The sequence below is a fragment of the Schistocerca serialis genome, chromosome 7 (genome assembly GCF_023864345.2).
Source record: "Schistocerca serialis cubense isolate TAMUIC-IGC-003099 chromosome 7, iqSchSeri2.2, whole genome shotgun sequence".
Classification (NCBI taxonomy): Eukaryota; Metazoa; Arthropoda; class Insecta; order Orthoptera; family Acrididae; genus Schistocerca; species Schistocerca serialis.
The window spans coordinates 405,153,770-405,297,948 of record NC_064644.1 but is presented as its reverse complement, the minus strand read 5'-3'; the positions used below and the strand labels follow the sequence as shown (position 1 = coordinate 405,297,948).

At 40.8% G+C, this 144,179-nt stretch overlaps 1 protein-coding gene across 2 annotated transcripts; it reads left to right on the top strand.

Annotated features, from left to right (window-relative positions):
* The first annotated feature begins 27,649 nt into the window (after positions 1-27,649).
* On the top strand, positions 27,650-124,283 carry LOC126412172 (dual specificity mitogen-activated protein kinase kinase dSOR1). Of its 2 annotated transcripts, XM_050081651.1 has the most exons (9): positions 27,650-28,211; positions 31,836-31,874; positions 71,670-71,901; positions 96,200-96,312; positions 97,364-97,475; positions 97,574-97,750; positions 97,830-98,013; positions 108,073-108,254; positions 119,733-124,283. In XM_050081651.1, the coding sequence occupies exons 1-9, from the start codon at positions 28,108-28,110 to the stop codon at positions 119,868-119,870; spliced, it is 1,281 nt and encodes a 426-aa protein (XP_049937608.1). In that variant the 5' UTR covers positions 27,650-28,107; the 3' UTR covers positions 119,871-124,283. The 2 variants fall into 2 exon arrangements, with proteins under 2 accessions (XP_049937608.1, XP_049937610.1); XM_050081653.1 differs by lacking the exon at positions 31,836-31,874 and having other exon boundaries at positions 27,653-28,211.
* Positions 124,284-144,179: the final 19,896 nt, after the last annotated feature.

Genomic DNA, 144,179 nt, shown 5'->3' with positions numbered 1-144,179 from the left:
AGAAGATTTTGAAATGTGGTGCTACAGAAGAATGCTGAAGATTAGATGGGTAGATCACATAACCAATGAGGAGGTATTGAGTAGGATTGGGGAGATGAGAAATTTGTAGCACAACTTGACTAGTAGAAGGGATCGGTTGGTAGGACATGTTCTGAGGCATCAAGGGATCACCAATTTAGTATTGGAGGGCAGCGTGGAGGGTAAAAATCGTAGAGGGAGACCAAGAGATGAATACACTAAGCAGATTCAGAAGGATTTAGGTTGCAGTAGTTACTGGGAGATGAAGCAGCTTGTACAGGATAGAGTAGCATGGAGAGCTGCATCAAACCAGTCTCAGGACTGAAGACCACAACAACAACAACAACAACAACAGCAGCTTTAGTATGGCATCATATTCTGGGGTAACTCATCATTGAGTAAAAGAGTGTTCATTGCACAAAAGCGTGTAATCAAAATAATTGCTGGAGCTCATCTAGATCATCCTGCAGACACTTATTTAAAGAGCTAGAGATCTTCATTGTAGCCTCACAATATACATATTCACTGATGAAATTTGTTATTAACAATCCAAATGAATTCAAAAGTAATAGCAGTGTACATGGCTACAACACTAGGAGAAAGGATGATCTTCACTACTCAAGGTAAAATCTAACTTTGACTCAGAAGGGGGTAAATTATGCTGTCACAAAAGTCTTTGGTCACTTACCTAATAGCATCAAAAGTCTGACAGATAGCCATATAGCATTTAAAAGGAAATTAAAAGAATTTCTTAATGGCAACTCCTTCTACGAATTAGATGAATTTTTGGATATAGTAAGTGGATAATTTCCCCAACCCCCACCACAAAAAAAATTAAAAATAATAACTGTGACGTAATATTTTCTGTAATGTAATATCTTGTATAGACACCTTTTATTAACCTGACACGTTCCTCATCATTACAAAGTGCCATATTCATGATCTACGGAACAAGTACTAATCTAATCTAATCTAATCTAATCTCTACTGTGAAAAAAGTCACTCTGTCTACGTTAGCCGAATTTTTTTAAAAGAAGTCGTAACCTGTCAGATCAAGACGTTTCAAAAACTATTGCGCATTTACACAGTAGCGAAAATCGTTTGTGGAAGTGGAAAACCAACAGCAAGAAGGTGATTTCCAGAACCGATTTTGGAGAGTTTACATGAACAACCAAAGGCGTAATTGGGAAATCGGTTTACGAACTCCTGTTTTGGGAGCTCATGTAAACATAGCGATTGTGCTGCTAGCTCGTAATGTGGCTCATTTTCTTGCATAGGTCGTTTTTTCTGGTCTACCTCGCCGTTGATATTACTGCTGCTCACTTGGATATATGACAAAATAATTAATCACTGTTTTAACCGAAGCAATAATGAAGGAATAGATATGAGTTCGCCATTGTCAAAACAACAAAGGAATGGAGCAAAGCAATTTTATACGTGGTTGGCGCACTTTATACAAAAGCTCACGTGCGCGCGAGTTAAAGAACATCTTCGAGGACTTCGCTTCGATAGTGACGATGCAATGAAGTGGTGGCTTCATCAACAAAGTCAAACATTCTGTAGTGGCGGTATCAACAAACTAATCTTTCGTTGAGAGAAATGTATGTATCATCACGTAGAATGTTATTTAAAAAGATTTTAGAATTTTCACAGAAATATTCGGAGGCATTACTTTTCAGAACACCCTCATATTTTCGGATCTCATTCTGGTTCTCTCATATAACATTGTCAAATATGAATAACGAGTTTGGTTTTACGTTTCTAGGTGATGGAAGACTCCTACTTTAGTTGAACATCTGGATGTCACTCCCTTGAAGCCATGCAGAATGTCCTGTAATAGCTTATACTTCGACTGAAATAATATTTTTGAGAATATATGTACAAAAAAAAATGGCTCTGAGCACTATGGGACTCAACTGCTGTGGTCATCAGTCCCCTAGAACTTAGAACTAATTAAACCTAACTAACCTAAGGACATGACACACATCCATGCCCGAGGCAGGATTCGAACCTGCAAATATATGTACATGCTCGAAGTAGTCTCCCTCAGGACTGGTTAGCAGTGATAGTTAAGATTAGTCTTCCCGCAGTAAGAAACCCTGTAGTTAAACCTCTACATTATCACGAAGGAGTGACCCCCTTTTTTCTTCTTCTACTCAGCTTCAGTGTCATCGTAGGACCAGTCAATTATTGTGATGTCCTTGGGATGAGGATCTTTCGTCCACTCACCCATGGTGATGAGCACATGTTTACATCAGCATGCAGGGGATTTCGCAGAGAAGGGAAACGCTTATTGCTCTTACACTTTTATTCACTTATAAATTCTTACAAATGCATGGATAAATATACATACTTAAATGTGCTCATAGTTTGGTATCCACATCAGATATGGTTGGTTCATACACACACTGAGGTGATAAAAATCATGGGATACCTCCTAATATCATGTCAGACCTCTTTTTGCCCAGCGTAGTGCAGCAGCTCGATGTGGCATGGACTCAACAATTTGCTGGAAGCCCCTGCAGAAATACTGAGCTGCGCTGCCTCTATAGTCATCCATAATTGTGAGAGTGTTGCCAGTGCAGGATTTTGTGCAAGAGCTGACCTCTCAATGTCTCTAAATGTTTGACAGGATTCACTCGAATTGTCATGAACGTGATTCAAACCAACTGTGAACAGTTGTGGCTCAAGAACATGGTGCATTGTCATCCACAAAAATTCCATTGTTGTTTGGGAACATGAAGACTGGCTGCAAATGTCTCCAAGTAGTTGATGTGGTTCAAATGGCTCTGAGCACCATGGGACTTAACATCTGAGGTCATCAGTCCCCTAAACCTAACTAACCTAAGGACATCACACACATCCATGCCCGAGGCAGGATTCGAACCTGTGACCGTAGCAGTGGTGTGGTTCTGGACTGAAGCACCTAGAACCGCTAGGCCACTGCGGCCAGTGAACATAATCATTTCTAGTCAGTGATACAGTCCATTCTATGTAAACACAGCCCACACTGTTGTGGAGCCACTAAGAGCTTGCACAGTGTCTTGTTGACAATTTTGCTCCATGGCTTTGTGGGATCTGCATGACATTTTAACCCTACCATCAGTTCCTACCAACTGAAATCGGTGCTCTTCTGACCAGGTCACAGTTTTGCAGTCATCTAGGGCGCAACCAATAAGACCACGAGCCCAGGAGGTGTGCTGCAGCCAATGTCATACTGTCAGCAAAGGCACTCGCTTTGGTTTTTTCTGACATAGTCCATTAACACGAAATTTCCTAGTGGGTATGTTTGCCCTTTTTCCCAGACTGATTTCTGCAGTTATTTCAAGCAGTGTGCTTGTCTGTTAGCACTCACAACTGTATGAAAATGACGCTGCTCTTGGTCATTGAATGCCATTGACCACTGTGTTGTCCATGGTGTGACGTAATGCCTATAATTTGGCTCTTAACGCTGTAGATCTTGGAATATTGAATTCTCTAGCCATTTCTTAAATGCAATATCCCATGCATCTAACTCCAACTATCATTCCGCGTTCAGAGTCTGTTAATTTCCGTCATGCGGCCACAATCACGTCAGGAACCTTTTCAAATGAATCACCTGAGGACAAATGTCAGCTCCACCAATGCACTGCCCTTTTGTACCTTGTGTTTACGATAATACCATCATTAGTACATATGGATATCATTATCCTACGACTTTCCTCACCTCAGTGCATTCCCACATACTGGAGCACAGCTAGCATCATACAGTTGGGTGATGATTCTTCCAATGGATTACATGTTTGCCGAGGCAACTCCATCAGTTTAGTCCACATTTTCTCATAGAATCTGTACACATATGATTGTATGTGCCTCCCAACAGCATGCAGGATTGTATATGTACGTTAAGTTTCTAAATGTCTGCTCCTGTAGATTATTCACTCTTTCTCGGTATAAATTTTAATTGTGCCTGGGAAGTTCCTTAAGGCAACTGTATGATCGCCTAGTATCATTGAGGGAACTTGACCAGTTCCATTGAGCATCGCAGTAATCTGTATAGAAGTTTCACACAGGCGAATCCACTCATCTACGGATATTACGACTTTGGTATCACTATATCGAGGATCTTCGAAAACCAGCAGTGGCTAAAACTTGCAATCTGAGATCGTCCCCACACTAATATGTGTGCTATTACTCATGTTTAAACTGTAGCAGGTGTTATATAATGTAATTCTAATATATTATAGCATCACCTCACCTGCAGGAAGACAGAAATATGTTAGATACACACATGTATGGTCACATTCTTTTTACTAACTCTGTCAGACTAATACTTACCTGCCATCTGCTTTGAGGAGGAGGACAGCTGCAATCTTTTAAGGATTCTTATTCGACTGATGTAGTGCTATTATAAACTGCCATTAATATATAGCAGTCGCAGCACTGTATGAAATATTAAAAAAATGACGAACTACACTGGTGTCCAAAATTAAAGTAACAAACCACTATTTCCCCTTCCTGTGTCTAATTCATGTTATACTCGTACAAATAGTCAACTAGATATCGATAAGGTCGTGTTCTGCATAAAAGATGGTATTCCGGTCAATGGGCAACCGTGCCAACAATGACATCAGGACACCTATGAAATTAGGTAGTGTTTGCCGCATAGCCCCACACTCACAATCGCTGTGTGCACAGTCACAGACAGTACAGTATGGCACAGAGAAGATGCCTACCAGACTCTCTGCTGTGGAGAGCCACAGAAACAAAGGAAGCAGGACTGTCGAAAACCAATTTGGCCCGATGGCTTAATGTGAACCATTCTGTTGTTTCTCAGATGTGGTGTTTATAGAGACGGAAACTGTATTCCAAAGACCAGAGCAGAGCCGACCATGTGTGACTTCAGAAGAGAGGACCGTTATTTGGCTGTAAGGGCCTTAGTACTGCACAGTAACTGGCACGTGAGCTCACAGCATCCACTGGACGTCTTGTATATAGGCAAACAGTGTGCAGAAGGCTTCAGCCAAGAGGCCTTTATTGTCAGAGGCATGCTGTATCTCTACCTCTGATGCATCTTCACAGAATGACGTCTAGAGTGGAGTCATCAACATGCCACCTGGACAGTAGTTCTACTGTAGGCCAATATTGTATTCACAGATAAGTCCCAATTTAGTATGGAAAGTGATCCTCGATGGATTCGTATCTGGTGGGGACGTGGAACACGATTTCGGTACCCAAACATTATGGATAGATCGACGGGGATCCCTAATGGCGTATGCAGGGATTACGTTTACCACTCAGATCCCTCTTCATGAAATTCTACGAGTGAATCGGCAAGGATTAACTGCTGTCAGGTATCGTGACGAGATCTTGGGACCTAATACGTGGTTGTTGCGATAGTGCTTGACCTCATAGAGCATGGGTGGTTGACGTTATCTTGGAAACGGAAAGTATTGTATGGCGTCGCCGGCTCGCTCTGCCAATTTGAATCGCATAGAGCATGTCTGGGATGCACTATGGAGATGTCTTGCATCACGTCAGTATCCACCAACTAGTCTCCAAAACTGTGAGCAGCTCTGCAGGAAGAATGGGCATGTCTGAGACTGATGACATCATTCACATCATGCCCCATGGCATGTGTGTTCTGCCAGGGGTAGTCACATCCCATACTGAGCACATTAACCAGTTGTCAGAATGTGTGTGCAAATCCATTAAGTTGAAAAAAAAAAAACGAAGAATATTTTTGTCTACCATTATGCACGTTGCAGTCGTTTCCATTCCGTATTCTTTACAGTGTTTATACTTAACTATCACCTGTTTACACTGTTGTGTGACAAAATAAACGCAACCTAGCAAAATTTCCTTTTATTGACTTAATTTTGGACTCCAATGTATATGTATAACATATCATCTTTGGCTTAAGGTCTATAAGGAGAAGCATGCAGAGAGCTCCACAGTCAGTTCATTGCATGACACACAATGAATAAAGTCCTGTTACTAGACACTAAATGCGATAAGAAGAACGTAATGGTTTTAGTCGTTAATTTGCATGCAGGCAGACTGTGTAGGTTGTACTGCAAGTTCTCAGCACCAACGCATCTTTCAACACTCTGCAGTCTACCGTTAAGACACCGTTAACAGAGAATGACAATTGCAGGACATTTGTGTTTTTGAGACTCTACTAAGTCCAATCATCCTGAATATTCTAGAACAAATTGTACCACAATTCATGCAATAATGCAACTAGAAGACTACAGACTCGACAGGATGGAGTGTATTGACACATATTACATATTCAGATGGCTTCAAGCTAAAACTGTAGGTAATGTGATTTTTGAAATTTATAAAAACAGCTTATGGAATGCAGAAGATAACTATGTTTCCTAAAGAACTGTCTCTTACTTTGTGTAATATTGCATGGAAATTTCACAACCCACCACTGGTGTTTCAGAGTGATGAGTTTATTTCCAAGTATGGCTATTGTGGAAGCGTTTTCAGTTGCACAGAGATGGCACGATTGTTGGCCCAACCATTAAACTGTGTATGGAGGCTGTAGAAAAGGGTCAAATAAAAAATAAATGTTTTTTTTAACAAGTCCTCTTATACTTTTTTCATATAACGTGTGTGACTGATTAGCACAACTAGTTGGTAATGGGGGCCACTCTCTTTCCTCTATTGACAGGCATTATACTGATTGTCTGGACATCTGTGGGCCCTTTGAATAAGATGCAGATCATGCAGTGGCTTGTGTGTTTATGTGTTTACTCAAGGACAGGGTGAGGAGAAGGGGTTGAGAGCCAGCAGTCTGCTTGCCTGCATTAACAGCCACTGCTCACTCTACATCCACAGGTCTACAAGACACCTGAGCACTGAGTGGAACTACCGCGCCTGCTCCCATTGCCCCTGGTGGGGAGCAGAACCAGTGTGTGGAAGACAGATAATAAAGTGCATAGTTAACCTATCTCCCTGTTATTTACTATAACATTAGAGTAACAAATCGTATTTTTAGAGCAATGTGATGTTAGTTAAAGATTTTTAAGTATAACTGCAGTTTACACACTGTGATGCTAGTTGTTAGGTGCAGGAATGTTATTTACTCTCATATTAGAGTAGCAAGAGTGTATTTTTTGTGCAGTTTGGCATCAAGTTCCTTATTTACAACTGTATTCTTTTAAAAAAATGGTAAATTGGCAGTGTTGAGGTGATGCTGTTGCTCACACAGTGTACTGACTATGAATGAATGTCTCATGACATTGGAGACACTATGGATGGGGCAGTGGTGGAGGAAGGATCAATAGGAGAACACTGCAACAATAGAGAAGGGGAGATGCCATTTTTGGGTCCTAAATTACCATCTTTATGATAACAGATATCACTAAGCATTGGGCATGAATGCAGATGCCCTACTTGGCCGTCATATTGTCGCAAGATTATGTTTGTGCATATCTAGGTAATGCCGTCAACCGTTGTTTTCGGAAATCTGTATTAATACACTTTCGATACCGAATGTTGTGACTCTACATATAGCGGCGTATAGGCGGTGGTGTCTTCACTTCTGTGGTATAAAGCTGGGTTCCCACAGGCAAATAATGTGACTCAACAGCTCGTGGTACTGAGAGCTACCATTCACACAGGATGCCACAAGTTCTATATATAGTTTGTACAGCTTTCAGTATAGCGTCAATCGAAATTATATGGATGGGTTTGAATGTTATGGCATTAAAGGTGTGGTAAAGTTAAATACAAGGAAGATGAAACCCAAATGTTGGATCTAAAAATATATTATGCATAGGGAAAATGAGGGGCCAAAAACATATTTATAACGAAAATGCTGTCTGCTATGGCGTGGTAACCAAAAGTTCGCATGCAAATATCATCTGCAGACACAATACTCTTCGAATATTTTAGAATCTTATTGTATTCGTTGATGTAGACATTCAAATAACTTGTTTATACTTTAACAGCTGTCACATCACACTTGGGTACTATTTCCCACATGCTATCCACAATCTATACAGTGCTTTGTCTCACAAATCACGAAGTTTATAGCCCAATTCACAATAGATATCCTATCACATCCCATCAAATCATTCTGCAATGTCTTTTAAGTGGTGCAATCCACACATGACGTCCCATTGTATCACCTCATGTCATGGCACCACAAGGTATCTTGGGAAGAAAGTTTTGATGGCTGAAGTTGTAATATATCGTGGCGAATATGTTTTTGAGTGAGAAGTTTGCTTAACACAAGAAAATCAGAATACCACATCAGATCAGGTATCCTCCACCAAATAAATAATATGTATATTGTTAATCTGGGGTGCTGCTTCTTAATGCTGCCATAGGTTCATCTTTATGTTACTGCATCGTCACTCAGGAATCATGCAATGGTAGAAATAAGCTCCAGGAATTCATGTTCACAAAGAGTTTTATTTCACAGATGTACTGTGGCGAACTGCATGCGTAAAATTGACTTAACACTGTCTCATGACTGATGTAAGATTGAGTTAGACTGACCTCTAACTGCACTGAACTAAACTGAGCTTATGGCAGCATACAAATTGCCTCTATTTACATGATTTTAAACAATTACTGACATTGTCACATATTATATTTACATACTTAACAATTAAAACTTCTCATGTACCTCCCAAATTACATATAAATTTACATGAATTAAAAGTGAATAATTTCACACAAAGACAGTAGAGAATCTGTTTCTATATTTCGTTAATTTGCATATATCATTTTACTTACCGAAAGGGTAACCACCCTATCATTTTCAGGTGAACCGAGGGATTAATTTTAGTGAATGAAAGGCCTAGAGTCAATTAACTAAATTTTGTATGACTAAAACTTAACGTTTTATATAGCTATAATTACATTTCCATTAACTAACACCAATTAAAACATGAGTAATCTTAATTCTATCTGAAAACTTGTAATGTCATATTTCTATTAGGAATACAATTTGTGTTTAGCTTGAATACAAAAAATAGCTGTCTATCAGTAATTAGAACTGTAATTGTGAATCACTCCATAATTACAATAGTAAAATTATTCTTAGCATGTGCCTGAACGTTGTATAATGTACAAACAGTGATGGCATATCAGCCTTTAATCCAACATGTTTCCTTCATTCTGCATATTGGTGAGGCCCAACGTAAACAATAGCTTAAATTAGTGCAAATTACTAATTTCCTGCAAAAGAAAGTCTTCAGTGTATTCAAATCTAGGTAATCAGAAAAGACAAAATCAAAGCAACGGTTTAAATTGGTGTAAATTACTGATATTACACAAATGCCCCCATTTGGAGGGTGGGGATGAGACTGCAAAAGGATACAGGATCCCAAAAGGGTTGTGGTATTACAAAGTCAATTGTCTGTTGTTGATCATGTGACTCCCATAGCTCATTTCCACCCGGTACACAGCCATGTGCAGGCCCCATATATCGTTTTGTCGTGATTTTTGATGTTGATATCAGTTGTTTGTTGTTCATTATTTGTTATAATTTGTTCCAGTTCATTATTTCTTTCATTAAAATTTATAACAAATGATGAAAGATTAATTGAAACAGAGAGGTGGAATCTGAATTGTACAATATAATGTACTAAATTATTTCCCATCTACTATATTTATAAGGTGGATTTTTATAGGCACAGGTGCTGTATTTAATATTTCACAATGAAATGGATTGTAGTATGGCTGCAACTTGAAGTGAAAAAAGTACTGTGTGCAGAATCAGACTGATTAATAAGTTGAATTTATTTGTATTTCATCAGCCATTTGTAATATTTGATAAAGACATTGACTGAAATCTTGAGACACTGCAACAGTGTCAAAATTCTCCTTTTGTGAAGCATGCATCAAGTAATATATTAGTGTTGTTTGTTTAGATATGTGTTTATTGAATTCTTGTTTATTAAGTAGGTCTCTGGGTTGTTTGTGAAACAGTTTTGCAAACATTATCTTTATGTGGTTTCGCTACCCAACCCCCATAAAAATAAGGCACTTGAACTATTAAAAACCAAACACAAGATGTAAACAAAACCTATAAATCTTCAAAGGAAAGATATTGAGGGACATATGACTATTGCACAAAATTTTCATTGGTCTTTCAACTGAACTTAACCTTAAATAAACTACTTCTTCACAGGATGTTATGGCAGCTTGTAACACTGTTTCCTTTAGAAATTCTGGGCACAGTCTGAAATAAAAAACATGTAAAGTAATTGATGCTTCGAATTTCGAAAATACTTTTAAAATGCAGATTCGTCTTCCTCAAGCTCCTTGTGGTCCTTCTGCACCATTTAATAGCGGTCTTTGGATTCACACACACTTTGTTTTGCCTTGTTCTGCATTTCTGTCTCCTTTCTTTAATATCGCAAGCTGTACCTGCAAGCTGCAAACCACTTAAGTTCAATAAGTGTCAGCTCTAGCATCTGCTTACATAACCTAACGGATTGTGTACGTGCATTTCACTCGTAAAAATAGTTGAAAATTATCTTGTGAAGATCTCAATACCCACTCAAATAAAGGGTTGAGGAACACCATGCGAGTTGAGGTTACATGACTTGAACGGCCTTGTGTGCCATGATGTAACAGAAGTGCGAATACAACTTGACATGATGGTGTCATGACGTGATGGTGCTGTGACGGTCAGTGTGAAATGGCCTTAAGGCAAATTTTACACAACCGATTTAACATATGAAAAAAGAGTATGAAACAAGTGTCGAAAATTTTCATACTTGAACAGAAAGAATGAATTTATTTTATTTCCTCTAATGATCACAAAACTTTTCATCCTTGGACTACCAGTTTTGGTCACCAATGACGATCTTTAGATCTGTTTTATGACATATCCTAATATAATGAAGCCATCATGACAATGCCACAAAATATACACAAAATCAGCATAGCATCACCACACATACTTAGAATATGATGTGTATATTTTGTGATGATACAACTGTGGATGTATTATATTAGGACATGTTATGAAATAGGTCTGAAGGTGCTCATTGCTGACCAAAACAGGTACTCTAAGGACCAAAAGGTTTGTGATCGTCGGCAGAAACAAAAGAGATTAATTCTACACTCTTTGGATCACTGTTTCAATCCATGACTTTGTTGCAACTTGTGAACAAAAAGAAGCTCATGAAAATAGTTGCACTGACACTTTGAATACCAATGAGAATGATCCAAATGTCTTGGAAAGAGTGATAACATGTAACAAATCTTTGTTTACCGCTAATAATCCAGAAACTAATCGCCAGTCAATACATTGGAAGGGCTCAGTTTCACTGGGAGTGAAAAAATCTCGAATAAGTAAATGCAGATTCAAAATTATGCTGAATTTTTTCGATATTCATGGAATTATTCATCTTCAATGGGTTCCTGGAGGCCAAACTATTAATCAGCAATACTATATTGAGGTTCTTGCTCAACTTCTTGAGAAAATGAGAAATAAATGACCTGAATTGTGGAAGGACATGTCATGGTCATGCATCAAGATAATGTACCTGCTCATTGAATATTGTTTCTTAAGAGATTTCTAGCGAAGTACAGCAGCCATCGTTACTCGCCTGACATAGCACCATGTGACTGTTATCTATTCCACAAGGTCAAATCTGCATTGAGTATGATTACAATCCCTTGAAGCAGTGAAGGAAAAAGTAGCAAACGTCATCAAGGAGCTGACAGAGAAAGACTTCCATTGCTGTTTACATCTATGGAAAATTAGCATGGAGAGTTGCACGAATAGAAGAGGCGAGTATATTGAGGGTGACATTAACTAAATATGAATGTTTTTGAAGTAAGATGTTTATTGCAATATTTCTGTTATTTTATAGCCACATATCCTACAGCAAAACATACTTTAACCACATTTGGATTTTCCACCTTCATTATTGTATAGAACTTTCATGGCGTTTTGTGCAACCTGTGGTTTCTCATTAATTGATTATTTTTGTCCAGATCTTGTTAGTTTTGAGAGCCTATCTTTGGACATACCTGATGTTGCTTGAAATGTTGCAGCACACATGGGTACTGTCTGGTAATTTTTTCCTTATGCTATACTTTATTGAAACAGTATTCTTCCTTTTTGCCTTTTTTCTTGAAGTTTCTTCTCTCATACAAAGCTGGCTTGAACAGAGCAATAATAGTTAATGTTCTTGTGTGAACCACTAATTTATTTCTACTGTTGGCTCTGGAGGCAAGTGCTTTCCTATAGTTTATGTCCTTTTTCTTCGCTGAAAACTCTCTCACATTATCATTGACAAAAAAGTCCTTCTCTGTTATTCTCTCTTTAGGTCTCTAAAAAACAAAGTGTAATCTTCATTTATCGACTTTGGCTTCAACTGGCTAAGAGTAAATATCGACTTTTGCAAAAACTCATACTTCTCAACACTCTATCACAACAACAAATATTGGCTTTTGACCAAACTATTTCAACAAAGTGCATGGCAAATAGCTTGATTTGTAACTACAAAAATTTTAATTTTGAACTAACGAGCTTTTATCAACCCTTGAAAAAACGCTCCTCTACTCAGTCAGACATATTATAGGTTACCTGTATTAATAACAGTTTATATGTTTAATTTATGATTACATTTAGCAATTTTTGAACAAGTAAAAAGAAAACTGAATCACACAGCAACCACATATCAACAAAACAGAATAAGAAGATAATATATCACAGAGTTTCCATCGAAATGGAAAGGAACATACCGAAAAAATTGAGACATATAAATTGCAACCCTCAACAGTTTTTTAATTTAAAATTTTTTGTACATGCACCATGTGAGTTCATAAGTCAAATCAGACAGATCAGTGCAGCATTCCTCGATTTCCAAACGTATTTGGCTCAGTACCACATCAATGCTTATTATCAAAAGTATGATAGCATCAAGCAAAGTTTGTGACTGGATTGAGGATATTTTGGTAGGGAGGATCACCGACAGCAGTAGAAACAACTTTGTGTGTGCTTCAGGAAAGTGCACTGGAACCTTTGCTGTTCAGGTTATATATTAATGGCTTTGCCAGTAATACTAATAGTAACCTTAGATTTTTGCAGATGATGCAGTTTTCTAAAATGAAGTACAGACTGAAAGAAGCTGCACAAAGATTGTCACATCCTGATAACATTTCAAAGTGGTGCAAAGATTGACAACTTGATTTAATATTCAGAAACGTAAAACTGTGCACTTGACAAAACGAAAAAAAATTGTTACCTATGACTGCAATATGAGTGAGTCACAATCGGAAATTGTCAACTTATACAAATACCTGGGTGTAATAGTTTGTCAAGTATTAAATGGAACGGACACACAATCTCAGTTGTAGGTAAATCAAGTGGAAGACCCAGTTCATTGTTGGAGTACTAGGAAAATGCAGACAGTCTTGAAAGGATACTACATATAAAATGCTCATGTGACCCATCCTAGAATTTTACTCAAATATGTGGAACCCAAACCAGATAGGACTAATGAGCGATATTGAATGGATACCTACATAGAAGAGCAATAAGAATGGTCAAAGGCTTGTTTGACCCACTGGAGGGTGTCTGGCTTTTGCTTGACGTATTCATGGCGACTATGTGAACGATGCTTTTACTCATTCTTTGTAACTTTATTAGGAGTGCACACCCAATGTCACTCTTATTAGTAGTCAGGACAGAAATTCCACAACTCGAACTCTAATCCTTGTCTTAAAAAGGAGTTGATTACAGGCTACAGTTTAGTAATGCCAGATAACAGACAGTTGGCAAGGAGAATACATTACCAACAAAATTCACATGAACAAAGATTAAACAGAACTCATAGAAAACATCAGCTGGGCGCGGAAATGCTAAGACAGCTGCAATCTACTTACTAAGAACACTGCACTGCACCGTACACTACGCAACACTGAACTCCACGTTAGCGCATGGCAGCTGATGTGTAGGTCACTACATAAGCCACCTGGGTGGAAGCAGAACGTCAGCATTGCGAAATCGCGTGGGAAATGCGCCCGGTGGCCAGGGCGAGTCGTCCGCGTCGGAGGATGAACTGCGTCAGGAGGCAGATGCTGCAGTGACGGCACATGTGACGTAGCCTCTCGATCCACAGTAGGTAGACGCCCCCATTGAGATGTTGTTGGTGACTTGTCGTGGAAGACATACGCTGGTTTAATGCCGTTCAGTCAGACAGTTGTAGCTCTGCTGTTCCCCAGAACGTCTGTTGTTTGTGTAGGTCGATGTAGAAATTTGTTTGGGGCAGAATATGATGCTTGCAGTGGTGATTTAGCGCTTTTCGTGCATGGCATAACATGAGTACGATGCTTCAGATCTTGGTGCACGAAGGAGGGCAGCGTGCTACGCCGCGAAGCTTTAGGGGACAGAACCTGTAAATGTGCTCTCTCAAGTGACACAAAAAATTTGGCGGAGCTTGCATGGCTGTCTCTATTGTGTCTGTGTCAAGAAAATCACCAGGCAGGTGCAACATCTCACCATAAACCAATTCTGCGGCTGACTAACCAACGTTAGAGTTGAATAGTGTTAGCAAGCGAAGTAGTACTACTGGCAGTGCCAACAACCAGGTCGCTTCATGGCACATTAATGTTGCTGTTAAGCAACAGTGTCAGCATTTGATCATCCTGTTGCACGCCAGGTGGTATTTAGTGGTCTTATGGTGGATATAACCACAAAACTTCGCCATCTAAGTGAACACGTATGATTCAAACTGACGCCCGTGGTCCATGGTAGTATGCAGCAGACATCTGAATCTCGCCAACTATGTCGAAGCAGAGGTGGATACTAATGTCTTGGCAGTGATTATATACCAGGCCAAGAGATATAATGGTCAATCGTTATTAACAGTACTTCTGCATGTTTGATGATAAGGGAAGTGGTCAACAACACCCAAATTTACATGGGCGAAGTGAATGGTGGCATTTGGTAAGTCGGCAGTAGCAGGTAGCTTTGCAGTGTTGACACTTGAGACAAGGTTTGACCCGCTCCCGACAGTATTTCTGCATTCGTGGTCACACAGAACACTGAGACACTGGGCAAAAGGTTGGACACAACCATGGTTGACACAACTCACAGACAGTGTTACAAGCTTGCCGTTCTGAACATTGGCAGCAGGAAAGGACGTGGTCGGCCATACAAGACATAACAGTACAGATGTCTATCTTTTCCTGATACATCCATGAGTTGTATTTTTCCTTGCTGATGCAGTGACATACAAACTGAGCTCCTTGTCTTCCTGTTGCACTTATGAAAGTGCGAAAAAATCTGTAGGACCTGAAACACTGCTGACCTGTGACACTCTGCAATGACATTGTTAAATACAGGCATGTGTCTAATAATTGTCATGAATTGAGCCAAAATTCGAGGCTATTAAATTGCCTGGGTGACCAGTTAGTAGTGATCCGCCTTAATGCAAATGTCAATGGCTTGTGGTCCATATAGACTGTCATGATTCGAGCTTCAGCTTGCAGATGAAAATGTCTAACTGCCTGGTACATAGTCAGGCACTCATGATCGTACAGGGTGTTTCAAAAATGACCGGTATATTTGAAACGGCAATAAAAACTAAACGAGCAGCGATAGAAATACACCGTTTGTTGCAATATGCTTGGGACAACAGTACATTTTCAGGCAGACAATCTTTCGAAATTACAGTAGTTACAATTTTCAACAACAGATGGCGCTGCAAGTGATGTGAAAGATATAGAAGACAACGCAGTCTGTGGGTGCGCCATTCTGTACATCGTCTTTCTGCTGTAAGCGTGTGCTGTTCACAACGTGCAAGTGTGCTGTAGACAACATGGTTTATTCCTTAGAACAGAGGATTTTTCTGGTGTTGGAATTCCACCGCCTAGAACACAGTGTTGTTGCAACAAGACGAAGTTTTCAACGGAGGTTTAATGTAACCAAAGGACCGAAAAGCGATACAATAAAGGATCTGTTTGCAAAATGTCAACGGACTGGGAACGTGACGGATGAACGTGCTGGAAAGGTAGGGCGACCGTGTACGGCAACCACAGAGGGCAATGCGCAGCTAGTGCAGCAGGTGATCCAACAGCGGCCTCGGGTTTCCGTTCGCCATGTTGCAGCTGCTGTCCAAATGACGCCAACGTCCACGTATTGTCTCATGCGCCAGAGTTTACACCTCTATCCATACAAAATTCAAACGCGGCAACCCCTCAGCGCCGCTACCATTGCTGCACGAGAGACATTCGTTAACGATATAGTGCACAGGATTGATGACGGCGATATGCATGTGGGCAGCATTTGGTATACTGACGAAGCTTATTTTTACCTGGACGGCTTCGTCAATAAACAGAACTGGCGCATATGGGGAACCGAAAAGCCCCATGTTGCAGTCCCATTGTCCCTGCATCCTCAAAAAGTACTGGTCTGGGCCGCCATTTCTTCCAAAGGAATCATTGGCCCATTTTTCAGATCCGAAACGATTACTGCATCACACTATCTGGACAGTCTTCGTGAATTTGTGGCGGTACAAACTGCCTTAGACGACACTGCGAACACCTCGTGGTTTATGCAAGATGGTGCCCGGCCACATCGCACGGCCGACGTCTTTAATTTCTTGAATGAATATTTCGATGATCGTGTGATTGCTTTGGGCTATCCGAAACATACAGGAGGCGGCGTGGATTGGCCTCCCTATTCGCCAGACATGAACCCCTGTGACTTCTTTCTGTGGGGACACTTGAAAGACCAGGTGTACCGCCAGAATCCAGAAACAATTGAACAGCTGAAGCAGTACATCTCATCTGCATGTGAAGCCATTCCGCCAGACACGTTGTCAAAGGTTTCGGGTAATTTCATTCAGAGACTACGCCATATTATTGCTACGCATGGTGGATATGTGGAAAATATCGTACTATAGAGTTTCCCAGACCGAGCGCCATCTGTTGTTGAAAGTTGTAACTACTGTAATTTCGAAAGTTTGTCTGCCTGAAAATGTACTGTTGTCCGAAGCATATTGCAACAAACGGTGTATTTCTATCGCTGCTCGTTTAGTTTTTATTGCCGTTTCAAATATACCGGTCATTTTTGAAACACCCTGTATATACTGCATTTCCTTTGTGAAGGCGAAAGTTTGTGGGAATAATGCGCTAGTGGCTGCCAGGTTTTATCCATCCACTGCTGGAGTACGCACCAATGGCTGTCTGGCTCTCATCCACGACAATAGTTAGTGGTGCATCGAGCTTTGGGTGTGCAGAAAGTGTTGCATCAGCCATGCTATTCTTTGCAGACTCAGATGCGGAGCATATATTTGTCCAGTGCACTAGAGATTTACTATTAACATTAGGACCCGATAATGCTGCTGTCAAAAGTTCCTGTAACTCTGCTGCATGGGAAAGGAGCCTCAAATACCACATACAGGTGTTGACAATGTTATTTCAGATTGGCAGAGAACACCAGGACATCATCAAAGTAATCAAAGCTGAACAGTAATCTTTGAAGAACAGATTCTCAAATCTCTGCCATGTTTGAGCTGCGTTGCATAAGCCAAAGATCCTAATCATGCTCTCATATAAACCAAAAGATGTGATTATGACAATCTTGAGTATGTCTTCTGTGGCTCCTGGTATCTAAGTATATGCCTTCGCGCATTCCAAGATGGTGAACGCAGCGGCACCAATACTCCGTCATCAGGCCACACGTGGCCCATCGGGACCATCCAACTGCCGTGTCATAGCTGAGGATGCAGATAGGAGGGGCGTGTCGTCAGCACACTGCTCTCCCGGTCGTTATGATGGTTTTCTTTGACAGAAACCGCTACTGTTTGGCCGAGTGGCTCCTCAATTGGCATCACGAGGTTGAGTGCACCCCAAAAAATGACAACAGCGCAAGGCGGCATGGATAGTCACCCATCTAAGTGCCGGCCACGCCCGACTGCGCTTAACTTCGGTGATCTGACGGGAATCGGTGTATCCAACGGTGTATCCGGTGCCCAGGTAGTGTGTAATTATAATCCTACTAAAGGGAATCTGTCAGGAACTATTCGAGGTTTAAACATGTGATAGTTGTCGCATGGGAGCCAGGCTTCACCTTTCCTAGGCACCAAGTGCAATGCCAAGGACCACAGGCTTTTAGACAACCGCATTATGCCTTCATGTATCATAATCAAATTTGGCCTTTGCTACCAGTAAGCGAACGGGATCCAAAGGTCTTGGCTGACAGATGGTCCATTTCTCAAATTCACGTACCTATGTCCTCAACTCGAGAAGCCTGCATCATCTGTGAACAGCGGCGCTGTGGTGGAAACTGGTGACTGCTAAGCTGGTGACACCTCCACCAGACGAGCGTTCTTGACATGTGGAACTGGTTGGTAGTACGCCAGGAGGTCTGCTCCAACGATCGCCTCAGTGACGCCCACGACAGTAAGGTCCCAAGCATATGGGTGCTGCAGTCCAAGTTTGAGCTCCATCTGCTGAATACCATACATAATGATTGAGGAGTTGCTGGGGGCTGTCAGATGGAAGTTAGTTGATGACCAACAATGATGCATGGACGATCGAGGCAGAATGCGCAGATCTGACCTGGTATCTATTAAGAATGTCATGCAGCAAGCTCTATTAGTGACAAACAAGCATTTGGAGGACGTCTGGCAATCAGCTGCACCTGGTACCTACCGCCACTTGCATTTGAGTGAGAGCACGGTGATGAAAACTTCTTTGATCACCAAACCGACGATGGCACATCTATGTATTACTTTGTGGATTCGTGGCACCACCAGAAGATGTACTGTTTGAACATCTTTACTATCAGCTCTATCGTTGCTGGTGCTGTCTCGCGACAACAGTGCACTGACCTGGGTGCACAGTAGTTTGACCTCTGCTGCGAATGATTCGTGCTCAGCTCAAGATACTGTTGCTGCAGTAGCTGCACTATTGTACTGTGCTTTGTGCACTGATCTGTAAATTCACAACTGCGTCTTGTTTTCTATTGGCCGGCCGCGCCACGGCTTCCAGAGGTATGTCAATCTGCAAGGCAACTATGGCTTTTTTCTGCAGGGCCAAGTGACTACTCCATAGCGTGTGCAGCAAGTTATCTGGTACAGTGACTGTGTCAACCTCACTGCGCGGGTGTTGCAGGTACTGAGATGGCTTTCTATCGTCAATCTCTTCTTGAGTATGTACTTACTGTATGTGATCCTTTCCGGAGGCGTCCGCTTGTTAAATCAATTCTAAATTGAGCTTGGTGTACGTGTCTTACACCTCAGTGGCGAATCGGTGGTCGAGGTGGCTTACTGTGAGTGAAAACTTAGTCGTCTCTGCTGTTATTCCTCTGCAACAAAAACTCGCTTCTGGCTGCGCGAATCAAAGGGTGGGATTATCCGACGTGAACAGCAGCAGGCAGACTGCTATTCTTGATGCTGTTGGTTCTTCGGCCTTCGCGCTATTAGGCTTAGATACCGCTGATCACATGTGTTCTACTTTTGGCTAACCGACTTTTGCTTGACATGTTCATAGCGACTAAGCGAACGACACTTGCACTGATTCTTTGTAACTTGATTAGGAGCACACACTCAACATTACTCTTAGAAGTAGGCAGGACAGAAATGTCGTAATTCGAGCCCTAATCCTTGTCATAGAAAGGTGTTGAGTACAAGCTACAACTCGGTAACAGCAGATAAAAGAAAGTTGGCAAGGAGCATATATTACCAACAAAATTCACAAAACAAAGAATAAACAGAACGCTTAGAAAACATATGTTGTTGTTACTGTTGTTGTCTTCAGTCCTGAGACTGGTTTGATGCAGCTCTCCACGCTACTCTATCCTGTGCAAGCTTCTTCATCTCCCAGTACCTACTGCAACCTACATCCTTCTGAATCTGCTTAGTGTATTCATCTCTTGGTCTCCCTCTACGATTTTTACCCTCCACGCAGCCCTCCAATACTAAATTTGTGATTCCTTGATGCCTCAGAACATGTCCTACCAACAGGTCCCTTCTTCTTGTCAAGTTGTGCCACAAACTCCTCTTCTCTCCAATCCTTTCAAAACCTCATCATTAGCTATGTGCTCTACCCATATAATCTTCAGCATTCTTCTGTAGCACCACATTTCGAAAGCTTCTATTCTCTTCTTGTCCAAACTATTTATCATCCACGTTTCACTTCCATACGTGGCTACACTCCATACAAATACTTTCAGAAACGACTTCCTGACACTTAAATCTATACTCGATGTTAACAAATTTTTCTTCTTCAGAAACGCTTTCCTTGCCATTGCTAGTCTACATTTTATATCCTCCCTACTTCGACCATCATCAGTTATTTTGCTCCCCAAATAGCAAAACTCCTTTACTACTTTAAGTGGCTCATTTCCTAATCTAATTCCCTCAGCTTCACCTGACTTAATTCGAGTACATTCCATTATCCTCGTTTTGCTTTTGTTGGTGTTCATCTTATATCCTCCTTTCAAGACACTATCCATTCCGTTCAACTACTCTTCCAAATCCTTTGCTGTCTCTGACATTTTCACTTCTGTCAACACCTGCTTTCTTTGGGACTGGGATTATTATATTCTTCTTAAAGTCTGAGGGTGTTTCGCCTGTCTCATACATCTTGCTCACCAGATGGTAGAGTTTTGTCAGGACTGGCTCTCCCAAGGCTGTCAGCAGTTCCAATGGAAAGCTGTCTACTCCGGGGGCCTTGTTTCGACTCAGGTCTTTCAGTGCTCTGTTAAACTCTTCACGCAATATCATATCTCCCATTTCATCTTCATCTACATCCTCTTCCATTTCCATAATATTGTCCTTAAGTACATCGCCCTTGTATAGACCCTCTATGTACTCCGTCCACCTTTCTGCTTTCCCTTCTTTGCTTAGAACTGGGTGACCATCAAAGCTCTTGATATTCATGCAAGTGGTTCTCCTTTCTCCAAAGGTCTCTTTAATTTTCCTGTAGGCAGTATCTATCTTACCTCTAGTGAGATAAGCCTCTACATCCTTACATTTGTGCTCTAGCCATCCCTGCTTAGCTATTTTACACTTCCTGTCGATATCATTTTTGAGACTTTGTATTCCTCTTTGCCTGCTTCTTTTACTGCATTTTTATATTTTCTCCATTCATCAATTGAATTCAATATTTCTTCTGCTACCCAAGGGTTTCTACTAGCCCTCGTCTTTTTACCTATTTGATCCTCTGCTGCCTTGACTATTTCATCCCTCATAGCTACCCATTCTTCTTCTACTGTATTTCTTTCCCCCATTCCTGTCAATTGTTCCCATATGCTCTCCCTGAAACTCTGTACAACCTCTGGTTCTTTCAGTTTATCCAGGTCCTGTCTTCTTAAATTCCCACCTTTTTGCAGTTTATTCAGTTTTAATCTACAATTCATAACCAATAAATTGTGGTCAGAGTCCACATCTGCGCCTGGAAATGTCTTACAATTTAAAATCTGGTTCCTAAATCTCTGTCTTACCATTATATAATCTATCTGATACCTGTTAGTATCTCCAGGTTTCTTTCATGTATACAACTTTCTTTCATGAATCTTAAACCAAGTGTTAGTTATGATTAAGTTATGCTCTGTGCAAAATTCTACCAGGCGGCTTCCTCTTTCATTTCTTAGACCCAATCCATATTCACCTACTATGTTTCCTTCTCTCCCTTTTCCTACTCTTGAGAAAATATATAAAAGTATAAAAAAACACACACAGCGCACCTGGGGTCTGGGCGTGCATTTGCTCAGACAGCCGCGATTCACTTGCTAAGGGTACGTTTATGATGCCTTCTCGCAGCTGGCAGCTGGCTGGTGGCACACGGCACCTCGCCTTGTCGCATGTACGCTGCAGGCACCTCACTACTCGCCGTGTGTATTCATCCTTCAGCTATTACATTAGAGGAAAGTGCACAACTGCCGTGGTGTCAAGCGTAAAACATGTTCTCCACATCGTCTGACGACACTGACAATGATTCGTTCGCTACAAAAATGTGGTTGTGAGAAAGGAGAAGGAAGAGGAAGTATGGAGTGCACCCTCTGAATGCTGAACGTCCTCCCTACCGATACTTTCACAAGTATTACCGATAGCTCAAAAACTATCCAGATAGCTTTTTCAGACATTTACGAATGTCACAAGAAACTTCTCAGTACATTCTAAATCTCATCGAACCAGGAATAGCTAAACAGATCAAGATTCGGCTCAACATTGCTAATGCAATTTCTGTGGAGGAGCGCCTGGTACTCACTCTGAGATAATATATTCGTCAGATTTTATTTATGTCTACTTTATGTGCTACATCTGCCATCTGCTTAGGGTTGTCCTAATAGTAAAATTTATAACTTAGATGTAACTACACTCCTGGAAATGGAAAAAAGAACACATTGATACCGGTGTGTCAGACCCACCATACTTGCTCCGGACACTGCGAGAGGGCTGTACAAGCAATGATCACACGCACGGCACAGCGGACACACCAGGAACCGCGGTGTTGGCCGTCGAATGGCGCTAGCTGCACAGCATTTGTGCACCGCCGCCGTCAGTGTCAGCCAGTTTGCCGTGGCATATGGAGCTCCATCGCAGTCTTTAACACTGGTAGCATGCCGCGACAGCGTGGACGTGAACCGTATGTGCAGTTGACGGACTTTGAGCGAGGGCGTATAGTGGGCATGCGGGAGGCCGGGTGGACGTACCGCCGAATTGCTCAACACGTGGGGCGTGAGGTCTCCACAGTACATCGATGTTGTCGCCAGTGGTCGGCGGAAGGTGCACGTGCCCGTCGACCTGGGACCGGACCGCAGCGACGCACGGATGCACGCCAAGACCGTAGGATCCTACGCAGTGCCGTAGGGGACCGCACCGCCACTTCCCAGCAAATTAGGGACACTGTTGCTCCTGGGGTATCGGCGAGGACCATTCGCAACCATCTCCATGAAGCTGGGCTACGGTCCTGCACACCGTTAGGCCGTCTTCCGCTCACGCCCCAACATCGTGCAGCCCGCCTCCAGTGATGTCGCGACAGGCGTGAATGGAGGGACGAATGGAGACGTGTCGTCTTCAGCGATGAGAGTCGCTTCTGCCTTGGTGCCAATGATGGTCGTATGCGTGTTTGGCGCCATGCAGGTGAGCGCCACAATCAGGACTGCATACGACCGAGGCACACAGGGCCAACACCCGGCATCATGGTGTGGGGGGCGATCTCCTACACTGGCCGTACACCACTGGTGATCGTCGAGGGGACACTGAATAGTGCACGGTACATCCAAACCGTCATCGAACCCATCGTTCTACCATTCCTAGACCGGCAAGGGAACTTGCTGTTCCAACAGGACAATGCACGTCCGCATGTATCCCGTGCCACCCAACGTGCTCTAGAAGGTGTAAGTCAACTACCCTGGCCAGCAAGATCTCCGGATCTGTCCCCCATTGAGCATGTTTGGGACTGGATGAAGCGTCGTCTCACGTGGTCTCCGCGTCCAGCACGAACGCTGGTCCAACTGAGGCGCCAGGTGGAAATGGCATGGCAAGCCGTTCCACAGGACTACATCCAGCATCTCTACGATCGTCTCCATGGGAGAATAGCAGCCTGCATTGCTGCGAAAGGTGGATATACACTGTACTAGTGCCGACATTGTGCATGCTCTGTTGCCTGTGTCTATGTGCCTGTGGTTCTGTCAGTGTGATCATGTGATGTATCTGACCCCAGGAATGTGTCAATAAAGTTTCACCTTCCTGGGACAATGAATTCACGGTGTTCTTATTTCAATTTCCAGGAGTGTATAACTTTAAAAAATATTACACCTAATTACTAATGACAGATCCTATATAATATATTTCTGTTGCATGATTTTGAATTGCAGGGATACGAAAGACTAACACGATAGCTACAAATAAAAACAATAATGAATACATTTCTGATAGTTTTATTTTATTTTAACCAGTTCTAGCTACATTTCAAAAGTGCTTTATAATGTTTATTTAGTCTCCTTTTTAAGCTCGGTTGTAATGCGGATCCATGACATGCACAAAACTTACTTCCGCTTCACCTGTGCGATCGTAGTGTGTACCACCAGTTATCTTCTCACCTGGACTTGATGTTTGTACGCCATTAACTGTGCAATGTTGGTTACTAAGTGCTGTTCCCGGTGCAAATCCGATGGATCCGTTCTCAGTGCTAATATTTGAAGTAGATGGATGAATACATATATACCGTTGTGAAGCTTCATCGTATCCTCTGCAACTTCGATCTGAAGATCCGTATACTCTTTCCGTAACTAGTTTGTGCACGTCTATTCTGAACGACATTTTGTCGAAAGGAGTCATGCGTCTCACGTGAGGAAGAAGAGACATGAAGAAAGCTACATCTTCATCGTTTTTTTTCTGATAACAGCGGCTCTTTGTCTTTGTGCATACGCAACTTCTCTTTTTCAATTTCTATCAGCTGAATTGCAACTGGGTCTACAGGTCATGGTCTCTTCCTATAGGCCCTATGTTCAGCAGGTGTAGAGTTTGGTGGTGTCTCAGCGCGATCAGAAGACACTGGTGAAAGTGGTGATGCTAAAGACGTTGTTGGTTGGCTATGAGCTCCATCAAAATGAGAACTATACTCGATGTTGTGTTCAGTCGTATCGCTGGTTTCCACAGGATCCAAATTCCCACTAGTCGCTCTAGGTTCAAAATTATCTTGTAACAACATCATAGCCTCGAAATACGGCCACTGTACTGGAGCCGTGTGAGCAGCACCACCTGAGGCGTGTCTAGGAAGCGTGTTCAGCCTTTCTTTGAACTGCTGTCGAAGACTTCTCCATTTTTTCTTAACATCGCAGACTGCTGAAATAAGAGGAAAAATATCTTTGCAGAAACATTAAAGAATAACCAGTTCCATTAAGTACACAATGTAGTTACATAAATACGCAGTGGAACGTAACACACCTGTTTTTTTTTTAATTTCAGGTTCTTGGCAACAGGGAACTCGTATGCAAGCCTAGCAGGAGCGGTTAGAGTAGGAATAACTACTGTTTCTCAAATTGTAAAACAGGTTTTATCAGTGTTGTGGCAAACACTACAACCATTGCATATGAAGCCTCCAGCGAAAGAAGAATTCAGAGAAATAGCTGAAATGTTTTGCAAGAAGTGAGGGTTCCCAAATTGTCTGGGTTCTATTGATGGGAAGCATATACAAATTGTAAGCTCTAAATGGTCTGGTTCTATGTTTTTCAATTATAAAAAAACTTTTCAATAGTTCTACAGGCTGTGTGTGATGCAGACTGTAAATTTACTTTTGTTGAAGTTGGAGCATTTGGAAAACAAAGTGACGGAGGCACTTTCAGGATGTCTTGTTTTGTACGATAAAATGGTGAAAGGCATGCTTCACATTCCTGAAGACGACTTTCTACCAGGTACTGCTGTTAAAGCCCCCTTTGTCTTCATAGGAGATGAAGCGTACCCCCTTCTCAGACACCTGATGAAACCTTTTGTCAGGAGAAATCTTGATTGCTCGAACGAAAAGTTCAACAACGTTCTTTCACGAGCTAGAAAAACTGTTGAATGTGCCTTTGGAATTGCAGCTGCAAAGTGGCGATTACTAAACAAACCAATTGAAACGAAAGTAGAGACTGCAAAACTGATTGTGAAAGCTGTTTGCGTTTTACATAATGTGATTGTGGACAAAGAGAATGTACTGAACAATGTGGAGTACAGAGACGTACTTCCTGGAGTTCAGCCATCAAGAAGAAACAATGCAGCTCCTGCTGAAGCTATCGAGATAAGGAATCTGTTTAAGCGTTTCTTTAATGAATAAAATATTGTGTAATGCAACGGACAATATGCTGCTTATGTTTTACATAAATAAGTAATCTGTTTCAGTGTTCGTTGAATGAAGAAAGTATTGTGTAATGAAATCAAATTGAAATGCAACTTATGTGTTCCACATTTCATTGCAACTTCTGTCCACAGTTCATCCAGTATGGTGATCTGCATGCCTCTGGTCCCAGATGGCGTTACGTTCAAAAACGGCTGAAATAATCATTTGCTTCAAATCTTCACTCATTTTTCGTGGCCTGTACAGAAACTGCATCCAACAAACAATATTGTGCGCGATGGGACACGAAAGTACCACAGGCGCAACAAGCTGGCAAACTGCGCTGTGCTAGAGTAACCTTGAAGCAGACAATTACAGTACAAGTTTCAGGCCGGGTGGCGATGGTCGTAGCCATGGAGGTAAAAATCCATGGTCGTAGCGCGAAACACAAACCAGCTTGATATCATCGCCTGGCGAGGATCGTAGCGAGTTGCGAGCAGCGAGCGGGGCGAGATGCGATGGTGCACGCTAAATGGGGCGGTAGTATTCTGTGGGTTTGATTCATCATCGCCGTGTCATGCCGGCGAGCAGCGAGGTGGCAGCATAAACGCGCCCTAAGACCACTTCACTTGACTGTACACTGCACAAGACTGAACTCTGCGTTAGCGCATGGCGGTTGACGTGTAGGTCGCGACAAGGGTATCACACTGGTGCTGAAAGACCTGAACTGGCAGACGCTTGAAGATACATGCGAACTATCCCGTGAAAATGTACTTAAAATATTTCTAGAATCTACTTTAAGTAGATATATTACAACCCCATACGGATGCTCCCATACGGATCGCAGAGACAACATTAGAATAATTACAGTACGGAGACATTAAAACATTCATCCATCCCGCGATCCCTACGGGGATAGCACGAGAGAAAACCCTAACTACTGGTACAGTGGGACACTCCCTCCGCTATGAACTTCACAGTGGTTTGCACGGTATAGATTTAGGTCAAGGAGACGTAGACGTAGAACATGTACACCTCCATAAAATATAGAATGTTTTGTGTTCAAATAGTTTCAAGTGAATTTAACAGCACTCAAATAGTGCGTGTACAAAACTGTGTTAACTTTGAAAAGTCTACCTCATACAGATAGACAACGATTTCGTCGCACTGAAATATACACTACCGCACAAAACCAATAAAAACTACAAAACAAGATCCTAGTAGGAAAGTAAGGAAATCTTTAGGTGAGAGCCGTCATAAAATGGATTTATAATACATAGCAAACGAGTAATGATTCGCCTGAAAAAAAAAATTAAGTCATACTTGTGGCTGGTTGCTATTTTAAAGTATAGCCCTTATGATTTCCCTACAGTCATTGTTCTCAGAATCTCTAGTTTCTACAAGATAACGTCAACCATTTTACAATGCACTATGTAGATATGCAAAGGCGAGAAACACTAGGCTGGACAAATAGCTGATTCAAACACATTACGCGCGTCAGAATTGCGTCAATATCGTACCCACACGGTACGATTTGTCTGCGCGGAGTTGGTTTGAGCAATTTTACTCAAAACTCCAGCACACCTATCTCGTATCTGCGCAAATCTCCAGTCCATTCGCTGACCTACGCAAATTTAATGTGCGCAGGCTTTTACGTGTGGACCGCCCTTTATATCTGGGTGTGACTTTGTGCTTTCACCAACCATAGTGCCCTTTTTTTGTTGTTCTGCTTTCGTTGTGTTTTTGATTCTTTGAATTGAACTCTGACGTGCTATTGTAAAAAAACGCCCCGTGGTATAACTAATCGGATACACAGAAATCTAGTTGTTTTTTAATGGCTGTAAATCTGGATGAGTAATATCTGTGTGTTGGTGTCGCAGAGATCATCTTTGCTATTTCGCAATCGTTCGTAAATATTACAAAAAAAAGTAGTAGTAGTTCTTGTGTTCGCACTGGCTGGAATGTTTACGATTTTAGTACTGTCACTCCGAGACAAATGTGTGGTGAATCCCTGTGTGTATGTTGCTTGAATAATACTGAACGGGATATGTTAAATGCTTGTATAATCTAGTAGTCGTAGTATCATACGAATTGTATCTGTAAAGGATTTGTGATACGTCGCCAACATGGGCGTGTTAACGCTTTTTACGTCGTGTGAAAGAATGAACTTGTGAGCGTGATTACCGCAAGTAATTCAACTGCAAGAGCTGTCAGAGTTTTACAATTACACAGGAGCAACATCTCGTATGTTGCGTGGTACAGGTTGGGATCTTCATTTACTTGTGGTGCGTATAGGTGTTGGGTTGAGAATCACTGTTAACCGACTACCAGCAGTCGGTTATCGTCAAAATGTCAAAAAATAAGTTAAATCTGACGTTGCCATCAGGCGCAATAGAAGCATCGCAGACAACACCGACCTCTCAGCCTACAGTGGACCCACCTGTTGTGCCAGAGTAAGTATAGTGTAATATTATAATTTTAATGGTGAATTTGTAATCCCAGCAAATTTATTGTTCAAACTAAAAGGTCGACAGCCACCTGCTTGAACTAAAGTAGTGCTGCTACTATTTTCTTCAGCCCCAATGCACTTCGTAGCTTGACAAATAAAGAACATGTAACATAACTCAACATTGAAATAGAATGTGTATAGAACCTAAGAAACACTTTCGTCTGCAAGATTATAATTTTAATCTTCCATATCTAGCTTTGTGTATCAGGACATAGTCTAACTGATCAAAAAGTGAGAAAAAATATTTTCATTCGAAAATTTTTCCCCCCTAAACTCGATAAGTGCCCGTTTTAAATCTATTTTTAAGCCATTTATTGAACATCATAGTTGTATGCTACACAAAGTATATTGTGAAAATACACAAATGCCTGAAGATGAAATTCGTCAAAAAATTTCACTACATCATAATAATGTTGTAAATATTGAATGGAATTTACGGATCCAGACATACAGACATGTAAAGAAGTCAAAGATGTTGATTCAATTTAAATGTTGTGTAATGAAATGGGCTGACAGTTTGAAAGACTTTCATATTATAGTGCTAACGCTAATAATAAAATAAGATTATATAGGCCTACGTACAAAGTTAGACAGACAGTCCTTGAGTTTATGACAAAGAAGAATTGAACAGAACCAGATTCAAAGGAAAAGAAATGTAGAGTATTCACAACCAATGGATCTGTAATAAATTATATAGCATTCCCTAGTCGAAGTTGTTCAAAGCTATTATTGAATGTTTTTGTATGGTTTCTGGCATATCGGGCACACTTCACCAAGTGTAATGAATGTACATAAACTTACTGTAGGTTTCTGGATGGGAGATACTGTTTCATCAAAGACTATTATTACAGCTAAGAAGTGTACACTCTAGAATGTTTGTGGGTAGTATGTATGCGTGCAATGATGGTATGAATAGTGTAATGCACATTTATTTTATTTCATGTTACTGTTGTGTTAGTGTAGTAATAAAGATACTCGGTGTGTTTCATGTTGATTTGTAGAACACACACACAGATTGAGGTTCCTGAATGTGCATAATAATAGATAGTTGGAGAGATATAAAATCTGTGCCAAGTCCTGGAATAGACAAGTAGGATATTGGGGATACCTCTGAATATTGCAGCATCAAATTTAGTTAAAATACTGTTACTTAATCAGAACAAATTGTGGACTAAGTATATTACAAATGTTTTAAGTCGGAAACAAATTGCATTGTATTGCAGTCGGGCTTTGTTACTGAAATTATGTAGGGAATCTGTAGAGAAGCTTAGCCACTCTTATGTAGTACTGACAATGCAGTAGAATTGGTTTAAACGCATAGGTAGAATAATTCCCAGAAGTATACTGGAAGGTTTCAAGATATTTTTCAGCCATTTACATCAGTCATAGTTGAAAGGGTATAGAAGAATCGGAAACAAAGGGTCCATATGCAGTACAGGAGAGAGGAGAGCGCTGTGAATATTGGATGAGGAATGGTGTGTTTTCTTCTTTGTTAAATCTATTAGTTCAAGTTGGGTTTGTGGACATTAACTTTTCTACAAGTTGTACAATTCAGCTATATCTTAGACTTAGACACATGTGTTAAAACAATTAATTGATGTAGCTGAGTTGTAGACAGGTATTATGAAAAGACTGTCACATATGAGCTTTTGGTCAAAGCCATCTTCAGAAAAGAAAACACACACATGCGTACATAAGTGCACCTCACACACACGCGCGCGCGCGCGCGACCACTCTTGGCCGCTCCACACAGAATGCAGCTTAAACATGTCAAATGGGAGCAACAGTCTGGAGTGGGGTGAAGGGGCGTATCAGGGTGTAGGTGGGGGAGAGGAATCAAAGCTGCCTAGAGGTGGTAGGACAAGGCTCCAATGTCGAGAAGCTTTGGGGTGGGATGGGAAAGGGTAAGAACCTAGCAAGTGGATTGGCAGAGTGCAGATCACGCTGAGGGTGAGTGGACATGTAATGGAAGGAGGTGATAGTACAGAGAGGGCACTAACAGTTGGGTGCAGGGTGTGGAGATGATAGGTTACCGTAGGTTGAGGCTGGAGGAGTGATTTTGGCAGTGAAGAATATGTTGTAAAAATAGCTCCCATCTGAGCAGTTAAGAAAAGGTGGTAATAGAGGAAAGAGTCCAGATGGCTTAGGTCGCGAAACAGAACTTTAGCATGTTATGCACAGCTGAATGTTGTGCCACAGGATGGTCCACTCTTCTCTTGGGCACTGTTTGGTGGAGGGCATTCATTCTGGTGGACAGCTGGTTGGTAGCCATACCAATATAAAAAGCTGAGCAATGATTACAGTAGCGATGGTATATGACATGGCTGCCTTTGTGGCTGGCTCAGCCTCTGATGGGGTAGAATAAGAATAAGACCATGACAGAACTGGAGCAGGAGGTGTTGGGCGAGTGGATTTGGCCAGGTCTTGTTTCTGTGGGGATTTGTGATTGATTGGGAATGGTATAGGGATGGACTAGGGTGTTGTGGAAGTTGAGTGGGCGATGAAACATCACTTTAGGAGGGGTGGGAAGGGTTTTGGGTAGGCTGTGATTATGTCATGTTGCCCTGAAATTAAGATCACCTTATCCAGTCTGGACTGTTGCTGCCATTTGACATGTTTCAGCTGCATTCTGGTCAGAGTGGCCAGAGATAGTGGTTGTGTGTGCAAGGTGTGCTTTCTTGTGTGAATGTATGTAACAGTCTTTTCATTATGCCTTTCTGGAGCTCAACATGTCATCTTTACAGTGAGTAGCTACCCTTTTCTTAATGTTGATGTTATTCCAACCTAGACTTTTCATTGTTTAATTCAGTTTGTATAACAGTGGGAATGTCAGAGCAAATAAAAGGTTTAGGCTTGAAACATAGTAGATTATGGACTGCTCAGCCGAGAGGAGAGAGGTGGAGAACCTCTGCTGTAACTATTGATTGATATGTGGACAATATTATGTACAGTAAGCATTACAAACAAGAAAAGAATGGGAGCTTTCGAAATTTGATGTACAGAAGAATGCTGATGATTGGGTAGATATATTTGACAACAAATCAGGGAGGAAGTAGCCTTATGGCGCAACTTGACTAAAAGAACGTGTAGTTTAAAGGATATGTCCTTAGCTATGAAAGAGGAGATAGTTTGATAATGGAGATGAATAAAGAAAATATAGGACTTCAATACAGTAAGCATCTTCAAATTTATGTAGGTTGTACTAGCATGGAGAGCTGCACCAAGGTAGTCTTTGGACTGGAGACTACAATAACAACATAATGCAAACACAATGCTACATGTATCGTGCAGTCGCAAAATTTCATGTCTTACCACTGTTTCTGAAGTTTTACAAAATCGTTGTATCCATAAGATGATCTTTTGTGGTCAGTCTACAATTTCAGTTACCGAAACCAAATACTGAATCCAGATTAAGACAATTACAATTATATGAACTTGTAAGTAGTTTATTTTGTGTCAATACACACTACTGGCAGATGACATAATAGTGTTAATGAGTTAAGTAAGTGTAAAAATATTTTTGATTTTATCATGCTGATGAAATCTGTCATATTCTTTTGTCTTTTAGGAAAAAAGTAACAATTTCTGGATCAGGATGTTCAAACAGGTACACACTTCCAGAGTATAACCTACCTGTCATATACTGTCATACTATTATATTTGCCATTTCTTTTTGCAGCATCTCTTTTTCAGCATGAGTACAATCTAGTAGAGTTGAATTCAGCTTCTGTAATGAATGAGTAATTATTTTTAAGTATACCCCATATATTTTAAAACACTTATTTTGCTTCAGTACTTTCCCTTTGCCAACTTTTACTGTGTGTGCACTTTTTCTTGTCATTTTAGATCTGTAGGGTTCTGAAGACATCGGGTTTCTAGTGCATTTATCTCTGTTTGGTGATAAACTTAATGATTAAACAATATTCTGTATGACAACATTGTAACAGACATTGTTGAATATTTACAATGTAAGAAAAGATAGATGGCTACTTACCACAAAGATAACACACTGAGTTGCAGACTGGCACAATTAAGACACTTTTTCAGCCATAGCCTTCATTGGAAATACAGAAACACACCATTCACACTAGCAAGCAGACCTCACATATACATGACCACCAACTCGGACAGTTCATGCCAGATTGCATTCTGGCCCGAGCTACCAGAGTTGGCAGTCATGTGTGCATGAGGTCTGCTTGCTAGTGTGAATGAATGATGTGTGTTTCTCTTTTTCTGAAGAAGACTGTGGGTGAAAACATAAGTGTGTCTTTTAATTCTGCAGTCTGCTACTTAGTATGTTATCTTTATGGTAAGTAGCAATCTATCTTTTCCTACATTGTTCACATTCCTGCCTGGAGTTTCCATTGCTAAATATTAGTTCATTTCTCTGTACTGTCTCCAGTTGCTTTATCATTGTATGAATGGTTAAATTCCTGTTGCATCAGAGGGTACTACTTACCACACCTCGATAAAGGAATAGACGACCTGTAGTGAGGGCTGCTTGTATAGATGCCCAGTATGAAGCACAAACCATTTACATAGAGCCTTTATTGTTTGAAAGACATGAAACTTGGTTCCTGTGTACTCTTCGCCCACATCAAAATTTGTATCTAAGAAAAAGTGCATATACTCTGTGTAAATATTATTTTAAATATATTTAACACCAGACCTTTTGTTCTTCTATAAACTTGATTCTTCATTATATAGGATGATGATTTGCATGATGTTTTGCTGAAAACTGATCTTGAATTTATTTTTGTCAACCCTACTTTTGATAACAGAAGTTGTGTGACAACAATATTGAAGCATTATTTTGCATAAGGTGGAGTATAAAGGTGCTGAGAGTACTCATAGTGCAGTTTTTATTTTGCTCTGTGGTATGTCATAAGGCACTTCATTAAATCATATACAGTCTGGCACATTATACGGAAGTAAGCTACTTATATGCAGAAAAAAGATGTATATCTTAAATATGCATACAGACAATGAAACCCAATCTTCTGATATTACACGTCTAATTACTTCTAGTTGTATATACATGTGTACACTAGAAGTCACTTCTGTAACTTCACTCACATCATCAGTTCTTTGCTATGCTCAGTTCTGATTATGTTGAGGCAATTGAAACAGCTCAAGGAACATTCATTCATATAAGTAGGCTATATTCTTTTAAGAGGCTCATTTTTTCATCATTTTCATTTCTATTAGCAATGTACCAATTTTTTTTTAGGTTGATATTGAGTACGTGTTTGATGCATGGCCTTTCTACACAATTACATATGAAATCACTCTTATTTAAAGTTTTATAATTATAGTTTTAGCAATACTGTGACTTCCCATTTTATATTTGCTTGCACACACTGCTGTCTCACAATGGTGATCCTTTCTTTGTGTACAATTTAAAAATGTTGTTGTAGTTCTTTGTTACATTCAAACAATGACATTTTAGACAGTGCTGTAGAATAAATTTCAGACTGACAAAAAAAAATTGTGTGAAGGATTTTACATATCAGTAAAAAGTTTCCCTATGTACAAGGTAACAGGGTCGATAGAAGCGTCCGATCCAACGCGCCGGCTTTGACCCGTGACGTAAGGGTGTTGTCGTGTGTGACATCATGACGGCGTGGAGTTTGGTTTGAGTGTGGCTGTCTCCAGTTCTGTTTTATCTTATTTTATTTGCTTTTCTGATCTGTTCGTTCTATCTCGTGAGATTATTATTATTATTATTATTATTATTATTATTATTTTTTTTTTTTTTTTTTTTTTTTTTTTTTTTTTTTTTTTTTTTTTTTTTTAACACTTATTACTTATTTTAATTATCTGTTTCCTCGAATTTCTGTTTTAGTTTATTATATTTATCTTTCTGATCTGTTCGTTCTATCTCGTGAGATTTTTTTTAAAGACAAAAAACACTAATCAGCTACTGAAGCATCTTTATCTTCTATGGGTTGCAGGGGTTACGACCCCTGGGGAGGTGGGTGGGTATTCATGCATGGCTGTCTTCACTTCCACGTTGTAGCTACGCAAGGCGTCTAAATTTGTTTATATTTAGTTTGCCCCCCACCCAAAACACCCCATTTCCCGCGCTTGTCCCGTTAGTGTCATTAGGCTTCTTGTGGAAAGTGTGTGTGTTTGTTTTTGTTTCCGCCATATTTGTGACGTCATGAGTCAAAGCAGACGGGTGGGATCGGACGCTTCCGTATTTCCAGGTAACATGAGGTGTACATTACTTCTCATTACCACCACAGCTCTAAATTTGTGCATCACAAGTTACTGGTGTACACATTTCGGTAGGACCTTACCTAGTAAAGTACCACAGTGTACTAAACAAACTTTGGATTGAGATCAGCTTTACTTGTGCATATGAATGGATTACTGCTGTTGAAGGACATTGCTTCAGAAAACAGAAGTCATGTAATTTAGCAGATCATTGCTGCATTTAATAATAGAGCATAATTGAACATTACAATATCTGGAAAATTTGTTCAGAACAAAGTTGTCAAGTATTGCTCATCCAACAGTAAAAACTTATGTAAAACTTTTGAGTATTTGGCATTCTAACTGTTTAAATTTGGAGTCCAAAAAATGAGTGTTAATGATTACATTTTGTAGACCTGTCTCAAAAATATACATCAGACAGTTATGATCATGTTGTCTTTCCAAGAGAATTGAAATCATTTTAAGTCTTAGATTTTCAGCTTCATGAATTCATCAAAATAATGCAGTGTTTCAATGAATGTCGCACCTATCATCTTCTGTTGACTAATCTTATAACTTTATTTTAGATTAGGTAGGTAATTTAATAAAAATAAATTTACATTAAGAGAATATAAGAAAAATCAGGAGATGTAGCATAAAAATTAAGCGCAACTTCTGTGCTTATGAAGATGATTATAGACCTACTGGCACAGAAGAAAGAAACAATTATTTAAGCACAATTCTCAAGCAAACGGTGGATTATGGTATAGGTGTGACAAAGACAAATTAAAAGAAAATCTGAAAATAAAACAAGGCAACTATGTAAGTGATGGCAAGAGTTTTAAGAAAATTATAATAAAGACAAGATAGAGTCCTGTTAATTAAACAAATTTATTTGGAAATATCTTTGAGGAGATGTGAAAAGAAGCTAGAAAATTGGTTATAGAACTGATGGAAAACAGTGAACATATGAAGAAAACAAATTTAAGATGGGAGGTGACACATCATCTAAAAGTTCACAGAGAATTGTTCAAGCAGTCCCAGATTTCTTTAAATGTTTCTTTAGTTGAAGAGGTAACTCAGAAAAACAGTTAGCTAACAGTGACAATAATGGAAGTCTGAACGTTAGGCCAAATAAGATGTATGAAGCCCTGTGAGGTACGTAGAATGGGAAGGTGTATGGAAGTGTTGCTGTATTTAAGATGGTTAAAGCTCAAGGTGAAGAGCTGCAAAAGGAACTTGCAAAGTTAAATGTAGATTTTTAAAATAACTGGTATGTTACTCAGTTTTGGATGTTCACCACATTGAATCTTAATTTGCAGATTTTCTGTGAAGGAAGACAATTTTCAAAACCCAGATCAGTACTGTACTTGCTCAATTTCACAAGAAAGGGCACTAACAAGGGGGGGGGGGGGGAATACACATATCCATAGACATATCATCCCACTCCCCCTAATGTACAAGATTCCACCAAATTTATCACCTAATGTACAGTAAAAGAAAATTAGCTTTTACTTAAACAAAAGAAAACCATGTTTATAATAATAAGTTGTACAGTGGTCCATTTGCAATGATGGAGTAGAATAATGAAAATTAATTAACACTTTGTGTGGAATTCACTATTAACTAAAGAATCTGCTTAGTGTATTAATCTCTTCGTCTCCCTCTACGATTTTTATACTCCACGCTGCCCTCCAATACTAAATTTGTGAGCCCTTGATGCCTCAGAACATGTCCTACCAACTGATCCCTTCTTCTAGTCAAGTTGTGCCACAAACTCCCCTTCTCCCCAATCCTATTCAGTACCTCTTCATTCGTTATGTGATCTACCCATCTAATCTTCGGCATTCTTCTGTAGCACCACATTTTGAAAGCTTATATTCTCTTCTTGGCCAAATAAGATGTATGAAGCCCTGTGAGGTACGTAGAATGGGAAGGTGTATGGAAGTGTTGCTGTATTTAAGATGGTTAAAGCTCAAGGTGAAGAGCTGCAAAAGGAACTTGCAAAGTTTCACTTCCATACATGGCTACACTCCGTACATATACTTTCAGAAACGACTTCCTGACACTTAGACACTTAAATCTATACCCGATGTTAACAAATTTCTCTTCTTCAGAAACGCTTTCCTTGCCATTGCCAGTCTACATTTTATATCCTCTCTACTTAGACCATCATCAGTTATTTTGCTCCCCTAATAGCAAAACTCCTTTATTACTTTAAGTGTCACATTTCATAATCTAATTCCCTCAGCATCACCCGACTTAATTCAACTACGTTCTATTACTCTCGTTTTGCATTTGTTGATGTTCATCTTATACCCTCCTTTCAAGACACTGTCCATTCCATTCAACTGCTCTTCCAAGTCCTTTGCTGTCTCTGACAGAATTACAATGTCATCGGCGAACCTCAAAGTTTTTATTTCTTCTCCACGGATTTTAATACCTACTCCGAATTTTTCTTTTGTTTCCTTTACTGCTTGCTCAATATACAGATTGAATAACATCGGGGAGAGGCTACAACCCTGTCTCACTCCCTTCCCAACCACTGCTTCCGTTTCATGTCCCTCGACTCTTATAACTGCCATCTGCTTTCTGTACAAATTGTAAATAGCCTTTCGCTCCCTGTATTTTACTCCTGCCACCTTCAGAATTTGAAAGAGAGTATTCCAGTCAACATTGTCAAAAGCTTTCTCTAAGTCTACAAATGCTAGAAACGTAGGTTTGCCTTTTATCAATCTAGCTTCTAAGATAAGTCGTAGGGTCAGTATTGCCTCACGTGTCCCCATATTTCTACAGAATCCAAACTGATCTTCCACAAGGTCGGCTTCTACCAGTTTTTCCATTCGTCTGTAAAGAATTCGCATTAATATTTTGCAGCTGTGACTTATTAAACTGATAGTTCGGTAATTTTCACATCTGTCAGCGCCTGCTTTCTTTGGGATTGGAATTATATTCTTCTTGAAGTCTGAGAGTATTTCGCCTGTCTCATACATCTTGCTCACCAGATGGTAGAGTTTTGTCAGGACTGGCTCTCCCAAGGCTGTCAGCAGTTCTAATGGAATGTTGTCTACTCCCGGGGCCTTGTTTCGACTCAGGTCTTTCAGTGCTCTGTCAAACTCTTCACGCAGTATCATATCTCCCATTTCATCTTCATCTACATCCTCTTCCATTTCCATAATATTGTCCTCAAGTACATTGCCCTTGTATAGACCCTCTATATACTCCTTCCAGCTTTCTGCTTTCCCTTCTTTGCTTAGAACTGGGTGTCCATCAAAGCTCTTGATATTCATACAAGTGGTTTTCTTACCTCCAAAGGTCTCTTTAATTTTCCTGTAGGCAGTATCTATCTTACCCCTAGTGAGATAAGCCTCTACATCCTTACATTTGTGCTCTAGCCATCCCTGCTTAGCCATTTTGCACTTCCTGTCGATCTCATTTTTGAGACGTTTGTATTCCTTTTTGCCTGCTTCATTTACTGCATTTTTATATTTTCTCCTTTCGTCAATGAAATTCAGTATTTCTTCTGTCACCCAAGGATTTCTACTAGCCCTCGTCTTTTTACCTACTTGATCCTCTGCTGCCTTCGCTACTTCATCCCTCAAAGCTACCCATTCTTCTTCTACTGTATTTCTTTCCCCCATTCTTGTCAATTGTTCCCTTATGCTCTCCCTGAAACTCTGTACAACCTCTGGTTTAGTCAGTTTATCCAGGTCCCACCTCCTTAAATCCCCACCTTTTTGCAGTTTCTTCAGTTTTAATCTACTCTTCAGTTTTAATCTACAGAGTCAGATTATAATGACAGTCAGATTAAAATGATGTATTATCACACCATCAAAAAGAAAATAGTATATATTAACAATTATGAACCAGTTGGTGAGATTTTGTATTAGGGCAATGGGCACAACAGAGGGAGAGAGAGAATGTTCTGAAATGCTGTGTGTCTGCAACAGTGTGTTATCAGTTTCTATTTATAGCAGCAAGACATGCAATTGTATGTGAAAACCATTGAAAACTAAGGCTTACATGGAAGAGGTGATTATGGCTGTAATGAATATGAAGATGTGGGGGGGGTCTGGATGTGAAGCCAGATGAATGCTCGATGGAACAAGGAAATACTTTACTATATTACAAAAGATAGAACAAGTGAGGTGACGCAGTGGTAAACACACTGGCAGTTCAAGTCCCATCCAGCGTTTCTAATTTGGGTTTCTGTACTTTCCCTAAATTGCTGAAAGAATTTATTTGAAAGACCACTGCCAGTGTTGTTCCCCAATCCTAGCTAGTGATCTTAATGTTGACAGGGTGAAAAACCCTTATCTATCTTCCTGTTTCCTTCCCACGAGATAAGAAAAGACTGATACAGTGACCTTACGAATGGTGGGCAATTTTATTTTCGGAGCTCCATTTAGTCATATTTGGTTAGATGAAAACAGAAAACAGGATAATGTAACTAGTACTGTGATCTGTTCAAGCATAAGCTTCCACATCTTTGTTCTGAGTTTGTGAGGATGTTGTTTTGTAACAGGAGCCAAAAGTTAGTCTATGAAACAAGTTGATGTGGTCAGATATGAAGAAAAGTTTTATTGCAGATAGCTTTGAACTAGTTGACACAGTCTTAATAAGGATATAGTGGAGTAGTAATAAAAGTGCCAAAATAATTAGACTGAGTTTGAGGACCTGGTCAATTAGCATGAGTTCAGCTGGTTGCAGATGGACTGGGAGTACTTTCACTTCTGGTATAGAGAGCTTTATGTAGAGGTGGATCTCCATTCTTGTTTGACTCTACTGTTGTAACAAATATTGTTGAGAGTTCTCAAATCTCATATACCCTGGTAGTATAGGAGATTGACCAAAGTCATTATGAAATATATTTTATTTGGTTGCTGCATGAGCTCATAGCCTTTTTACATAAGTTTAATAAACATAGCAGCGCATTTAGTCATCAATAATATATTCTACTTCACCATTTACCACAGTCTACCAATGCTGGGGTAACGTTTTGATTCTGCGACTGTAGAAATCGTGTTGTTTTGAGGTGAAGAACTTGGTAGTCAGTGCTCGAAGGGTACTTTCATCCAGAAAGGAGACCCCTTGAAGATTGTACAATAGAGAGCGTAAGCGATGAAAATCCGTGGGTGCAACATCAGGTAAATAAGGTGGGTATGGAATGCCTTCCCAGCTCAACTCCTGTATGGTGTTTTTTGTCATTCTGGCAGAATGAGGGTGGGTGTTATTGTGGAGTAGCATTTCTTCACACAATCTTCTTGGGCTTTATTCTTGGATTGTGCCTGCAGGATGTCTCAGTTGCTGACAATAAATTCGACAGTGATGCTTACACCACATGGAAGTAATTCATAGTGCACCACACAATTGCTATTCCACCAGATGCATAACATTATCTTTTCTGGATGCATACAGGTTTGGCTGGGCTTCAGTCATTCGTTTCATTTCCTTACGTTAGCATAAAGACACAATTTCTCATCACCAGTAATGATACAAGATAGGAATGATTGGAGTTGTTCACAAGCCAGTTGATGACAAGCAAGCAACGATACGCACTGATATTTGTGATTTTGGCTTGGAACATGTGGTAATCAAACACCTGATTTTTGAACCATCCCCATTGCATGCAAATATCGCACAATGGTGGAGTGGTCACAGTTCACCGTACCTTCAGCTATTGAGTTCACTAACATGGATCATTCTGAATGAATGCGTTTAAATGATCTTCATTAAACCCCGAAGGTCTTCTTGAGTCACAATGCTCCTTGAAATGAGAAAGTAATTTTCTTGCTGTGTTCTTTTCAGTGCATAAACTCAATACATGACACAAATGTTCTTGACTGCCTCTGCAGCTGTCACCCCTCATCCTGTCAGCAGATGGATATGTCAGAAATGTTCAGATTTCTCCACTTGTCACTCCATTTTCTAGTGTCCACAGCTCCACTCACCATCTCCAAATGATAAAACGACTATATTTAAAATCAAATAAAAAATTACAATCAATAAATAAACCCAAAGCAACCAGAATACCATCATGTGAAACAAAGACACTACAAACTTATGCACTAATCTAATATTTGGCATTTCAGTGGGAAAACCAATATTCCAATACACAGTGAAACCTCCGCAGACTGTATTTTATTGGCAGAACACTTAGAGGATGCAGCACGTCTACTGAAGAGAAAGTGTACACTACACTTGTCTGTCCTCTGATGGAGTAGTTCTATACAGTAGGGGATACTTACCAAATTCGATTGACAGAGGACATCAAAAAATTTTAAAGGAAGACAGCTCATTTTGTATTATCTCAAAATAGGGGAGAGAGTATCATGGATATGATACACAAATGGGGGTGGCAATCAATAAAACAAAGGTGCTTTTTGTTGCATCAAGATTTTTATCATGACATTTCAATCCCCATAGTTCTCGTCCAAAAGTAAAAATAGTTTTTTGACACCTGTGTACATAGTTTGTTTTTGCTGCACGCTATTTGAGAGAGGAATGATAGAGAAATAATTTGAAAGTGCTTCGATGAACTCGCTATTAGGCACTCAAGTGTGAACTGCAGTGCTGTCATACAGATGTAGCTTCTGTTTGCCATAACTATTTTCTTCTGTGACGCAAGAAAGGTTCTTACATAGCAAGGTTAACATACAGTAAAACTGTTCTGCTCGTCAGCCAAGTGATAGCAACTGTTACATTGCTCCAGCTCATTTCGTGCAAAGAGAAGATCTGAACTGTTTGGGCAGCTTATGCAGTTTGTATGAGCATCTGGTTTACTACAGATATGTGTTCGCTCACTTTAACTTGATAAGGAGTGATGGATGCAGTAACTGAAATTATATTTGGAAGATGCAGGGTTCACATCATCATCATCATCATTGTCTCCATCTGATCATCCAGATTTAGGTTTCCTGTGTGTTCCTGCTATGACGTTGGGCAAATTTCCTCAAGGTGTTTTGCCAGTCCTGGCTGGTTATTAGTTTATTAACTAACAAAGGTTATCAGTAGTGCTTACACAACTATTGTTTATTGGCTGATAACCTTTATAGTCGTTGATGGTCTGCACCAATGACGTGGAAAATACGAACAAGTTTCACGTGCACATGGTGAACATCGAAATCAAGGATAGCTGCACTGAATTAGGATGTGAGAGTGTTAAAATAAAACATTTAGTCCAGTCAACAAAGGAAAGTTAGTAATACCAAATTGTATAGTTGCGATTTATTTATTTATTTGCAATTGTAGGAGGGAGTGTCATGAACAACATACTAAAGGTCCCCACCAGTGGGATGTGAGTCTGGGAATGGGAGAGGTGTTTAAAGATCACTATTTTGTGTTTCTCATGAATAACTTGAAAACCACCATTTCTAGCAGAAATATTTTCTTGTGCTATATTAAACTACATTCAATTTCCGACAAGAAAAGTGCTATTCATTTTTCCTGTAGCAGTAATAGTTTCGTCTTGCAATGAATGTAAAAATTTCAGATGATTAGAAACAGTGCTTATGGTACAAAATTCGTATTAATTGTTGAATGAAATGTTTTGAGAACAAATATTAAATGTGTGAACCATATCGAAGTGCATAGAGCTATATTAAGGCATAAATTGTGTTGCGGGGGTGTAACAGGGTGGAGGGTCAGGGGTGGAGGTTAGAAGCGCGAGAGGAGGTAGGTCACCAGATTGTGGCTATGCAGTTCCCTCTTTTATAGGTCTGAAAACTGAAGAGCAAGCACTCTCTCAACTCCACTACATTACAAGAAAAAACTGCAAGGTGTTTTAAACAGTTATTCCAAGTCTCTGCAGCACACCTTATGTCTCACTGGTGACAGTGTGCAGACATGCCGAAGTCATGTTTATTTGCCAGAAAGTGTAACAACACTGTGTGGACACACAGATGTCACTAATAATACTAACTCAAGAAACACATGTGGACAGAATCTCTGTAAATCTGTGCATGCTGTTCTACACTGTTAGAGAGGAAATTTATTTGTAATTATTCTGTATGGCAGTTGTAGCATTCTTCCACGAAATGCAACTTCCCCTATTATGAGTGCTGATTGCTTTTCATTTTACCTCCCCAGCATTTCATGTCCAGTTCTTGTACTTGAGTAGACAAAATAATTTTACTGAACTTGTGGTTATATGGTGGAATTAATTTCAGCTTGTAAAATGAGTACTTATTTGCACTTGTTAAGTGAGCTTATAAGTAAAATATGTTTCTATAAACAATGACTGAAAAGTGTACAATTTAATAAGTGTGATATTGTCAGCGACTTTTGTAGCGTTTGGTGGTGGTGTCACTTGATGTGTATCAAAGAATGACCAGAAAGTTACTCCACTTCTCTCACCATTAGTTGTGTTACTAGTAGACTGCATAAATCTCTTGCACTCAGGAGTTGCTGGCGCTTGTAGAGTGGGCTGCACTGAGTGGAGCAACTTAGCTCACATCCACAGTATATATTCCAATTTGAGTGTGAATACGTCTAAGGGAATGGGACTGATCATGTTCAAATCTAGAACAGCAATTGAGGTACATCTGTGCTTGATTTATGTTGAAGTATCTTAAGTTCCAGGTCACCTACTTCTGTTGCAGAAGGAGACAATTTAAGTCTCTGGGACTCTTCAGATGTTGGGAGAGCTAAGGCTGGGGTGATGCATTTGATACCCCACATGCTGTGAAAAGTATTCCAACCAGTGTGATAGTGGAGACGGTGGTATCTATTGACAGCATGTTATATCTCGGACAGGCTCTTCAGTATGGTAGACAGTTGACAGCTCCAGCTGTTGAGAATTTTTACATAAGAGCACACTTACCAACTGCAAATAAGTACTAATTTAATAAACTGAAAATAACTCCACTATTTAAATACAAGCTTAGTGAAGTTAGTTTGTCTACACACAGAAGAGAACTGGACGGGAAATGCTGGGGGAGGTATGGTCAGTCAGCAAAATGAAAAATGAGGGTACTCGTAGTTGTTGGAAGTTTCCTTGCCCAGAAAAATGCTATAGCTGCCACACTGGAAGACTAAGAACCAATAAACCCCTTAGCAGTGCATCACCGTGTGCAGAGATTTATATAGATTCTGTCCATATGTATTTCTTGTGTGAGAATTATTAGTAAATCATATCTGTAGTTCATTCAGTGTTAATGCACTTTGAGCAAATTAAACACTCGTGGGCATTTCTGTGCACAGCATTACCAGCAATTCATAAGGCGTGCTGCAGAGGGTCAGCATAAATTCATGGAACTCCAACTAGTTGCTTCTTGTGGCATAGTGGGGTAGGTAGAGTGGAGAATCACTTGCTCGTTCTTCAATTTGCACACCTGGGGAATTGCATGATCACATTCCAGTGACCTACTTTCCCTTGCACTTCTACCCTCCATGAGTCCCCCATTCCACCCTGTGACATTCCCAGAATACGATTTATCCCTTACCTTCAAGTGGGCATGCCATTTTTCATAATACAAGCAAGCACACGGTGTACTTCATACACATGTAAAGAACAGCTGCCTTTATGTTACCAAGGTAAACACAAATGAACAAAATCGGAGTTTGATCTTAGTTTAATTAAACAATGATAAAACAAACTTACATTACATGAGCTAAGTCAATATTTAACTAAACAATAGTAAAATAAGCTTTCATTAGGTCACTGTGTTGCCACGTATAAGTGTTACCCAACACTAATGACCCCTACCCCCTGTGGGTTCGGTGGTAAGAATAGGCCCCCGGTATTCGTGCCTGTCGTAAGAGGCGACTAAAAGGAGTCTCAACTGTTTCGGCCTTTAATGTGATGGTCCCCTAAGGGGTTTGACCATTACCTTTCCAAATTTTCAGTTAGTGCGTACCATTTGGGGAAGGATGCCTGACATGGTGTATCTTAAATCCATTTTGCCCTAAGATCTGGCACACCCGATATTGTCATGGAGTTGGACTCACACTGAGCTTCCGGCCACATCAGCTGCAGTGTTTTCCGGGTAGCATACATTCCCTCCATTGTGCACTTCCATTTTCGCCCTCGTGATATACATGGATATTCGACACCCAACATCCAGCACGGTAGCCAGTCCGTTGTGGTGGGGTCATCATGTACCCTCTTGGTGGTAGCCCCCTGACTACACAGGGATCGCACTGCTGATGCCTGAGCTGCTACCTCCCCACGTATGCCGAGGAGTAGATCCCTATCCCTCTGGGGCATCAGGATTCCTGGCAAAGGCCATCCTGCCAGGTGGTCTTTGCTGTGGCTGGGTGGCACCCCTAGGGAGAGCCCCTGGTTGGAGTGGGTGGCATCAGGGCGGATGACCCGCAATGAAGCATGGTACATCATCTCTCGCTGGTGGGCCTCCACCAGTAGTCTCTAAGCAATCGAGGTCTAACCTCAACAGGAAGAAATATGATCCGAGATCATTTCCCTCCCTGGACACTCCATGGGAGAAACATATGGCTAATGAAGGCAGTGGAGATTATTCACCCGGTACCTCGTCTGTACGCGAGTTGATGGTGAATCATTTATGTCGACCAAGCCCCAGTTTTTTGTGGAGCATTTAGAGGACAAGTTCGGGGAGGTGGAGGGCTTGTCCAAAAGGCGCTCTGGGTCAGTCACGGAGGTTGCTCACTTACGATAAGTTGGGGGATGTTTCCGTTACCATCACGCCCCATAAGAGTTTTAAACATGGTCCAGGTTATTATATTCCACAGGGATCTTCTTCTGCAGTTGGACGATGAACTGTGCGCCAACCTATAACGACGAGGTGTTCACTTTGTCCAGCGTGTCCATCGGGGTCCGAGGGATAATCAGGTGGCCACCCGGTGCCTTCATCTTGGCCTTTGAGGGTGACGTCTTACCCGAAAAGGTCAAGGTGATGGTTTACCGCTGTGATGTGAAACCATATATCCCTGCTCCGATGCGGTGTTTTAAATGCTGTAAGTTTGGGCATATGTCATCCCGATGTACTTCTGGTATCACGTGTCGAGATTGTGAGCGTCCTTCGCATCCCAATACTCCATGTGCCCCGCCTCCCATCTGTGTTAACTGCGGAGAACACCATTCCCCCTGCTTGCCGGACTGTAGGATATTCCAGAAAGAAAGGAAGATAGTGGAATATAAGACCCTGGACCGCCTGACCTACACCGACGCTAGGCGGAAATATGAGCGGCTACGTCCTGTGCCAATGCCATCAGCCTACGCCGCTGCTGCAACACTGGTTCAATCCTCTACCATGTTGTCACGTACAGTTGGCTCTCAGCTACGTCAGAATTCACCGGCCCCCTTGATTGTGGGGGACACTTCACCCCCTGTTGCTCCTGCTCCATCTACTTCAGGAGCAACACCATCCCAACCATCAGGGACATTAGTTCCCACTTCCCAGCCGGAGAAGCATGAGACTTCTTCGGCTACTCTCGCCAAGAAGAGGTCCCGTGGGGCCCTCCCATCCCAGGCTTTGCCCAGTGCCAAAGCAGACACCCACAAGTTTCTGAAGCAACCACCGGTCGTAGGGCCTCACCGTCGTCGTCCGTCCCTGAGACTGACCCAGTGAGGCCCTCCCAGCCAGACCCAACAAAGGCACAGCGCGCAAAGCAGACAAAGAAAAAGGATTCCAAGCATCCTGACCTTACGGTGGCACCCGTCCCACCGCAGCCTTTCAACTCTGCGTCTGAGGATGAGGTGGAGATTCTGGCATCCGCTGAGGACCTGGATCTCGCCGGTCCCTCAGACGCGATGGATAGCTATTGCACAGGTAGTCAATCGGTGGCAGCAGGGGCCCAGGAGGATGAGGTGGAGATTCTGGCATCCGCTGAGGACCTGGATCTCGCCGGTCTCTCAGACGCGATGGATAGCTATTGCACAGGTAGTCAATCGGTGGCAGCAGGGGCCCAGGAGGCGTAATCTGCCTCCCCAGTCCCTTCCCGCCTTTCTCAGCCATGGACAATGTCGTCCTCCAGTGGAACTGCGGCAGTTTCTTCCACCATCTTGCTGAGTTCCAACAACTTCTCAGCCTTCACCTTTTCTTCTGCATTGTTCTTCAAGAAACTTGGTTTCCGGCAATGCGAACCCCCGCCCTCCGTGGCTATCGGGGTTATTATAAGAACCGGGCAGCTTATGAAAGGGTGTCTGGTGACGTCTGCATCTATGTCCTTCACTCTCTTCACAGCGAGTCTGTCCCTCTACACACACCTTTAGAGGCTGTCGCTGTTCGGGTGTGGACGCAACAGGCTGTTACTGTCTGCAGTCTCTATCTTCCACCAGATGATGAAGATCCGCAGCATGTCCTGGCACCGCTGATAGCCCAATTGCCGCCACCTTTCCTGTTACTGGGCGACTTCAACGCCCATAACACTCTGTGGGGTGGGTCAGTGGCAACAGGTCGAGGCGCCACTGTTGAGAACGTATTGGTACAGCTCAACCTCTCCCTTTTAAACGATGGTGCCTTCACACATTTCAGTGTGGCACATGGCACGTACTCCGCCATCGACCTTTCGATCTGCAGTCCTAGCCTCTTACCTCTGTTCTATGGAGTGTGCATGACAACCTGTGTGGCAGTGACCCCTTTCCGATCTTTCTGTCACTGCCACAGCATCAGTTTTCTGGGTGCCCTTGCAGGTGGGTTATGAATAAGGCTGACTGGGACTTGTTCTCCTCCACTGCCGCTATTGAACCTGTTTCTCATGAAGCCAATGACGCGGTGGTTCACTCAGTCACCACCGGCATTGTTACTGCTGCAGAATCTGTCATTCCCAGTTCTTCTGGGTCCCCTCGGCGGAGCACTGTGCCTTGGTGGTCGCCTGCGATCGCCGAGGCGATTAAAGATTGCCGGCGGGCGCTCCAGCTTCACAAGCGGCATCCATCTTTAGGAAACTTCATCACCTTTTATACGGCTCCGTGTGCGGGCCCGCCAACACAAGCAGGAGTGCTGGGAACGGTATGTCTCCACCATTGGCCTCCATGTCTCTCCATCGCAGGTCTGGGCCAATAGCCTCTATGGCTATTGGACCCCTGTCAGCGTCCCTGGGCTCTCACTGAATGGAGCAGTTTGTACTGACTCCGACGTAATTGCAAACCGCTTGGCAGAGCATTTTGCTCTGAGTTCTGCTTATGCGAATTACCCACTGTCCTTCTGCTCCATTAAAGAGTGGATGGACCGTCAGAGCCTTTCATTTTGCACCCACCATCCTGAATCCTACAATGTTCCATTCAGTGAGTGGGAATTTCACAATGCCCTAGCTGCTTGCCCTGACACAGCTCCTGGGCCAGATCGCATCCACTGTCAGATGCTGAAGCACCTTTCAGTGGACTGCCAGCGACGCCACCTCGACCTTTACAACCGTCTCTGGGTCGAGGGTGAGTTTCCGTCGCAATGGCGGGAAAGCATTGTTATTCCCGTTTTGAAACCTGGCAAGAACTCTTTGGAGGTGGACAGCTACCGCTCCATTAGCCTCACCAACGTTCTTTGCAAGTTGCTCGAATGGATGGTGAGCCGGTGATTGAGTTGGGTACTCGAGTCTCGGGCCTCCTGGCTCCGTCTCAGGGTGGGTTCCATAAAGGCTGCTCTGCTGCCAACAATCTGGTGAGCCTGGAGTCAGCCATCCGTATGGCCTTTGCCCGCCGTCAGCATCTCATCACTGTTTTTTTTGACATGCGGAAGGCGTACGATACGACATGGTGCTATCACATCCTCTCTACACTTCGTGATTGGGATCTACGGGGTCCACTGCCGATTTTCATACGAAATTTTCTGTCGCATCATACCTTCCGCATGCAAGTCGCGGCCTCACATAGTTCCTCTCAACTTCAGGAGAACGGGGTACCACAGGGATCAGTCTTAAGTGTCTGCATGCTTTTAATTACAATTAACAGGCTCACTGCGGCAGTGGGAACGTCTGTCTCTGCTTCATTGTATGCTGACGACTTCTGCCTTTACTACAGCTCCATTGGCATTGCCGCTGCTGAACGTCAGCTGCAGGGTGGTATCCGCAAGGCGCGGTATTGGGCTGTAGCGCATGCCTTCCAGTTTTCGGCTGCCAAGATCTGCGTTATGCATTTCTGCTGGTGATAAACAGTTCACCCTGAGCCACGGCTTTATCTTGCCGGCGAACTACTTGCTGTGGTGGAGACACATCGGTTTTTGGGAGTGCTTTTTGATGCCCGGTTGACTTAGCTCCCACATATTCGGCAGCTTAAGCAGATGTGTTGGCGCCATCTTAATGCTCTGCAGTGCTTGAGCCACACCAGCTGGGGAGCCGACCGATCTACCCTCTTATGGCTCTACCAGGCGTTAATCCAGTCCCGTCTGGATTATGGGAGCCTGGCTTATGGTTCAGCATCCCCATCTATGTTGTGGGTGCTGGACCCAATCCTTCATAGCGGGATCCGACTTGCCACTGGTGCTTTCCGGGCCAGCCCTGTGGACAGCATACTTGTGGAGGCAGGTGTCCCTCCACTGCGGTTACGGCGCCAACTTTTCCTGGCCTCATATGCTATGCACGTTTGTAGCTTGCCTGGGCATCCTAATTATCGTCTCCTGTTCCCGCAGTCAGTCGTCCAGCTCCCAGAACGTCAGCCCCGGTCGGGTTGTACGATCGCGGTCCGCATCAGAGAGCTTCCCTCCAGGCTTGGGGTTTTCCCTCTTCCACCTCCTTTCCGGGCCCCTCTGCGTACACCCCCATGGTGGGTGCCTCGCCCTTGCATCCAGCTTGAATTGGCACAGGGCCCGAAGGACTCCGTCCCACCAGAGGCCTTCCGCTGCCGCTTTCTTCCATCCTTGCCATGTATCAGAGCTCTGGCGTTGTTTACACTGACGGTTCGATGGTCGCTGGTCGTGTTGGTTATGCTCTGACTCTAGGGGACCAATATGAAGAACATCCATTGCCGGCTGGCTGCAGTGTTTTCACTGCTGAGCTGGTTGCCATCTTTCGTGCCCTAGAGTATATCCACTCCTGCTCAGGCGAGTCCTTCGTTATCTGTAGTGACTCCCTGAGCAGCTTACGAGCTATCGACCAGTGCTTCCCTCGCTCTCGTCTGGTGATGGCCGTCCAGGAGTCCCTCCATACTCTTGCCCGTTGCAGCCGCTTTGTGGTCTTTGTGTGGACCCCAGGCCATGTTGGGATACCAGGCAATGAACATGTTGACCGCCTGGCGAAAGAGGCCACCAGTAAACCATTTCTGGACATTGGCCTCCCGGCGACTGAATGGCGCAACCTGACCGCACCAAACAAACTCGGTCTTATCAAGGAGACGACGGATGTGTGGCAGTCATCCATGCGGGGCTCTCGCAAGGAGTCTGTTGTCCTCTGCCGGCTACGCATTGGGCACACACGGATAATGAATGGCCATTCCCATGAGGACCCACCCCTATGTCTCTGCGGATCCGTTTTGACGGTGGTCCACATTTTGTTGGAGTGTCCCCTTTCAGCTGTGCTCAGGCAGACGTTCGCGCTGCCTGACACGCTCCTTGCCCTTTTAACAAATGACACTGCCATGGCAGGCTTGGTTTTGCGTTTTATTCGGGCAGGGGTTTTTTATCACGTAATCTGAGTGTTAGTAATGTCTCTTTTGTTTTGAGTCTGGCCTTTGGCCTACGATTTTAGACAGAGCTTTAGTGTGTTTCTCGGTGGTTGGCTTTTCCTTTTTTTATCTCTATGGTCGGCCAACCACTGTCACACTCTGTATGATTTTAATTCGTTTTGTCTGATCTCTGTCTGCGTCTTTCTCGTCCTGTGTCGTCTGTCGTCTTTTCCATTGTTCGTTTTTATTCAGTGTGGGTGTTTTTAAGTTTTGGAACACGGGACCGATGATCGTAGCAGTCTGGTCCCTTTAATCCCCACAACCAACCAACCAACCAACACTAATGACCCACTCGAAGCATTAAACAGTGCAGCTGCAAACTGCATATCTTGTAGGTGACTGCCTTAGTGTGAGATTATGCTTCTAACTTGGAACCTGGGTCATTTTCTTACTCAGATCGTAAATTTTTCTTCATCTAGCTTGCTGTTTATTTTATATTACTGCTGCTCACTTGGGTGTACGACTACACAATTTGTCGCTGTGTTAACTGAATCAGTAATGAAGAAATAGGTAAAGGCTTGCAATTTGTAGAACAACAGTGGAATGGTGCAAAGCAATGTTTTCTGTGATTTGGCACTTTATATGCAGGCATGCGTGCTTGAGCGTTAATACGGCTTTACTGCACTTAGATGTGCTATGTATGTTTACTATTTGTTCTTAACCCACTTCAACAGTAAACATTAATTTTATACTATTAAACACTATTTTTAATAAACTGTGATTTTTTTTTTTTTTTTTTTTTTTCCATCCCCTGCAATGTGGATCTATTAGTCTTAGAGAAAAAATAAGACTTTTTTTGTAGGAAATTTAAGTTTAATTTAATGCTTGGAAACACTTTTGCTGGTAGCCACAGTTGTTGACTTATTCAAGAAGAACCTAAAAAAGTGGCCTTTAAACGTGCCCCCAGGTGGACACCCACACCCTATGTGTGGCGATTTTTAGTGTGTTTCTCGTGACACTCCTTCCTACCATTGTACAGAAATTTACGACTACACTGGGGTAATTCATCGGCAGGCAATTTCTGAGATGCTTGCTGTACCTCAACAGTATTAGACTTGCTCAACTCTGCAAGGTTCTTTCCGCATTAACTGTCATTTCACTGACATAATGTGGGACCATGTGAATCTTAATAATTCTTATTTATGTACTCGTCCATAGATCATCTCTCAATGATACAGGACTTGTCATTGTAATACAGAGCAAATAGATAACTCATAATAAGCGTACACATGGTACAGATCAATATGTTTTTATGAAGTTAGGAGAGGGGTTGTCCATGGCCTTACTGAAGGACCCATCCCAACCTTGTCCTGAAATGGTTTAGGAATACCTAAGTTGGAATTCCCAGACAGAGCAAACTCCATCCTTCTGAATATGAAGCCAGCGTCTTAACAGTTTCACTGCGTTCACTGCCTCATTTGGTTGATTCCTGCTGTACAATGTTATTTTGACTATACAGAGTTTACAGTAGGTAACTTACAATATAAAACATTGTGTATCACTGTGCACAGTGTGGACACCAGCTTATGACTCCAGGACAATGAACATGCCGCTATGCACTTCCTCCAGTTTGATCAGAAAATTCATTACAGGCATTTAAACGTGCTACTGTATCCCATGCACATTTTTTTGTCATTTCTTCTCTTAAAAGCTTGAGGCAGCATCCCCCATGATGCATGAGATGCTGAGCTCATGAGAATGAAAAGACGTTGCTGTTGTGCACTGTAGATCTTGGCAAATGATTTTCTTACAAAAGCATTCCATTGTGATCATGTATTGCAAGGTGACAGTATGTTGTTGTTGTTGTTGCCCCCTCCCATTAATAGCCACTACTCAGAGTCGTCAAAATAGTTTTTAATTCTGTAGTATGCATTACTTATGAAGTATGCTTTAGCTGCCTCTCTAAACAATTGTACTTTCACTACTTCACTACTAAATTCAAAGAAGGAAGGAAGAAAGATCGGGTTTAATGTCCCGTCAATATTGAGCTCATTAGAGAGGGAGCACAAGCTGGGACTGTGTGAAGGATGGGGAAGGAAATTGGCCATGTCCTTTCAGAGGAACAATTCCAGCATTCATGTGGAGCAATTTAGGGAAATCACAGAAAACCTAAATCTGGATGGCTGAAGTGTCGTCCTTCCGAATGCGAGTCCAATGTGCTAAATACTGCACCACCTCTCTCAGGCAAATGTACTTTAGAAGTCTTTTCATCTCCTTGGACATTTTATTATACAATTTTAATTCCTTGTATTTATATTCTCTTCAGGTTGATAGATGTACTCACTTGGTGCAGTAAGGATATCCAGTTTTTAAATAGGTCCTTACAATGAGACCAACAAATAATTTTAGTTATTATTCTTACTGACATTTCCTGCAGTTTAAAAACTGTGTGGATGTTTTGTGCCTTTGATCCCCAGAAAAGAGTCCCATAATTAAGAACTGATTGTACGTAGGAGTAGTATCTCACCACAAGTCACTGGCTGTTACAATCTGATGATAAAACCCCAAGAACATAACATGCTGATAACATTCTTCTTTCCAATTTTTGTGTGTTCAATCCATATTCATTTAGAGTCAGTATTCATCCCTAAAGACTTTCTGTTTGTTACTTAAGCCATAGATTTATCACCTATGTTTAATGCAACAAAGTTTATTTCCCTCTTTATGCTGAAGTGCATGTTGTTTGTTTTCTTTATGTTCAAGGTTAATTTATTACATGTTGCCCAAATGTAATCATTCTTGAAGATTTCATTTGCTTTCCCTGATAAAAGCTGTGGTGTTTTATCAGCGACTTTGATACTGCTGTCATCAACAAAGAGAACTTTTTCTCTATGTCTTACATAATGTGGAAAGTCACAGATATATATTTAAACTGGACCAAATGCATTATGCTGAGAAACACCTATATTTACATTTCTTGTCTGACAGTTGTTTTACTAAAAAAAATTAACAGCAACAGACATGTGAACTCTCTCTGCCTTTTTCATCCTGTTTCGCAGGTACAAGGAACTCCTTTCTTGTTATTCCTTTTGCATGTAGTGTGTCTAGCGTGTTTAGTAGTTCACGGTAAATGATAACAGCCAAACAGTTGCAGGATAAAGATTTATTAAAACCCTTGACCATGGTTTCGGTATATCTAAATATACCTTCATCAGAAGTAAAATACACTAAAATCACATACTGCAGTGGAGATACATAAAATAATCATGCCAAAGGAATGCAAAAGGAATAACAAGAAAGTAGTTCCTTGTACCTGCAATACAGGATGAAAAAGGCAGAGAGAGTTCACGTCTGTTGCTGTTAATGTTTTTTAGTAAAACAACTGTCTGACAAGAAACGTAAATATAGGTGTTTCTCAGCATAATGCATTTGGTCCAATTTTACTCGTAATATATATCTGTGTGTGTTCACATTGTCTAAGACATAGTGAAAAAGTTCTCTTTGTTGATGACAGCAGTATCAAAGTACTGTCGATGTCTTTGGCATGATTATTTTATGTATCTCAACTGCAGAATGCGATTTTAGTGTATTTTACTTCTGATGAAGGTATATTTAGATATACCGAAACTGTGGTCAAGGATTTTAATAAATCTTTATCCTGCAACTGTTTACCTGTTATCATTTACCATGACGAATTTCAACAGTTGCTGTTTCAGCCCCCAAAGTCTGGTCAAGTGTAAGAATATGTCTGTAACACTGTTATCCTTATCAAGAGCTTCAAGTACCACTTTTGTAAACTTCATAATGGCCTATATTGTACTTCCCTAGCTTTGGAAATCAAACCGTGCTTCATTGAATAGGTTGTATTTTTTCATGTAACTCGTTACTCAATGTTTCATTACTGATTCAGTCGTTTTTGAGACCACTGACACTAGTGAAACAGTCCTTTTGTTATATGTACTCTTCGCATTATCTATCTTTAGTAGGAATACAACTTGTGCATGCGTTACTTTGGAAAAACACCTGAACTAAAGCATTCAGTTATTAACTTTGCTAATGGTTTTTGAGCTGTGTGTGTGTGTGTGTGTGTGTGTGTGTGTGTGTGTGTGTGTGTGTGTGTATTTCCCATTTCTGCATTGTCTTTCCTTAAGCTCTGCTGTGGGAAACAACATTGCTTGTGCTGTGTAATTCTGTCTGTGTGCCCTACATGTGACTTACGAAATTTTGTTGCAATATCCCACAATACCAGAGAAATATTCATTTACAAAATTTGCTGATTCCTGAGGATTTTCTATTAGTCTACTCCTATCTTTGATTTACATGTTATTATATTTGCCTGCCTTTTCAATTTCAAGTTTTATACCATCCTAAACCACTTTACTTCTGTATTCTGCTTAGTTATTATGTCATTGAACAGTCTTTTGCAGCAAGCAGTGACCTCCTGTGCATCTATTTGCACTTGTGATAGTGATCTATGAACTGTAGATCAATGTAATGCATTTGTAATGAACTGAGAGGACTTTGTAACACCAGCTGTTATCCATCTACTTTCCTTAGTTGGTGCTGTTGAAGTGGCTACTTTTGGAAATGTCTCTTCAAAAATTAATTTGTGCAAAATTTAGATAATACAATATCTACATAGGTTTCCACATATTCTTCATCTCAAGTTTTATTTGTCACTGGCCTAGAAAAAAATATGGCTTTTACATTTCAAGAAGATTTTTTTGTAAGTCTGCAGTTTTATGAGTTTTGCCAAGCCTATTTTAGGTTTATTATCTGACAGTTATGTCCAGAGAAGGCAATATCTTTTATGAATACTGTACAGTTTTTCCTGTCACTGTCTGTAAGTAATGAACTTTTTGAGACCCTGCTAGTAGTGTTTACCATTTGTGCCGTGCCCAAAGAGTTCAAAATGTTTAGGAAGTTAACACTAGTTTCACCCTCAACATGTGTGTTAATATTCACTTTTCCACATGTCATTATGTTTGTTTTGGGAGCTGAGATTCTTTCCAGGAGCTTGTTGAAGAAGGTATCAACGCCACTAGGTGAGCAGCATACACACAGAATGATTAACTTCTAATGAATATATAGCTTTGTTAGTTCAATATCTGCCAGTCCAAAATGCGCGTCTACACAAGTTGTGGTCATATCTTCCCTAACTTTAAAGTGAGTGCCACTTCTGATATCAATACATGATACATTGTCCTGTAATATGAATCAACAGTAGCAACTTGCACAGTCATGTGACGATAACACTGTAATGCATACCACCGTGCTGTACAAAAACTGTAATTCAACTTCAAACTCGTGTATTTTATCGTTGATAGACTGCATATTTTGATGAAGAATAGATAGTTCTGAGCAATTTTGTATTGTCTTTGTCCTTATTTCTTATAACTGTCCGTATTTTCTATAAGTAGTGAGAGTGCAGTCTGATGCACATTCTGGGGAACCTATTGTCAAGATTTTTTGTAAAAAAAGGCCTAGTCTACGTATCCCCCCCTGCGGGTCCGGGGTAAGAATAGGCCCGAGGTATTCCTGCCTGTCGTAAGAGGCGACTAAAAGGAGTTTCAACCATTTTGGCCTTCCATGTGATGGTCCCCCTTGGGGTTTGACCTCCATTTTTCAAAATTCTACAGAAGTACGAGCCTTTTGGGGAAGGGCGCCTTACGTGGTGTCTCACTGGTCCTGAGTGCACTAAGACCTTGGCACTCAGCATTGTAACGGCGTTGTAACCACACCCGCTATTCCTCAAATTGGGCCTAAACGCCTGATGGGTTGCACAAGTTACGCCCATAGTGCGCCCCCAACTGCACCTACGATCATGATGGACTTTCCATGGCACCCGAAGTCCAGCACGGTAGCCAGCCCGTTGTGGTGGGGTCATCATGTACCCTCTAGGTTGTAGCCCCCTGACAACACAGGGATCGTACTGCCGATACCTGAGCTGCACACTCCCCACGTCGGCCGAGGAGTAGATGCCCGTCTCCTTGGGGCATCAGGACTCCCAGCAATGGTCATCCTGCCAGGTGGCCCTTGCTGAGGCTGGGTGGCGCCCATGGGGAGAGCCCCTGGTCGGAGTGGGTGGTATCGGGGCGGACGTTTCGCAGATGAAACGTCAACATGTATCAGGTTGCTCTGCGGCCGAGTCTTTTAAAAAGAAAGGTACTGTCTCTGGTTCTGGTTCTCATGCCCCTTCCCCCTTGGCCACTCCCTGGGAGGAAGGACAGGCCCGCCGGCTTGGGGTGAAGTACTTCGCCCGTTATTTAGTCTGTTCTTGGACCGATGGGGGGACATTCACCATCTCCAAGCCCATGTTCTTTGTCCAGCACATCGAGGACATCTTCGGGGAAATCGAGGCTCTCAGTAAAATGCGTTCGGGGTCCGTTCTTATAAAGACTACCTCCGCCACTCAGTCGGCAGCGCTCCAGGTGTGCGACCGCCTAGGGGACATCCCAGTGTCCATTGTCCCGCATCTGGCACTGAATAGGACGCAGGGGTTTATTTTTCATCAGGATCTCCTGCTGCAATCTGATGAGGAGCTCAGGGCCAACCTGGAGCGCCGAGGCGTGCATTTCGTCCGGCGAGTCCAGCGCGGCCCCAAAGACAGTCGCATCGACACCGGGGCCTTTATCCTCGCCTTCGAGGGGGACGTTCTCCCGGAGAAGGTAAAGGTGATGTGCTACCGGTGCGACGTGCAACCTTACGTCCTGCCTCCTATGCGCTGCTTTCGGTGTTTGCGCTTTGGGCACATGTCGTCACGGTGTGAGGCTGAGCCCCTTTGTGGCGATTGTGGACGTCCTCTTCGTGAGGAACATACATGCACCCCATCACCTCGGTGCGTCAATTGTCCTGGCATCCACTCGCCTAGATCTTTAGACTGCCCCGCGTATCAGATGGAGAAGAAGATCCAAGAATTAAAAACTTTGGATCGCCTCTCTTATTCTGAGGCCAGGAAAAAGTATGACCGCCTCCATCCCATGATGTTGACAACTTCGTTTGCCTCAGTCATGTCCGCTCCTTCCACAGTATCCTCACCCCTATCCTGTCCCCCCTCCACCTCGTCACCCCGTCCGGGGTCTATGCCTCTGCCTCCCAAATCCCTCCCTTCCAAATCCTCCTCCCTCGTGGCCCCTGCCCCCTCTGCCCCAGAGGCCACCCTTCCTCCTCCTCCCCCTCCACCGCCTGAGAAGCGATCCTCTTCTCAGGCGTCCATCGGAGAAATGTTCCGGACCCCGCCTTCCGAGGTCCGGCGTTCCAAAACGGACCCCACGCGTGAGGACCTTCTTCGGGTCCAGCCCACCATCCCTGTGCCTCATCGGACTTCCCAGAAGGCCTCCAAGAACAAGTCTTTATCCCCCTCTCCACCCCGGTGCGTTTCGTCTGACGCTCCATCCGTGAGTCGCTGCTCCCGGCCGTCCTCAGTTTCGCCGGGACGCTCTGCTGCCAGGCGCTCAGCTGGCCTCTCGTCGGCGAATGATGCTGCCCCTCCTATGCAACCCGGGAAAGCGGCCACAGCTGGTGATGACTCGATGGAACAGGATCTGCCTCCCGCCAGTTGTAGCGTTGTTCCCTCGAAACCTGGCCGTCCGCGGCCGTCGAGGTGACCAGCTCTTCACCCATTTTGTTCCCCCTTTTTTCTGACTAGTGATGGCTTTGTTACATTGGAACATAAGAGGTATTCGATCTAATCGGGAGGAATTACAACTGCTCCTCCGCCTGCACTGTCCGCTCGTCCTTGGTCTCCAGGAAACCAAGTTGCGCCCAACTGACCGTCTTGCTTTTACCCACTATACCTCGGAGCGGTCTGACCTCACCCCTGTGGACGGTATTCCAGCTCATGGTGGGGTCATGTTGCTCATTCGGGACGATGTCTATTACCATCGCATCCCATTGACCACCCCACTCCAAGCAATAGCTGTCCGTATTACTCTTTCTGCCTTTACTTTTTCCGTTTGTACCGTCTACGCTCCATCATCATCTGCAGTTAGTCGGGCTGACATGATGCACCTGCTTGTTCAGCGTCCTCCGCCGTTTTTATTGTTTGGCGACTTCAATGCCCATCATCCCCTTTGGGGCTCTCCTGCATCCTGTCAGAGAGGCTCCCTCTTGGCGGATGTCTTCAACCATCTCAATCTTGTCTGCCTCAATACTGGCGCCCCGACTTTCCTCTCGGACTCTACTCATACCTATTCCCACTTGGACCTCTCGATCTGTTCTACCACTCTTGCCCGTCGGTTCGAGTGGTATGTCCTTTCTGACACCTATTCAAGCGACCACTTCCCCTGTGTCGTTCGTCTCCTGCACCACACCCCATCCCCACGTCCTTCGAGCTGGAACATACCGAAAGCTGACTGGGGACTTTACTCCTCCCTGGTGACCTTTTCGGACCACGATTTTCTCAGTTGTGACAGTCAGGTCGAATACCTCACGGCTGTTATCATCAATGCTGCCGAACGTTCCATTCCTCATACTGCCTCTTCTTCACGTCGCGTTTCCGTCCCCTGGTGGAATGAGGCTTGTAGAGACGCTATCCGTGCTCGATGACGTGCTTTACGCACCTTTCGCCGCCATCCTACGTTGGCGAATTGCATTGGATACAAACGACTCCGAGCGCAATGCCGTAGAGTCATCAAAGACAGCAAAAAAGCTTGTTGGGCCTCTTTCACCAGCTCCTTTAACAGTTTTACTCCCTCTTCTGTCGTCTGGGGTGGCCTGCGCCGGCTGTCGGGCATTAAGGCCCATTCCTCGGTACCTGGCCTGACTTCAGGTACTGAGGTCCTTGTTGATCCTGTGGATGTCTCCAACGCCTTCGGCCACTTTTTTGCGGAGGTTTCAAGCTCCGCCCATTACCACCCTGCCTTCCTTCCCAGGAAAGAGGCAGAAGAGGCTCGGCGACCTTCCTTCCACTCGCTGAATCTGGAAAATTATAATGCCCCCTTTACTATGCGGGAACTCGAACGTGCACTTGCACTGGCCCGGTCCTCTGCTCCGGGGCCAGATGCCATTCACGTTCAGATGCTGGCCCACCTTTCTCCGGCAGGCAAAAGCTTCCTTCTTCGTACCTACAATCGCGTCTGGACCAAAGGCCAAGTCCCCATGCATTGGCGTGACGCCGTCGTTGTTCCTATACCCAAACCCGGGAAGGATAGACACCTTCCTTCTAGTTACCGCCCCATTTCTCTTACGAGCTGTGTCTGTAAGGTGATGGAGCGCATGGTTAACGCTCGGTTAGTTTGGATTCTTGAATCTCGACGGCTACTTACCAATGTTCAATGCGGCTTTCGTTGCCGCCGCTCCGCTTTGACCACCTTGTGACCTAGTCGACATTGATCATGAACAACTTTTTGCGAAAGTGCCAAACAGTAGCCGTGTTCTTTGATTTGGAGAAGGCTTATGATACCTGTTGGAGAGGAGGTATCCTCCGCACTATGCACAGGTGGGGTCTACGCGGCCGCCTACCCCTTTTTATTGATTCCTTTTTAACAGATCGCAAGTTTAGGGTACGTGTGGGTTCCGTATTGTAAGACGTCTTCCTCCAGGAGAACGGAGTGCCTCAGGGCTTTGTCTTGAGCGTAGCCCTTTTTGCCATAGCGATCAATCCAATTATGGATTGCATTCCACCTAATATCTCAGGCTCTCTTTTTGTCAATGACTTCGCAATCTACTGCAGTGCCCAGAGAACATGCCTCCTGGAGCGCTGCCTTCAGCGTTGCCTGTACTCATGGAGTGTGGCAAATGGCTTCCGGTTCTCTGAAGAGAAGACGGTTTGCATCAACTTTTGGCGATATAAAGCATTCCTTCCGCCATCCTTACATCTCGGTCCCGTTGTTCTCCCATTCGTGGAAACAACTAAGTTTCTAGGCTCCACACTGGACAGGAAACTTTGTTGGTCTCCGCACGTCTCTTATTTGGCTGCCGGTTGTACATGTTCCCTTAATGTCCTCAGAGTTCTTAGTGGTTCATCTTGGGGAGCGGATCGCACTGTCCTGCTTCACTTGCATCGGTCCATAGTCCGATCAAAGCTGGATTATGGGAGCCTCGTCTACTCGTCTGCTCGGCCATCCCTCTTACGCCGTCTCAACTCCATCCACCATTGGGGGTTACGTCTTGCGACCGGAGCATTCTACACTAGTCACGTCGAGAGTCTTTATGCTGAAGCTGCCGAATTACCATTGACCTACCGGCGCGACGTACTGCTTTGTCGGTATGCCTGCCGGCTGTTGTCAATGCCCGACCACCCCTCTTATCAGTCCTCCTTTGCCGATTCTCTCGACCATCAGTATGGGTTGTATGTGTCTGCCCTGCTGCCCCCTGGAGTCCGCTTTCGTCGCCTGCTTCGACAATTGGATTTTGCCCTCCCTACCACCTTCAGAGAGGGTTAGAGCCCGACACCACCATGGCTCCAAGCTCCGGTTCATATTTATCTCGACCTCAGCTCGCTCCCGAAGGAGGGTACTCCGGCTGCAGTGTATTGCTCACCGTTTGTCGAACTTCGTGCGCGACTTGCCAGTCACACCTTTATTTACACTGATGGCTCCAAAACTGACGATGGTGTCGGCTGTGCCTTTGTCGTCGGGGCCGGCACCTTTAAATACCGGCTACTTGACCAGTGATCCAGCTTTACGGCCGAGCTTTTTGCTCTCCGTCAGGCCGTTCAGTATGCCCGCCGCCACCGCCACTCATCGTATGTACTCTGCTCTGATTCACTCAGGTGCTCTTCAGAGCCTTGGAGCTCCATATCCGGTCCATCCCTTGGTGCAACGGATCCAGCAGTCCCTCCATTCTTCTGCTGCTGATGGCTCTCCTTTCAGCTTTCTGTGGGTTCCCGGCCATGTAGGAGTGCCTGGGAATGAGGCTGCTGATGCTGCAGCCAAGGCTGCAGTCCTCCTGCCTCGGCCAGCCTCCCATTGTGTCCCGTCATCTGACATTAGTGGGGTTGTTTGTAGGAGGCTTGTGTCTTTGTGGTGGGATACTTGGTCATCACTTCAAGGAAACAAGCTCTGGGCAGTAAAACTGTTCCCAACTGCTTGGACAATCTCCTCCTGACCATCTCGGCGAGAAGAGGTCCTTCTGACCAGATTGCGGATTGGGCATTGCCAGTTTAGCCACCGCTACCTGCTCTCCGGTGACCCAGCCCCGCAGTGCCCTTGTGGTCATGCATTAACAGTGCGCCATGTTTTATTGTCGTGTCCCCGTTTTAGTCAATCTCGTGTTGTCCTCTCTCTGCCATCTACTTTACAGGATAGTTTAGCTGATAATGCTCGAGCAGCTGCTCGTGTTCTTCGTTTCATTACTTTGACTGGCTTGTCCAAAGACATCTAACTCCTTCACTTATTTTATCTGCATCTTTGTAAGAACTTTCTGGGGTCCCCCCCCCCCCCTCCCCCCTTGAGTTATACTGGATTCTATGTCCTCTAACAATTGTAACTGGGCGCTAATGACCTCAGTAGTTGAGCGCCCTTAAACCCCAAACAAAAAAAAAAAGTCTACGTGTCCATTACAAGATATATTTATCTTTGTGTGGTTTCATACCCATCTGCTATACTTTGACTAATTAACTTCACCAATTTCCTTTTCCAGCCCTGTTGTGCAGACCATTCCTAGTGTAGCTCATCTCTCAATAATTCCCACTGACGCCAGTGCAATTTGCACCCAGTCAGCAGTCATTGGTGCCATCTCCAGCTCTGCATTGATTCACTGTATAGCACTGCCAAGGCAAGACGGATCGTGCCACTGCAACAATTTGACCATGCTCACATTGGCATCACCAGTAAGAGAACCTATCTCTCTCAGGACACCACCTGTGTCGTACACCCTGCCCCTGTCCAAGCTGTTCTGTGCCCCACTCTCTATCACTATCCCTTTTGTGAAGTCCTTACATTAAGACACTAAACCCTCTATCACCTGATTCAGCCCAGTGCTTGGCTTGAAAATGCTGGTGACCTGATACCCTTCCCATTTCTCCTACAACTGAAGATCTACACCTCTGCCATGACTGCTGTCCGCTAGTGGTATTTTCTTGTTCCTAACATTAGTGTTATTCGAAGCCTTCCTACCTGTGGGCAGAGTCTGCTGCACATTTCCTACTCCTACACCACCCAGAGGATCGTCTGTCCTCAGCATCGGCTGCTGGTACCTGTTACTACAAGACACGACAAAACTGTAAGTCTGCATCCTCGTACTAGCCTTCCTATCAGCTGCCAGTTCCCAACCACCACCCCCTTCTCACCACTACCTATCTTTATCCACATTAATTCTTTACTATCATCTTCCAAATATGCCTGGACAGCACAGATCTTCCTTTCCTTTCTGCTCCTCTGTTAATATTTTCCTGCTACACATTTTGCATTTCCAAGACAGGGCATCAGGGACCTTTTTAGAGTTCTCCCCACTGCATCCCCACCAGTGATACCATTTGCTGTAGCTACCACAATATATCGTACTACTCTCTTTCCCTTTGGCAACTTCCACAGTTTTTACTCGTGGTCAAATAAAATATCTATAGCAAAGAAAAAACTGTAAATATTTGAAACAAAAAGAGTATTCTGAGATGTATTATGTCTGTTCCACTTCAAAAGTACAAAAGTTAACTTTCAGAGGTGAATTTATTGTGAGTGTGAGTTCAGTTACGTCATATATACATATGTAAACAAAATGGTAACCTGAAGCCACACCTAATAGAAATTCAAACCAACATGAGATATTTTCCAAATGCAATGCAGAGATATCAAATCTTCACATGTATAACTTGAATGAAAGACAGTAGTTTGGATTTTCACAGAAAAAGTTTTATGTAAACTACGCACATATTTGCACAGTTTGTTACAAATACGAGTTCAGTGTTTAAACAAAAGTCGGACCTAGATAGCAACTATTCGGAATTCTCTAAACAGGTTACCCTTTGGTACAATAACCACTAAATATACTAAAAAAAGGTTTTCAAAACTTGATAAACAAAAAAGAACAAAAGCATGATCAAAATTCATGTTGTGATGAGCACTAAAATCACACTTGTCACTCTCCAGTGGGTCAGTTGGGCCATTGGTTAATACTATATCAATGAGCTAAGAAAGCTTGACAGAGTAGTCTTTCAGAGCAATCAGTAGCTCAGAATGACTCTTCCCAGCTGCTGATAGAAAATGAGCTGTGCACACAGCCCTAATCCTGGCGCCATCAGTGATCTTGTTTATGGTTCATGCATGCATCTTTTTCTGCTAAATTGCAGTTGAAGTTTGTTTTGGAGCAAGTAAATTCAGTGTTCCAATTCTTGATTAGAAGATGGACCCCTCATTGTTGTGATAGCGAAAGTCTGCTTTTTTTGTTTTGATTGTTATATAAAGTGTTTGGGTTAATATTATGTGTAATGTTGGTAGTGGAAATTAAACCATGAATGGGAGTGGAATGTCTTTGAAAGGAACAGATTGAAGTATAAAGTTACACACAACAGTGGAATGGAATGTGTTCTTACCTGTAGAACAATGATTCCAGAAAATAAGCGTAGGGTCATTGAATAATGTTGTAAGAGTCTCAGTCTTTCTCAAATATTGTCAAAATAAGCAAAGGATTCTGTTTTTGGTGATTTCTATAAATTATGTTAGTATGCTATTCAAAATCCATACGTATATCAAAACATTTTGCAATATGACTGGCAGTTAGTAATGTTTAAAAGGGTATGTTAATGAAGTGAAGTGATTGAAAATAGGATAAAGCATGCCTCAATTGTTAGGTAGTAGTAATACTGACCAGTGTGTAGTTAAAGTGATTTCGTAATTTATTGGATTGAGTCACATTTGAAAAAGGTAAAAACACAGTCATATCCTCCTGTATATATCTTTCATAGAAGCTAAAAACTGCATTGGTGAGAAACAGTTAGAGGAAATGCAGGTGTATGAAAGATTGATTAGATATAGGATCAGTTACAGGTAGCAGAATAGTTTGTTTGGAGAACTTCCACCATTACAGTTTGCTGATTTCTGGTATATTGATGTTGAACTTTTGGGTATCTTGTCTCAGTCCTGTAACTTCACTGGTACCCATGCTTGAGCAAAATTATGCTACACATTTGCAGATTGGAAATTTTCTTTCACCCTGAATATAAACCTGAATTATCTACTCCTGACCCGCAGGGCACTTTATGGTGTGTGTGGTGTAGGATTCTTAGTGAAGTATTATCATTCCCCTTTTTTCTGTTCCATTCATGCTTGTTTAGTGAGGGCAGTTTTACTGTCTTAGTTATTCTGTATGAGAGAGGAAGGAAGTAGTACAACATTCAACTTCTTTAATTTGTAAAATGCCATTATAAACTGCCAAAAGCTTCTGTTTGGATGGTAATGTTTATTAGCTACTAAGTTTGGTCATGTGGCCATCATCTGGCAGGCATATTTCATCATACAGGAAACATTTATACAGGAAATTTCACAACGACAACTGTTGTTGTTGTGGTCTTCAGTCCTGAGACTGGTTTGATGCAGCTCTCCATGCTACTCTATCCTGTACAAGCTTCATCATCTCCCAGTACCTACTGCAACCTACATCCTTCTGAATCTGCTTAGTGTATTCATCTCTTGGTCTCCCTCTACGATTTTTACCATCCACGCTGCCCTCCAATACTAAATTGGTGATCCCTTGATGCCTCAGAACATGTCCTACCAACCGATCCCTTCTTCTAGTCAAGTAGTGCCACAAACTTCTCTTCTTCCCAATCCTATTCAATACCTCCTCATTAGTTATATGATCTACCCATCTAATCTTCAGCATTCTTCTGTAGCACCACATTTCGAAAGCTTCTATTCTCTTCTTGTCTTAACTATTTATCATCCACGTTTCACTACCATACGTGGCTACGTTCCATACAAATACTTTCAGAAACGACTTCCTGACACTTAAATCTATACTCGATGTTAACAAATTTCTCTTCTTCAGAATCGCTTTCCTTGCCATTGCCAGTCTACATTTTATATCCTCTCTACTTCAACCATCATCAGTTATTTCGCTCCCCAAATAGCAAAACTCCTTTACTACTTTAAGTGTCTCATTTCCCAATCTAATTCCCTCAGCATCACCCGACTTAATCTGACTACTTTCCATTATCCTCGTTTTGCTTTTGTTGATGTTCATCTTATACCCTCCTTTCAAGGCACTGTCCATTCCGTTCAACTGCTCTTCCAAGTCTGACAGAATTACAATGTCATCGGCGAACCTCAAAGTTTTTATTTCTTCTCCATGGATTTTAATACCTACTCCGAATTTTTCTTTTGTTTCCTTTACTGCTTGCTCAATATACAGATTGAATAACATCGGGGAGAGGCTACAACCCTGTCTCACTCCCTTCCCAACCACTGCTTCCGTTTCATGTCCCTCGACTCTTATAACTGCCATCTGGTTTCTGTAGAAATTGTAAATAGCCTTTCGCTCCCTGTATTTTACCCCTGCCACCTTCAGAATTTGAAAGATAGTATTCCATCCAACATTGTCAAAAGCTTTCTCTAAGTCTACAAATGCTAGAAACGTAGGTTTGCCTTTCTTTAATCTAGCTTCTAAGATAAGTCGTAGGGTCAGTATTGCCTCACGTGTTCCAATATTTCTACGGAATCCAAACTGATCTTCCCCAAGGTCAGCTTCTACCAGTTTTTCCATTCGTCTGTAAAGAATTCGCGTTAGTATTTTGCATCCGTGACTCATTAAACTGACTGTTCGGTAATTTTCACATCTGCCAGCACCTGCTTTCTTTGGGATTGGAATTATATTCTTCTTGAAGTCTGAGGGTATTTCGCCTGTCTCATACATCTTGCTCACCAGATGGTAGAGTTTTGTCAGGACTGGCTCTCCCAAGGCCGTCAGTAGTTCTAATGGAATGTTGTCTACTCCCGGGGCCGTGTTTCGACTCAGGTTCCTTCATTGCTCTGTCAAACTCTTCACGCAGTATCATATCTCCCATTTCATCTTCATCTACATTCTCTTCCATTTCCATAATATTGTCCTCAAGTACATTGCCTTTGTATAGACCCTCTATATACTCTTTCCAGCTTTCTGCTTTCCCTTCTTTGCATAGAACTTAGTTTCCATCTGATCTCTTGATAGTCATACAAGTGGTTTTCTTACCTCCAAAGGTCTCTTTAATTTTCTGTAGGCAGTATCTATCTTACCCCTAGTGAGATAAGCCTCTACATCCTTACATTTGTCCTTTAGCCATCCCTGCTTAGCCATTTTGCACTTCCTGTCGATCTCATTTTTGAGACGTTTGTATTCCTTTTGCCTGCTTCATTTACTGCATTTTTATATTTTCTCCTTTCATCAATTAAATTCAATATTTCTTCTGTTACCCGAGAATTTCTACTAGCCTTCGTCTTTTTACCTACTAGGTCCTCTGCTGCCTTGACTATTTCATTCCTCAAAGCTACCCATTCTTCTTCTACTGTATTTCTTTCCCCCATTCCTGTCAATTGTTCCCTTATGCCAATTGTTCCCTTATGCTCTCCCTGAAACTCTGTACAACCTCTGGTTTAGTCAGTTTATCCAGGTCCCATCTCCTTAATTTTCCCCCTTTTTGCAGTTTCTTCAGTTTTAATCTACAGTTCATAACCAATAAATTGTGGTCAGAGTCCACATCTGCCCCCGGAAATGTCTTGCAATTTAAAACCTGGTTCCTAAATCTCTGTTTTACCATTATATAATCTATCTGATACCTTTTAGTATCTCCAGGGTTCTTCCATGTATACAACCTTCTTTTATGATTCTTGAACCAGATGTTAGCTATGATTAAGTTGTGCTCTGTGCAAAATTCTACCAGGCGGCTTCCTCTTTCATTTCTTAGCCCCAATCCATATTCACCTACTACGTTTCCTTCTCTCCCTTTTCCTGCTACCAAATTCCAGTCACTCATGACTATTAAATTTTCGTCTCCCTTCACTATCTGAATAATTTCTTTTATTTCATCATACATTTCTTCAATTTCTTCGTCATCTGCAGAGCTAGTTGGCATATAAACTTGTACTAGTGTAGTAGGCATGGGCTTCGTGTCTATCTTGCCCACAATAATGTGTTCACTATGTTTTTTGTAGTAGCTTACATGCATTCCTATTTTTTTATTCATTATTAAACCTACTCCTGCATTACCCCTATTTGATTTTGTGTTTATAACCCTGTGTTTACCTGACCAAAAGTCTTGTTCCTCCTGCCACCGAACTTCACTAATTCCCACTATATCTAACTTTAACCTATCCATTTCCCTTTTTAAATTTTCTAGCGTACCTGCCCGATTAAGGGATCTGACATTCCACACTCCGTTCCGTAGAACGCCAGTTGTCTTTCTCCTGATAACGACGTCCTCCTGAGTAGTCCCCGCCCGGAGATCCGAATGGGGGACTATTTTACCTCCGGAATATTTTACCCAAGAGGACGCCATCATCATTTAACCATACAGTAAAGCTGCATGCCCTCGGGAAAAATTACGGCTGTAGTTTCCCCTTGCTTTCAGTCGTTCGCAGTACCAGCACAGCAAGGCCGTTTTGGTTAGTGTTACAAGGCCAGATCAGTCAATCATCCAGACTCTTGCCCCTGCAACTACTGAAAAGGCTGCTGCTCCTCTTCAGGAACCACACGTTTGTCTGGCCTCTCAACAGATACCCCTCCGTTGTGGTTGCACTTACGGTACGGCTATCTGAATCGCTGAGGCACGCAAGCCTCCTCACCAACGGCAAGGTCCGTGGTTCTTTGGGGGGGTAATGTAATGTAATCTTAAAGGTGGTTACCGTCACTTTCCAATTTGTATTTCCTGTCGTGGATTTCCTGTGTAAGTGTTTCTTGTAATGATGAAGTGTATATGTTGGATGGCAATTGCTTCACTGAAATTAGTAGTTAATAAAAAGTTTCATCTGTACAACAGCTTTTGGGTGTTCGAGTTTTTAAGATACAGTCAAGCTGTGGAGCACCGTCTTCATAAAATCTTATTGAAATTATGCTGTCAGATATTTAACAGCAAACACCTCAGTGATACATCTCTCTTGTTTTGTCTGCCACTGGAGTTGAATGAGAACCTCAGTGACACTGTCCTGTTTGCTAAACCAACCTTTGACAAAGTTTGATACTCTTCTTTTGATATCCTCCATTGACTCTCCTGTTAGGTATTCCAGACTGGCAGGCTACACATGAGAATCAATTGAACAGTAGTTTTAGACAGGACTGATGGCCTTTGTATTCTGGACCCTTCAATCCCACAAACCAACCAACCAATAGTTTTAGATGCTGCCTTCATGCAAGAATTAGATTCCCTTTGAATTCTTGCAATGAACGTATCTGGCATAAGTCTTACCTGCAAGTTGTTTTGTGTATTCATTCTACTTCAGGTCACTCTGAATGTGCACTTCTAGATATTGTATGATAATGACTTTTCAGGAATGTATTGTCAGTTGTGTAATGGACAATAGTGAGCTGTTCTGTCAATTTATGTGTAATAGTTGAACTCGTGTTGAGCCTCTTAACAAAACTTCGCAGGCTGTTTTCCATTTTCCTATGATCTTCCGACATTGAGACGTCTATGACCCATTGTTATACACTCGATGTGAACTGCAGCATTTATCTAGTGAAGGCAGCACATCAAGTGGCAAGAACAGTGACACAACTCAGAAATGCAATACTTGAGAAAACTTGACTTAAAGAATTAAGTCTATAAAACTTATATTGAAAAAATGTAAACTACCTTTAAATTTCAAGTAATTATTGTTGATAGTAAATTCTGTTACATTTTTTTCATGCACATTGGATAGTTCACAGGTATTTTTCAGCAACATACACTACAGATGCTGGTTTCCGGCTCATGTCATTTTTCTTGCTGGGGTACTGGGGTATGATATGTCATTGAACCCAAGTGTTCAGTAGAATTTTACTTTGGTTAATTTAGTGGCACTTAGAATAAAGAATTTATACTTAGAATAAAGAATTTATACTACTTTCTTTGTATGATATCTTCAGAGTGTGTACTTGGTTACTACACTGAAGTGCCAAAGAAACTGGTATAGGCATGCGTATTCAAATACATATGTAAACAGGCAGAATATGGCGCTGCAGTCAGCAATGGCAATATAAAGCAAGGAGTGTGTGGCACAGTATTTAGATCGGTTACTGCTGCTACAGTGGCAGGTTATCAAGCTTTTTTAAGTGAGTTTTAACATGGTGTTATGGTCGGCACACGAGTGATGGGACACGGCATCTCTGAGGTAGTGATTAAGTGTGGATTTTCCCATATGACCATTTCACAAGTGTCCCGTGAATACCAGGAATCTGGTAAAACATCAAATCTCTGACATCGTTGTGGCTAGAAAAACATCCTGCAAGAATGGGACCAACGAAGACTGAAAAAAATCGTTCAACGTGACAGAAGTGCAACCCTTCTGCAGATTGCTGCAGATTTCAGTGTTGGGACATCAATAAGTGTCAACATGCAAACCATTCAATGAAACATCATCAATATGGGCTTTTGGCATTGAAGGCTCACTAGTGTACCCTTGATGACTGCACTTCACAAAGCTTTACACCTCGCCTGGACCTGTCAACACCGACATCGGACTCTTGATGACTGGAAACATGTTGCCTGGTCAGAGGAATCTCATTTCAAATTGTATTGAGTGGATGGACATTTACAGATACGGAGACAACATCATGAATCTGTGGACCCTACATGTCAACAGGGGACTGTTCAAGCTGGTGGAGGCTCTGTAATGGTGTGAGGTGTGTGCAGTTGGAGTGATATCCCTGGTTATCTAGATAAGACTCTGGTAGGTGACATGTCCATAAGCATCTTGTCTGATCACCTGCATCCATTCCTGTCCATTGTGCATTCCGATGGAGTTGGGCAATTCCAGCAGGACAGTGCCACACCCCACACATCAAGAGTTGCCACAGAGTGGCTCCAGGAACACTCTTATGAGTTTAAACATTTCCACTTTAAACACTTCTGCTGGCCACCAAACTCCCCAGGCATGAACATTATTGAGCATATCTGGGATGCATTGCAAAGTGCTGCTCAGAAGAGATTTCCACTCTCTCGTACTCTTACGTATTTACGGACACCCCTGCAGGATTCATGGTGTCACTTCCCTCCAGCACTACTTCAGACATTAGTGGAGACCATGCCACGTCATATTTTGACAATTCTGTGAATTCGTGGGGGCACTACATATTAGGCAGGCATACCAGTTTCTTTGCCTCTTCATTGTACATGCATTGGTGTCCTGAAGGAAGTGATGGTGCACTCTGTATAATTGCTAACACTGATTGACATTGTACTTGATGGGGCCAATACCTTGTATGTATCAAAATCAAAATTCGCTCGAGAAAATAATAAAATAATGAGGTAGAATTCTTGTTGAGTACTTACCCAGAGGAGGCGAAATTTCAGTACTGCAGATACACACACATAAAAGCAAAACACTAAACTAGATTTTGGAACTAGAAAAGGAGAAGTGGTTAACTTCTGTTAGTTTAAAAAGGAAGGTAGGTAACTGAGATGCCAGGATGAGTAGGATGTGAGTAACCTGCCCTTTCTTTTTAACTTTCCCAAGCCTTGTCCTTCTCTCCTTACCAATATTGAACTATTGGCTCCAAAACTAGGATAGTAATGATGAGCCAAAACATTATGACCAACTGCTTTATACAGTATTGGTCCATCTTCGGAATGCAGTACAGCAGGGACTATGCATAGCTTGGATTCGACGAGTTCTTGGTACATTTTCAGAGATCAGGGACATGTATATGCAGATATCACAGAGTTCCCATAAGTTACAGGCCAGTGTTTTGTGGGCATGGACATTGCAAGTGACCAGTTCAATTGCCGTGTGTTGTTGGATTGCCCATCATTGTGTGAGTGCTGAAGAGGTCTATGTAATTCAGTGATCACCTATTGAATCCCTGTAGTGCCACATTGAGTGTCCTATTCATATTTGGTTGTACATATGGTCCCTTTCATTTGTGTTTGTTCTCAGTCATAGTTGCGTTGCCCATTCGATTACTGAATTCTTGAAGTAACTTATAAACTACCTTTATACCATCCTTGCAAATTACTGTAGTTACTGTCAAAGCCTATTTATTTGCTGTATGGAACAGAATCGAGGCCTCTTGTTTCTCATTAGCAGGCATGTGCTTATCATACGATTAGTTTCTTTCTAATCTCCCTCAGTTTTGTGGGTCTGTGTAACACAAAAATTTTAAATGTCAGGAGTTCAATCCTGTTTAGCCATAAGATTATTTGTTGCCTCCCACTTATGAGTATTTCAACTCCAATAAGGTTTTGTGTATATTGTTAGTGGAAAGTGCTCACAGTCTAGATTCTGTGTTAAACTGGAAGTTCCTTGTTTTGTTAAGTCCTGGGTGGGTTGCTTTTCAGCTCAGAGGAGCATAAGGCTATGTTATTTTCAGTAGTAGCCTACCCAGTAAAGCACTAAAGCTCTGTTACATTCATACTGTGCTTCAGTTTAAAGACTGTTTATTTTGTAAGGCTCTAAGAGCCAAAATTCCTTTCAAATATGTTTGACATTTCAGGATATTGCTTATGTTTGAACTTCAAGGTATATTTTGTGTAGGTATTACCTGATACTCAGGATCTAAGATGTACCTTATTTTAAATATGTTGTACTGTCACTGAGTCATTGAAGTGTTAAAAGATCACATTTTCACTGTTGCTGTATTTGTTTATAGGCGTAGCACATTGACAGGGAAAACAAGCATTGAAGTTTTGCAAGAGAGACTGGAAGAATTGGAAATGGATGACACTCAGAGGAAACGAATGGAATACTTCCTTGTTCAGAAAGAAAAGATTGGTGAATTATCAGATGATGACTTTGAGAAACTGGGAGAACTTGGAGCTGGAAATGGAGGTGTGGTGATGAAGGTCAGACACCGATCCAGTGGTCTCATTATGGCTCGTAAGGTGAGAATAAAACTGAAAGCAATCAATTTTAATATAGCTTGCATACTGACCGGTTTCCTCAGATATTCGTATGAGTCTCATAATACTATTGACATGGCCAGTGTTCAGGTATTTCTTCAGTTCCACTGATTCTGAGTGACTGATCAAAGTAAATTTTCTGTTTACTTTTCTTGCATTTCCCTTTATAGTCTCTTTTAGTATATTTCTGTTGGAATGTTAGTAAATTCAGAGTGCATTTCTATAGGGTTCAGATAGAATCTCCTGAAGGATTTACAGGGCTTAAACCAATTTGTATCAGGAGATTAGAAAACTATACCCGGTTCAGAATAACAAAGTTGATTGACATCTAGCTGTTTACAGGGCTACTGCCATGGCAATAGCCAATCGAAGAACACACTTGTCTGTGTCTCCTGTTCCATTCATGTGTTCAGAACTCTCCCCTACTGCAGGTAGCAGCTGTAGTTGCCAGTTGTAGATGACACTTGTGATCGGTAATGCAAACAGTCGTGGTTCATTTCAATGTGTGCTTTATTTCATTCTGCAGCGAGTTTACTTTGCGCTACAGAATATCTGAAGCCTGTAGCGGAAGTGTGAAAAAAAAAGTGTGGTTGCTAAATTGAAAGTTCATCAATCTGCTCATGTTTTGTGTGGTCAGACACATGAGTTTGTGTGCGAGTATTTTGAGAAGGAGAGAGAGAATGATGTGACTGTATTGCCTCTAACAAAGGTAGCTGAAAGAACTTGTAACATTCACCTGCTTTATTTCTTTGTTGATAATCCTCAGTGTCGACGTACTGCATTGTTATACTGGCTGAAAAATGGGAGGTGGAAGTTCAACACTGATTACTGTAAATGATGTAGCCAACAGTTGCATAGTTGCTTTTCACAGATCTTTACTTTCACTGTTCACAACCCCGCAGTATTACACAGTTACATGGCCAGTTCACTATTGGTTAACTTTTGACCAGCCTCATTAATAGTTTGAAGACAAATATCAGCATACTGCTACAATAGTTCACTGTCGAACATCTATGAGCTGTAAAAACATAACCACACAGTTCTTGTGGAATAATATGATACATGCGACGCTATTGAACACACACACTAATTATTTTAATACCCTGCCTCTTTGTGTTACACCTATTTCACAGTTAAGTTGATGCACTGTTGTTGATCTAACGAATACAGGTTTCTCGTTTGAAAATTGGCTGTGGACTGACTGTCTCAGGACCAAAAATCAGGCCTTTACATATCCTCATAATAATAAGCACTGAAACTAATTAACATACAAATAACTGAATATACAGAAAAATTTCTTCTTTGTAACAGTTTCTTCTACATGGGTTAGGCCAAATTATTTGTTTAAATGATGAAATTAACAGATATAGTTATACAAACAATACTTTTGACAAGCCTGGTAATTATTTTGGAATTAATTAAGGGCCAGCTTTGCTAACTTGACTTCGAAAAGAGCCAAATAAATACTTAAAGAATGCTAGTGGTTCGTCTTCCAAATCTTTATAATTAGTACAGAATTAATATTGTTTGTAAGTCGACAATAGGATCTAAGCCATGAAACAATTACTGATTTCACACTATAACAAAACATATTAACTAGGAATTGTCAAAATAAATTAGGAAATTGATTACATACACAAAACTAAGCACAAAATTAGATCTATTGCTATATTTATTAAGACTGATGGCCAACCTTTCTCTTTTATGGAAATGCAGATTATACTCATGTATGCTAATGGTAATTAGTCAAAAGTGAAAAAATGACTTTAAGGAGGTAGATGGCAAAACAAGAGAATAAGTAAAGAGATCCCAGCTTGCTTTGTCACAAACTGCAGATGCTTTGAGATACATAAAAATAAAAATACGGTCCTCGAGGTTTGTAAGGAGAAGTACAGTACAGAAGACAAAGAACCTGGTTCATCTAAACAGCGAGTACCCAGCAAAAAGGAAAAGACAGAACCTCAAGTAACAGAATTATTATCTTTTCAAAAAGATGCTGTTCGTCATTGCATGCATGGATATTATAAGAGAAAAGAACATCCAGCTATAAAAAAAAAATGTGTGGTACTCTTCATGAGGCAGAGTTATTCAGTGGCAGCAAGACTTCCTTGTCAACAGTTGTCAGACCTTGTGGTTTTCACTTTTAAAAAAAAAAAAAAAAAAGAGGTTAATGGGTGAAAAATTATAACAGAGAATGGTCACATCGTAGTGTGGAAGTTGTCAATTTTTAAGAAATATCATTTAAGTGCTGTTTGAAGTCGTCTTGTGGCTCGATGAAACCTGGATAAATGCTGATCATTCTTTCAGAAAAGATGGACACATGGTAGCATATGTGGAAGTTCTGCTGTTCCTGTGGGAGTGTGTGTAAGAATTATTGTCTTGCATGCTAGAACTGCATCTGGTTTCTTACCTAACTGTCTCCGCATTTACAGATCGAGAAAAAATAAGCGACTGCAGTGATGAGAAGTGGTTCAAGAGGCAACTATTGTAAAATGTAAATCAGCTATCTGCCATTGTAATGGATAATTCCCCATGCCATTCAGTTATTAAGGGTAAAACTCCCAATGATTTGAATGAAAGAAGCCGACATTGTTGACTGATTGAAATGCCATGATGTGAAAATTCAGTATGGTTTATGTAAGGTGGAGCTCATGGAAGTAGTGGGGGGAAGGGGGGAACCTCATTTTCAATAGTACATTGTCGACATGATAGCTAAAGAACGTGGGCACAGGTTTCTTAGGTTTCCACCATACCACTGCTACTCCAATGCCATAGAAATGATTTGGAAACAGACTAAACATTACCAAAAAAGACTAAAGGAGGAACCAGTACAGGACAGGATAGAAAAATCAAGACTGCAGTGGTATGGACACATGAAGAGAATGGATGAGGGAAGAATTCCAAAGAGGATGTTTGATCTGCAACTGGAGGGGAAGAGGTCCAGGGGAAGACCAAGAGATAGATGGGTGAAGGGAGTGAAGGAATGTGTGATGAGAAGAGGAGAGAACTGGACGAAGGTGGAAGAGGGGGAATGGTGGAAAGACAGAACACGATGGAGAGGCTTGTGTTCCTGACAGACCCAGCCAGTGGCTGGAAACTGTCCAAGATGATGATGATGATGATGACTAAACATTACGTGGCAACAAATAATGAAAGCTCTGTTGTAACAGAAATTAAAGGACTGTTAGAGGAAGCAGTGGCACAAATAATGCCAGAGAAGTGGAGTAATGTTGTACACGACACAGAAACAGTTGTTAAGAAAGCATGGAAAAGTGAAGTGAGTGAGTATAGAAATTAATATTGAAAACATAATTATGTCCTTGGGCAATTCCAGTCACCTTCATGGACCAGAGATTAGATAACAACAGTGTTGAGGAAGAAGCTGATTATAAACTAAGTGGCATTTACCCTTTGACATAATTTGTCTTTATTTTTGTGTTTCACATTTTTGACTGGATGGTGCACCATAAATTTAATCTCATTACTAAGGAATACTCCTCTGCACAAATATGATACTCTTCATGCTACAGTGATTGGTATGTGCTCAGGTAGTTTATATTATTTTAATGTTGTTAATTATTGTATTTACATGAACAATTTAGATCCATTTTAGCACCCCTTTTGTATTGAATATGATGCTGTACATGATTCATTCCGATTGTTGTAAAAGACAGTACTCTTCATTTTGCTTTGTTGAGATATACAAATAATAGAAACACGGTATCATTTTATACACAGGAGGACATTTGTTAAGCCATGAGGATATACGATCCTGTAAAGTGAACTCAACACCATACGTTAAAAGGTGCTGTGAGAAGGTAGTCCAGTAAAGAACTGCACAGCTGTTGCTGCTACAGCCATACTATGTGTGTGCGCACACACCGTTGAGCTGACAACGTCACGCCCATCCGTGCTCGTCTGTAGAGCGTTACTTGTTACAGCAACTTGCAGACATGCATTTAACCCATAAGTGCCCAGAAGTGTTAAGCTAAATTTTTGTGCTTAAAAATAGTTGTAGGTTATTGTTTTGTAACAGGTTTACATGAAAAACATAATTTCAGTTTAATTTTCACTTATAATAGTCATGAACATTGATGGCAACTAAAGTTGCCAATGGGCACTTAACGTAACGAATGAAACACTTTTCCAGATTTATAACAATTTTTATTTTTTGAACTGTTTTTTATTACACATTCCCACTGTATTTTTTCAAAGAAAGCTATTTAAACAGTGAAAACAGTTGTGAATCATTTGAAGAATTCTCATCTGAATCTTAGCTTAGAGGTATTTCAAAGTTTATTAAACCCTCAAAACAACATGGATGAAGTGGTACCTGGCATTTCACACAAATATACACAGTTCAAGTCTTGCATACCTGGCATCTGCAATACTTAGATTGTCCTTTGATGATGAGATGATCTTTTCTGTCCTGCCTTACAACATTACTCATTTTTGTCCTGTATAGAGCTGTGAATAGATTGAGATCAACCCCTTCCATATGCAGATTGTTGTTTCACAGCATCAGTAGTCTTTATTGTTACTCTCTTTCTTTCTGTTCTGCTAAATCTTTCCTCATTTCTACATAACCACAGTTGGAAAAAACTGTCACTACTTCATTGTCAATCCATCTCATTGCTGTCATTTGGCCGTTAGATACTGAAACACGGTCTCCTCTTTCTTGTTTTCCAAATTCATTCTTTGATGGCGAGTTCAGTTGTTTTCCAAATCTGTTGTCTCGCGTTGTCCCTAGGTCACCCAGGTTTCTTCTAAACGGTTCTTCCAGCAACAGAACTGACGTAAACAAATTGTCGAAGTAGATTTTTGTTCCATCTGGAATATTTCTGTGCTGAATCAAACCAGTCACTACATTTCCACCTTGACCAAGATCAATTTTAGGTAGTTTCGTATTGTGTGCCACAGTAAGGTTCTGCACATATAATGTAGCCATCAGGATTTGCCAAAACCCATAGTTTGAAACCAAATCTAATTGACTTGCCCTTGATAAACTGTTTAGCCGCATGCCTCCCCTACTCCACCTGCTCCCTTGATGGTGGGGGGGGGGGGGGCATTTCCCTCCCTTTAACTCTGCACAACCTACTTTAGGAGCAACTCCCCCCCCCCCCCCCCCTCCCCAACAATCGAGGACTTCAGTCCCCACTTCTTAGCCAGAGAAGTGTATGTTTTCTTAGGATCCTCTTGCCAGGGAGGGATCCCTTGGGTCACTCCTTTCCCAGGTTTCTACCAGTGGCAAAGCTGACACCAACCATTGGCTGAAGCGACCACAGGTAGCTGGTCATAGAGCTTCATGGTCCTCCTCAGTCCCTGAGACTGAATCAGTGAAGCCCTCCCAGCCGGACAAACCTAAGGAGCAGTGAGAGAAACCTAAAAAGAAAAGGCCCCAAGAATCAAGGCACTGTGGTGGCACGCACACCACCACTACCTACAAGCTCTGTGTCTGAGGATGAGGTGGAGATTCTGGCATCTGCTGACGACCTAGATATCGCTGGGCCCTCAATAGCACAGGTACTCATCTGGTGGCACAAGATGACTGGAGGTGTAGACTGCCTCATTGAATGTTTCATGCCTTCCCAGTCTCACGATCGTGTAATCCTCCAGTTGAATTGCAGCGGTTTTTTCCACCACCTGGTGGAGCTACGGCAACTGTTAAGCTTTACACCTGCTTTCTGCATTGCTCTCCAGGAAACCTGGTTCCCAGCAATGTGGACCCCTGGGTGCCACAGCTGTCAGGGATATTACAGGAACCGTAGCAACTATAATAGAGTGTTGGGTGGAGTTTTCGTCTATGTCCTGAACTCATTATGTAGTTAACCTGTGCTCCTTCAAACCCCTCTTGAAACTGTGGCTGTCAGGATAAGGTCGATGCAGGAAATAATTGACTGCAATGTATCTTCCTCCAGATGGTGCAGTACTCCTGAACGTATTGGCTGCACTGATTGATCATCTCCCTAAACCTTTCCTTTGGGAGATTTTAACGTGCTTAACCCCTTGTGGGGTGGCGCCATGCTTACTGACCGAGGTAGGAAGGTCGAAAATTTACTGTCACAACTCCGCCTCTGCCTCTTAAATACAGGTGCCCCCACACATTTCAGTGTGGCACATTGCACATATTCGGCCATTGATGTCTCGGTTTGCAGTCCTGGCCTTCTCCCATCTATCCACTGGAGAGCACGTGACTACCTGTGTGGTAGTGACCACTTCCCCATCCTGATTTAGGTTTTCTGTGATTTCCCTAAATCGCTCCAGGCAAATGCTGGGATGGTTCCTTTCAAAGGGCACAGCCGACTTCCTTCCCTATCCGTCCCCAATCCGATGAGGCCGATGACCTCGCTGTCTGGTCTCCTCCCCAAAAACCACCACCACCACTTCCCCACCTTCCTGTCACTCCCCCAGTGTCATGCCCATGAACACCTACACAGATGGGCTTTAAACAAGGCAGACTGGGAAGCTTTCACCTCTGCTGTCATCGCTGAATTTCCCCCACATGGTTCCATTGATGTTATCATTGAGCAGGTCACTAGAATGATTGTTTCTGTGGCAGAAAATGCGATCCCTCGTTCTTTTGTGTGCCCCCAGTGAAAGACAGTCCCTTGGTGGTCACCGGAAGTCACTGAGGCAATTAAAGAGTGTCGGCGAGCTTAACAGTACATAAGCGACACGCTTACCCAGAGCACCTAATAGCCTTTAAACGGCTCCATGCCCGTGTTCGCCAGCTTATAAAATGATGGAAACATAAGTGTTGGGAGAGCTATGTGTCAACCATTGTGTGCCATACGTCACCTTCCCAAGTCTGGACAAAAATCAGATGTCTGTTGGGTACCAGACCCCAACAGGTGTCTCTGGCACTAACATCAATGGCGTGTTATCTACCAATGCAAACACGATTGCCAAGCTCTTTGCCGAGCTCTTTGCCGAGCTCTTTGCCGAGCTCTTTGCCGAGCTCTTTGCCGAGCTCTTTGCCGAGCTCTTTGCCGAGCTCTTTGCCGAGCTCTTTGCCGAGCTCTTTGCCGAGCTCTTTGCCGAGCTCTTTGCCGAGCTCTTTGCCGAGCTCTTTGCCGAGCTCTTTGCCGAGCTCTTTGCCGAGCTCTTTGCCGAGCTCTTTGCCGAGCTCTTTGCTCGAGCCTCTGCGCTGGAGAACTACCCCCCAGCCTTTTGCACCCTCAAACGGTGGATGGAAAGGAAAGTCCTCTCATTCACTACACGCCACTGTGAACCCTATAACGCCCCATTTACAGAGTGGGAGCTCCTCAGTGCCCTTGCACATTGCCCCGACACAGCTCCTGGGCCGGATCGGATCCACAGTCAGATGATTAAACATCACTCATCTGACTACAAGTGACATCTTGTCGTCATCTTCAACCGGGTCTGGTGTGAAGGCATCTTTCCAATCGCAATGGTGGGAGAGCACCATTATTATGGTGCTCAAACCCAGTCAAAACTCGCTTGATGTGGGTAGCTACCAGTCCATCAGCCTCACCAACTTCCTTGTAAGCAGCTGGAACATATTGTGTGTCAGCGGTTGAGTTGGGTCCTGGAGCCACATGGCCTACTGCCTCTATGTCAGGGCGGCTTCCGCCAGGGTCAGTCTACTACTACTAATCTTGTGTCCCTCAAGTCTGCCATCTGGACAGCCTTTTCCTTTTCCAGATGCCAACATCAGTTTGCTGTCTTTTTTGACTTAAGTAAAGCATACAACACGACCTGGCGACATAATATCCTTGCCACATTGTATGAGTGGGGTCTCCGGGGCCCACTCCCAATTTTTATCCAAAGCTTCCTGTCACTCCATACTTTCTGTGTCCAAGTCAGTGCCTCCCATAGTTCCCTCCCTTATTCAGGAGAATGGCATTCCACAGGGCTCCATATCGAGTCTCTCTGTATTTTTAGTGGCTGTTCACGGTCTAGCAGCAGCTGTAGGGCCGTCGGTCTCACCTTCTCTGTATGCGGATGACTTCTTCATTTCGTACTGCTCCTTGAGTATTGGTGTTGCTGAGTGGTGGCTACATGGAGCCATTGACAAGCCACAGTCAAGGGCTTTAGCCCACGGCTTCCAGTTTTCAGCCGCAAAGTTGTGTGTTGTGCATTCGTCAGCGTCGCACATTCATCCAAAATCAGAACTGTACCTTAATGATGATCCACTCACTATAGTGGAGACATATCGATTCTTAGGACTGGTTTTCGATGCCCGATTGACTTGGCTACCTCAATTTCATCAGCTTAATTGGCAGTGCTGGCAGCAGCTCAATGCCCTCCACTGCCTGAGCAACACCAACTGGGATGCAGATTGCTCTACACTACACTACAGATCCTTTGTTCAATCCCGCCTTGACTATGGGAGTCTGATTTACGGTTTGGCGGTGCCCTCAGCATTGCGTTTACTTGACCCAGTGCACCACTGTGACGTTTGCCTAGTGACGGGAGATTTTAGAACGTGTCCGGTGACCAGTGTCCTGGTGGAGGCCAGTCCCTCCATTGAAGGTTAGGTGTGCACAACTGCTTGCCAGTTACATTGCACAAGTTCGTAGTTCTCCTGCGCATCTGAATTACTGTCTCCTTTTCCAAAGACAGTGTTTCGTCTCCCGCATCGGCGGCCCAGGCCAGGGCTTATGTTTGTGGTTCATGTCCGGTCCCTTCTGTCTGAACTGGAGTCCTTCCCATTACCACCTCTCCTCGAGGTCCATTCACGTACACCTCCATAGTGTAAACCTAGGCCTAAGCTTCTCCAGGGCCTTTCACATGGCCCTAACGATTCTGTTAACCCTGTGGCTCTCCGCTGTCACTTCCTCTCGATTCTCGACATATACCGGGGTCATTAAGTAGTTTACATTGACAGCTCATTGGCTGATGGTCACATTGGCTTTGTGTATGTTCATGGAGGACATATTGAACAGCACTCCTTGCCAGATGTCTGCAGTGTTTTCGCTGCAGAGCTGGCGGCCTTATCTCGTGATCTTGAGCACATCCGCTCATGCCCTGGTGAGTCATTTCTCCTGTGTACTGACTCCTTGAGCAGCCTACAAGCTATCGACCAGTGCTACCCTCCCCATCCGTTGGTAGTGTCAATTAAGGAGCCTATCTATGCCCTGGAATGGTCCTGTCATACAGTGGTGTTTGTGTGGACCCCAGGACACGTTGGAATACCAGGCAACAAACTTGCCGACAGGCTGGCCACACAGGCTGCATGGAAACCACTTCTGAAGATGGGCATATCCAAAACTGACCTGTGTTCTGTCTTACGCTGCAGGTTTTTTCAGCTTTGGGAGACGGAATGGCATAACATTACGCACAACAAACTGCGTGTCATTAAGGAGACTACAAATGTGTGGAAGTCTTCCATGTGGTCCTCTCGCAGTTGTCCTCTGGTGGCTCCACATTGGACATACGTGGCTAACGCATGGTTACCTCCTCCATCACTTGCTGGACTGCCCACTTTTAGCCGCTCTGTGGAGGACTTTTAACTTTCCCAGCACTCTACCTTCGGTGTTGGATGACAATGCCTAACAGCAGCTTTAGTTTACGTTTTATTCGTGAGGGTGGGTTTTATTAGTTGATTTAAGTTTTAGCGCATGTCCTTTGTCCCCCAGTGTCCTCCACCAGGGTGCTTTCAAGGTGGAGGTTTTAATGTGTTGCAGAATGGCTGTCTTCTCCTTTTTATTCTCATGGTCAGTCAGCCATGGTAATCTGCTCTCTTGTTTGATTTATTCTGCACGTTTCTTGCATCTCTCTGTGGTTTTCTTGTCTGATTTTGTCAATTTTAGTGTTTGTTGCCCTTGTGTCATTCTTGTGGTTTTCTCCTTTCTTCCAGCTGTGTTTTGTATGTCTTAATTATTTTATTGTCACCCTTGTGGAATTATTTTAACCGGAACAAGGGACTGATTATCTAGCAGTTTGGTCCCTCCCCCATCTTTTAAACCAACCAACCAACCTTGAACTTCATCATCTAATGAATCAAAATCTTCATTAGTATCTCAACCTTGTACTTCATAAGAAAGGATGATGCCCACTAATTGTATTGTTCTGTTTGATCTGGTTCAAGAAAATTTATTATTTTGTCCGAAGTCCATAAATAATTATCACACCTGAAAGGCAACACAAGTTCCCAGTGGCAACTAAAGATACCAGACATATTTTACCCAACATAAATATTCTAAGGAAATCCTGTGTGTAATTTAGACTATTTATTACAAGACAGCAAAGAAAATTTACTTCAAGTATTCATATATTGTCCTGTACTTACATTTTCCATCAAAGCGGTTTTTAACAATCGTACCCACCAGCAGATTTAACATTCGTAAGCAACAATGATGGACTGAATACTGAAACTTCAAATATTAAACAAGAAAGAAAAGTGTCCAAAACTGCTTCCAGCAGTTAAATAGTGTACAGTATTATCATTGTTGCCAATATTAATTTTTAAATTCATTGGCAACCTTAGTTGCTACTGGGCATTAATGGGCTAATGTATGGTGCCACAGGATGCTGTGGCCTGAAAACCAGTCACTGTGGAGAGCAACTTTTGAGAAACTGGTTCATTCAAGCCACAGAGAGCTGCACAAGTTTCTTGATAAAGAATTATTTGCACAATAGAACTAGATGAGATTGGGATAAGTTTTCTCAGAAATAACCCATTAACTAACCTTCGAAATGCTCACCTTGAATTTTATGGTATGGAGAGTGCTGTTAGAGCTGTAATTACATGCCCATAATAAACAATGAATGTAAGAAGTACAGCCAAATGATATTGGGCTCATAGTACAGTTTTGTCGATGTATTATCCAATGAAATACTCCAATGCAAAACTTTCTACAGTTTGTATTATTCATGGACTATGCCTTTTTGAACAGTGATAATGTATTCAGATGCTCTTTTAGGCATTTCTGGAGTCACAAAAATCCATCCACTACACTTACCTCAGTTGACAAGCAACAGTTCTCATCAACTTGTGGACTTGGATTGTCAAAGATCAAACAATATGTCCTTACTTGCTGTTACCCCATGTCACTGGTGCACATTACATTGTGTCAGTTCGAGATCTGCTGCCTCACTTGTTCGGGCTTGTACTTTGGTTGTCCCTGAGAGGATATGGTTTCAGCATGAGGCGGCACCAGCGCACTTTGATCTTGATACCTGTAAGTGCTGAACAACAGAATTCATCATCATCATTTGACTGTAAGGTCCTGTTTCATTCCCTGTGTGATCTCCAGATGGGTATTTTCGTATTGTGTGTCTTGAATTCATTAGTGTGTGTAGCCTAAACTGAAGTTGAACAGGAAATGGTTGTTAATGCCTTATTTGCTCTTCTCATTATAAGAGCGATATTTTAGAGTGTGTGCAAAACTTTGTGTGCCTTTGTAATAGATGCATTGGGACTCCTGTTGGTCACTTTAAGCAGTTGTTTATCTCTACAAGAAACTAAGTAGCCATTTTTGACTATTAGTTCCTTATCTAATAGTACCTCATTCAGGATACTTTTCCCACATCCATGTATTACATATATCAGTTTCACACATTTATTTCTAAAATATTTTGGGGTTATAACTGAAAATTTAACTGCCCATTTGTTATGTATTTAAACTTTGACTTAAGTCTTTGGTTATAATGTTGTACTTCACTCACTGTTATTTCTTGAAGCTGCAGCCTGTCTCCTCCATCTGACTGCAGTGCTAGCGGACAGCAGTCACTGCATGTACTGTTTCATTTGAGGACAACAGCACATGAAAAGCAAATAAACTATACATTAGAAGAGCATGTGGAATTTATTGCGTCCCTATGTTCCACAGCACGATTTAGCACTATAAAAGTTTTCTTGTATCATGACATTTAAAATACATCTGTCCTGTGTTATAAATAAATGTAACAGGGCTGTGTACATAGATTATTACTAAGTTTGTAAAACAGCTTTCCTTGTGTACTTGCTTTGAAGTGTGTTAGTTATATCACCAAAGTTTAATTCATAAGCCAATCTACAATGCCAAGTCTTCTTAAATCTAATAATCTATTTTCCAAGTGGCAGCAAAACGCACACATAAAAGACGGTTGTAATTGGCAAGCTTTCAGAGCCAGTGGCTACTTCTTCAGGATGGCACGTGTGGTGAAGCAGTTGCCAAGGTTATGATTGTCATGTTGTAGAGCATACTCTGCAACAGGATATTGTAAGTTGCCAGTATACACCCTCTGCCCATGCCCATTCATCCTAAATGGTAATTTGGTGGTTGTCATTGCAATGTAGAAGGCCAAACAGTGTTTACATAACAGCTGGCATATGATGTGTGTCATTTCACAGATGGCTCTCTCTTTGATAGTGTATGTTTTGCCTGTTACAGAGCTGCTATAGGTGGTGGTAGGAGGGTGCATAGGTCAAGTGTTGCAGCAGGAGCAGTCACAGGGGTAGAAGCCATAGGGTAGGGAGATGGGTGCAGAAGGAGCATCAGGTCTGACAAGAATATTGTGGAGATTGAGAGGGCAACGGAAAGCTATTCTAGGTTTGGTTGGCAAAATTTCGGACTGAATATATCTCTTTTCACCGCATGATTTTAGGAAGACATGGCCCCGCCGAAGTAGTTGATTAACACATTCCACACCAGGCTAATACTGTGTCACCAGTGGTGTGCTCCGAATTTGCTTATTGGAGGGATCAGCAGTACCAGGATTGGTACTTCACCTTTGAGGGGCAGACAATCAAATAGATCAGGGGAACAGCCATGAGAAAAATGATGGCTCCTTCCTATGCCAACCTTTTCATGGGTCTCTTGGAGGGCACTTTCCTGGGATCTGTAAGTCTTCAGCCCCTGGTTTGGTTTAGATACATTGATGACATCTTTACCATATGGACTTATGGTGAAGCTGACCTGCTAAAGTTCCTAGAATCTATGAATACCTTCTCCCAATTAAATTTCACATGGTCATATTCCAAATCCCATGCCACTTTCCTTGATGTTGATCTCATTCTCACTGAAGGCCAGCTACACACTTCTGTCCAAATTAAACCTACCAACAGAAAACAGTACTTACATTTTGACAGTTGCCATCCTTTCCATGTCAAACATTCCGCCCAATACAACCTTGGCATCCCAGGCAAATGTATTTCATCTACATCTACATACATACTCCGCAATCCACCATACGGTGCGTGGCAGAGGGTACCTCGTACCACAACAAGCATCTTCTCTCCCTGTTCCACTCCCAAACAGAAAGAGGGAAAAATGCCTATATGCCTCTGTACGAGCCCTAATCTCTCTTATCTCATCTTTGTGGTCTTTCCACGAAATATAAGTTGGTGGCAGTAAAATTGTACTGCAGTCAGCCTCAAATGCTAGTTCTCTAAATTTCCTCAGTAGCGATTCACGAAAAGAACGCCTCGTTTCTTCCAGAGACTCCCACCCGAGTTCCTGAAGCATTTCCGTAACACTCGCGTGATGATCGAACCTACCAATAACAAATCTAGCAGCCCGCCTCTCAATTGCTTCTATATCCACCCTCAATCCGACCTGATAGGGATCCCAAACGGTCGAGCAGTATTCAAGAATAGGTCGTATTAATGTTTTATAAGTGGTCTCTTTTACAGATGAACCACATCTTCCCAAAATTCTACCAATGAACCGAAGACGACTATCCGCCTTCCCCACAACTGCCATTACATGCTTGTCCCACTTCATACCGCTCTGCAATGTTACGCTCAAATATTTAATCGACGTGGCTGTGTCAAGCGCTACACTTCTAATGGAGTATTCAAACATTATGGGATTCTTTTTGCTATTCATCTGCATTAATTTACATTTATCTATATTTAGAGTTAGCTGCCATTCTTTACACCAATCAAAAATCCTGTCCAAGTCATCTTGTATCCTCCTACAGTCACTCAATGATGACACCTTCTCGTACACCACAGCATCATAAGCAAACAGCCGCACATTGCTATCCAAAACATCATTTATGTAGAGACCTACCACACTGCCCTGGGGCGCTCCAGATGATACCCTCACCTCCGTTGAACACTCACCTTCGAGGACAACTTACTGGGTTCTATTACTTAAGAAGTCTTCGAGCCACTTAGGAACCAATCCTATATGCTTGTACCTTAGTTAGGAGTCTGCAGTGGGTCACTGACTCAAACGCTTTCCGGAAGTCAAGGAATATGGCATTTGTCTGATACCCTTCATCCATGGTTTGCAAGATATCATGTGAAAAAAGGACGAGTTGCGTTTCGCAGGAGCGATGCTCTCTATAGCTGTGCTGATGCATGGACAGCAACTTGTCTGTCTCAAGGAAATTCATTATATTCGAAATGAGAATATGTTCGAGAATCCTGCAACAAACCGATGTTAAGGGTATTGGTCTGTAATTTTGAGGATCTGTCCTTCTACCCTTCTTATATACAGGCGTCACCTGCGCTTTTTTCCAGTCGCTTGGGACTTTACGTTGGGCAAAAGATTCGCGATAAATGCAAGCTAAGTAAGGAGCCAATGCAGTAGAGTACTCTCTGTAAAACCGAATTGGAATCCCATCAGCACCTGGCAATTTATTTATTTTCAACCCATTCAGCTGCTTCACAATCCCAGGGATGTCTATCACTATGTCCTCCATACGGGAATCTGTACGAGACTCAAACGGTGGTATGTTTGTACAATCCTTCTGCGTGAAAGATTTCTAAAATGCTAAATTTAAAATTTCAGCTTTCGTTTTGCTGTCTTCGCGATTTGTTCAGATGCAGACACTCTACAGCAATACACCACCATTCTCACTTCAGCTTTCACTGCATGTAATTACCCCACCAGCCTAGTTAAAAAGCAGATTTCCAATCCTGGTACTGCTGATCCCTCCAAAAAACAACTTTGGAGCACACCACTGGTGACACAGTATTAGCCTGGTGTGGAATGTGTTAATCAACTACTTCGGCAGGGCCGTTTCTTCCTAAAATCATGTGCTGAAAAGAGATATATTCAGTCCGAAATTTTGTCCACCACACATAGAATAGCTTTCTATTGCCCTCCCAATCTCCACAATATTCTTGTCTGACCCGATGTTCCTTCTGCACCCATCTCCCTACCCTATGGCTCCTACCCTTGTGACCGCTCCTGCTGCAACACTTGACCTATGCACCCTCCTACCACCACCTATAGCAGCCCTGTAACAGGCAAAACATATACTATCAAAGGGAGAGTCATCTGTGAAATGACACACGTCATATACCAGCTGTTATGTAAACACTGTTTGGCCTTCTACATCGGAATGACTACCACCAAATTACCATTTGGGATGAATGGGCATAGGCATAGGGTGTATACTGGCAACTCGCAATATCCTGTTACAGAGCATGTTCTACAACATGACAAACATGACCTCAGCACCTGTTTCATCATACGTGCCATCCAGATTCTTCCCCCAGACACCAGTTTCTCAGAACTATGCAGGTGGGAACTAGCACTGTAGCATGTCCTTGCTTCTCGCCACCCACCTGTCCCTGATTTACATTAATTTCTTTGATCTACTCATTTTTTCACAGTAACTACTTTTTGCTTCACTCTGTTTTAGTTTTCTTCATCTTTCATTGTCTTTCCCATCTATTTTTCACTGCCCCCCCTCCCACCTCTGTTACATGCAATGCACTTACCTTTTCTCTCTTATTAACTCATGCATGATGTTTAAGCAGTAATGTCTGTCTACATATTACCCTGTCTTCCACCTTTTAAGCTCTCAGGTGTTCAGATCTCTTTCAATGCAGTCCCCAACAGTCAGTCCGCCATTCTCATTCCGTATGGTAAGTCTCCCCTGACCTGCAGTTCTGGGTGACTTTCCTGAAATCTACCCCTTTTCCTAGAACTCTCCAGTCCTTCCCCTTCACCCCTCTTCCTTCCCCTTCAACCCTTCTGCCTGAAGATGGAGCCACTGGCTCAGAAAGCTTGCGAATTACAACTGTCTTCTATGTGTGTGTTCTGCCACCGCTTGGTGAGTAGATTTTTTTAATCATCCAATTAAATTATTTTGTCAATTATTGATTGCTTTTATGATAATCTATTTTGCATCATTGTGGTTCATATGATATTCTTTATCCTTTCCCACACACTAAATATTCTTTCAGACTAACAGTCACGGATACTGAAAGGAAACAATATTTTTTTGGAGCAACAGATGTTTGGGAGGCTGTTTCTCAGCTGTTGTTCAAGAATTCTATTTCAGAGTTGAGGTGGAAGAGACATTAGCTGAAATTGGCTCCCTGAATTCCTGTCATATGATTCCTTTCTTGTGTGATATCAGCTGCCAAGTCAGTGTTCCATATTTCATGAACGAACTTTCCAGGCTTAACTTAAGGATTGGCCATGTACCATCCCTGTCACCACTATTAACACTTGAGATGGAATTTGTGAACTCCAAATCTCTGTATGCAGTATTATTCATGTAAAAGTAAGCGTAAGTTTTCCAAATGTTCATGAATCTTGTAACTGAGGTGGGACTTTGGTACCAGTCCAGTAACGCATAGTGGGATGTGGGGAATTAATCATTAATCTTCTGGGGGTGAATTCAGTCTGGGGTCGACACACCTCCCCAGCCCAGAAGCAGTGCTTTAACTCACATAGTTAACCAGGCAGGTTCACTGTTATATATTTCATACTGTACTTCTGCATTTCATCAGTTTTCAGATACGTAAATAAACATGGCAGCTCATTGTTTTGCTTTCTTTGGTCACATGGGTTATGCTACAGATCAGGCTGTCACCACAGAATAATTTTGATTTAATATTGTGATAAACATTCTTTGAGTTCTGTTCTACCACCAAAAACACATTGGCATGTTGTCATGTGCCCTGTGTTATGATTGGTTGATAGAAGCAAACTGAGCAGGTGTCATGCTGATTTGCACATTTTTTTAAGCTGAAAGGCTTTATTTGGCAGTTTTTTGTTCACATTTATATGCAATTTAATTGATATTTTCTGATTTAAAAATCTCTTCAAAATGCATTGTGCTTTTCTCTTCCTCCCCTCCCCCCCTCACACACACACACACACACACACACACACACACACACACACACACACACACACACCGAAACGTTTTGGAGTGTAATTCCATGACTTCTATTTCAAGGAAAAACAATTTGCAGATGCATTCATTAAAATGAGAAAAGTAACTTTTATGATGAAACTAACAAACTGATGAAAAACACAGAGAGAAATATTTCAGGCAGAGATGAAGGAAACAGTGAAACACACTGAGTTGCACCTGTCAGATAGCCCGCAAATTCTTTTGGTCACCTTTATATGCAAGTTTGTGTTGGCAGCAGTAGGTTCTTATTTCAACAATAGGATTATAATGATGAGCTCTGTTAATGAAGAAATGCAAAAAGTATGGATGGAGAGGGCGGGGATAGTGAGGTTGACAACAGGATGATTATGAGAGCAGAGGATGTGTTGTAAACATAATTCCCATTTGCATAGTTCAGAGAAGCTGGTGGTGGAGGGAAGGATCCAGACCACTCAGGGTGTGAAGCAGCCATTGAAATTGAGCATTTTGTGCTCAGCTGCATATTGTTTTCAATGAGTGGTCTCCTTTAATCCAAAAGTATTTATGTTCTACAAGAACTTTATGAAAGATATGAACAACAGTAAATCTTTTTAAACAGCACCCTCTGTTTTTCATTTGGTAATCTACTTCCACTCATCAATAGCTGCTCATAAGTGTATTACAATGTACCACTCATTAAATGCGACATTATTAAAAATGTAACATAATATTGTATTTAACTTCTCCACATACTGGAGAGGACAGTAAACAAATGAAAATGTGGAAAATGCCAACTGGTCATTCAGTCAACTATGTTCAGTTAAAGCTTTATGTGAGTACAGTGTACACCAATGGGGGGAAAAGTAGAAATGCTGCTCATCTGTGGAGAATGTAAGTTAGTAGAACAGGAATTGCAATATTGTTTTGTTATTTATGATAGAACTAAATGTAGTGCTGTTCTGTAATACCTTTAAATGATATGTTGTGTACGGGAAAGGCAATTCTTGATTAAAAATTGCACCATCATTACTTTAATCGTTGTTGATGATAGGCATAATACTATGCAGGCAGAGGAACTCTACAGAGAGTGATAACCTGACAAGGCTTCACTTCCCCACCGTATTGCAATTAGTGTTCTGCTAAATTTACATTCTCCATAGATAAGCAGCACTTCTACCTTCCGTTCGTTGCTGTGCAATGTACTTACACCAAACTTCAACTGTAGCTGGTTGACTGTATGACTTTCATGCATTTTATTTGTATTTTCATTTGTTTACTGTCACCTCAAGCAAGTGGATGAGTTAAGTTATCCTGGGTGCCTACACTGTGTACTCATACCGGAGAGTCAAAGTCAGTTTTGTATTAGGTTTTTAACAGTGTCATGTCATGTTAATGGTACACTGTGATACATTTTTGAACAGGTCTTTAAGAGAGGAAATGGAGTAGTGAATAAAAAATAATAGTATACTACTTAAAAAATGGACAGCAGTTCATATCTTCATAACGAACAAAATCGTAAGTAATATGAAAGGGATAGATTGCTACTCGCCATATAGCGGAGATATTGAGTCTCGGACAGGCACAACAAAAAGACTACTAAACACACAAACTTTTTCCAAAAGGCCTCCTTCTGAAGTAGACAACATACACGCGCACATTCACTCAAACACAGCTCTCACACATGATCACTGTCTGTGGCTGCCAAGGTCAGCCAGAGGCAGTGGTCACGTGTGTATGAGCTGTGTTTACTTGAATGAGTGTGTGTATGTTGTCTATTGCAAAAGAAGGCCTTCTGGACAAAACTTATGGGTTTAGTAGCATCTTTGTTTGGTTGTCTGCGACTCAACATCTCTGCTATATGGTGAGTAGCAATCCATCATTTTCATATTGCTGTTATTCCATCCTGGATTTTCCATTGTTTAAAATTACAAGTAAGGAAATTATGATGATTAATATCCACCTGATAGTTACACAACATTTGACTCATACATTTTTAATTTTGCTTCTGGACAAAATTTGTTCGGTATGGTCAGGATAAATAGAATACCCTGTATTAAAGTGATGATAGCATATTGTCACTGAATAGAAATTTGAAGTTATGAGAATGCTTTCTTTTGAAAAACTTCCAACCTTGTTTGGATGCAGAATTATTTATTCTTTAATGAGTTAGTCTTCATGGGTTTGGAGAATTTTTTTAAGAATAATGGAACAAAATGAGATGTGTGAAGTCAGTGAATATAATTGATAAATGTATGTAATTAAGATTTCAAAAACATTGCTAAGTCAGATAACTGTATTGCCACAATTGGCCTGTTTCAGCAAATAGCCATCATGTAACATAATTTTGGTACAATATTTATAATATTATACATAAGTATTAATTAGAAAATATTATAAAATTTGTTACATACATCAGATGGGTTCGATATCCATATGTTATGGTGGTTCTGTTGCTATCTTCTTGTTCTAATTATACTCCATTAGTGTTCTAGGAATAATAACAGTTGGTTATACTAGATATGGCTTGATGCTGTTGTTGTGGTCTTCAGTCCTAAGACTGGTTTGATGCAGCAGCTCTCTGTGCTACTCTATCCTGTGCTAGCATCTTCATCTCCGAATAACCAGTGCAATCGATATCTCTCTGAAACTGCTTACTGTACTCATCTCTCTGTCTCCATCTACGAATTCCTCCCCCCCCCCCCCCCCTCCCCCTGCCACACACACACACACACTCACACACACACACTCACACACACTCACTCTCTCTCTCTCTCTCTCTCTCTCTCTCTCTCTCTTCCCTCCAGTACTAAACTGGTAATCCCTTGATGTGTTAGACTGTGTCTTATCAACCTATCCCTTCTTCTGTCAAGTTGTGCCACAAATATTGTGTTTTCCCAACTCGATTCAGTACCTCCTCATTAGCTATGTGATCAATGCACCTGATCTTCAGCATTCTTCTGTAGCACCACATTTCTAAAACCTCTAATTCTCTTCTTGTCGAAACTGATTATTGCCAGTGTTTCACTTCCATACATGGCTACACTCCAGATAGATGCCTTTAGAAAAGACTTCCTAACACTTAAATCTGTATTCAGTGCTAATAAATTACTCTCTTTCAGACATGCTTTCCCACAACTTCATCTCTTTTCTCTAAAGGCCTCTTTATTTTCCTGTAGGTGGTATATATCTTTCCCCCAGTGATACATGCTTCTAAATCCTTACATTTGCCCTCTAGCCATTCCTTCTTAGCCAGTTTGCACTTCCTATCAACCTCATTTTTTTAGACGTTTGTATTCCCTGTTGCATGCTTCATTTGCTACATTTTTTAAATTTTATCCTTTCATCAGTTAAATTCAATATCTTGTGTTATCCAAAGATTTCTACTAGGTCTTGTCTTTTTACCCATTGATTCTATGCTACCTTGATAATTTTAAGATTGTCTTCCTTTTCTGTAGAACAGTAATTATGTGACAGCTTATTTGACCAATGTGTACTAACAATATTGTATGGTTATAATCAGTTTTGTGTATCACGATGTATTTCAGTAATCTTTCCTTTTGATTTCACTGGTGGTCTTACTTAATATCTGGTTTGGTGGTCCGGTGTAACCTCTGGCCAGGCGTCAACCTTTGTTAGTCACTGTCCTCACCCATTCAGTCACCTCCCTGTTCCCATTCCAGCACTACACAGCCGTCATTGCACTGCCACACCCAGTTTTTTAATTTCTTTTTATTTCTCTCCTTTCTGCTCCCCCCCCCCTCCCCCCCCCCCCCCCCCCCATCTTCTCTCCTGACATTCCATCTAAACTGCAGTACTTCACTATCTGCCACCCCCACCATACTATCCCTCACCCTCCCCACCCCAGCCTCCTTCTCATCCCCACCTTGTCCCCTCTCCCATCATGCACTGTTGCTGCTGCTCGTAGTGTGGTTTCAGTTGTCTGAAGACTGCAGACTCTAAAAATACTTCATGAGCAAATTGTCCTAAGTCACAGAAAATACACCGAAAGCTTTATTGAAATCATTAATAAAAAAATTGATAGACATACAAAATATTACAAAATAACCACAGATTACACTAGATCACCAGTGATACCACTAGCAAAGATCGCTGAAATTACAGCATGTCCAACAAAACTGAAGGTAACCATACAATATCACTGGTATATCTGTCAAATAGTATAACCAGTTGTTACTACTTGAAGAACACTAAAAAGTAATGGAATGAAATTAAAACAAAGGGATATAATCACAATAACGTGTGGATGTTAAAACCATTTTCTTACAGCATTTGAAATATTGTACCAAAATTATCTACCATTTACTTGAAGGTAACTTGATGAAGGCTGTTTGCCAAAATAGGCCTATTGTAATGAATAAAATTATCTGATTTACGAGCATTTTGGTGTTGTAATTACACAATGCCATTAAATGACTTGTATAATTACAAACTGATAGGTGTTTGTTCATTTTCAACAGAACTCTTAAAAACAGTAAAATACAACAAAAATAAAGAAAATAATTAAAAAATAAGCCATCAGAAAATAACACCAAAATCTGCAAAAAATAAAACAGATTGTTTCTTATTGCTACTGATAATTGTAGTGACCCTTGTCATATGCACATTTTCACTTGTATATTGCTTTCCCGAGAGCGATGTTCCAGAATGGAAATGCTCATTGTACACTCTTAACACAATGACATGTGAAAAGCTTTGTGCCTATGTTGATTTGAATCTGCTGTATACTTTTGGGCACTCATGGTAAGATCGTACTCAAATGCACCAATTTTCACTAACCCTTCCTGTAGTTAGGCATCGGAATCATTGATTGGTATGATGCCTAATGATATTCTATACACCAATAGCTATTGGTAGTTTAGTTACTTGTGAGAGTACACACCATAAGAATAGTGGTACTTTTACAATTCACATTGCTACTTGTCAAGCAGTTAATGGTCTAAGCTAGATGGTAAGGTAATTTCTTGGAATAACAACTGGTAAGGTATAATTTCCTTCAAATTTGCAGATATTTTCAGTTTTATGCATTGTCAGATGAAACTGGATTATTATTCAACCTCAGTGTCTTGAAGATTTTATTTACATAATGACACTGATTTATTCACATATTGTGTTCCATACATCACAGTATGAAAGGCAGGGGGGGGGGTGTCTCTTCAGGGATGTAAAACAAATAAAGTTATACATTAACAGGCAGTTGTAACCACAACAGGGTACTTAAGTTTATTAACAATCAATGACAGTGGTGCTAATCTACTCAAATTGTTAACTATGAGATCTATTTCTGGATCACTCTGAATTTCTTGAGAAGCCACAACTGTTAAAACAAAGGTAACTTTTAATCATTCATATAGCATTGTTGGTTTCAGAGAACAGTACCAACTGTCTGTATACTGGAAAAGTTAAAAATCTGTGTAATATTAACATTGGTGTGTGATAGTCTTTTACTTTGTTTGCGAATATCTGAGTCTCATGTCCCTTGTTGCTGAAGGCTCTGGAATCCTATTGTGCATAAAGACAGTCGGACTTCACTGAAAATTAATTAAAGTTGTATCTTTTGTGTCATTGTCACTTTCTTCTTGGCTGAAAACATCTGGTCTGGCTCTGATCTTCACTGATGTTATAACTTTAAGAATACAGAATTTCATTTAGAACATGATGTACCATACTTGTGATTAATAAATAAAATAAGGACAAGAAGTACATTTTTCACAATAATAATGTGTCCTCTAGTGCTAGAAGACACACATGTGTTCATCTACTACCACAACTAGGGTGTCAGAGTGTGATATATTAGTCTGTAAGAATCCTCATTTATGTAGAAAAAAAAAGAAAAAGAAAAAAAAAAGCTAAGTGAGAAATCTTTAAACATTGTTGAAAATAATGAGGCGTGTTTTTTTAATTAAGTATTGTTTTGAAATAAAAATAAAACAAGTAGACTTTTATTAGCAATTTTGTTTTCACGTGAAAGCCCGTACTGTAATCTACTTTTCTATGTAATTCCCACCAATATTCAGCATTTTTTGTTTGATTGTAAGATTTGAAATGCTTCCTCTGATAATCCCTCTGACTGTGTATTATGTGCTAAAGGTGTGAAAGGGGTTGAAATGCATCTTCAGATTAGTGAATTGTATGGAGAAAACATTGTGAGCAATGGGATAGTACAGAAGTGGGTGAGACCTTTTATAGATGGCCATACAAATGGGCATGAGGAGGTTGATGAAAAAGTGAGAGAGAACAGATGCTTTATGATTTTGACATTACGTGGTGAGTTTCTTAAACTGTTAAGAGGTGCAATTGTTGCCAAATCACATCAGGTATCAGATTCCTGCAAGAATGGTTTTCAGAAATCTGGTTGTATGATACAATAAGTGCCTTAATATTGGTGAGAATTATGTAAAAAAAAAAAAACTAGTTAAAAATACAGGCTTTCATGTAAAAATAAAATTGTTAAGAAGAGTCAGTGAATTTTTATATTATTTCAAAATGGTACTTAGAAAACAAGCCGTGAATTAGTATCACAACTAAAGGCTTCCCCACTCATTTTGTTCACTGCCTGGGAGCATTGCCTGATGTCTAGCAGCAAACTGTTATACACTTTTACACCAAAACCCCATTCTGAATCATTGATGGAGATGTATAACCTACATGGAAACTGTTTTTACCTCTAGTATTGTTGTTGTGAATTTCACACTTTTTCCTAAAGTCACTCTTGTTACTAATAAGCACAAAAACCAGTATGGAGAAAGTGTATTGGCACATCAGTGATAGATTCCTAAGGTTCCTGAAGAATCTTCTACAAGATGCCCTGTTGTCAACTCTACATAATATGTTGGCTTCATTTTAGCTTGTTATCCAGCTGAACCCCAAGGAATTTTACAAATACTGTGGAAGTTTAGATACAATTGGAGATAGTCAGTTTGGCCCGGTTTCTTTTGCAATGTTTCTGGTATCGTATATGGAAGAATGATGTACATGTCTCATATGTCACAACAGCACTTTACTATTCTTCACCACATCACTAATTTATTAGTTGCTCCATTTTGAAAGGATGTGTGTTTGATTTATAACCTGTCCACTAAAGTGTACAGTTTTCTTATTGTGAACGTGACTGTGATTGGTTACTACTGTTCATAAAAATTATGTTGTGTTAAAAAAATATGTTCATTGCAATTAAACAAGCATTTTGTGTACTCAACATTTCATGTTAAATATACAGATTCTGGCATTACATTTTCTTTTGCAGCTAATTCATCTTGAAGTGAAACCTGCTATTAAGAAGCAAATTATTAGAGAGCTGAAGGTTCTCCATGAGTGCAATTTTGCTCACATTGTTGGGTTTTATGGAGCATTTTACAGGTACTGTGGTGTTTATCAAGTTATGTGACTGTGACATATTTTGCATGTTCTTGATACATTATGACCATAATACACTCTTAAGACAAAGAGAGAGAGAGAGAGAGAGAGAGAGAGAGAGAGAGAGAGAGAGAGAGAGGGGGGGGGGAGGAGGGGGGGGGGGGGGGGGGAACATGCCATGAAGGAATTATTTGAATAGGATGAAAATTGGTGGATGTGATTTACATGCACAGACAAACAAATGACTAAAATTTCAGAAAAATTGGATGATTTATTCAAGAGAAAGAGCTTCACAAATTGAGCAAGTCGAGAAAACATTGGTCAAAAACATTGGTCCATCTCTGGTCCTTATGAAAACAGTTGTTCTGCTTTGCACTGAGTTACAGAGTTTTTGGATGACAGCCTGACAGCCATGAGCAATGGGTCTGGGTTGCCTTTTCTTTTCATAGTAGGTCCCATTAGCTTATGTGTGCGGCATCCTTACAGCACAGCGGCACGTCAACAATATTCTATGCCCCATTTTGTTACCCACTGTAGCAATCCATCCTGTGCTTAAATTTCAGCAGTACAATGCCACCCAAACATGGTAAGAGAACCTAAGTATGGATCATTATGAGTAGAAACTTCGACCAGCTTGGGGTTTTGACAGTCTAACATGCCAATTGGACAGAATTTTACACGATATCCTTCAGGAGGACATCCAGCAACTCTACCAATCAACACCAAGGCAAGTAACTGCTTGCTGGGCCAGAGGTTGACCAATGTGCTATTGACTTGCTCAATTTGTGAATCTCTCTCTCTTGAATAAATCATCCAATTTTTCTGAAATTGTAATCATTTGTCTGTTTGTACATGTACATCACATCTACTGATTTCTGTCCCACTCAGATAATTCCTTTGTGGTGCATTGTTTCTTTTGTCTTAGAGCGTATATGCTGGCAATTCTGTTTTGGACCTATTTTGTGCTAGTGTAATTGCATTTCACTTAACTTTTTTTTAAACTATCATTACAGTGGACAAAACTGTGTACATTCATGTGCCTTTCATTTTATAGCGATGGCGAGATTAGTATTTGTATGGAGTACATGGATGGTGGTTCACTGGATTTGATATTGAAGAAAGCAGGCAAGATCCCAGAACCCATTCTTGGAAAAATTACGTCTGCTGTGAGTGTTCAGAAAGTGTTATGTGCTTCCATTTGGTATAAATATCTCTGTATATTATCAGATGTTGAACAATGAATTGTCTCTGATTGAAATTTCAGGTGTTAAAAGGATTGAGCTATTTGAGAGACAAGCATGCCATAATGCACAGAGATGTGAAACCAAGTAATATCCTTGTAAACAGTGGTGGAGAGATTAAGATATGTGACTTTGGAGTGTCTGGTCAGTTAATAGATTCTATGGCCAATTCATTTGTAGGAACAAGGAGCTACATGTCGGTAAGCTTCAACATGGTTGTGCTGGCTGTGTCACTGGCAGTCTTTTTCTTACTTTTAATGCATTTCGTGTGTTGAACAGCCTGAACGTCTTCAAGGAACACATTACTCAGTCCAAAGTGATATCTGGTCATTGGGCTTGTCATTGGTAGAGATGGCAATAGGAATGTATCCTATTCCACCACCAGATGCTAAAACACTTGCCGCTATCTTTGGACCAAAAAGAATTGAGAATGGTGATGCACCTCCACAGTCTCCCACCCACAGTGAGTTTACTGTACTCTTTACATTTGATAACAGAAATCAACTAATCTTAGTTACAACATTAGTAAAAGAATTTCTAAGATGGTCATACGCTCCTGACAGAACTGCTAAAGCTGATTACTTTTCCCTATAAAACTACACTTTTTTGTCTTTCACGGATTTAGCAATTTTATGATTTTGTTAGTAGGTTTAATAAAAATGCAGCACTATTGAAAACCATAACTTAAATGAACTATGTTTATGAAAAATTATAGCTCACAACAAATTAAATGCATCACTGTAGTAACTAAATTACTAATTGTATAAACTATCGAAAAACTGAAAGTAAAACAGTATCTCTTCCATATTATTTGTAGAAGCAATTATATATTGGTTTTTAGTAAGATTCATAAATAAGAACACTTCATTTACTCGTCATAAATTGTTAATGGTGCATGAATTATAAGTTAAAACAGAAAGTAAAAGGTCAATGATTAAAAGTTGAGAAAAATCTGTTTTGGGTAAATCTGTATTTACTAGTGATTTTCAAATTCCATGTGTCATTTGCATGATAGATTATAATGATGTGGAATGAGTCATTTTGTATTTACATCAGAAATTAATTTGTAAATATGACTATATGCTGTACATTTACAAGAATATTATTATTATTATTATTTAGTAAACGGATGTGAGCTAGTATTTCCTACCCACTACATTTTACACTTTACAATAATAGATTTTCTTCTGTGGATTATGGGAGTTGTCAAGTAGAAACTTTTTCAGTTTGTTTTCAAATTGTACTTTGCTTTTTCCCCCCATGAACCATGAACCTTGCCGTTGGTGGGGAGGCTTGCGTGCCTCAGCGATACAGATGGCTGTACCGTAGGTGCAACCACAACGGAGGGGTATCTGTTGAGAGGCCAGACAAACATGTGGTTCCTGAAGAGGGGCAGCAGCCTTTTCAATAGTTGCAGGGGCAACAGTCTGGATGATTGACTGATCTGGCCTTGAAACACTAACCAAAACGGCCTTGCGGTGCTGGTACTGCGAACGGCTGAAAGCAAGGGGAAACTACAGCCGTAATTTTTCCCGAGGACATGCAGCTTTACTGTATGATTAAATGATGATGGCGTCCTCTTGGGTAAAATATTCCAGAGGTAAAATAGTCCCCCATTCGGATCTCCGGGCGGGGACTACTCAAGAGGACGTCGTTATCAGGAGAAAGAAAACTGGCATTCTACGGATCGGAGTGTGGAATGTCAGATCCCTTAATCGGGCAGGTAGGTTAGAAAATTTAAAAAGGGAAATGGATAGGTTAAAGTTAGATATAGTGGGAATTAGTGAAGTTCGGTGGCAGGAGGAACAAGACTTTTGGTCAGGTGATTACAGGGTTATAAATACAAAATCAAATAGGGGTAATGCAGGAGTAGGTTTAATAATGAATAAAAAAATAGGAGTGCAGGTTAGCTACTACAAACAGCATAGTGAATGCATTATTGTGGCCAAGATAGACACAAAGCCCATGCCTACTACAGTAGTACAAGTTTATATGCCAACTAGCTCTTCAGATGATGAAGAAATTGATGAACTGTATGACGAGATAAAAGAAATTATTCAGGTAGTGAAGGGAGACGAAAATTTAATAGTCATGGGTGACTGGAATTCGTCAGTAGGAAAAGGGAGAGAAGGAAACATAGTAGGTGAATATGGATTGGGGGGAAGAAATGAAAGAGGAAGCCGCCTGGCAGAAGCCGCCTGGTAGAATTTTGCACAGAGCATAACTTAATCATAGCTAACACTTGGTTCAAGAATCATAAAAGAAGGTTGTATACCTGGAAGAATCCTGGAGATACTAAAAGGTATCAGATAGATTATATAATGGTAAGACAGAGATTTGGGAACCAGGTTTTAAATTGTAAGACATTTCCAGGGGCAGATGTGGATTCTGATCACAATCTATTGGTTATGAACTGCAGATTGAAACAGAAGAAACTGCAAAAAGGTGGGAATTTAAGGAGATGGGACCTGGATAAACTGAAAGAACCAGAGGTTGTAGAGAGTTTCAGGGAGAGCATAAGGGAACAATCGACAGGAATGGGGGAAAGAAATACAGTAGAAGAAGAATGGGTAGCTCTGAGGGATGAAGTAGTTTAGGCAGCAGAGGATCAAGTAGGTAAAAAGACGAGGGCTAATAGAAATCCTTGGGTAACAGAAGAAATATTGAATTTAATTGATAAAAGGAGAAAATATAAAAATGCAGTAAATGAAGCAGGCAAAAAGGAATACAAACGTCTCAAAAATGAGATCGACAGGAAGTGCAAAATGGCTAAGCAGGGATGGCTAGAGGACAAATGTAAGGATGTAGAGGCTTGTCTCACTAGGGGTAAGATAGATACTGCCTACAGGAAAATTAAAGAGACCTTTGGAGAGAAGAGAACCACTTGTATGAATATCAAGAGCTCAGATGGCAACCCAGTTCTAAGCAAAGAAGGGAAGGCAGAAAGGTGGAAGGAGTATATAGAGGGTTTATACAAGGGCGATGTACTTGAGGACAATATTATGGAAATGGAAGAGGATGTAGATGAAGATGAAATGGGAGATAAGATACTGCGTGAAGATTTTGACAGAGCACTGAAAGACCTGAGTCGTAACAAGGCCCCGGGAGTAGACAACATTCCATTAGAACTACTGATGGCCTTGGGAGAGCCAGTCATGACAAAACTCTACCATCTGGTGAGCAAGATGTATGAGACAGGCGAAATACCCACAGACTTCAAGAAGAATATAATAATTCCAATCCCAAAGAAAGCAGGTGTTGACAGGTGTGAAAATTACCGAACTATCAGTTTAATAAGTCACATCTGCAAAATACTAACGAGAATTCTTTACAGACGAATGGAAAAATTGGTAAAAGCGGACCTCGAGGAAGATCAGTTCGGATTCCGTAGAAATGTTGGAACACGTGAGGCAATACTAACCTTACGACTTATCTTAGAAGAAAGATTAAGAAAAGGCAAACCTACGTTTCTAGCATTTGTAGACTTAGAGAAAGCTTTTGACAACGTCAACTGGAATACTCTCTTTCAAATTCTGAAGGTGGCAGGGGTAAAATACAGGGAGCGAAAGGCTATTTACAATTTCTACAGAAACCAGATGGCAGTTATAAGAGTCGAGGGGCATGAAAGGGAAGCAGTGGTTGGAAAGGGAGTGATACTGGGTTGTAGCCTCTCCCCGATATTATTCAATCTGTATATTGAGCAAGCAGTAAAGGAAACAAAAGAAAAATTCGGAGTAGGTATTAAAATTCATGGAGAAGAAGTAAAAACTTTGTGAGGTTCTGTCAGAGACAGCAAAGGACTTGGAAGAGCAGTTGAACGGAATGGATAGTGTCTTGAAAGGAGGGTATAAGATGAACTTCAACAAAAGCAAAACGAGGATAATGGAATGTAGTCAGATTAAGTCGGGTGATGCTGAGGGTATTAGATTAGGAAATGAGACACTTAAAGTAGTAAAGGAGTTTTGCTGTTTGGGGAGCAAAGTAACTGATGATGGTCGAAGTAGAGAGGATATAAAATGTAGATTGGCGATGGGAAGGAAAGCGTTTCTGAAGAAGAGAAATTTGTTAACATCGAGTATAGATTTAAGTGTCAGGAAGTCGTTTCTGAAAGTATTTGTATGGAACGTAGCCACGTATGGATGTGAAACGTGGACAACAAATAGTTTGGACAAGAAGAGAATAGAAGCTTTCGAAATGTGGTGCTACAGAAGAATGCTGAAGATAAGGTGGGTAGATCACGTAACTAATCAGGAGGTATAGAATAGGATTGGGGAGAAGAGAAGTTTGTGGCACAACTTGACTAGAAGAAGGGATCGGTTGGTAGGACATGTTTTGAGGCATCAAGGGATCACAAATTTAGCATTGGAGGGCAGCGTGGAGGGTAAAAATCGTAGAAGGACACCAAGAGATCAATACACTAAGCAGATTCAGAAGGATGTAGGTTGCAGTAGGTACTGGGAGATGAAGAAGCTTGCACAGGATAGAGTAGCATGGAGAGCTGCATCAAACCAGACTCAGGACTGAAGACCACAACAACAACAACTTTGCTTTTTATCAGAGATTTTATATCATTGGGTAAGTGATCAAAAATTTTAGTTGCAGCATTGTGCACCCATTTTTGTGCTAAAGGCAACCTTAATGTGGAGCAATGGATAGCATTTTTTCTTCTGGTATTATAATTGTGCCCATCGTTATTCCTTTGGAACTGTAGTGGATTATTTATAACAAACTGAATAAATATATATCGAAATATTAGTCAAGATGCCCAGCTCAGCAAACAGATGTGTTAAAGATGATAATGACTGAGAACCACATATTATTCTTACAGCAAGTTTTTGAGCAGTGAAGACTTTCTTCTTCAAATATGAGTTAGCCGCAGGACATTATTATAATTTTACTTTTCATTTCCTTGCTTTGAGCATTCATTCAGTCACGAAGTCAAGTTTATCAGCTGTGTCGTAGATGTTGGTTAGTAGTTTTCATTCAAAAAGTGTTTACAAAAATTATTCAGTGCACTTCCTTGAAGTCTGGGCTATCTAGTTCTGAATCAGTAGAAGTCGTTAAAAGTTCAGGCAATTCATGTCTCTACCGATTTGCATCTCATCTCTGCCAATCTAACTATAATTGTACTCTGAGTAGCGTTCTTCATAGTTTTATTATTGAACAGTGTTTCCTGTTGGGCTATAACTTAGTCTGAATGAAAGGAAATCTGGCAACCGTAAACATGAACTATGGTAGTGCCTATTCTGGTTAATATACAAACTACCTTCAAATTTGTCACATATGTGGTGCCTATTATGACAAAAGTATGAACTGCATTGGAATTTTTGGCATATTATTTTGGAGAGAGAGAGAGAGAGAGAGAGAGAGAGAGAGAGAGAGAGAGAGAGAGCGGATTAACTTTGATATGCAGTGAGACATCATCAAGTGGAGTGTGGAATGTGTAGCAATTTCTGAAGTGGTAACTACGTTGTGAACTAATAGCAAAGCCTAAACAATTTAAATAAAAATATAATTCCACATACTTTTGACACTTTTTGTGAAATGTGAAATATGTCTGTTTTTGAGGTGTTAAGATGGAGTCAACAGCACAGTTAAAATTTGACTGCACATTTCACATTTCAGTATCTAAGTTTTGTAAACACCTTTGGACTTCTGCTAAATTTTTGATGTAAACATAACAACTCTCAAATGTATGACCTAGAACACCAGATAGAAAAGAAATTCACCAGAAGAAATTTAAACAAACTATAATCTCTTATTTTTCATCAAAAATATGGAATGCCGAAGTATTTACAAAAATATAAAATTTAAGTATGTAATTCCCAACTTTACATTTTCCTGCTATTTAAAACATTCTTTAAAAGTTTGGCAAAAAGTACAAAAGAGCAATTCCACTGTAGAATTACAAACATACAGGGTGTCCCACTCAAACCCCGCCGGATTTCAAAGACCCAGGAAAAAAAAAAAAACATAGTAGATCCGGCAATGAAAAATCCACCACATTGTAGACCATCTCAAAGAATTTCCTTGTTTATCATCAATACACCTCTACTTGCAAACCATTTGTAGCACGAAGAATATCGAGTCTATATTCAATTGCTGGACAATTTCTTTGTAACATTTTCTCTGTTATTGTTGCAATCGCATTTGTGATACAATGTCGCAACATAGGAATATCGTCCACTTTGGTCGCATACAGGTGGTCCTTCACGAATCCCCATATGAAAAAATCAAGCGGTGTAATGTCGGGTGAATGTGGTGGCCAGGCAATGGGTCCTCCATGTCCGATCCAACGATTGGGAGAGTTCCTATCCAGGAACTTGCGAACAGCTCTGTCTTGTCTGGCGGAGCTCTGTCTTGTTGAAAAATGATGCTGGGTTGCAAGTCTTCTTAGAGCAGTTTGTGTACCCTCAGATACATGTCCAGATACACTGACCCATTCACTGTTCGTTCCGCAAAGAAGAATGGTCCAACAATCCTGTTGTGGATTAGCCTGCACCAGACGTTTAGTTTAGGGCTATCATGAATATGTTCAATGACAATGTGCAGATTTTGCGGACCCCAAATCCAAACATTATGCCTATTAACCCTTCCTGATAGATGAAAGGGTGCCTCATCTGATGATCAACATCTTTCCAGGAAGCTGGCATCCACATCAATACACTGCAGCATATCCGCAACAAATTGTTGTCAGCGTCGTTTGTTGTTCAGCATCAGATGTTGCAGAATTTGTGCTTAGTAAGCATTCATACGAAGATGCTGGTGAACTACACAATTCAATGTTGATTGAGGTACATCACATTGCCTAGATGCTTGACGAATTGACTTATGTGGGCTTCTGAGAAATGTTTGTCTGATGTCCTCCATTGTCTCTTCCGAAACTCCATAACGTGCACCACCAGAATGTTTCAGAACACTTCCTGTTGCCAGAAACTTCCTATACCATTCTTTAATTTTTTTCATATCAGGTGGATCACATTCATACACACGATGATAATTTCTTTGCACAGTAATTGGTGATTTTGTTTCTGCAAACCACATTACTGCTTGCGTATGCTGCTATGGAGTCACCATTTTCACTTCATGCGACCATGCCGCACCCTGACAATGATACTTGGTACTTCTGATGTGGGAGTATAAATTCTTTGAGATGCTCTACAATGTGATGCATTTTTCATTGTCATATCTACTGTGGTTTTTCTCTCCTGGGTCCTTGAAATCAGGGAGGTTTGACTGAGACTCCCTGTATTTGGGTTTGGCTACAAAACATAAAAAAAAAAAAATGGGCCATTAGAAAGTCATTAAAGCAAAGACGTTTTTCGTCGTGATGAGATCTATTTACGAAATTTCAGTCACCAACTTTCTCTTCTGAATGCGAAAATATTTTGTTGAGCCCAGCCTACATAGGTAGGAATGATCATCAAAATAAAATAAGAGAAATCAGAGCTCGAACAGTAAGGTTTAGGTGTTTGTTTTTCCCGCGCGCTGTTTGGGAAGTTACTGTTTGAAAGTTCTTAGTTTTCGCCAATGGCTAAATATACTGTATTCTGAGCCTCTGTCTGAATACTAATTGTTTTTGGAAGGATGTACTTTTTAACTTTTTTGATTAGCTAAAACTGGTATTTGTGTGACTGGCATAAAACAACTTGTGTATCTCGATCTTCACAATGACACCTGGAGCAACAATGAAAGTTTTTTTTTTTTTTTTTAGTGAATGATTCATGAAAAAACAGCCATGACTCCAGTGCGAATCTAACTTAATGAATGCAGCAACAATGTGAGACAGTGACTGCAGAATCAATTGTTGATAACAGTCAAGTGGTTGAGTGGTTGAGTAGGAAGTCATTGTTGCAAGTGTCTGTATATTATCTTATGAACTTGTTTTGTAGATTGCAGTTCTGTTTATTGTCTCATACAATTGAGACCCTAAGAATTGTTAGTGTGAAAATGCTGTGTGTGCACAAATGTAAATCAGATGAATTGAAGAAATATAGCCTGGCAGTTTTAGAATTGTCTCACAGAAATTTTAAATGTAAAAATAAGCATTAACCAGAGTAGCCAGATATATAAATTTCCCAAAGGAATCCTGATAAACAGGATTCATGGGTATCGTGGTAAAACACAGGGTGATCAGACAGTTTTTAGTGCTAAAGTAATAGTGTGTGTGGTTCTTCGGAATATCATAAAGCAAATTTGTGACCACATTTTTTTTATCCTTAAACTTTCTTTATATGCTACTCTGAAATTAGTACTAAAATTTTAAATATTGTGCTGGATTTATTTATAAATTATTGATAAAGTTTCAGAATAGTTAGTCATCCTAAATTCACTCACCAGTACAAGTAGATGAACTATCTATGTACATGTTGGGCCTGGTGGTCTAGCAGTAAACCACGTGTCTGGAAACAGAGTGGTTGCAGAATCAAATCTCAGTTGGATAACAGAGTTTTCAGTCTCTGCTTTAACCTAGCTCTCGCCGCTCAACAGTGTGAGGAATCACTATAGTTCAATTCTTTTATCTTTGCGGTTCACGCATGCCCGCCCAGATGCGGGAGATAGCTGCGTTGCCAGTTGTAAGCGCCAAGAGAAGCAGCGCCATAGTACAGTTCGCAAACTTACATTTAGGGTGGAGCGCACAGTTTATGAAGTAAAGGCACCACGGCCGCATTAAACCTTTCGCTGCTACAGAGATGTGCTCCCCGCATTCCGCGATGCGCGCGGTTTCGTCAGCATTGCATTGCTCGCCTGTGCAGACACATGGTGTTTCGACTGCTTTGAAACACTTTATCATTCGATTTCATAAAAACTATTTGGCCCAAAAATTTGATTTTTACACATCTTCTTGACTGATACCTTCCCCCCATAAATGACTTAATTTTGTTTCGATGTTCAATGCAGTTATTGTGCAGCATTAGATGTAGTAAACCATTGCACTAAATTTTGAAGAGTTTGCAGAGGTAAAAGTCCAAATGGTATACTTTCCATATGGTCGATTTTAGTTGCCACTAGAAATTTCAAAAAATTACTTTCAAACGAATAAAATTCTTGAAGTAAGACACTTCGATATTGTTTTTAAATAAAGAAAATATTAAGCACCGAAGAAGGTTTGAACTCGGAACCTTTCGCTTAGCAGCCGTACACTTTAACCATTATGCTAACATAGCTCGTCATTCAACACATCTCCTGGAAGACATTAAAATATCGTACAAAATACCGACAAACACTGTTGGTATGACTATGAATTACTCACGTTTCGTCGAAGTACAATAGGAAATAACAATTACCGCTGTTCTTTATTGCGAAAAAGCGGTTACTGAGAATGATACAAACACCTTTCCTTGCAATTGCCTGAATTAGGAGGCTTATTGCTTGTTTGGTTTAATTAATTAATAGAATGTGAAGCAATTGGTATAAAGAATGCTTTTTCCAAACTTTCTATAAAAGAAAGACTGCTATCAAGACATGGCTTTTCTTTAATTACTATATTTATGACTGAACGTTTCTAAAACCGAAGACATTCGTCCGTGCTCTGCACTGCAGTCGAGCTCTGGCAACGTCGTTCTCTGTTCATTGGCTGACTGTGTTTTGTGACGTCAGATGCGCAGGACGAACCAAACTTGGCCGCCGTCATAAATGACGTGCACTTTAGAAACAACATGTGGTCTAGATTCTATACTCTACGTTTTTGCACCTGGTTAGTTAAATGGGGTAGGTTAGGGACATTGCAGGAGGCCATTGAACTATGTGGAATTGCTGTTGTTGTTATTATTATTATTTAATGTATGTATCTTTACACATTCATATTTTCCTGCTAACTTTGAGCCACTATCGAAGCGTTCGCCATGACCATCGTGAATGTCCAGGCTGTCACTACTCAACTTATGCAGTTTTTCTTCTGGTAATCCCCTTCTGATTTTTTGATAACTTATGATGAAGTCAGCAAAACTTTCTTCTACAGAACACACCCCATACTCAGTGTAGAACCACATAATGATTTAAATCATCTGTTCTAAATGTGCTTTATCCATAGTGCAGTCAAACATAATAGAGAAGTATAATTTACCTTGCTCATTATTTCAGATTGTACCTTATTTCCCAAAATTTCTACAAACTTGTTTGGAATTTTTGGAGAAAAATAGCTTGGAACATGTTTTCCAGTTCTTACATTTTCTATATTCTCAAACAGTTGTGAGAATTATTGTGGCTAACAGTCTTGAAAGTTTTCAAAAATGCACCAGAGTTGTTGTCACTGATGAAATATGAACCACCTTGTAATGGTAAATTGTTCCTGGCATAATCAGGAATTATGCCTACAGTACATCTGAGAACACTATTTCACTCTTCTTTTTACTTTTTCATAATTTCTTCAGGCACATAGCTTTCATAAATTTTATCTTAAGAAATTGAACTTCATGATATTGCTTTGATTTTTACATGTAACCTATCTTAGCTTCTGTAATTCTGAACATTTAGAATACATAAAAAGGTATGTTAATTTGCCCTGGTTGTATCCTAACAGGCAACTTCCAGCAAGGCACCAATGGCCCTCGTCCGATGGCAATATTTGAACTTCTCGATTACATTGTGAATGAGCCACCTCCAAAGTTACCATCAGGGATATTCTCTGATGCCTTCAAAGACTTCGTTGACAGCTGTTTGAAAAAGAATCCGTCAGAAAGAGCAGATCTCAAGACACTTATGGTGAGAGCTAAGTAGAACAGTATCTTATTACTCTTAGCAAAATAGTATATTAGGTTCTATATGTGTTGTTGTCAGTTTAATCAACTACATTTTTGTAATTCCTGTTGAAATAATCATAGCTCCATGTAAATCGCTGATCTACTGTTTTCAGAGACAAATTTAAAAATATTGTCTCAGTGTCTTTTTAGGTATAGGTACTAAGTCCTTAACTTTCCACAGCTGTCATGTAACCAAATTATTACTAATGAAGTCTTCTGTATAAGCAGTCTTCATTCATAAAGAGTTTTAAAACTGCTATAAATTAAAATTATGAGACAGAATTGCAGGCCAATATTTACTTGAAGAGGTGAAATACTTAGTATTATTGACAGACATACGTAAAAGTAAAATGAACTCCCCTAGCTTTCAGAATCATAACTTTTTTTCTTCAGGCAGGAAAGAGGGATGAATGTGGGGAGGTTAAAAAGAAAGGGCAAATTACTTATATCCCAGTAGAAAATACCTGTTCAGTCTCTGTTGCCTCCCCTTTCATATTTGTCACCCCTTACCCTAACTACTCTCTCTCATCCTGGGGTCAGAGTGCCTTGCTTTCCTTTTCAATCTTCCCCAACCTATTCCTTAATTCCTCTGTGAGGAAGGAACTAATAACTCTAAAAGCTGGGACTTCTTAAAAAACTTGTGTAAGTGTCTGTCAGCATTACTAAGTATTTTGCCTCCTGAAAGTAATGGTGGCCAGCTTTCTAAACCTTTTTCAAAATCCAGATTGTTTGATTACAAAAAAAGGGGGGGGGGCAGGAACCACTCATCTGTAAATGAATGGTGGGTGCCACATGCACAACTGAAAATAATACCATCACACTAGCTTTTGAGATAACCCTGTTCTTTTAGCATCATTTTTTAGTGTTTGAAACATAAATGAAGGAGATAGTTTGAAAAATTTTGTTGAAGTATTGCTTTCAACAAAAATGCAGACCCAGTTATTGTAATATGAAATATTTTTAGACTTTAGTTTCTCTCTGTGCTTGCAAGTTCTTTCTGTTATTGACACGTGAGGAACAGTTGTTCAATACAAGTTCCCTTCAAAGAAGAACTACTACTTCTGGAATGTTACGTGTGTTTGAGACTATGACAGTGTTGCTCAATTTCAAATGCCAATGAGTTAGTACGACCAGTTTCCTTTGGACATTATGAATCACTATGCTGCACCATGTTACTAATTTTAATGTCAGTTGTGTATCAGTTGCTGGGAGACTACATTCCTAAGAAGTCTAGTGGTGTGCTGATTTCTTAATTACTTTTGTAGAGTTGCCCTTTTTTGCTTTCTTGCTTTATTTCAGTACATGAAAAAAAGCTTCATCCAGTTTCTTGAGCCCACAGTTGAAACCTAATGGCAATTAAAAAAAAAAAGACAGATTTATTAACATTGTATCTAATGTACAAATAAATTCAAATGAAATTGGAGTTTGAAAGTCTTCAATACACCTCTTCAACTCATTTGTTCCTCTGGAGGCTAAAATAAGTAGTCTTTGTTATTTACTCACAGTAACGTTCATTAGACTTCTGCATTGTCTACACTATTTCAGCCCTGTATGATATCTTTTATCATCCATGTCTTCGTAAAATTAAAATATTCTGCAAATATTACTTCTACTCTGATTATTCTTTTTTATACTTGGTTTCCTGCCGTATCCTTCAGTCAACGTAACTATATACATATCGGCAATCCATCTTTGTGCCATCTTCAGGAGAGAAGCAGCTGCTGTTGAGTCCTCTGAAAAGTGATGCCAAGACTGCAAACCATTATTCAACATAGGCCACCACACCATACTTGGTGCATGTGTCATCAATCACTGGTACTGTTCCCATCACTGGGCTTATGGCACCACTCGTACCAGATGTCTAGCAATTTATCATCACAATCCTTTAAAAATAATGCAAATTTCATGAGAGAAGGATGACAATTCTCACTATCTACTATACGGTCACATAATTGACAGGTGCAACAAATTTTTGTTGGAACATTACATCATCATGCAGAAAGAATTTTAAACAGCTAACTGATGATGGAAGAGCAAAAAATCAAAATGATTGACAGACAGTTTGTACAGGATTCATTGTTCTATACGTCAAGATGCACTTCATGGTATGTTTGCTGGCATAGAGCATGTGGGGAAACTGGGGGTACACATTATTACAGTCAGTTGTGACAATTTTTGATGGAACTGAACGAAGATTATGGAGACTATATAAATTACTGCAAAGTACATTGGTTAAGTCCAGGGGCATGCTTGGAATGATTTTTTGGTTTACAACCCGCTATTGTTGATGAATTTCTGGAGGAAGAAGGAAGGCAGGAATGAAAGTTAGAACGTCTGGAATTGATTGTAGACCTGGCATGTTAACTGCACACTGCCACAGTAAACTGCTGCAAGGTGTGAGATAACATATTTCTGGTTTGATGAGGATGCATTTAAAAAGAAAATCTTGTTACGGAAGGGACAAATTCTGACAAAAATACACTGTCAGTTTTCCTAAGCTCACTGATGCAATTGAAAAAATGCAAGTATAGTCTTCTAAACATTTTAAGGATGCTCCCAATCTTACATACTTTTTGAGCTATTTTTGAGATACTTTGCCTCTTCAATTGAAAGCACTCCTGTACACATACAGGAAGAAGAACTGATCAATCTGCAGTGTAATTCCTGTTTAAAAGACAAATTCTTTTATGTTTTAACTATCCAGTAGTTATTTGGGAAGAGTTTCCTTGTGTCTGTAATGAAGTTGCAAACATTATATAATATTCTGATCAATGTATGTGTGTGGAAGGCTTTTTTCGATTATGGTTATGGTTACATGGAAAACTGAATGACGAAAATATGTGAAATTTAGTGCTTCTGTACATATGCTGACAGTATGAAAAGTTTATGATGTCTTTGGCCCACCAAAAGTAATTAAATAATATTGAAAATTTGTTTTGTTTTTGATACAAAGAAATAGAAAACCAAGTTGTGTGCAGTTTGTTCAGTGTTCCTTGTGTGAGTGAATTGCCATCTATACATGGCGCATTTGCGGTTTCCCCTCTTCTCCCTCCTCGTGTTCAGACAACATGACTTGGTAGTGGAGGAAGTGTGCAGCAGGGCGACAGTGCTCAGTACACATAAGAATGCACTGCACATGTACAGAATTCGTGGGTGTCCCTGTTTTATATGATACATACCACCCTTCTGTTTTCCCCTTTACCACCAAGATGCAAGTAATGGCTGTCACAGTATACCAGCAACATTTTGCTATTTGTCCCCTGTATATGCCACGTCAGCAGTTGATCAGGATTACGTCATCAAAACCTCATCAGACAGCTCCCTTGCCCATTCCTCTTATGTGTGGATGTGAATCCATACAGTGTACTATGGGTCTCCATGCAATTTTTCCCCAGGATAGAGCTGTTGAAGAACTCTCATTGACAGAGGATCTTTGCATTACAAACATTGGGCTGAGTTCACATTTCACTACTGTCATACGGCCGTTCGCTGCCATGAGTCTTTTGATATGATATCAAGACCTCACAAACACTACACATTGGAAAGTTGTTGGCGACTTGCTTTGTAGTGATCATTTCCTGATCTGAATTCACTTGACAGACAGAGCTGTGCTCAGAAGTATACCATCACAATAGGTGCTCAGTAAGCTGAACAGGTTGCTGTTTTGAGTGCTGTGACATTGTCCAGGACTGGATGGGTCAAATCACAAAGGCAATTCACAATGCCACTGAAGCAACAATTCCACAGTCTTCAGGCCAACCTTGAAGACAGCCGGTCTCCTGGTGGACTGACGAGTGTGTCTCAGCTATCAGAGAGATGTGGGTTGCCCTGCGTAGGATCAAATATCAACAAACAGCAGAGAACCCCACTGTCTTTTGTGAAGTGAGGGCCAAATCCTGCCAAATTAAAAAAAGCAGAGTAAACAAATGTATTGGCAATAGTTTCTGAAGACTGTAAACCATTGCAGCAACTGTGCAGTTGTATGGAAGTTCATTGCAATTTCTGTGATAGGTGAGAAGAGCCCCATTCCTGATGCAATGAGAAATGGAAGCCTCCATATGAACCTAAGGAACATAGCCCAGACATTGGTATAACATTTTGCTATAGTAACTGCCAGGTTTCCTGTGGTCCTTTCTTTCTCCTCATTATTTTAAATATAGAGTCTGCAATATCTTGTCTGATCATTTTGAACAAAAGAACAGTGCCCCTCACTGTTGTGTCTTAAGAGTGACGGTGTTTGGAATTACTATTAACAGTACTACATTCGAGGTGAGGGATCCTATCCAGTGTTCCCTGTTCATGAGAGACATCTCTGTTGGAAGCTCATCTTCCAGCATTGCAAGTAACACGTGCCAATCAGGAGGTTGGAGAAATGGGCAGATGAAAGTGATTTTTCTTTTTTAACTGAGAAGTATTTATTTGTTCGTTTTAACCATTTGCATTCTATTTTTAATTTGCCTGAACCGAGAGTGATGGACACTATTTTAAACTTAAAAAGGATGTTGAGTGTTTTGAACCTCACTTTTGGTAAAAAATTTGCTTGGCTGCCACACCTGAAAAATCTGAAGGCAAGAAGACTCGGAGCAGGTAATATTTTAAAATGTGTTAGTCACAGGGCTTGGAGAGCAGACAGAACTTATTTGCTTCAGTTTCATCAACTCTTTGTAGGTTCCTGCCTTGATCTTGGATGTGTGGTGTTATAGTCAGGTACTTAGAATTAAAAATATTGGATGTCATCCACCAGAGGGAATGGGGCTGGTCATGGGTGCATTTAGGACCACCCCATTCCCAGGCTATATATCGAGGTGGGTGAGTTGCTACTTCACTCCAGGTGGTGACTCCTCATTTAGTAGCAGGTGTACAAGACGCATTTGTCTCCCCTCAGAGCTGCATACCATTCCATTGCTTGCTTTCCTTTTGAATGAGTCTGTAACATACATTGGTGAGCAGCAAAACCTTTTACGATACATGGAAAGGATTTACTTTTAGAACTTTGGAGTGAAAATCCCTGCTAGCTTAAGAGGCCTAGAATTATTTTAGAACTGACCGTGTTAAAGAAACAGTGCACTCAAATGTAATTTTGAAGTCTGGTTATATAACACTTTAGGTAAGCACAGAAATTTTACTGATTTGTATACAGCTGGCTCAAAAAAGAGATAACTTGGATGCTCTGTTATCTTCCCTGACTGTGTCTTACGAGGTTGACTCCCTGGTCAGTTAACAATCTGCAGTGCTGTGAACTGCACACAGTCCTGAAGGCAATGGAGCAAATGAGATATGTTTGAAGAAAAAGTTGTTTATCTGATCCAGTTCCCTTAGTGCTGTACAAGCATTGCAACAAATGTATCCAGTAGAGAAAATTATGAAATTAATAGAGGGTAAACTACTTCTCCAACTGCAGGAGGAACAGGTATCATTGTGCTGAGTACCAGGGCATGTGGGATTGCGGGGAAATGAGCTAGCATGTATAGCAGGGCTTAAAGTAACATGCCCCTGAAAGCTGCCATCTCACTGTTGAGTCGAAGAACTATGTATCTGTGGGAGGAAGAGTGGCAAGGCCTGAGGGGCAATAAGCTGTGGTCAGTGAAGCCAAATATCTGGCTTTGGCATGCCTTACACCAATCACTCCTACAGTATGAGGCCAACCTGACCTGCCTCCTAATAGGACACTGTCTCTTAATGCACGGCCATGCACTCTGGCAAGAAGATCCCCCATTCTGTGGTGCCTGTGATGCACAGCCTGCCATACATCATGTTTTACAGTGCATTTTTCAGACCAGAGTGTAACAGCTCATGTAAGTGAGGCCTGCCCTCTGTTTCAGCTAATGGTAAGTTGAATAAGAACATGGGACTGTGGGTCTGCCTTGATGCAAAACATTTTGTTTTATTTCTTTTCTTTCCCAAACTGGTCTCAGTGACAATATAGCCATCATCATTGAGTTTTTTGTTATTCTGAAACTTGGAAAATTAACATGGTTATAAACACGAAACTTTATTACATGTGTACTGTTTGTTTCCAAATATCGTATTCTGTGAATAGTTTTATAATATCTTATTTACTTTAAGAACTAACACATCAGATTTAAGCTCATTTCTAACAAGAGCTCTACTGGCAGATGAAATGAAGCAGATAATCAGAAAGAACAAACCATCCATAAATACAAATACAAAAATCTGATGAGAAAATCATAAACTAAAACAACATAATTAATTCATAACCAAGGTGGACAAAGGAAACTCTCTGGTCTTAATAACAGAGGCAGAACGCAGAATACATTGAGAAAACAGGTAAAGTGTCAAAATAAAATAAAATAAACCAGTGACCAACACAGAGATACCAAAGGAACATAAAGACACTCTTACTTACTAGGGAGACACATGCAGACATTACTACAGAAAATATACACATACATAAATGACAGAAGCCTCAAAAACATGGGAGGCATAATACAGAAAAGTAAGAATATTGGGATCCCTCAACAACAAAAATGCTATCTCGTGACATTACATCTGTATACTCTGAGGTGACTTAAAGTCACAGTATAGCTATATGTATATATGCAGATTGCAATATTGTCGCATACACAAGGTGCAAAAGGGCAGTGTATTTGTGAAGCTGTCATTTGTACTCAGGTGATTCATATAAGATGGTTTCTGATGTGATTATGACCACACAGTAGGAGTTAACAGACTTTGAACATGGAATGGTAGTTGGAGGTAGATGCGCGAGACATTCCATTTTAGAAATTGCTAAGGAATTCAGTATTCGGAGATCCACACTGTCAAGAGTGTGCCGAGAATACCAAATTTCAGGCATTTCCTCTCACCACGGACAATGCAATGGCCAACGGCCTTCACCTAATGACCGAAATCAGTGGTGTTTGTGTAGAGTTGTCAATGCCAACATACAAGCAACACAGCGTGAAATAACCTCAGAAATCAGTGTATGACGTGCGATGAACGAATCTGTCGTTACTGAGCTATGTTAACAAACGGCTGACACAAGTGCCTTTGAGAACAGTATGATGTTGCCTGCAGTGCCTCTCCTGGGCTTGTGACCGTATTGGTTGGACCCTAGATGACTGGAAAACCGTAGCCTGGTCAGATGAATCCTGATTTCAGCTGGTAAGAGCCGATGGTACAGTTTGCGTGTGGCTTAGACCCCACAAAGCCATGGATCCAAGCTGCCAACAATGCATTGTGCAAGTTGGTGGTGACCACTAATGGTGTGGGCTGTGTTTACATGGAATGGACTTGATCTTCTGGTCAAACTAAACCGAACATTGACTGAAAATGGTTATGTTCGGCTACTTGGGAGGACAGTTGCAGCCGTTCATTGACTTCATGTTCCTGAACAGCAGTGGAATTTTTTTTACGGATGACAATGCACCATGTGACTGGGCAACAGTTGTTCACAATTGGTTTGAAGAATATTCTGGATAATTCAAGCAAATGATTTTGTCATCCAGATTGCCCCACATGAATCCCATTGAACTTTTATGGCTTATAATTGAAACGTCATTTCTTACATAAAATACTACACTGCCAACACTTTTGCAATTATGGAAGGCAGCATAGCTCAGTAGGTCTGCAGGGGACTTCCAGTGACTTGTTGAGTCCATGCCACTCTACTCTGGGCAATAGGAGGTCTGACACGGTATTAGGAGGTATCCCACGACTTTTGTCACCTCAGTGTATACCCACAAAAGAAACTATAAAATCATAGAACAACAGTTGAAAAACAGTAAATTTCCAGAGGTACAAATAAACCAAATCTCATCTATCCTTAGACTAATTGCAGAACAAATTATTTCACTTTCAACAACTTCTATTCGCAACAAGTGTGTCTACCCATGGGCTCTACCATAAGTGGAACTTGAGCCAACATTTTCTTGAATCAAACAGGGAACATAATGTTCAACAACATTGTGAAACAAGAAGGGCACAAAATAATATACTGGTGCAGATAATGTGTCTCATAGATGAAACACAGAATGGAAGAGCTACACAGTAACATCAACACAGTACACCCCTAAACCCACTTCATAAAGGAAACTGAAGAAAAGGGGAAACTTAATTTCCTGGGTCTTACAATTACAAGAAACAACAACCAACGTGAATTTTCCCTTTACAGAAAACCCATATCCACAAGCGCTGCTATCCATAGCTCTTTCAACCCCCTGACAGCTCAGTTCCACACATTATCCACGGGATAGACAGAATATCTCCCAAATCAGATGAAAATGAATACAAAACAGGCATCATAAAAAAGCTCAACAACAAGATAAAACTGGAAAATAACGATAGTGGCCGCCTACTCAATAGTGCAGCCAAAGTGTCTGAAAACACAGAAGCAGAAACACAGACAATAAAGCAGACCACACCACATCAGGGAAAAAAAAAACAGATGGTACACAGTAACATACAATAATGTAATAGCACTTAGAAATGGAAACATACTGAAAAACTAAGGGATCCCAATAACATTTATAACAAACAACACAGTTCGGGGAAGGCTAAGTTCAGATAAAAAACCTCAGGCAAATTCAGCAGTGCAGGAATATACCAACTCACATGTAGCTCCTGTCCAGCCCAATACATAGGACAAAGGAGCAGAAACATTCGAACTAGGTACACAGACCGGACGAGAGCTCTGAAGAGTGACAGCATACATTCCACTTTTGTGGAACACCTGATAATGGAACCCACTGCTCCACTAATTTTGAAGCTGATTAACACATCCTGAAACACAGCAACTGTTTGCACCGAAAATTAACAATAAAAGAAAATTATTACACATGAAAGCCTATAGCAGAAGGGAAAAGCATAAGAAATGAAAATTCAACACTTTGCAACAACACACACTCTATGGCTTTAAGAGAAAACAACACACACACACACACACACACACACACACACACACACACACACACACACACACACCAAAATCACTCCTCCATCACATACAGAGGTATAAATAAGAAACACAGTCATCAGAACTCCTGCTACAATTTTCAAAATCTTCTCACAATATGCGATACATTCTCACGACACACATGAATTGTGAGATGGTGTAATTTTTTAATTACGATCAAGATGTAAAACTTATGTTTTTCTGTGTTTAAAAGCAACTGCTAGCCAACCAATTAATGTGAGTGCATGACAAATTACATAACAATCTAGTGCACACAAAAACTGTATCTACACCTTTACCATGATTCCCAGTAGTATAAGTTCAATTTTTCATATTTGTTTGAACAGCCTCTTATGCAATTGCAGATAACATGCTGTGAGCCGAAGAAACTGCAACAAAATACAGAAAATATGCTGGAAATAAAGGCAACTAATGTAGACACAGTGTTGTGACTTAAAGTAAATAAGAATACAATATTTGGATCCAAACAGTACATATGTAATAATATTTTTTTAATTTTTATAATGATGCCAATTTTGAATAAAATTCATTTAGAATAAAGAAAAACCCACTGAAGAGGGCGATATAGATGCTGAAAATAGTTTGGGAAATTAGGTTGGAGGTTTTAGTGTGTTGCAGAGTTGCTGGCTCATCCTTCTTTGTCTAGTGGTCAGCCAGCCACATACATATATTTGCCATGGTCTTTACCAGTTTTTGGTGTACCTTTCTATATTTTCAGCTAATCTTTTAAGGAGTGACACGTAAAGAAGTTTTGGTGTCTGTGTGTGCATGCGCTTCTGCAGAAAGGACTTTCTATTAACTTTCATTTTTTTTTAACTGAACTATGTCTATGGTGACAAAATAACCAATAATTGTATAGACAATATCAGTATTACTTAGTAGATGTCTTTACCTGCATGTAGTGTAAACAAACGTAGCAAAATGAACTACAAAAATCTTTTGTTGCTCAGTTAATATTTACCTGGGAAACATTTATCTCAGTGGGTTCACAATTGTCAAATAATAAGAAGAATTAGTTCTTTACGCTTAACGTAATTGCCTTGTTAATAATGTTGTTTTTTTTTTTTTTTTTTACATCTACAACATAGATGGGCAGTTAATGTGTATAAATGGTTAGCAAAACTTTTTCTTTTCATTTTAATGACCTAATATCCATAATTCCTTCTCTTACGTCTGCAGACATCTTCTTGAAGACCTTTTCACTAGAAGAAATATCACCATTATTAACCCTATACAGTGAGGCAGTCTTCAAGGAATTCTGTTTTCTCTTGTGTACTATTTTTATTATTAGCCACAAATATCCTTGAAGAGTACTGAGAAATGAGATAATTCAAAGATATTTGAAGATCAAGGGCTTTTTTTTCCACAGTAGTCTTTTTGCTCACTTTTGTTGAGTAAATACTGTATATGAACCTTAGTCATGTTAATCCAGAAAATAATTCTGTAAGAAAACAGATTGTGTGGCCATATTTCTTCCTTTGAGGTATCGTTTTGGTATATGGTAATTTCCTTCCTGCTTGGGACTTTATTTGTTGTTGGAGACAGTTATTTCTGCAAAATTACATGTTTTCCACATGGTCTTACTTGCATGTTGGAATATTTATATTGATTTGTGTTGCCTGAAAAATTAACTGTCCATATTTGAAATCCATCTCTCCTCTAGCTTTCTCTAAAAGTGTAGCGAAATTTGTTGTGAAAAAATCCTACCTCGTTATGAAATGAGTGCAGTTGCTGCTGTTACCTGTTTCATTGATGAGCACAAACATTATAATCACTACCTCAAATGCATGATACCCCTCCCCCCACCCACCCCACCCCATTGGCCTGTCTCTGTGATAAAGTGTATGTTATGAGCATTGAGCTATTTGAACTAAAAATGTGATTCATCCAACCAGTTGACACATTTTCGTTGATACACTATTCAATCTCTGTAATCCTATGCCAATATAATTGAGGATGTCATTGGATCAGTGCGGGATCATGTAGGGTCATCTCCATCAGAGCCCCATGTTGGACAGTGTGCACTTAACTGTGTGCTCTGAAACACTTGTGCCTCCACCAGCACTGTACTGTCAGCAGATCTGCCACGGATCACTGCTTATCCTGTTTTACAGGGTGGGCAAGATATTAGAGGCATCGGTGTTCAACAACTTGTTGCCTACTTGAGGTTTCACTGTCTTTCATATACTTTCCATAGATGTCGCAGCAGTATCGTGTGAGCAGCTGACCAGCTTTGCTGCTCTTGCAAGATGCTTGTTCCCAAGCACTGGGCCGTAACAATCTGGCCTTTGTCACCGTCGCTGAAGTCAACCTATATTGATTTTGCCACTAGGATGATTCCCTATTTGCCTCTGTTCCACTTGTTTATTCCTTACCATATCACATGCCCGCAGTGCCACCGGACAGCATTCCGTTGTGTGATACGCATCGTTGTATTTGCACTTGGTGTAACAATGTAATTTTTTTTAAGTCCAAGTAATTTTGTACCCTTGTCTTTTTCCACAGAACCATGAATGGATTCGTAAGGCTGAATCAGAGAATGTTGACATTGCTGGATGGGTGTGTAAAACTATGGATCTGGTTCCTCCAAGCACGCCATTACATTCTGCTGCTCCAAATTTTGGTGGTGCTTCTGGCAAGTGAGAGTATCTCATCACTTGCTTTGTTTCCTTTCCTTCATTGTAGACCTACCTGTACATCAATATGCTATGAATATAAGCTGCAAGTCTTTTTATAAACATATAGATGTATAAACATACAAGTACGTTGCTGTAGAAGTTAAACAAATTTTTTGTGTGAAACTCTGCACCATTTGTGGGAGACCCAAAGCCTTTACCTCTTCAAAGCAGAGATTACATTTCAAGGGAAAATATTATGTAGATGCCAAATAATATTAAGCTTGAAGACTCGAAATCTACCTTATGTATTGACCTGCAGAGGTTTTGGTCAATATTGAGAGAAACAGATAACAATATGTTGTCTGCTTGTGATGTATATTTGTTGAATACTATTTAGTTCACTGATATAAAGTAATTTATTTTTATTAGTGTTAATACTTTTAATATGTGTGAGAAACCATTCCATTAATTAGAGTTTTGTCAATTACTGTCATAGATACTGTGTATATTTATGCATGTGATACTTCTGTTTGTGCACTGTTTACCACTGTATATTTATGTTGTTTCACAGAATAAGAATAAGCAAGTGTAATTCAATTTAACTATATGTACATACATACATCAGATATTATTGCAGTGATAATAAAACCTGCACCAAGATAATTAATTTAATTATTGTTGTGGCTGTGACATGCAGTGGAGTTGACAACACTATTGCTTTTATACTATCTCAAACTCAGTTCTGTAATTATTTTGTTCAGTAAAAGAATGAGGAACTCAATTGCACATGTTGGACCATAGTTTAGTATTTATTCCTTTGCACTGAGTACCTGGGAAACAGTTTTTAATGTCTTTTAAATATTTTGGGATGCTACAAAAAGAATCTGGCTTTATGGTCACAACTCAGCAAAGATGCCAATTTATGACTGTGATGCAACTGTTACTGGTTAATGGTGAACATCATTTTATTGGGATTCCGTATCATTGTTGTCTATTTAATGAAGTCAAAATTGGAATTGAGGCAAAAAATGAAACTATTGTATTATTTTAAAAACTAAAATTTGAACACAGTCACCAGAGAAGTAGTTAAAAATGTTGACTAATGTGCTACAGATGTTCTTCTAATTGTGTGTTTATTTTGAAGTTGGTAAATGTGTAAGACTGCTGATTAAGAAGTGGCAACAAAATAATACAAGGAACTGGTGAACTGCTCTATCTTGTTATTTCCCTGTTATCTTTACTGCCATAATAAAAACAAAGGAAATGAAATTTTCCTGTAAAATTTGACTGTTTTGTGCTGTTATGTTTCAGGCTTCACTCTTTTCTTTTGTATGTTTATTATGAAAGGGGGGAAAGTAACTTTTAGTAAAATGTCTTGGAGGAAGAAGGTGTGTATAGAGTAATGATTTTATTATATTACCATGATATGTAAATAGTACCAGGAACTGTAGATTTGTTTAAATTGTGGGCATTATGTTCCTCTAGCAATAACAAAAGAAATTCTACAAGATTTTGCCGAGCCTCTTCAGTCCTTTCTCCTATCACATATTTGTAGACCGTCCCATCACTGGTGTCATAAAGACATATGTCACAATAAAGTAATTTGGTTCCATTGCAGTCCCTTAGTAGCAGACATTAAATGATCATGAAGAAGCATTATGTATGAGAAGTTCATAATTTCATCTGGTAAGTTCTTCATTCAGCATTAGCAGACATGTTACAACTGTAATATACATTAACGACACATCAGTGTATAAATATTCATCTTCTTGGTATGTTAAATTGTTCTGTAAAAGTTTGTAATGATTCAATAGCTCAGATTTGTATCCAGTCATTATAATTAACCTTTTCCTGTTGTTTTAGCTCTTTAAACTTCATGATAGATTAATGCTTTGTGCCAATCAGAACTTGAACCTTGGCCCATGCTGTCTGCATGCCGTACTTTTACCGATTATCTAGGCACGATTCATCTTACAGCTACAATCTTCCACTGTCCCTGTTTTAATTTTTTCTTTGTCATGATTTTGCACACCTGGATAAACTCCACTGCACATCAAAAGATTTCTCCCTTACCCCCAATTACCCATTGTCCTATTCTTTAGAAATAAATGTAAAAAATTAAGAAATTGTAATTAAATTAGTCCCTGTTCGCATTGCAACATAGGTCCTTCCCTCACTTTGTTTTGTTGTTAAACATATTTTACATTTTATAAGAATGTTTTGCTCACCCGTAATGTATTGTAAAGTTTGTTCCTTTTGATGTAGCAGTTGCTGCTCAAGTGAATAATTGACAAGCCCTGTTTTAGATGTTTTGTATGCAGTTGAAGTATCCACACCAGTTTATAAACAAGATTAGTTACAGCCAGTTGGGGAATAATGCTTGTTACTTTGCATCTATTTAGTTTAGGTTCTATTCACCCCAATTTCTTAATACTCTGTTAGTGATTGATATTCATACTATATTGTGTCAGGTATTTTTGCTCAACATTTCATTTAGTTGAAATATAAATTTCCTTAATGTAATGCCCTCTTACTTCAGTGATGTTATTAATGTGTACCATTCAAAATATTTTGTGATAGTAAGCTAAAGGCATATATGCATACAATTTATTGTGTTCATTTCTCCTGGCAGTGTATAATTTCATTAGTGACCTTAACATCAGCCATTTTCATTTGTTGAACTGACACATTAATTAATTGTTAATAAAAATCACCTCTTGTATTGTTAAACATTTATTGTGTTACAACTGGTTTTGTTCCTTGAACGTCTTCAGATTGACAAGTTGTGCTAAAGTCATGACATAAATGGTCTGCTTGTCATACGTAATGTTAAAGACCAAATCAAAAAACACCGATCATAAACATTCTACTGACCTTCCAGTGGAAATACAGCAGTCAGACATGGTATGCTTTGTACAATAAACTGTCCCAGCCCTTAGTGACAAGTTTACTTTACACAGCATCCCGTGTCTGCCCACCATACTTCAGTCAGGTGGTTGGCAGAATGTTTTATGATCAGTGTTTTTGATTTGGTCTGTAACATTATGTACGACAACCAGACCACTTGTGTCATGACTTTATCACAACTCAGCAACCTGAAAGTGCTCATCAAACAAGAGTGTTCGTTACACAATAAATTTGTAATAATTCAGTTGAGGTGGTTTTTAGTAATCTTTAACATTGTCAACATGATCAAGATAACCCATTAATATTAATTAATTATGGTTTACATTTCTGTAGTTCTGAGTGACATCTTCACAACTGACTGCAATAGTGAAGTACTTTTTTGCCATAATTCAGCAGCATACCTTGAGCACACTATTTATTTCTTCCACATTTTGAGTTGCCTTTTCATAACACTGAGCCACAAAGCATGTAGGAAGAAGTTGATGTTATATGAATTATTCTGTTGACACAAATATCTGTAATTTTTGTTGCGGCCACAGTGCATTTGTTTCCTTTATATTTAATTGACATAATTTCATGTTTTTGCCATGTGACACTCAACATGAAAATGTTGCTGTTCTTGCTGCCTTTGCTGACCTGTTTCAAAAATTCTCTTGGGATCATGTCATAGAAGGCCTAATAGGGATCAGTAAACATAAAAATTGTCCAAGATACACTACTACTAACAGTGCAAGCAATATAATATACTACTTGTTTGAAGAACAAGCTTTGTTTACAACCACACAGACATTTTTCTGATGCAAGTGCCAAGTTTTATTCTTCCCTTTGGCTATAAACATGCAGTCAAGAGTAAATAGTTAGTTGCTGCAGTTATATTTAAACTGGTCAAGACTTTGGGGTATGGAGGTAAGTCGTATTGATCATAAAGATTGAAAACTTTAAGTGATTGAGTCAGTTTGAGGGGCAAAATCACTTTCCCTCTGTAGCACAAAATGAATGTTATGTCAGTGTCAGAAACTGATAAGTTCGCAAATCCGTGATTCATTTTAAAAGCCACTTAACATATTGTGAAAGTACCTACCTCTCTGCCTTTAAGTATGTGTTTAAAAGCTGTTGCAAAGCATGGAAAGAAAGACACAAAAGTTACATTCGTTTTGGTTGTCCACCGTAAATGTACTGTAGAGACCCTAGGTACCCTTTCATTAATATTCTTTTGATCTGTAGATTACTCCATGGTGTGTGTGAAAGTGAAAGATTTTGAAATCAGCTGGCATCATACAGAGATTTGCAGTTTATGTTCTCATTATAAAAACTGTGTAATCTAATGGCCACTTTGTATGGCTTATATAGTTTAAAAGTACCTCATTTGAGAAAGCAATGTCTTGTGATAGTTATGTATATTATTTATAAACAAATTTTCTCACTAAATATGACATTGTTGTTAGAGTACTGATGATGAACCCAAAGAATACCTTTATGCCTGTTGCAACATTGTTACATTTGCCATATTATTAAAAATGTAAGACAGTAAGTACAAGCTTCTTCATTTTAATAGTTTTACACATAACTTTCCCGGATACTCCCTTCAACTATAGTTACATGTTTCTGCTAATTGTATCACAAATTTACCACCTAGTCATCTCAAATGAAATGGTTTGGAGTGTATACCATAATATTTCTCAGTGTGACTTCAGCGCTGTGCTGTTGAATACATTGCGCATATGAATTACACTTCTTGAACAGAGCTGTGTATCAGGCATCTTTTGTTTATTAAATTATAGCTACTTCTGTTGACAAAAGTTTCATTTGAAATTTTGGCATGGCAAAGGATTAATTTTAAAACACAAGCAGAAATCTGAAAGAAAAGTAATACCATTTCCCAAAATGTTTATATTCATTCGCCATAATCGGTTTTTGTAGGCCACCTTTAACAGCTGTGGATGAGTTAACTCGTGGTGCTCTGCCTCTTCCCAGGTTGCGAGGACATGTTTAAATAAGAGCCCTGGGTTTCCCTGAAGTGCTATTAACGTGTTTGTGTCCCACTCCACCAACCTCTCACTGCTGTGAGTGAGTTACTTCCATACCTCAGAGAATAAAAAAGTTTTAGAATATTTATTGTGCAAAATATGTTCCTCGTTACAGGCTATCATTTGCAAAAAACTTTGTTTTGATATCTCGAACCATTTATAAAACATTAGAACCACATGATTCCTTATCTACAGGGGCAGAAATGGGAATGGGACTTGCTGCCGTCCGCTAGATATAACTTGAGAACGAAATGAGATATCATTTTGCTCTCAAATTCAAATAAAATTGCAAGATCTTGTCTACATTTCGTACATGACAAAGTATAAGGCAAAATCAACCACGTGCAAAGTTTATGCAGTGTGTCATTATTTCTGCAAACTCTTTAAAATTTTGTGCAGTGTTTTACTTAGTTTGATGCAGCACAGTAACTATGATGAATAACAAAAAGAAATTCAGTCTTTTATTGAGCGAATGTAAGGGGCTGTAATATGCGTGAAAATCAAATTTTTTCACCAAATAGTTTTCTTAAAAATGATCATATGTATTTGAGAGTCGTCAGAATGCTGTCTCTCAGCACAAGTAGCAGCATTTGGTGAGCAGTACTATCACAAAAAGCCACACTCAGCATGGAATGCAGCGAGCACATCTGTAACAGTGAAAGGGTTAAGGGATTGATGTAGCTCTTCGTGTGTAGCCTAATTTTAATTAATTTATGCCAGACTTGTTAACATTTGGCTTTCACTTTCATGGTCTTCCCTCCTATTGGTAATCTGCAATTTAAATAGTTGTTACTTCAGTCATATATTTTGTTCCTTTCCTAAACAGTGACTCTCTCTAAATTTGGGGTGTAAAGAGACTTTTCTTTCTTTATCCTGCATTTTGTCTCGGCTTTCTAATTTTCCTCATTTCTTCCTAACAACAAACTGTGTTCCAAGAGTCAAGTTCTCTAATTTTTTGTGCAGGCAGGCCATCTACACGAGGGAACTGGCCATGACTATGACTTCCATGTGGCATTCATGTGATAATAGTACTTAAAGAAAACATGAATTAGAATTGGATTTTAAGTTGGTGTGTTCCAAATACAAACTTTTATGTAACCTAACAAATTGATGGAATGATTAATTTTATCTAAATATTAATGTGGCAAGACAGGAATACCCCAAAGTGAAAAATCTGCTATTTATTGTCTCCTATGGAACAGAGTTTAAATTGTGTTTGCTTGGGAGAGATTTGAAGATAAGACTACAATTAGTGATACATTTTGTCCAGAGATGATGTGTACATTTCCGAAGCCTCTTAAAAATAATTGCTGATGAAGTTATGATGGCATATTGAGGTTACATTCCTACTAAACTGGCCATATACTTCAGCTGGTATGAGAGGATTTTGTTACTCGCAGAATAAGAGTAAAGTTTCGTGATTCCTAGTTCTAAAATTCACTCGGTGAGAGTGGATAGAGGAAAGATTACATTGCATTAACATATGAACCCACTACATCGTGTAATGATCTAAAACACTGGTTGTCGAACCATGGGCCGCAAGTGGCCCAAATCAAATATTTGTGTGACCTGCAGTTCTCATCTAGAATAGTGGGCACTAACAGCTTTTTTTGTTTGATATTACACAAAAATTCAACAGGCTTAATGTGGGATTGCAAGGGCCAAACAAGGTAATTGGACAAATAACTAATAGAATGTTTGCATTTGAAGCAAAACAGCAATTTTATAAAAACGAACGCGAAGAAATAGATTTGTCCAGCTATTGCTATGCTCCGATTAGATTTATCTATCGCTGAAAGTATTTACCAAGATGTGGCATCCTATTTCAAAGAATATTTGGAGGAAATAAAAAACATTCACTGAAGTGACAAAATTCATGGGATACCTCCTAATATTATGTTGGACTTTCTTTTTCCTGGCATAGTGCAGCAACTCAACGTGGCATGGAGCCAACAAGTCATTAGAAGTCCCTGGCAAAAGTATTGAGCCATGCTGCCTCTATAGCTGTCCATAATTGCGAAAGTGTTGCCATTGCAGGATTTTGTGCACTAACTGATCTCTCAATTATGTCCCATAAATGTTCAATGGAATGTGTTCCAGGTGAGCTGGGTGGCCAAACCATTCTCTCGAATTGTCCAGAATGTTCTTGAAATCAACAATTGTGGCCTGGTGACATCATAAGTTGCTATTTATAAAAATTCCATCATTGTTTGGGAATATGAAGTCTATGAACAGCTGAAAATGGTCTCCAAGTAGCCAGTGGACTGGAGGACCCAGTGCATTCCATGTCAACACAGCCCACACCATTATGGAGCCTCACCAGTGTGCAGACTACCTTTTTCACAATCTGGGCCTGTGGCTTTTTGTGGCACACTTGATCCCTACTAACTGAAATCAGGACTCATCTGACGGGGCCGCAGTTCTCCAGTCGTCTAGGGGCCAACCAACATAGTCATGAGCCCAGGAGAGGTGCTGCAGGCGATGTCGTGCTATTAACAAAGGCACTCACATTGGTCGTCTGCTTCCATAACCCATTAACGCCAAATTTTGTGACACTATCCCAATGGATATGCTCGTCATATGTCCCACATTGATTTCTGCAGTTAGTTCACTCAGTGTTGCTTGTTTGTTAGCTCTGGCAACTCTGCGCAGACACTGCTGCTCTTCGTCACCAATTGAAGGATGTCGGCAACAATACTGTCCGCGGTGAGAGGTAATGCCTGGAATGTGGTAGCCTCGGCACGCTCTTGACATTGTGGATCACTGACTGTTGAATTCCATAATGATTCCTGTAATGGGATGTCCCATGCATCTAGCTGCAACTACCATTTTGTGTTCCTGTCGTGCAGCCATAATCACATTGAAAACCTTTTCACACGAATCACTTGAATAAAAATCACAGCTCCGCCAATGCACTGTGCTTTAATACCTTGTATATGCAATACTACTGCCATCTGTAGATGTGCATAATGCTATCCTAGGACTTTTGTCACTTCAGTGTATTTGCAGACATTAGAAATATTTGAAGCTGTTTCATTCTCGTAGAGAACCTGGGCATGTTGAACATAAAGATCTCAGGTTATCTTGCCAATATAGGCTTCATAAAACTCGTTTGATAAATGAAATAATTGGATTTCAACACATCACACACCTTAACACTTTCACTGCGGCTGACGCTTATAAGCGTCTGCACTCACTGTCGGATTACTAGTCCAGTTTCAGCGTCTAAGCTAGCATCAAAGCGTGTAAACTTTTGTTTTATGTGGTCAGTTATCGAACGTATATTGTTTGTAATGGCGGCTAATGAACCGACACCTGAACCTTCCAATGTGAAAAGGAGCAGCAAAAGTGTTAAATTGACGGAGGAACAGTTACTTTGTGTAATAGGTGACAGTGGTTTTCTGTGTAGTGAGGACGAGGCGAACCACAGAGATTGTCATTTAGAGGCTGCAGAAGAATTGCAGAGTGATGATAGCGTGGAGCACAGCTTTTGAATGTGTTTCGTGACAGTTCCGAATCTGATGATACGGATCACGACTGTGTGGAAATCGACGACGAAAAAGAGCCCGACCTGTCACATGGGGATAATCCAGGTGAGTCCTGGCATAAAGAACCACATAATATGCAATATCACCCATTTACGAAGGAAGAAGTTTTGGCCGGCCGCGGTGGCTGAGCGGTTCTAGGCGCTCAGTCCGGAATCGCGCAAGTGCTACGGTAGCAGGTTCGAATCCTGCTTCGGGCATGGATGTGTTTGATGTCCTTAGGTTAGTTAGGTTTAAGTAGTTCTAAGTTCTAGGGGACTGATGACCACAGATGTTAAGTCCCACAGTGCTCTGAGCTACACTCCTGGAAATGGAAAAAAGAACACATTGACACCGGTGTGTCAGACCCACCATACTTGCTCCAGACACTGCGAGAGGGCTGTACAAGCAATGATCACACGCACGGCACAGCGGACACACCAGGAACCGCGGTGTTGGCCGTCGAATGGCGCTAGCTGCGCAGCATTTGTGCACCGCCGCCGTCAGTGTCAGCCAGTTTGCCGTGGCATACGGAGCTCCATCGCAGTCTTTAACACTGGTAGCATGCCGCGACAGCGTGGACGTGAACCGTATGTGCAGTTGACGGACTTTGAGCGAGGGCGTATAGTGGGCATGCGGGAGGCCGGGTGGACGTACCGCCGAATTGCTCAACACGTGGGGCGTGAGGTCTCCACAGTACATCGATATTGTCACCAGTGGTCGGCGGAAGGTGCACGTGCCCGTCGACCTGGGACCGGACCGCAGCGACGCACGGATGCACGCCGAGACCGTAGGATCCTACGCAGTGCCGTAGGGGACCGCACCGCCACTTCCCAGCAAATTAGGGACACTGTTGCTCCTGGGGTATCGGCGAGGACCATTCGCAACCGTCTCCATGAAGCTGGGCTACGGTCCCGCACACCGTTAGGCCGTCTTCCGCTCACGCCCCAACATCGTGCAGCCCGCCTCCAGTGGTGACGTCTTCAGCGATGAGAGTCGCTTCTGCCTTGGTGCCAATGATGGTCGTATGCGTGTTTGGCGCCGTGCAGGTGAGCGCCACAATCAGGACTGCATACGACCGAGGCACACAGGGCCAACACCCGGCATCATGGTGTGGGGAGCGATCTCCTACACTGGCCATACACCACTGGTGATCGTCGAGGGGACACTGAATAGTGCACGGTACATCCAAACCGTCATCGAACCCATCGTTCTACCATTCCTAGACAGGCAAGGGAACTTGCTGTTCCAACAGGACAATGCACGTCCGCATGTATCCCGTGCCACCCAACGTGCTCTAGAAGGTGTAAGTCAACTACCCTGGCCAGCAAGATCTCCGGATCTGTCCCCCATTGAGCATGTTTGGGACTGGATGAAGCGTCGTCTCACACGGTCTGCACGTCCAGCACGAACGCTGGTCCAACTGAGGCGCCAGGTGGAAATGGCATGGCGAGCCGTTCCACAGGACTACATCCAGTATCTCTACGATCGTCTCCATGGGAGAATAGCAGCCTGCATTGCTGCGAAAGGTGGATATACACTGTACTAGTGCCGACATTGTGCATGCTCTGTTGCCTGTGTCTATGTGCCTGTGGTTCTGTCAGTGTGATCATGTGATGTATCTGACCCCAGGAATGTGTCAATAAAGTTTCCCCTTCCTGGGACAATGAATTCACGGTGTTCTTATTTCAATTTCCAGGAGTGTATTTGAACCATTTGAAGAAGTTTTGCAGATTCATCCTGCTGGCAATTCTCCTGTGGATTTCTTCAGATTATTGGTAACATACGAATTGTTGTAATTTGTAGTTGACAAAACGAATGATAACGCAGTCAGCATATTTCTTAGCGAAAATACAAAAGAGGGATTTAGGATCTGTAAATGGAAACCTCTAAGCATAGGCGGATTACTAGTTTCCTGGTTGTTTCGTTACATATGGGTAACGATAAATATCGGCAATTACAAGACTACTGGAAGAAAGAACCGCTGTTAGAGGATAGAGGAATAGCAATCAGTATAAGCAGAGACTGATATTTGATCATATTACGCTCTCGGCATTTTACAAAAATCCACTTCCAGGAAACCTGAAACCAGACTATCATTTATATAAGATGCGACCTATATTGGATTATATTAACACGAGAATGTCTCAAGTGTTTTACCCAGGCTGAGTTTTATCAATGATTCTTTGGAGGGGAAGATTGTCATTTAGACAATACATAAAAAGCAAATGTAATAAATATGGCATTAAGATGTACATGCTCAACAATCCAGACGGTTTCGTAAATAAGTGCGCTGGGTACATGGGAAGTAGTGGAATATGAGGGACAAGGACACGCTGAAAAAGTCGTTTTGCATTTGATGGCAGAAAAGCTGCATGTTGGTCATCAAATTTACTTGAACAATTATTATAACAGTTTTCATTTAGCTACAACTCTGTTGGACCTAAAAACACTTTAGACAGGTACTCTGAAAATAAATAGGGAAGGTACCCCCGGAGACGTTGTATCGGCAAACCTGGGAGAGGAGAGACAATTGCGCGGTATTCTAATGGAGTTATGATTGGAAAAAGGAAGGATCGATGAGAGGTTTCCTACATTTCCACAGAACATCTAAATGTTATGGGGCAAGTGACGAATGCGCACCAGCAAGTAGTCATGAAACCATTGCCTATTATTAGGTACAATGCATGTATGAGCAGATAGAAGAGGTTGACAGTCTTAAATTCCTGGGATTACAACTTGATAATAAATTCAGTTGGGAGGAGCACACCACAGAACTGCAGAAACGCCTTAACAAATCTGTATTTGCTATTCGAGTGTTGGGAGACATAGGTGACATAAAAATGGAAAAGCTTGCATACTTTGCCTACTTTCATTCCATAATGTCATATGGTATATTATTTTGGGGTAACTCTTCAAGTCAAACAAAAGTTTTCAGAGTCCAAAAGCGTGTAATACGTATTATTTGTGGAGTAAATTCACGGACATCCTGTAGAAACCTCTTCAAAGAACTGGGTATACTAACTACTGCCTCTCAGTATATTTACTCCTTAATGAAATTTGTCCTAAATAATATATCTCTTTTTTTCCAACAAACAGCTCAGTTCATACATACAATACCAGGAACAAAAATGATCTGCACAAGGACTTAAAAGCACTTACTTTAGTTCAAAAAGGGGTCCACTACTCAGGAACACTCATCTTCAATAATTTGCCAGCAAACATAAAAAATTTAGTTACAAATAAAGATCAGTTCAAAAGGAGCCTGAGAGACTTACTAGTGGCCAACTCCTCCTTCTCCATTGATGAATTTTTTAATAGAAACAAATGATGTACTGTATATATTCATACTATTAGTATTGTTATTTCAGCCTTAAAAAAAAAATTTGACATGTTCCACATCTACGAGGATCTCCTCAGCATGGATCTATGGAACGGAAAACTAATCTAATCTAATCTATGTCTGGGACTGATAAACAAGATCAGATGTTATCGTACAGTATGATTTATGTGAACGAAAGACTATCCACTGGCCGAAAAAACTGTTCTTTCATGTCAGTGACAAAAAACTATTCTTTCATGTCAGTGACATGCTAGTTTTCAATTCTCTATATCTGTACAACAAATACTCAGGAAATAAAATGACGTTGTACGATTACAGAATGAACATTATAAAGGGCTTCTTTCCGCCAATGGACGTTCCACGAAATGTGAGCAAGAAACTCACGTTGTGCTAAAGCGGGAAGCTACTGCAGGGAAGAAGCAAGTTATGAGGAAGCGGTTTAAGAAGTGCGCGGAACAAGGCAAGTGCCCTGATACGCCATACTAGTGTACAATCTGCCCAGACAAACCTGGATACTGCTTGAACAGCTGTATAATTTCCCAGTTTTTTGGGAAAGAATTTGTTGTGCTAAATTTGTTTTAATAGCACTGCAGTTGAAGTGATGGGGAACATGAGAGAAGCCTCCACGTAGGGTGTTTTTTGCCTACTAGTTTCTACACATTCAGGTGTCTCCTGGACGTCTATGATAAATGTAGACAGCTAATTCTCTCATACCAGGAGCAAACATGCTACTAAACTAACGACCTCTGTCAGAGTCAATCTTAAAAATGTGCATTTGAAGTAAATATAATTTCAAATGAATCCAGTTTCCTTCTTCCTTTTTTTCCTTCTTAAGAATTTGCGTTTTGGAATCCAAATTTTTCATGAATGCAGTGGATTTGTTGCTCTTTTGAATTGTATTTTTGTTACATTATCAACAAATCAGAACATCTGAATGATGCCTATGACCCCTATAGGTGTCAGACGGCAAACAGACTTTAAAACATGACCACAATACAGTCGAAGCTTATTTGAAGTAATGGATCTAAGATGTCATCATTAAGTCAGTATAGAACATGATCCTACAGATCTTACAAGGTCTTTACGCCAGCCTGTAGCTCAGGTGTGCTTAGGAGTGTCGGCTCCGAGCGGTACCTTCCGTTTCAGTGTGTTACCGGCCCCCACCCGCACGTTGCCGGGCTGCACTGGAGAGTAACACGCCTGCACCGATGCCGCAGTGAAAGTGTTAAAACTCAATTTATAGACCTTTGCAAAAGCAGGAATACATCGAATTTTGGGGATGTGTGCCTGTCAGTTATATAAAATTATGAGATTGTGCACTGTTTATTTTAAAACTATTTCCTTCAACTTATCTCCATGAGGCTTTGATTTAAAAAATGAACTACTTGAAACATAAATATCAAGATGCAGTGAGGACTCCATGTAGTCCAAATAAAGAGCTGCAAACAAGCACAACAAAAAAACTTACACATTTTAACTTTTGTGTTAAGCTACCTTCAGCAAAGAAAAACACACACATATTCACACAAGAAAGCATGCCTCATGCATGCGGAGAGAGAGAGAGAGAGAGAGAGAGAGAGAGTGTGTGTGTGTGTGTGTGTGTGTGTGTGTGTGTGTGTAATGCCGCATGGCTGTAACGGATCACGCAGCCACGTCTCGATCCCTGAGTCAACAGATGGGGACATTTGCAAGACAACAACCATCTGCACAAACAGTTCGACGACGTTTGCAGCTGTATGGACTAACAGCTCGGAGACCATGGCTGCGGTTACCCTTGATGCTGCATGACAAACAGGAGCGCCTGCGATGGTGTACTCAACGACAAACCTGGGTGTACGAATGGCAAAAAGCCATTTTTTCGGATGAATCCAGGTTCTGTTTAGAGCATCATGATGGTTGCATCCGTGTTTGGTGACATCGCAGTGAACGCACATTGGAAGTGTGTATTCGTCATCGCCATACTGGCATATCACCCGGCGTGATGGTATGGGGTGCCGTTGGTTACAAGTCTCGGTCACTTCTTGTTCGCATTGACAGCAGTTTGAACAGTGGACGTTACACTTCAGATGTGTTACAACCCGTGGCTCTACCCTTCATTCGATCTCTGCGAAACCCTACATTTCAGCAGGATAATGCACGACCGCATGTTGCAGGTCCTGTACGGGCCTTTCTGGATACAAAAAATGGTAGACTGCTGACCTGGCCCGCACGTTCTCCCGATCTCTGACCAATTGAAAACGTCTGGTCAGTGGTGGCCGAGCAACTGGCTCGTCACAATACGCCAGTCACTACTCTTTATGAACTGTGGTATCGTGTTGAAGCTGCATGGGCAGCTGTACCTGTACATGCCATCCAAGATCTGTTTGACTCAATGCCTGGGCATATCAAGGCCGTTATTACGGCCAGAGGTGGTTGTTCTGGGTACTGATTTCTCAGGATCTATGCACCGAAATTGCATGAAAATGTAATCACATGTCAGTTTTAGTATAATATATTTGTCCAATGAATACCCATTTATCATCTGCATTTCTTCTTGGTGTAGCAATTTTGATGGCCAGTAGTATATAACCAGTAAAGAATAAATACTATTTGCAACTGTTGGTTATGGCTCATTCGTAGAATCAAAAATACTCTGGAGGAATTATAGTAGGTGCGAAAAGTAGGCCAGTCACCTCTGAGGGTAAAGCCACGTGCGGCAAAAGGTAGATTTGTCATTGCAGGGTGACAGGACATGAATGGGGAGTGTTCTCCTGTTTGTCTTCCAGGGCTGACAACTCGTGGGTGGGTGTGCGCATCATACTCATCAGCAGCTATGATATAAATTTCAAATGAAAGTAACATGGATTTGTGAATGCGCATTATAGAGACAGTCATCTTAAATGTGCTACATATTTGTTGTAGGGAACGTGAAATTAAATTAAGGCTGTTGCAGTACAACACAATGAGTAGAAGAAAAATTACATTCAAAACATTTAGTAAACAGTTTTGATCACATCTCGCACTGCATAAGTATAATTACAATTAATTTTATTAATCAGTTAATAATATGTTCACACGTACAACTCATCGAAACTTCAACATGCAATTACAGTGTCACAACTTTTATGTTGCTGAGTGTTGCAAGAATCTGAAATGGAACAGTCGACACAGTGTTCTGAGTGGTGCCGGCTTTTGACGATCAGTACTTGGGGGCCGGCAGCAGACCTATCTGCACACCTGTACTATAGCTAGCCTATTGGGGGCTCACAAAGTAATAATTTGTGTAGTCTACCCATTAATAAGAAGGTTTGTACTTATCTGATTCAAGATGCTACCCCATGTCAGTATTGGCTCTTGAGGGGGGGAAAAAAAAAGTTTGATGACCACTGAACTAAAACATGTATGGGAGGGCGGAATTAACTGAACCTTGAGGTTAACTAGACCATCACAGTAATAAACACATTCAAGAGGGAAAATTATTTTTTGCTACTACAAATTGATTTCCTTAGGTTGGCTGTACTGTCGGAGCTTATATGGCAGCTGTATGTTAGTTGAATTCACAGATACATGGTAACTAAAATAGGTGAAGAGTAAGGTAAGAGTGATGTTTTTCTCAACTAACAAATTTACTGAAAGTTTTAATAATTCATAGTACACAATTTTGTTTGAGTTTGAAATGCTTTACAAAACTTCATGAAATACAAGCTATACAGGGAGCCATTTTCCCACCATTTTGAAGATTATTCGTAAAGTAAGGTGGGATTAACTGGACGTCAAATTGCTGATGAAAGAAACTGATTTAATACAAGTTTGAAATAAATTATACATAGATAAACTTTGCACTTTTAAGCTGAAAACCATTTTTCTTAAAATATCTCTTCCTTTCTGTAGAAAATACACAGAAATCACGCAGAGACAACACAAAATTGGTTATAGCTTACAGTAGATCTGGAAAATGCTAAAACAAAAATCAAGTGGGGAGGTGGCACACTGGAAACCTATTGTTCACACTTGGTTTATTTCATATTACCGGAAATATCTCAAAATTGAACTTTTATCCACAAATTAAACATCTAAAAGTATTTGCCAGTGATGTAGAACTTTTGGTGGGAAACTGTTGAAAGTTGTTAAAGATTGACAAAATATTCATTGAAGCGCCTTGCTTATGAGTTTATGATCACAAATAAAATCGGGAGGAAATAAAAATTGTACGAAAAGACTGGCTCAGTAATAAGCATCATAATCTGACCATGCTGAAACAAACATCCTTGGACAGGTCGGAGTTTTATTTGAAACTAATGTGCTTGTTTCATGTGATGATTTATAGGATGGGAAGGAAAAATTTTAATTTGGTCCACAAAATTTACAACCTCTATGAAGCAGGAGTGTCAGCAGTTTACAGGCCTCTTAAATTTTGACCAAGTGGGAGGAATCTGGTAGGTCAAATGCCAGTTGATGAACAAGATGTTTTGGGGACTGTAACAGCAATGTGAAAAGTAGTGTCACCTTCCCTTAATTTTCCTAACAAAAAATTCTGAGGCCACATACCTGAAGGTGCCACGGCTGGATGTGTTGGAGAAGACAGACGAAGTGGATGAATGACAGGTGAACTGTTCCTGTCTCTATTAACACACTTCCTAAAGCATAAATGTCCATCAAAGGATGAACCAAAGCATGAATCACACTGCAGAAGTGATTCCTAGAACTATGATAAAACAATGGTATTGGTTTGTTCATATTTCCTTCTCCTTGCAGCCACAAAATTCAACCCTTAGAATCAACTGTATTTGGACCTGTCAAGGCTAAATATGACACTGGCTACTATGTTTTCAAGAGTAATTTCACATGAACACCAGCCAGTCCACTGAGGATTACCATATGTGACATTCTTGGTATTGTAGTTGTAGCATATGTGCCATTTACAACCTCCAACCTCTTAAAAGGCTTGATGTCAATGTTATGGAACTAGTCCACTCCCTTCTGAATATCACTTAAAGAGTAACTGTACCCATCCTCACTGTATTGTTAATAAGTTCTGTACTTATCGCATGTATCATTGCCACTTGCATGTAATCCAAAGACAGCCAGTTGAAAACCTGTTGGTGAAAGAATTTTCTTAACACAAACATAGCAATAAGTTACACAAGTACTTACCAATTGTGCAATGAACACACAAGTACACAACAACAATACTTGATATATTTCCGTTTGTGTTTCAAATGCACATGAAAATGATCTCACTCTTCAGATTTGAACAAATTCCTAGTTCCAGTGGTCAAGACTTCGTTACAAAGTCTTACACATGTCCTAGTGGGATATTGTAAGTAGTGTCAGAATTGCTTCTGAGCTTCAAATATTTTTCGAGAGAAGAACCAACTCTCCACCTTCTGAAGAGGCTTCCAAATACATACACTGTCCATCTTAAAATTCCACAACTGATTATTATTCCTGACCTTTAAGTGACATCAACGCAGTAACTACAGTGCCAGCTTGAACTAACTGTAAATAGCAGATGCTCATGTGATCACTCAGTTGTAGGCAGCCAGCATTAAATAATGGACATGTGCCCTTCCTTGTTTTAAAATTTTTGTGTTACAAATTGCAGTGGAACAATCTCTCAAAATGAAACCTTCAAGACATTCTTCAGAAAGTTTTTGAAGAAGAGAAATGTGTGTGTTTAAAGTTGCTCCCACACACCTTGACTACCAAACAAAAAGAATAACATGCAGACACCTACTATGACTTGATTGAAATGCAAAATGCTGACAATTCTTTTCTGGAAAAAATCAACATGGGTGATGAGACTTGGTGTTATCTATATGAACCTACCACAAAATAACAGTGTACAAATTCACATGAAGGCTCAACACATTGACAACATAACTAACATTCAAGCTAATGTGATGTGTGAGTTGAACATCATCTCAAAAAAGGACTTTGCTGGCATCTTCACATGGTTGTGTGAATGTCCTATTTGTTGTATTCAAATGGGTGGAGATGGGAGAGGGTGCTATATAGAACACCTGAAGCATTTTCTGTAGTTTTTAATATTTTGTATTATTGTTACTCTAATCAGTGCAGTTTCAAAGCTTTCTGGACTGGTGGGGTACATATTCCTCTTCTACACAGTAAACTGCTTGTCATAGTCAGTGCTTGAATCAGCACATCTGATTGATAGATCCTGTGTCTTTTTCTGGAGGTATACAGGGAACAGGGAAGAGTAGTGTGCATACCATTTGTTTATTTGGACACCATTAAAGCTTAGATGGATTGATTGGATAAGTAATGAATAGGTACTGAACATAACTTGGAAGGGGGGGGGGGGGGGGGGGGGAGAGATCATGGTTCAACTTTACTAAAAGAAGTAATCTGATGATAAAACACTTCCTGAGGCATCAAGGAATTGTCAATTTGGTAATGGATTGGGGAGAGAGGGGGTGACTGTAGGAGAGACCAGGACTTGACTATAATAAGCAGACTCAGATGTAGGTTGTGGCAGCTGTGCAGAGATGAAGGGTCTTGCACAGGACGGACTAATGTTTAGAGTTGCAGCAAACATATCTTTGGACTGAAGACCACAACAACAAGGAGTAACATTTTTCCTGCTTCTGCAGTATTTCTTATAAGGTAAGTATTAAATATGAGTTCAGTGTTTATATTTGACTAACAGTTGCACAGGTATTATCAATTAATGTGGATAAGACTGAGAATTGCTATTAAATGGCGGGTAATTTACTTACAGTGGTGTCTTCTTACCTGATGACAAAGCATATTCACTGTAAATTCACAGAGGGCATTTGTAGTGCTTTTTCTCTTTCTGGAAACTATATGGATTTTTAAAAAAACATTATTTGCAAAAATTTTTTCTATTTAATTTGTATTTACATTAATTTTGAGAAAACTGGAAGATGAGAAGTAGAACTAATTTCCTGTGTTTTCCAGTGTCCTTTTTGATCGATGACAGGGCTGGTAGCTCATACTCAATGAGCATGATGAGTGAAATTATGTCATATCTGGCCCAGAAATATTTTTTGTTTTTTTTCTTTAGTACAATATTTTACTGTCCAAGTGTTTCTGCATTTCTAAATTTGTTTATTTGCATTATCAAATATCACATTGTTTTGATTATCTCATGGCTGGCCACTACTTACCTTTTCTTAGTTGAGAGGGACTCACTTGTGAGGAGCAGCAGAAAAAGAGTAGGAGGGCAAAGGTAACCAAAGTATAGCTTAGTACAGAGATGGCAGAATGGACAGTAAGAAGCAACAATGGATTAAAGATGATCAGAAAAATTCAAAGTGGTTGAATAATTCAGTAAGGAGCTGGTTGTGGAGCGGCAAAGAGGGGGAGAGAGAATAAAAAAAGTAATTGAAAAAATGAAATTCTTCCTTTGCGTGTTAATAGAGGTTAAAGCTACGTGGGTACTAAAATGTGATGATATTTTAGGGATTAAGTTGCCATCTCTGGACTTAAAGCAAACTAGTACAGGCTGGAAGAATCCAACTGATCCTTATGATGTAAAAAGCGGGCAGATCTTGTACTGCTGTAAGCATGCTGAGCAACTGGGCACTGGATGTCCAAAAGATGAACAGTTGTGTATCTGTTCATGTGCTCAGTCGGTCTTCACTCATATGTAAAAAGTTGTGCAGTGAATACATATTAGTTGATAAACAACAAGTGTGTTCACATGTTTTTCTGCCTTAGATGTTGCCAGGTGTATCAGTGGAGTAGGTTTTAGTGGATGGGGCAGATTTTACAACAGGAACTATTGTGCATGAAGATTGTAGTCTGTGCAAGTTACGGCGGTTAGAATGGTGACTGAAAGTTAAAGTGGGTGTTGTGGGAAGAATATCAGTGAGAGGAGATCTCATTTCATGGATAGACATATTCATAACGTTGACACAGTTTTTTAGAAGTTCCTGTTATCCTTAAGGGGCTCCGGAACGCCCTATACTTGCAATGTTAAAATAACGCTTATAAATTACATCTTTCCTCACAAAGTATTTGAGGTAGGAAGTTGAACTTTTTACAGATTATTTATTGGAATATGGGCTACAACTTAACACAGGGATTTTACAAAATTTTAGTTCAGTTATTAAAGATGATTTTTTTTTCAATTGTAATGAAAATTCACAACATTTTTTTGCAATTTTTTATTTATAGATTCAAAAATATACAGTTTTTTGGAAAAAGGCTGTGTTAAATTATTATGCAGAAGGTACTGTGTAACATTTACTGAAAGTTTGAAACAAATATGTTTGGAAGATCCTTAGAAAACATGTAATTAGTATGAGAAAATAAAAGTTTTGGGAATCGAGCGACAAAGATTGGATTAACTTTATAATGCATTCCAGGTCCATAGGATGGATTATCTTCATCCTCTGCAAACTCCTCCTCCAGCTTCCTCTTGTTCCTCCTCCTGTTTACTCTTGCTTGTATTTCTAGACTCTTTACAGCCCTGTCTGCAGCCCGAAGGCGTTCCTTGTCTAAAGCAAGCATCGCTCGTACCATGTTAGAACCTATCTTCATTCCCATATTTCTAAATACCTTGCACCTTACAATGTTGCCATCATTGAAAGTCGCAACAGTATCATACACACCAAAGTGAAGTGTTTCTATTCCAACAAATACAGTTTTGGGGATTCTCGACCATATAACACTATTTACACTTTCATTGGGGTTTTGAGTTTTTCCGTGAATACACTTTTTCAACAGTTCAGGTGCTGCTAAGTCTCTGAAAATGGGTTTTATCACCTCCATTATTGCATGAGGCAGACTATGCTTATGAGTGTACACTTCACCAGTTAGCAATCCTTTGTTATATTTACACCAACTGTCTTCTTCTTTGGGACACAAGCTATGTTGGGGATTTTCATTGGTTGAAGAAGTATGAAAAAAAAAGAGCCCAAACAGCCTTCTTCATTTCGTCGACACTTTGTGTATTTTGCCTAATAGCCATTCCATAATAGTTCTGTATTTTGTCAATTACACTGTCAGTTAACCTTCCCTTCCCATCCAAACCTTTACCATCACTGAGTTTTTGTTTTTTGTACGAAGCTTTCAGTCGCCGAAGTCTTGTTCCCATTCGCTTCTGTACGTGTACAGTACACTCAAATTTCTGCACTACAACATCATCACCATAGGGCTTCAGTCCTTGAACATGTTTGAAACTTTTAGAATCACCGTCACCAAGGTAATTAACATATCGCACTTTATCACATGCCTCAGAACGCTGGAATATACTGGCAACACCAGCCACTTCCATTCCTCCACTACTGCCACTATAATTAGCTTTGCAATTATTTTCATGTGTACCTTTATATTTTTGTGGACATCTACAATACTTTGATATTACTGCTACATCTAAAACTTTCCCTGTATACATACTGGTGGCAGATACTACACCATGAAGAGATGTGTGTCCCCGTTTATGCCAGGTACCATCGAACGCTGCAGTCAAATCTCTGTTACCATTATTTTCCATTACTGCCTCTTCCACAGCGTTCTTCATAGATTCTATACAGACATCTTCTACTTTAGACCCTATTAATTTATTATAGGTCGTAAACTTGGTTGGGGGATTTGGAAGATTCATGATGCCACAGAAAATTGCACCTGCAGTAGCACCCTTACCAACTGAACGCAAGGAATAAACAAATCTAATGTTGTGTTCGTAGATTTTGCTACGTGCTTTATTATGGAGAGTTCCAGACCAACTTCACTACAATGAATACATCTTACACAGTTTGAAAAAATTCCTTTGAGAACCGACATATCAAATATTTCATTCACATCTGATTCGCCCATAAAACATTCATAGTTTTCACTCATTGAACCAAGCTTCTTCTGTGAAGTATTTTCTTTCCCACTTTGACTGCTATGGGCAGGTGTACTTGAGAGGTTAGGTTCACTCACTTGGTTATCGTCTTTATTGTTTACAGTAATAACACATACCTTTGGCTTTCCAACATTTCTCCTTTTCTTAAAAGCCTTCAGAGGATTTCTAATAACTTTACTTTTACTCATTATTATACTTCAACGAAACAGAGACTCAAGAAACAGAATTAATTACGAATATTTTCGAGATAACGACAACCATCACAAGTTAGCCGCAACACATACTTTACCTCACATCACTAAAATGTACCTGATGAACATGGACGTTAATAATAACACCATTTGACAGCAGTTTAACAGCGTCACAGTGGGTCACGCCCATGTAGAACACATTTCAAAAAAAATTTAAAAATAGTTGTAGTCTTCGGAATTGAATAAATTATACATCTATTAGAAGGTAATAGTCGATTCAGAAAACGCAAAAAAGTAAAAATTGAACTTTTCATGATTTTGAGCCTTTCCGGAGCCCCTTAATGGAGGTTGGTGACCACACAATGCATTTTTATTCTACGAACTGCAGTATATAGCCATTAGTGTGCACTTTATTGTCCACTGCTTTATGTTTTCTAACCAAGATATTCTTCTTCACCCTTTTCTCCTTTTATCCTTGATCTTCCCTTCTATTGTTAACTGTAGATGTATATATATGGCATTCCATAAGATATGCCATATTTAATTAGCTTTTCTTCTTTTAAATAGTGGAAAATCCAGAATAGAATAATGACAATATGATGAAAAGGATACATTGCCACACACACACACACACACACACACACACACACACACACACACACACACACACACATTGTCTCTGGCTGCTGATGCCAGACTGCGAGCAGCATTGCATGATGGGAGAAGCAATCTCAGTGGTGGATCTAAGGAGGAGGCTGGGGCAGGGAGGAGAAAGGACGACAGGGTACTGGTGGGTGACAGTAATGTGCTGCTTGTGGGAGCATACAGGAATAGTGTGGGGATAGTATAGGGAAGCTAGGTGCAGTTGCGAGGCATGACGGGTGGAGGGGGGAGTGGCAAAGGAGAGAAGCAAAAAGACTGGTGTATTGGTGGAATAGAGGGCTGTGTAGCACTGGAATGGGAACAGGGAAGGGAATAGGTGAGTGAAGGGACTAATGAAGGTTGAGGCCAAGGGGGTTACTGGAATGTAGGATATATTGCAGGGAGAGTTCCCACCTGCGCAGTTCAGAAAAGCTGGTGTTGGTAGGAAGGATGCATATAGCACAGGCTGTGAAGCAGTCATTGAGGTGAAGAACATTGTGGTGGCAGTGCGCTCAGCAACTGGATAGTCCAGCTGTTTCTTGGCCATAGTTTGTTGGTGGCCATCCATGTGAACAGACAGGTTGTTGGTTTTCCTGTCCATGTAGAATGCAGCGCAGTGGTTGTGGCTTAGCTTGGGATCACGTGATTGGTGTGATAGGTGATGCTTGCAACTGGACTGGAGTAGGTGGTGATAGTGGGAGGATGTATGTGACAGTTCTTACATCCTGGTCTATTACAGGAGTATGAGTCAAGGGGTTGGGAGCAGGGGTAGAGTAGAGATGGATGAGGATATTTTGTGGGTTTGGTGGGTGTCAAAATACCACCGTTTAAGAGTCATGACAAAAGGTAGTCGAAACCCTGGTGGAGAATGTAATTCAGTTGCCCCAGTCCTGGGTGGTATTCAGTCATGAGGGGAATGGTCCACTGTAGCCAGAATGTAGGACTGTGGAAGGTGGTGGGTGACAGAAGAGATAAGGCACAGGAAATATGTTTTTGTACAAGATTGAGAGGATAACTTCAGTCTGCGAAGACCTCACTGAGACACTTGGTATATTTCGAGAGGGACTGCTCATTGCCACAGGTGTGACAGCCGTAAGTGTGACAGCCACAGGTGGCTAGCCTGCATCAAAGGAACTTTTTGGGTTGGAATGGGTGGCAGCTGTTGAAGTGGAGGTATTGCAGGTGGTTGGTACCTTTGATATGGACAGAGGTACTGATATAGTCATCTTTGAGATGGAGGTCAACATCGAGGAAGGTGGCTTGTTGAGTTGAGGAGGACCAGGTGAATCAAATGGGAGAGAAGGTGTTGAAGTTCTGGAGGAATGTGGATAGGGTGTCCCCATTTTCGATCCATATCATGAAGATGTTTTCACTGAATCTGAACTGGGTCAGGGGATTGGGATTCTGGTGGTTAGGAAGGGTTCATCTAGATGGCCTATGACTAGGTTGGAATAGAATGGTGTAATGTGGGTGCCCATTGCTGTACTGTGGATTTTTTTGTAGGTAATGCATTCAAAGGTGAAGTAACTGTGGGTGAGGATATTGTTGGTCATGGTGACCAGGAAGGACACTGTAGGTCTGGAATCTGTTGGGAATTGGGAAAGGTGGTGTTCAATAGTGGCATGGACATGGGTGTTAGGGATGTTAGTGTAAAGGGAGGTAGCATCAGTAGTGACAAGCAGGATTGCACGTGGTAAAGGAACAAGAACTGTGGAGAGTCAGTGGAGGAAATGGTTGTTATCTTTTATGTAGGAGGGTATGTTGTGGGTAATAGACTGAAGGTGTTGGTCTATGAGAGCAGAGATTCTCTGATTGGGAGCACAGTAACTGGCTACAAGGGGTGTCCTGAGTAGTTGGGTTTATGGACATTGGGAAGCAAATAG

Excerpts from the sequence above, each read along its gene's own strand:
- LOC126412172 (XM_050081651.1), top strand. The coding sequence starts at position 28,108 with ATGTCAAAAAATAAGTTAAATCTGACGTTGCCATCAGGCGCAATAGAA. Across the intron at positions 96,313-97,363 it reads TTTTATGGAGCATTTTACAG|CGATGGCGAGATTAGTATTT; the intron begins GTACTGTGGTGT and ends TTCATTTTATAG. Across the intron at positions 97,751-97,829 it reads GAACAAGGAGCTACATGTCG|CCTGAACGTCTTCAAGGAAC; the intron begins GTAAGCTTCAAC and ends TGTGTTGAACAG.